Source organism: Lynx rufus, unplaced genomic scaffold, assembly GCF_022079265.1.
Source record: "Lynx rufus isolate CCGP_SWC_20201006 ecotype Redwood Valley unplaced genomic scaffold, mLynRuf1.p SCAF_6, whole genome shotgun sequence".
Lineage (NCBI taxonomy): Eukaryota > Metazoa > Chordata > Mammalia > Carnivora > Felidae > Lynx > Lynx rufus.
The window spans coordinates 78,171,965-78,296,667 of record NW_025814878.1 but is presented as its reverse complement, the minus strand read 5'-3'; the positions used below and the strand labels follow the sequence as shown (position 1 = coordinate 78,296,667).

General features: G+C 38.1%; 1 protein-coding gene across 1 annotated transcript; it reads right to left on the bottom strand.

The window, feature by feature from the left end:
- Positions 1 to 14,357: 14,357 nt before the first annotated feature.
- Positions 14,358 to 105,806, bottom strand: FILIP1 (filamin A interacting protein 1). The gene is made up of 5 exons (XM_047103200.1): positions 105,531 to 105,806; positions 65,244 to 65,417; positions 57,699 to 57,877; positions 17,942 to 20,747; positions 14,358 to 14,564 (listed from the first exon to the last, which is right to left on the bottom strand). The coding sequence occupies exons 1-5, from the start codon at positions 105,804 to 105,806 to the stop codon at positions 14,358 to 14,360; spliced, it is 3,642 nt and encodes a 1,213-aa protein (XP_046959156.1).
- Positions 105,807 to 124,703: the final 18,897 nt, after the last annotated feature.

The window sequence follows — 124,703 nt, the reverse complement described above, 5'->3', positions numbered from 1 at the left end:
ACCATTTCATCTGGAGTTCATTCGTAACTGGTGAATGACGATGCTTTCTATAAAGAGAAGAAAGACAGTATTTTCAATTAAACTGAAAACTCAGTAGTTTATGTGGGATCAATACTACATTATCTCACTTAAAGACTAGATGTTAAACAACAAAACAAACAAAAACAGATACATGAGCCCAATAGCTTCTCCTGCAGTTCTTTGCTAGTCTTGGGTAATTTCTTTATATTGACATATGTGCTTTACCTCCAAAATTCTCAAAGCCTTTTAGAAACTATGTCTAATATTCTAATAATATTAGGTTGATTTTACCCCCAGGAAAGAACTGAACACAAAGATATTAATTACTGCATATAAGCCCCATGCTGGGAAGCTAGACTATTTTCCAGAAATAACTATACTCCTCTAGCCATACGTTTTCTTCTTTTTTTTTTTTTGTAATGTTTACTTATTTTTGAGAGGAAAAGAGACAGAGTGTGAGTGGGGGAGGGGCAGAGAGAGAGAGGGAAACACAGAATCTGAAGCAGTCTCCAGACTCTGAGCTGTAAGGACAGAACCCTACATGGGACTCAAACTCATGAACTGCAAGATCATGAGCTAAAGTTGGACTCTCCACGAACTGAGCCACCCAGGCACCCCCATACTCTTTCTAATCTGAGCAATATTCACATATTTTTTACTTCTTTTTTTATGTGTGTGGATTTGAGTTTTAATAAGGAAATAGTCATCTACTCCTAAGAAGTCACTAAACACAGACAACTCACATTTGTCTTGGACTAGTTCTTTTTGCAAAGTTATGTATATGCTTTTAAATCTAGATTCATTCTTATAAGGGTAAAAAAAAAAATAGCTTGAGATAGTACCAGCCATGTTATGGATGTGTGAGCCGAAGTCAGACGCTCAACCAACTGAGCCACCCAGGTGCCCCCAACGATTGCTTATTAGGCACTACTATGTGTCCATCGCTGTGCTAAGCATGGAACTATATAAGTGATCAAAATGAGAGAGAGTCCTGCCATTTGCTGAGATTATAAAGAACAGAGCAAAGAAATAACTAAGCTTCAAATGGTTCCTTCACCTGAAATATGTAATACCTCCCTGTCAGCATACGGCAGTGTGGTAAGGGTAGAAACTAATGTCAGGGTTAGTCAATGACAAGGACATTTTCATCTATTATTTTCACTTTAATATCAAATAATTAATATTTACATTTTATTTTTACTTAAGTAGTTAACATCTAAGTAAACATTAATTAAAGCACATTATATCATAGACATATAGATTTGTGCTAATTATATACAGTGGAGGATCCTTTGTCAAAAAGTTTAATTTGATTTTATTAACTTGACTTCATGCTGACCACTAGATGGAGATATTCCCATTCCTTCCCTCAACCTTTCGATTTGAATTTGGGATAAAACAGATGGGAAAGCAAAGTAGAACGAAATCGATAAAAGTTTTATATATTTAATAATATTTAGCAATGAAGGCTTTGTAATGCTTTTAAGACCCACATATGATTTTTCACAATGAGAAACCCTTAAAAATCATCTCATTTTTCTCATTGGAAAATTGCTCTATCTCTAAATTTTTTCAATGCCTAAAAATATATTGAAATCTTCATCCAAAAACTAAAAGCACTAGTTAAAATACTATACAGTCAAAAATCAGGATCTAAGGTTCAAATTCTATTTCTCACTCAACACTTTTTCCTTTTTAAAATTTCTGTAGAAGTTTTCAAAGAGTGAAAAGACAGATCTCAAGTCTCCCTAAAAGAATTAAAGTATCTGGCCCATTTTCCTCCCTTAGGAAAGCATGGATAACTTAAATTTAAAAGAGTGAAATCCAGAATTGTTATTATCCTAGATGTGATTTAGAACGGGCATGTCTTTGTTTCCTCACCACAAAATGAGGGTATTAGAGATCGTCACTAAAGTCCTTTGCAGTGTAAACATTTTGTGTTACTAGAATACCTTCTCTCATCTTGAGTGTGCAAACCTCAAAATTCCTAGAGTTGCCTTAATCTTAACATTTTGCAATCCTCATCATAATAATAGCTTTGCAGAATTAGAATTTTCAGAATTCGGAATTTTCAATAATTGGTGAAAATACATATGGCAAAAGGGTCCGTACATAGAAGAAACAATGTCTTGGTTGGACCATTACATTTTATATTACATTTAAATTAGCAAACTAACAATCCCGCATGATATATATACTAACGCTATTAATCAGTCTGCTTTCTAAAATGACTATCTTAAAAATACTTGACAATGCTAAGTAACAGTTTATTTTATTCTACTTTAATAATAAAAGAGGATATTTTATTTTTATATACATAAGCTTTATTTAAAGGAATACAATCAAGCCCAAGTTATTTTGTTTTATACACACGAAAACATAGTTCATCTTGTTTCTAGAGATAGTGAAAAAATATCTATATAATAGAAGCTCTATGAATTGAAATGTACTAAACATATTTATTAAATCTACATCTGCTTATTATCTGTTTTCCCCAAGTCTGTAAACTGACTCAGAAAATAATCACCCTGCCACTACAGCAAATTGTGAAAGATAAAAACATGTTACTTCTCTCTCTCTCTCTCTCTCTCTCTCTGTCTGCCTCTCCCATGTTCTCTCTCTCTCTCAAAATAAATAAATAAACTTTAAAAAGAAATGTTGCTTTAAGCCAGTAGATTTTGAGGTGACTCATTACACAGCAAAACTATCTGGTGCATACAGAGTCCTTGGTTGTCAGCAAAAAAAAAAAAAAAAAAAAATGCTTTAGGGATGATGCCATTATTTACGGGTTTGTTTTTTTTTTTAAAGGGCAGAGTTTCAAGTCTTTCCTTGGCTTTTTGTATGGTTCAGTACAATAAAATAATGATATAAATTTTACTGAAGTTACAAAGTCAGTGAGCAAATCTTATTCCATTTCCTGCTTGTCTTCATTTCATCTCAGAATTAGACCCAAATACAGGTCATTTGGGGCCTCTGAAGTAACCTGAGTAAAATCAGGTATAATTCTTCAATAAGGTTTCTCTTTTTACAGACAACATTTTTCTGACATTAGTAATTTGTAGAGAATATAATAGACAGGTTGAGACCAAAGGCCATAGTTAATTTCTACTTCTATCGCAAACTCAAAATAGCAAAGTACTTAAATTTAGGGCCTTCTGATGTGCCAACAGTTAATAACATCATTTCCTTTTTCCTAATTGGAAGAAGGAGAAAACTGTAAATCTTAATCAGTGTACACATATGGGGACATTGGATTTTTATGTATTTTTGACATTAACAGTTTACCAAAAGCCCTTACAGACACTTTCCTCTGTATGTTTCTTTCAAGTGTTATCTTGATGTGTTTTCAGGTAACACATTAATACATTATTTGTAATTATGATATTACTGTGAAAAGATGTTTCACAATAACATGAATTCATAACATGAACACACCAGCTATTAGATGATGTCCATGGAAAGGAAGTTCAACATATTATCAATTCCTAATTACACTTGATCTTACTCTTCATGCTCCTTGGGTGGTAATCCCAAACTACTGGCCAGCCAAATGACTTGAGATCCAAAGTTGTATATGCAAGATGGGATTTGGGGAGAAGTTTGGGGGAGACTCTCTCTTGAGTGCTAGAGTGTGGCAACATGGCAAAAAATTGCAAGTTTGATTCTTCCCAGAAGAGCTCCTTGGCTGTGGAGTAGGAAAGATGTATTCCCTGGAAAGTCAATGTTTTCCTCCCAAGCAGTACATATGTTTATACTCTGCCAAGCTCTCTGCAAGGGGACACTTGAGCTCTGAATTTTAAAAGTCTATTCTAGTAAATGAGACAAGATCGCTTTAATAGATAGCCTCTAAGTTCACACACTAAAGACTAAGATAGAAGTTCAATTTATAGCAGGACTTTCTCTCTGCAAAGGAGGGCTGCTTTATCCACAGGAAACTGCACACCAAATTACTACAGAAAACATTTCCTCTTGGATTTTGCTTCAGTTTGGCTGGCTTATGACCTGTTTCCCTTGTTTCATGGCTCCCTACTCCCTGTGGGCTCTGCCTAAAGGGCAATGCACAGGCTTAGGGCTGTGCTGTTCTTCCTCTCCACTAGGACCCAACACCAGCTTTAACATGCTGTCTGCATGTTTATTTATTTAGTCACCTAAAAAATGTCCTAGAGCTTTTAGATATTGTTTTCTAAAGTGCCTAGATATTGTTTTCTTTTAAGGTTCTCATTTTAATAAACTATTTCAGTATTCATTCCTGTTATTATCACATTCAGAAATTAATCAGAGTTCTGAGAAAACATCTGTTTTAAATAGGAAGTCCAATAAACTTCCTCTGTTGACTTGGACTTGTATTCCTTCTTTTCTTTTGGATTCAGCTCAGCTAATTAAAAATACTTCCGCTAATCAGTTCTGTCATTTGCTTGAGGAAACTTTTGAACCAGATGAAATACACTCCCTTGGGGTTTCTCAACCATCTAATAGTTTATTTGCTTCCTTCCAAAACATTTCCCACTCCATCATCAGCCCAAACCATCCCCTTACCTCTCCAGGTTGCAGAGTTACCAATATCAGTTATGACTGGTAACTTCTTTTTTAGGCAACTTAATCCTTATCTCTCACATAGTTCACTATTTCTAGATACAAGTAAATTGGAACTAATTATCTCACATATAACATTAACTATAAGTCAAAGTTCAATGGTGGAAAATAGTTAAGCATTTGAGTTAAGATTGCTTATGTTCTACCTTTTTGGACACAAATGCTAAATGCCTAGGTTGATCTCAGTCTATGGCTGGTCACAGAATAGCATAGAAAATAATAGTATATGTGAAAGTTGGGAATGGCCTGTGCTTTTTAGATAAAAACAACAATATTTATCAAAGTACTGTTATGGAAACTTTGACACATATAGCTTCTACATAGCTATCTCAATATCTCAAAATCCTTTGGCAATATTATTTTGGCCTAGTGAGTGTGGATGTTTTAGTCTATATATGAAAACATACTTCGCTCACCTGAGGTTGTTTCTCATATGAAATAATGAATAATGCACGGAAAACCTGGCACCATCACTAATAAGATGGTTGGACGCCTCTAAACCTTGGAGTTTTTTTGTTTTGTTCTTGGTTTCGATTTTGTTTCCATCTTTAATCATAGAGATAATTATCTTCTTGACCTCTAAAGTCTGGTTCCACTATTACCAGCACTTGATTTTGCAATTCTATCATACATATATAACATTAGCACAAGTAGAAAGGCCAAAACTACATTTACCAGATAAGAAATTATTTATTAGTTCTTAGGAAAAGTGCTATGGTAGAATGTTTTAAGTTTCTTGCTAAATAGTGAAGCCTATCCTTTGACTATAAGGAGGAATGGCAGAATCATAAATGGTTATAGCTAAATGTTAAACCATAAGCTAAAGTAAGGCAATTTGCCAAAGGTCACACAACCTTACTCTGATCTCCAGGTTTTCAGGTCTATATCAGGTATCTAGTCCATTGTTCAGCAATCCACTTTCTCTGGGTGTTCACCTTAATATCTATCCTAAATCTAAATCCTGCCTATTGGTAATGTTGTTTGGTCCTTTAAAACAAGAGCCTCTCCTGGCCTATTTTAGAAGGTCCTTCGTGAACCTGAAGAGCGTGACAAATCACCTGAAAATTTCTCTTCCCTAAAGTGTCTTTCATGTGCCTCTGGGAGAGTTCAAGAGGGTGAGGAAAGAGCAATTTGTAATCCATTCAAGTATCTGTCTATGTTAGAAAGCTCTCAGTGCTCCTAAGTTCTCCACATGTAGTGTGATGGCTTCAGAGATGACAACTCCCCAGTCCAGGATCCCTGGCTGTTCTGCACCCATTATGGGCCTATCATGACTTTGAAGGGAAATAGACATAACTCACACTACCCAGAATGGCAGTACCTGAATTTCCTCTAATTTCACCATCTCTTTATGTCCATGTTCTCACGCATGATTTGTCAGGACCCTCCACATTCTCACAGGTTTGCGTTGCAGACAAAGGCAGGAAGCGAGAACACCTCTTTCTTCTGCAACTTCCAGCCATCCTTCAACTTCTGGTTTTCTTTCTCTACAGTAAAGTGCCAAGTTTTTTACGAAGTGGACAGGCTTTAAAACCCAGGTTAGATTCTGAAATAATGGCTTGTCTTTCTAGTAGAGGCAATGTTTTTAAAAGAAATTTTAAACAGAGATGGCCACAACCACCAGAAGGAAAAGTAGGGAGAAGGGACAAATTGAACAAGTCAAGGAAAGGTGGACTGGCCTGGTATACAAGCCATTCTGTCCAGCTGGGGAACAGGAGTCCAGGCAAGGGAAAGGGAATGGGAGGGATGCTCAAAGATCAGGGAGGGATAGAGCCGGGTCGCAAAGAGCCTCAAGGGCCATATGGAGTTGTTGGCATTGTGTTCTTTAGGTAATGAGGAGCCTTTGGAGGGTTTTCAAATAGAGGAGTGATATGATCAACTTGAACTTTGGAAAACAAAATGAAAAATGAATCTGAGAGTTTTGAAGCTAGAGATTTTGAGACCAGTTAGGGGCACATTGGAGGAATCCAGATGAGAAGTAATTAAAACCTCAACTTAGGCAGTAGCAGGGGAAATGGAGATGTGAGTCCAGCTGATAGAAGTGATAGGGGATCAGACTGTGAGAGACTTGCTGAATGAGTCTACTTGATGGTTGTGGGAGAAGAAGGCTAGAATGGCTACCAGGTTTCTTGTGTGGGTGACTGAGTGGATCAGGATATCACTTCTGAAATGCAGAATAGTAAGGAGAAGAAGACTTGGAAGAAGGATGGAGGAGGTGTTGAGAATTGCTTTTTTTTTTTTTAAGGTTTAGTTATTTTTGAGAGAGAGAGAGAGAGAGAGCTCAAGCAGGGGAGGAGCAAAAAAAGAGGGGGACAGAGGATCCATAGCAGGTTCCTCACTGAGAGCAGCAAGTCTGATGGGGGGCTTGAATTAATGAACCATGAGATCATGACCTGAACCGAAGATGGACACTCAACCGAATGAGCCACCCAGGTACCCCAAGAATTGTTTCCAAACAAATTAACTTGGAGATATATAGTACAATGTTGGATAAGCATTTGGAGATAGAGGATTGGTAGCCATCAACATATGGGTGATTAACTGAAGCCATGGGAGTGCATAAAATAACCAGAATGAGCATGTATTGTAGGAAATTGGGAGAGATAAGGAAAACAATGGCATTTAGATTGTATGCATAAAATAAGGAGCCAGAAAAAGAGACTGAGGTGGAGTGGTCAGAGAGATCAAAGGAAAACCAAAAGAGATTAGATGTCTTAGTCACCTGACCAGAACCCAAGGTTTATTTTTCTAGGAAAAAAACCAAAAAACAAAAAACAAAGAACAAAAAACTAACCTAGGAAGTTCTAGACCTACGCATATGAAGAGAAGCATAGACTAAATGCAAGGGAATAAAAATGTTTGCACACTTTACTGTGAGATTCTTCATCTCACCTTCCCTGATCTATTCCCAGAATACATGTAGCCTGCCCCAAGAAGGTTACCGAGGGATTTTTTTTCTTCAAAAACTACTGGAAGATGTACAGTTGACCCTTGATCAATACAAGTTTAAACTGTGCAGGTCCACTTCTATGTGTATTTTTGTTCATAAATACAGTACAATACTATAAATGTATTTAATCTTCCTTATGATTTTCTTAATATTTTCTTGTCTCTTATTGTAAGGATACGATATATAATACATGTAACATATGAAATATGTATTAATTGACTGGTTATGCAATTGGTAAGGCTTCCAGCCAACTGTAGGCTATTAGTAATTAAGTTTCTGGGGAGTCAAAAGTTACACTGCACTAGAGGTCAATGCCATTAACTCCTATATTTTTCAAGGATCAACCATACTTCAATAGATAGATATGCAGATAGATGTGTAAGCAAAATGCTAAGAAAAAATGCAGGAAACAGGATTCAACTTAGGCAAAAGAACAATAGGACAATAGCATAACCTGGCCTAGAGCATGACCAATCCAAGGCTAAGTAGGGAAGCAGAGAGCTAAACTAGGAAACTAATGGGCTGAACTAGGAAAGCCCCAAGGCAAAATTAAGAAACTTATGTGTTTAAGTGTTTGGAAAAATCATTGATAGGTGTTTGGCAGGTCTATAGGAGCATTTTAAAAAAAGATAGATACATAGAAAACAAAGTAGATGAAAAATTAAAATAATTATCCTATTGATGGGTGAAAAGTGGCAAGAGAAAGGAAACACAAGCATAGTATACTATATGCCTCACCAGGGAACAATATTTATTTATTTATTTATTTATTTATTTATTTATTTATTTAAAGATTTAATTTTTAGGCAATGTCTACACCCAACATGGGGCTCGAACTCACAACCCTGAGATCAAGAGTCATGAGTTCTGCCAGTCAGTTGCCCCAACAGGGAACAGTGTTTAAATTTACACTGTAAACACATAAATACATAAACATATAAATGCTGACTGATAATTTATCAAAAAATTCGTGTTGTAATCATACTGGGAGGATGGGGAAAAAGGACAGAGGTGACATATGAGAGCATCCTCAACCATCAAAGCAATAATGGGAAGACAGAAAATAATGTCTACATTGACAAAGAATACAAGTATATTATTTAGAAATATGTAGATAAACACCAGAAAAACAGCTAAGAGTTAGAAATGATGTTTTCCAGGGAGTAAAACTGAGGGAAAAGGGGAGTGAGATAAGGAAGAATGGTTTTAATTTTCTTTTAGTGCTGGCTGATAGTTTAACCTTGTATATGAATTACCTTTTTTTAAATGTTTGTTTTTGAGAGAGAGAGAGAGAGAGAGTATGCACTCAAGTGAGTGGAGGAGGTGCAGAGAGAGAAGGAGAGGGAGAATCCCAAGCAGGCTCCTCTCTGTCAGCACAGAGCTGGAACCCATACACTGTGATATCATGACTTGAGCCGAAATCAAGAGTCAGATGCTTAACCAACTGAGTAACCCAGGTGCCCCTGTATATGAATTATACTAATAAAATTTTTAAAAGAGGGACATCTGGGTGGCTCAGTCAGTTAAGCATCAGACTTCAGCTCAGGTCATGATCTTACAGTTAGTGAGTTCAAGCCCCATGTTGGGCTCTCCACAGTCAGCACAGAGCCTGCTTTGATCTCTTGTCCCCCTCTCTGCTCCTCCCCAGCTCATTCTCTCTCTCTCTCTCTCTCTCTCTCTCTCTCTCTCTCTCAAAATAAATAAATAAACTTTTTTAAAAAATTTTAAAGGAGTTGGAGCACCTGGTGGCTCTGTCAGTTAAGTGTCCAATGCTTGATTTCAGCCCAGGTCATGATCTCACAGTTCATGAGTTCAAGCCCCACATCAGGCTCTGCGCTGACAGTGCAAAGCCTGCTTGGGATTCTCTCTCTCCCTCTCTCTCTGCCCCTCCCCTGCTCTCTCTCTCTCCTCTCTCTCTCTCTCTCTCTCTCTATCTCTCTCCCTGTTTCTCAAAATAAATTAATTAATTAAAAAAAAAGAGTTAAGGAATAAATGGAAATGTGGAGGTGGAGGCAGAAAAGGTTGAGTGTTTGGTCTGTGGCTTAACTGGGCAGAAAGGAGACAGGGCAGCAGCTATAGAGGACTCCATGGCTGAAGGAAGAATTGTACTCCAATGGAAGAGTCTAGAGCATATTTATATCCTGTGCGGAAGTAGCAGGTAAAAAGGAGAAACTGAAACAGCAGAGGATGAGGACATAACCAACAATGAAACCCTAGAGGAGGTTGTGGAGGGGAAACCCTGAATTCCATCTGGGTTGGGGAAAATTTGGAATTGTGTGCTCCTGTTTACTGGGAAACCCCCTCTGTGTCCATCCTTCTCTCTGCCCTCCAACCTCCCACATAAGCGCAGTCTTCTTATCTAACATCCCTGGGTTTTTCTGATCAGGGAAGTCTCATGCTTTCCTCAGTGTTCTAAACCTATGAGGAAATGAGAAATTCAAATCTTTGTACATCTTATATTCTTGGATATGTTTTCATTTCCCTGCAACTATACTCTTCCCACATGACACATCAAAGCCATTCTTTCACTTCTTTCTTGAAGACATTCAAGTAAGAGATCTAGTAAGACCTGCTGTTAATGAATACGCTAAAACCTCTGGAGTCTGGTTGCTATCCATTAACTTGCCCTCACTGAAAATGTAATAAAATTACCAGCAGAAACTGAATGAGTCTGTTTAAGCAAGTGACCTAGACAGAAAGGTCATTTTCAAGAAATGATAAATACCCTTAGGGCCATGTCCCATACAGGAACATGTCTTTAAAAAAATTTTTTTTAATGTTTATTTTTGAGAGAGAGAGAGAGAGAGAGAGAGAGAGAGACAGAGCACAAGCAGGGAAGGGTCAGAGAGAGGGAGACACAGAATCTGAAGCAGGTTCCAGGTTCTGCACTGTCAGCATAGAACCCGACACAGGGCTCGGACCCATGAACTGCAAGATCATGACCTGAGCCGAAGCCTGATGCCCAATGGATTGAACCACGCAGGCGCCCCAGGAACATTTCTTATACCATGCATGCTAAATGGCCACCATCATAGCGTGCTGAAATAGTCAACCCATAAAAACTATTCTCTGGAGGGGAAGACCAGTGCTTCCTGTGTAGCTGTGCAGATTGTGCCCTGCACAACCACAGGGGGAGCCATCACACTCCCCCCATCCCTAGGGTGGGACCTGCACAGCAGCTGTACACAGCAGCCTTGATGAGGCCCTGGAACAATACTGTGTTCCAGGACAGGGAAAAGACTCTAACCTTTTAATCCCATTCATTCTTATAAAAACCCATCAAGTTGCACTGTAAAAACATTATCCTCACAAATGGAAGCTGGAATTGGAGTGCATTTAATCCTCTACTTCCTATTCTCAGTGGATTTCATTTCTAATATGTGGCTTAAAACAAAGCTATCCTGGGGCGCCTGGGTGGTTCAGTCGGTTAAGCGTCCAACTTCAGCTCAGGTCACGATCTCGCGGTCCGTATGTTCGAGCCCCGCGTCGGGCTCTGGGCTGATGGCTCAGAGCCTGGAGCCTGCTTCCGATTCTGTGTCTCCCTCTCTCTCTGCCCCTCCCCCATTCATGCTCTGTCTCTCTCTGTCTCAAAAAGAAATAAAACGTTAAAAAAAATTAAAAAACAAAACAAAACAAAAAACAAAGCTATCCAATAAATGTAGAATTGGTTCTAAAATAGGGGCGCCTGGGTGACTCAGTCGGTTAAGCGTCTGACTTCAGCTCAGGTCATGGTCTCATGGTTTGTGAGTTCAAGCCCCACGTCAGGCTCCTGGAGCCTGCTTTGGATTCTGTGTCTCCCTGTCTCTCTCTCTCTCTCTCTCTCTGCGCCCTTCCTCTCTCTCTCTCAAAAATAAGTAAACATTAAAAAAATAAATAAATAAAATAAAATTACGAAGAAACACTGCCATGGCTGCTCTTTACCATTTCTTAAAAGTGAATGTGCTGTTCTGCCAAGTTTTCCTAGCAGTTGTACTTTGTAGATGACTCTATTCCAGCATCCAGATGTATAAACATCCTGTACATGCACTGCTAAGCCTTTCAGGGCACTCTCCCTGCAGATGGCAGGTATGGACTTCCAGGCAGGAATGAAATAAGCATGGTATGAGTGGGTAAAAGCAAAAAACAGCATCGGTGACAATAGATTCTAATAAAAGTCATTGGAGAATGACAGGTAGAGTCAGAAGTAATATAATGTCTCAGTTTTCATTTTTGACACCATTTGTTCACAGTAACACTAAATACCCTAAATGCCAAAGAAGCATTTCAAAAGATTGAATATCCTTTTTTTCTTTCCTCAAAGGGGTGGTTGTGCACTTTATAAAAGGGAAAAATTTCCTTTTAAGAAAATACAAGTCAGTATTGGAAATGGAAAGATATCTTGTTTAAACTTGTTAAAAATTACATTAAAAATTTTTTTGTTAATGTTTGTTTATTTCTGAGACAGAGAGAGACAGAGCATGAGTGGGGGAGGGGCAGAGAAAGAGGGAGACAAAGAATCTGAGGCAGGCTTTAGGCTCTGAACTATCAGCACAGAGCCCGACGCGGGACTCGAACTCACAAACCGCGAGTTCATGACCTAAGCCAAAGTCGGACGCTTAACCGATTGAGCCACCCAGGCGCCCCCCAAAAATCACATTTTTTAAAGTTTATTTATTTACTTTGAGAGAGAAAGAAGGCTTGAGTGTGCAAGCAGGAGAGGGGCAGAGAGAGAGAAGTAGAGAGAGAATCATCCCAAGCAAGCTCCACACTGTGCTGTCAGTGTGGAGGCCACCAGGGGCTGGGTCTCAGGAACCATGAGATCATAACCTGAGCAAATATCAAGAGTCAGACCTTTAACCAACTGAGCCACCCAGGTGCCCCTCAAAATCACATTTTATAAAATCATTTTTCTCAGTCTCTCTCCTGCTACCTTGAAATCCCATTATTATGGCATGTTAGCATGGTTACTCAACATCTTTTAATACATATGCTGAGAACTGATAAGCTACAGGCAATAAGATACCTGATTAAAAAGAATATGGGGGCACCTGGGTGGCTTAGTCAGTTACGCATCCGACTCTTGATTTTGGCTCTGGTCATGATCCAGGGTTGTGGGATCAAGCCCCATATTGGGCTCTGTGCTTACAGTGTAGATTCTCTCTCTCTCTCTCCCTCTCTTTCTCTCTGCTCCTCTCCTGCTTGTGCTCTCTCTCTCTCAAAATAAATAAACATTAAAAAAAAATGTATGAATTCTGTGAGGCATCTACCACCATCATATACAATTCAAGTCCAAGTTCTGCAAGAGATAGGAAATTGGTATGGAAAGAACTCAAAGAACAGCCTCTTTATCATGAAGCATGATGATTTAATGATAAAAGCTAATCAAATATCTTTTTTAAAAAAATCTATCTTTCCCCAAATATCAACAGCAGGGACTATACAAATAATTTTGGAACCCTCACAATTCAGAAGTGGAAAAATAACAACCTGTAACTTTATAGTTATTGTATTTTTATAAAGTTCACTCAATTGGCTTAAAAATTTTGACAAAGGTGCTGCCTACATGAGACCTCAGATGCTAAGCTGCGGGTTATTAGCCTTGAGCTCATTTGTGGTTATTTGACCAGGAAGCACAATGTCCACTTTAATAACATGGTTAATCCTCTCACAAAGACACCTGGCATTTTGCATTCACACAGTTTCATGCTTATTAAAACATGCTTGAAATTAATGAAAATAATACAAATATAAGTAAAACTGACAGGAATAATAATTCATTTCATCACACCACACACACACACACACACACACACACACACACACACACCACAATCACGAACTGGTTCTGTATTTGCAAGTAAAGTCCACATTCAACTGAGGAAAATATTTGAATTCAATTAAGCTGTGCATGATGTCATTTTTTTTCTTGGCATTAGTGTATCACAATTACTTTCTTCTATTTTCTATCCATTACAACCTCTGTTGAGGTTGTAATGGATAGAAGGGCCATTTGGCAGCTCTATTCAAACTGCTCCACAATTTAAATCAATTGCACACTTGAATAGAGCATGAGTTTGACATTAGTGGTTCTAAAATTATCATCTCTAAAATTCTGGGAATGTTTTGGAGATGGCCAAAACCTCTTTAGTACACACAGACACACACAAATAAGTAAAACTCTGTTTTTAGGATTCCATATTTCATTTTCATTTTATTTCATATTCAAATTATTTCCTGAAATCATCCCAGAGGCTTTAGTTTTGCAAAACTTTAGAGGTCCAGGCCCTGTGAGAGCTAGGAGATGTTTTTTCCAGCACATGAAGCAAACTCGGGATCTGATAGAGGCAAATGACGATTGTTAAACTATTTCCTATTTCATAATAGAATTTCTGAAAAATCAATTATTGTGGAGATAGGCCTATTAAATCTGATTTACAATTAGGAAATATGGGATCTGTCTTTGGAGATGATGAGATCCAGCTCACATATCTTACTGACAAAGAGACTGAGATTCAGATGGATTAACTGGTGGGTCCACTTTCTAGAGCAAAAATGGGACTAGAAGTCAGGCCCTGCCTCAGGCCCAGCATCCTCAACAAAGCACACAGCAAACTGTAGCTCTGCTGGTTAGTTCTTTTCTCTAGCATCAAAACAAATTTACAAAATAGGAAACACACATGGCTATTAGTCGATTATTTTATAAACAAGATATTTAAAACTTGTTAGTACATGTAGAGAGTTGGCACAAACAGACGAAGGTCCGTTTTCACGGCAGCAGTAGCATCTGCACAACATACCCCCTCAGCCACTGCCCTCAGCCCTTCCCCCCTCCAAGAGAGGTAGCGCTGCCGGCTGCCGATTTCTTCAGCTCTATTTTCATAGACTGAGTCTCAGCTCGAGGCTCGAATTTGGTCAGATTTCCTGCTCCTGGGGCTGCCACTACTGGCTTTCCTGCTTTCATACCTTTTGACATAGGAATGCGGGTGGGTGTAGGTCGCTGGGATGACCCGTCTTGTCCTGACTGTAAGAGAGAAAATATAGAGACACAGGGAGATACTGGTGAGTTTCTGCCTGGATTTGCCGTCAACCTGAGCATTAGCAAGACAGGAATGCCCACAGATGACACCTCCCCAGATAAAATGGTTAGAAACTTGGAGTCGGGATCTAATCCACTCTGATTGCCTCCCTTTTCCATGTCCTGAAACACCTATGCCAAACTTCCTTCTCTTCTCAAGCCTCTGACCCACTTCCTCTATCTACCCTTCCAGAAGTGACCTTAACTCCTATTTCACAGAGAAAATACAGCCATCTGGCATAAACTCAGGCAACTTTACTCCCACTGTCCCCCAAATTATCTGCACTTTCTTGGAGTGGATGAAGCAGGTCTCCCTCCACCTCTTAATGATGTTGGATTCTCATTTTCTTTAAAGATTTTTTTATTTTTTATTTTTTTTATTTTTTATTTATTTTTTTAATGTTTTATTTATTTTTAAGACAGACAGAGACAGAGCATGAGTGGGGATGGGGCAGAGAGAGAGGGAGACACAGAATCTGAAGCAGGCTCCAGGCTCGGAGCTGTCAGCACAGAGCCCGACACAGGGCTCGAACTCACAAACTGTGAGATCATGACCTGGGCTACAGTCAGACGCTCAACCAACTGAGCCCCCGGGTGCCCCTTATTTTTTTATTTGAGAGAGAGAGAGCGAGAGAGAGAGAGTATGTGAGCAGGGGAGGGGGCAGAGGGAAAGAGAGAGAATCTCAAGCAGGCTCCACACTCAGCACGGAGCCCAACGTGGAGCTCAGTCCCATGACCCTGTGATCATGACCTGAGCCAAAACCAAGAGTCAGACGCTCAACAGACAGAGCCACCCAGGTGCCCCTCTTTTCATTTTTTACGGTTACTGCTGGCCATACCCTTCTTTTTGAAGTTCTTTTAAAACTCTCTTGCCCGTGATACCTTCTTCCTGGAGTCTCACACATTCACCTCTTGTCTGATGACTCCTATTCAATCTCTGGTTGGCTCCTTGTCATAGCTTCCTTTCTTCTAAACGTGGGTGTCACCATGCTCCATTCTCAGCTCTCTTTTAATTTTTCACATTTACCCTGAGAATCACCTCATTTGTCACCCCATGTGTTGATGAGCTCCAGTCCCTTCAATGATCTTCTGGAATACACATCTATATTTCCCACTTGCCAGACATTTCCACTGTCTTGCAGGCATCTCAAATATAAATGCCCCAAACATGACTTATCTTGTCCCCGAAGAGTAGCCTTCCTATGTTTTTCATCCTATCTACCCATAGAGCCACACCAGAAACTTCAGAGCCACCCTCTATACTCAGTTTGTCACGAAATCTTCGATCCTATCTTTAAGATATCTCTGTCCTCATTTTCACTACCACAGTTCAAGCCTATACCGTCTCTAGCCTGAAAGATTGCAACAGTATCCCTGTCCTCAGCCTTTGTCCCTTCCAATTTATCTTTAAATTGTTTTATAGACATATGTTTCTAAAACATAAGTAATGTAGTTTTTTTTTTAATCATCAATACCCTTTCAATGGCTCCCTTTGTCTACTCTATGAGATCAAATGTCAATTTCATAATAAGCCACATACCTCTCTTCAGTATCTGACTCCAGTTTGCCTCTGTATTTTCTGTTCTTGCATTATGTCCCTACACCCAACTGCTGCAGTACAATGGGAATGGTCACCTTTCCTGGAACATGTCAGGCTTCTTCACAGAGCCACACTTTTGCACAGGCTGTTCTCTCTACATACTCTTTCCCTTTTCCTTCTTAAAAAATTTCTCCTTATCTGTGAAAACTTCCTCTTCCAGGAAGTCTTCTCTGGGTTCCTTTGTACATACCTCTATCATAGAACCACTAGGTAGGTTCCAATCCTGCCTTTCCCACTAAGCTAGGAACTTCTAAAGGTCCTCTTTGCAGTTGGGCACCAAACCCAGTGCCCAGAGTGTAGCTAAACACCCTATAAATGTTGAATAAATACATGCACAAATGAACTAGTCTCACTATTCTATTTCTAAGACAGGCGTCCCAAACTTTTTGTTATCCTTGATTTTATGGAATCTGACATATCTGAATTAAGTGGGCCATCCTTTAGGCCTATAAATCCTAAACAGTTGTTTTGAAATCTTGTTTGTATATGGGTTTAATCAGTAGCCAACAATGTTGCTAAAGAAAGTAAAGCTATTTTGATCTGACCCTTAAAATGGTACTAAGATGTTTCAGCAGAAAATCTGCTCTGAGCTACAACTTAAACCTCCACTATCTTTTTATAAAAATTATTAGAGAGAAGTGACCATGCACAAGCAAACTATGCTCTGTGTTACTTAAAAAGCAATATTATACTGAACCATTCAAGAAGTGTGAGCAATTCTGAATGCTATTTGGCTCCTATAGAGCCAGTAATGAAACCTTTACCAACAAAGCAATTAGTAATTCACACTTTGAAGTCTGTCTTGAATCTGTGTTGGTACACAGAAAATTAAAGTAAATTTAATTGAGGATATGGGACAATAAGCCACAGTTTCTATACTTAAATAATAAGCTTCCTGTCTTTCCTAAGAGTTTCTAATACATGGGACAGAATTTGTTCAGAATCTAGGAATAATAATTTCTAGTTTATTGGTTTAAATTAAAATCTAAACAGTACATGTTCTTCTATAATTTAATTTACTAATTTGTCCCAAGTAAATGAAGACAATCACTGGAAGTATTTCTAAAAACAGAATTTATTTTTAAGCTCTGGTTTTTATATCTGAGACATGCTTTTTCATAATCACTCATTTAGCCTTCTAGTTATTAAATAAATGTTTATCAAGCATCTGCTCTCTGAAAGATACTATTAATAAAATATAGTGCTTAGACATATAAACCCACTTTTTTACTTTTAAAAAAGTTAATATTGAGAACTTTTAATCTTATTTTTGGAAAAAAATATGACTATGGCCATACATAACCACATATTGAATATTTTAGGTTATAGAAATATAACCCAGGAGGCAGTTTTAATTCTTCCTGCATATTGACCATTTCTCTCAGTCTCCATTTTTAAAAGTATTTTAAACAAAAAACTAAACTTTAAACCTGATTATTATCGTATGCTGACATTATAAAGAGGCCATATTTGCAAGAATTTGGGGGGTCTTCATACTTTACATAAAAAAAAGAAATTTTCCCTCAAAATGAGTTCAATTTATTAAAACATTAGGCCACTTTTTATTTTCATGTCTTGGTGTAGCTGGTCCTCTAGGAAACATCTGCTAGTGGGCTCAGGTAGAGCGAGAGGCATGTGCTTTTGTTGTACTTTGGGCACTGGGTGATTCTCACAAGTCACTTCTCCCTCCCTCAGCCTCCACTCTGGAGCCTCTTCTACTCACCACTGACTGGGTTCCTCGAGTAGATGAGGTTGTGACCGGTGTTATGGTGATAGTGCTCGTCACTTTGCTCGCACCAGGTCTCGATGAGAGATGGTTCCTAGGGGAGCGAAGGACGGTGCCTGTGGAAACCTCCTTTTCAGCTGTCACGTTGACAGGTCGGACAGTAATAACTGGACTTGCTCCTTCAGCTGAAGTCCCAGGGGATCGTTTAAACTGAGAACCTAAATGAATGTGAATTTTATTGTCTTCCGTGGTTATGATATTGGCATTGGAGTTATATTTCCGTAGTGGAGTTGGAAGAGTCTGTTTTTCTGGGGTGACTTTGAGGACAGTCCTTCCCATGGGCATTTCCTGGGATTCAGGAGAGACTCCAATCTCAGCTGGTGCTGCTGATGTAGACACTGTCATTATCTGAATGGGGGATGTGGGCCTGTCTGCAAACATACCTCTTCCACTTTCTGGGGTCTTCTCTCTAGAAAATGTAGTAATCGTGACCGGGGACATGGCTCGTTCTGTGCCAAGAGTAGCATCTCCACTTTTTGGTTTTTGAGACATGACATTTGGTGATGGAATAATGGTTATCCTTGGTTTCTGATTCCCTAAGGTAGGAATGACAGTGGTACTAGAAAAAAATTCTTCAGATGTTGGGCTTGTTATTTCCAAAGTTGCAGTACTATTCTCATGGTCTGGTGTCACTCGAATATGAAGAGGCTGGCCTTGCTTTGGTGAAAGGACCAGTTCTCCTGGGTGCCCTGGACTGGGATTTGCTCGAGGCCCTTTCTCCTGAGTGATTGGGGGCCCATTTTCCCTTTTTCTCATCCATGGAATCCAAGACTTTCTCATAGTGAGCTCATTTGCTGCTGGAGGATACCTATCTAGAACAGAGGATCGTTCCATAGGTTTTTTCAATCCTACCTGTCGAAGATTGCTCATGATGTGATTTTCTTCTTGAAAGGATTTCCGTATAAATACTGCTGGTGTTTCCTCCTCTGCCGCCTCACTGCTCACCGCGTCAGTCTGCACTCCAGTTGACGTCACAGGAATATCCACCATTCTTCTCCCATTCATACTGGGTCGAAGAGCTCGGCTATAACGCTTTGAAAGCTCCAACTCTTTGGTCAGATTGAGGACCTCCTGCCCCATGTTTTTGTTCTTATTTTCTTCTTCCATAAATCTTTGTTGAAGGACAGAATAATCCACTTGAAGTTGAGAAAGTTGATCTTCTTTGTTCATTAATTCATGGATCTTCTCTTTAAGAGCTTGTACTTCGGCTTTTAAGTCTCGACTTTTAGCTTCTTCTAACCGAAATCTGTGTCTCAGCTCTGCTTCCTGACTCACAGCCTCACCTTTCTCGATTGCTTTATTTTTGGCAATTTGGTGCTTTATCTCCTCCAGTTGTTGAGAGAGGAAATTAGCCTTGTCCTGCTCAGTTCTAAATTTCTGCTCTAACTGATCATACTCATCCTCTGTCTTCATCAGATCCCCCTCAACCACCTCCAATTGTTGGAGGCGTTTCTTCAGTCTCTCAATTTCAAGTGTTAGTTCCTTAATCTTGTTATCTTCTGGGCAGGTGAGCTCAGATCCTTTTCGAGACCTTCCTCTTGTTATTTCCCTTTCCACTTCCTCTATTCCATCAAGTCTCTTCTTTAATAAGTCAACACTGCAGCTCAATTCAGAGGATTTTTCTTCTTCGCTTTTCAGTTTACCTATTAACTCATCTCTTTCTTTTGTCAAATTGTACACCTTTTCCTCCATTTCAGATTTCAGTTTTAAAAGCTTCTTACTTTCTTCAATTAGTTTTTCAGTTACATCCATAACCTTTCCTTGTTCCACCTTAAAATTTTTATTGAGTCCATCCACTTTTCTCTCTTCTTGCTTTATTTTTTCCATCATATTTTTCCTTTCATCAACCAGCATCACAGTAAATGACTTCAACTTTGTAAGGTCATCTTTTAGACTTAATTCAGCCTTTTCCAATCGACTTTCAGAACATTCCAGTTCTTTAACTCGACTCTTGACCACCTCCAGCTCATTTAGCAGGTCTTTGGTTAAGTTCTTTTCTTTCTCCAGGTTTAGATGTAGCTGGGTACACTCAGATTTACTCTTGCTAAATGCTTCCTCCAATTTCTCCAGTTCAGACATTCTCTTCTGTAACTTCTCGACTTCAAGTTTGAGTTCCCGACTGTGGTGTTCTTCCTCTTGCAGCTTCTTCCGCAATTCCCTGCACTGGGATTCAGTTTTAGTGATCTCCTCATCTTTACCCTCCATTTCTAACACACGCTTCCGGAGATTTTCCACTTCAGCCATAAGGCTGGAGTTGCCACATTCCCCTTTGGCAATTTTATCTCTTAATTCCTGAAGTTCTTCCTCTGCCTTTTGAAGGTTTTTGTTGGTCTCTTCCAGTTCCTCAATTCTCTGAGTCAAGCCAACCAGCTTGAGTCTAAGTTGCCTGTTGTGAGACTCTTGATTAGCCAATTTAGCATTCATCTCTTCATGCTCTTGAGAAAACCTCGAAGCCTTGTGTTCAAAATCCACTTCCAACTTGAGCAGTTTCTGCCTGTCTTCTTTGGATTTGGAAGTAATGGCTTTGAGCTTTTCTTCTTCTTCCCTCAGTTTCTGAGTAAGATCCTGTACTTTCTGGCTTTGCAGGCCAAGTTGTTCAATATGCATTTGCCTTTCATCCACCAGCATGAGTGCAAAGGACTTGAGTTTCACAAGCTCATCTCTTAGTTTATTGAGTCGCTTAGCATTTTCCTTTTCTTTTCGGGCCTGGTAAGCCTTTTCTTGTTCAAGGAGCTTTTTCAACCTAGGAAACAAAATATATTAAGATATTATAGTTTGTTATTATATTATACATATGTCATATATATTTATTCTTATACATATTAAAAGATTCATCAGCAAAAAAAGTTTGTCTTAGATATTAAATAAAAAGTGAAATGTTATTACAATAAATACCTACCAACTGCTCCAATATCAAGGCTTTAACAGATAGTCATTAAGGATACTAATCCAAAGTCAGGTTATTTGTTCCCATTGGGGAGGGGTAGTTACCAGAAGTGGGCATGAAAAGGACTCTTCAGGTACTGGTTTCTGTTTCATGACTTATGTGTTGGTTACACAGGATCGTTCAGCTTATGAAATTTCAGTAACCTGAACACTTATGAGTGCTTTTCTGCAAATGTATTATACTTCAATAACATAACCATTGAGTAACACTTAGGTTGTACAATAATAGTGGCTATTTAAATAGTGTTTTCTGTATTCTAAGCACAATGTGTGTTATGTGTTTATCTTCACAGCAATCCTCTGAGACATGTATTGCTACTGTCATCCCAATAAGGAATGTGAGACAGGGCTCTTGCACATTCCCACAGTCAGTAGGTGGCAATTCTGGGATTCAGACTCAGGATCCAGAATCCTTGCTCCTCACCTCTACATCTTATGACTTCAAAATACAATTTTATTTTATGGGGCACCTGGGTGGTTCACTTGGTTAAGCCTCCTATTTCAGCTCGGGTCATGATCTCGCAGTTCGTGGGTTCAAGCCCCATGTCAAGGCTCTGTGCTGACAGATCAGAACCTGAAGCCTGCTTTGGATTCTGTGTCTCCCTTTCTCTCTGTCCCTCCCCTGCTTGTGCTGTCTTCTCTCTCTCTCTCAAAAATGAATACACATTAAATATATATATATATATATATATATATATATATATATATATAATTTTATTTTAAGTCAAAGGGAAGGTGCAGAACAAAAAGAACCTTGGGACTTTTTAATTATGTATGCAACTATCACCTGATAGGAACAGAGCAAGACAAGCTTTCTGATAGAAAGCTGATCTACATAAACTAGTTAATGAAGAACTGGCACAGAATTTTGGCTCAGTTTCTGGATTTAAACAAAAACTTTAAATAGAGAACTAGGTTGGGAGGAAATCAATTACTATCAATATAAAAATGTGGCAGCTACAGGAATTATTATGTTTTACATGTATGAAATACATTTTCTCTATGGTGTTTATGTATAGCATTAAAAAAGTAGGAATATAAATACACCAGAATAACTATTTACTATCCTTGTGTTGATGAATCAATGTGCACCAATTTTTTTTTATGGAAGTATAGTTACAAAGTTACTTTAGTTTCAGGTGCACAACATAGTGATTCAACAACTCTATACATTATGCTATGCTCACCACAAATGTGGCTACCATCTGTCACAATACAACACTATTACAATATCATTGACTATATTCCCTATGCTGTACCTTTTATTCCCCTGACTGATTCATTCCATAACTGGAAGCCTGTATCTCCCACTCCCCTTCATAACTTGCACCAATTTTAATAGTTATTTTCAGTTATCCATAAAAATGGAATTAAAATAATCATACGGGAATGCAAGCTGGTACAGCCAATCTGAAAAAGAGTATGGAGGTTCCTCAAAAACTAAAAATAGAACTACCCTACAACCCAGCAATTGCACTACTAGGCATTTACCCATGGGATACAGGTGTGCTGTTTTGAAGGGACACATGCACCCCCATGTTTATAGCAGCATTATCAACAATAGCCAAAGTATGGAAAGAGCCCAAATGTCCATCAGTGGATGAATGGATAAAGAAGATGTGGTATATATATACAATGGAGTATTACTCGGCAACCAAAAAGAATGAAATCTTGTCATTTGCAACTACATGGATGGAACTGGAGGGTATTATGCTAAGTGAAATTAGTCAGTCAGAGAAAGACACAAATCATATGACTTCACTCATATGAGGACTTTAAGAGACAAAACAGATGAACATAAGGGAAGGGAAACAAAAATAATATAAAAACAGGGAGGGGGACAAAACAGAAGAGACTCATAAATATGGAGAAAAAACTGAGGGTTACTGGAGGGGTTGTGGGGGGGGGATGGGCTAAATGGGTAAGGGGCACTAAGGAATCTACTCCTGAAATCATTGTTGCACTGTATGGTAACTAATTTGGATGTAAATTTTAAAAAATAAAAAATAAGATAAAATAAAATAATCATATTTACTTTATATAGTATAAGAATGCTTCTTAATATTAATATTTATATCAGAGAAGCAAGTTGTAAACAACCTGTATTTGTTTTAAGGATATTTTATTCTTTCAATATATTTTGCACCTTACTTATTTAAAGTGATTTATTTCATATTTATGACTAGATTAGCTGTTAACCAAGTAAATAGAAGCTAATAGTCTCACATTGCATTGTACAAGAAATGACTGAACATATATTGAAGCTATTTGTGGTGTTAAAGAATTATTATAGAAATGATTCTGATGATATAATTAAGATTTTTTATGGAATTTACTTTTACAAAACATATCCTTGTGTCTAAGCATCTATTAAATAAATGCATAATTTCCCAAACCCATTATGACTTTATTCTTACAATGGAAGAAAAAGATTGTTTTCAAATCCTTTGGGTTCACATGAGTAATACTGTAATCGCTTCATTAACTGTGGTTCTTACATGTGTAAAGAGAATTTTATTGATCATCTTCTTTTTTACTTGAAGTCAAAACAACTGAAATAATGTCACAGAGTGATGGGTATTGAGGAGGGCACCTTTTGGGATGAGCACTGGGTGTTGTATGGAAACCAATTTGTCAATAAATTTCATATATATAAAAAAAATAAAAAAAATGAAATGCAAAATTCTACAAAAAAAAAAAGAAATAATGTCACAGAACTATAGAGTGGGAGATACTTTTGGGGATATTTTCAAATTCCTTAGCCTTAACAAGACTATCAAAGGTAATTCATTGAAAACATCAGTGCTTTCAACTCTAAGCTTAAAATGTTAAAATTTCTAAAGATATTTGTTTAAATATCCTATGCCTCTATGCTATTACAGACAGTGGGTTGGAGTAACTAAAACATGGGCTTTGGGGTCAGACAGCTGCATCTGAATTCTGGCTCTGTCATTTTCTGACTGTAACCTCTGGCCAATTGCTGAAACTCTTTGACCCTCAGTTTTTTCACTTGTAAAGCAAGGATGTTATACCTACCTCATAGAATTGTTCTCAAAATTGAGATAGTAGAAGTAAAGTGACTGACATACAGACTCTATACACAGATATAATAAAACACAAAAATAAATATAAGAACTAAAGAGTATGTATCTGAAAAGTCTGTCCAATGCTTTTTGTGTTTACACTGTAAATATTTTCATTTCCGTAACTTTGGTGTAAAACCTGGGGTATTAACTTTTCAGCCAGAGAAAAGTAGAAGGCTCTCTCATGAGTAGGAAATCCTGTGAGCTAGAGCATGACCATCGCAGGAATCTGGCTTCCAAGAAACCACATTTTTTCATGTCCTCTTAGCTGTGATTCTCTCTCTCTCTCTCTCTCTCCTTCTCTCTCTCCCCTTTCTCTTTCTCCCATTAAGCTTTCTCCTTCCCTCTTCTATCACTTCTTAAATTATTCCCATCTCTCAGTTAAAGTGGCTCTTACAGCAATACACAGCCCATTCTCTGCATTCTCCCAAAATTCAGTTACAGCTTTGATTTAGCTGAGGGTTAGATCCATAACCAAGGTAAAGTTGTGTGACTCAGTCAAGACAGCCTGCCAATAACCTTCTGTGCAAACAGACTTGCATTTAAATTTCTACAGGGAGAACACCGGGGATGGGAAAGATGGATGAACTGTGAAGACTTTGCAAAAGGTAACTGGCATGGGCATTGTGACTGTTCACTTGCTAGGAAAAAGGGATAGAGAAATTGAAAAAAATTACTTTGATGCTTTTAATCTGCACAACTACAAATAATACCTTTAACAGGAATGGGAAAAACTGGTGAGAAATAGTATTGGTAGAAAATTGAGGTAATAGCAAGATAGTCAAGTTTAAAAGTGTACCAGGCAATACTTAACAATACTGTATTGTACACTTAAAAAATTAAGAGGGTAGATCTCATGTTAAATGTTCTTTCCATAATGAGATAATTTTTTCAGTATACCAAGCAATTAGAAATATAGTACTTTTGGTGTAAATCCTGTAAATTTTACAGCTCATATACATCTTAACCCTATTACCCTAATGACTTCCTCCTGTCATTACTCCTGTCCAAAGCCCTGAGCATCTTCTGCTGATAATTCTGCAACAGCCTCCTAATGGGTCTCCTCACGAGCCCTGCCACTTGTTAGCTGTGTGATCTTGGACAACTTATATAACCTATATGTATACCTCACTTCCCTCACTTATAACTCGGGCATCAATATAGTACCTGATTCATAGGGTTTGTGTGAGATACATATTGGTTAATATACGGAAAAGCACTTATAACAGTGCCTGGCCCATAGCAAGTGTACTTTTGGCTATGTTTATATTATAATAATTATTATTACTTACTCTCACCCAAATTTAAATATAATCACAGGCTATAATGGAACTCTAACTTCCCATGCCTTCTTGTTGCTCTAAGAATAGAGGTGAAAAATCTATAACATGGCCTAGCATGATTTGATTCCTGACCATGTTGGCAGGTTCTGAAGCCAGTCTTTCCCCCTGTTATCTAAGCTGCTCACATTCCTTAAATATGCTGTGCCTTCTGCTTAGTATTTCCTCCCCGCTCCTCCATTCACTCTGGCACAATATCCAGCTGGTTTTCATCCTTCCAAAGTTTCACTTAAATGTCACTTCTTCCAGAAGCCTTCCAGGACCAACCTGATTAAGTTATACATTCTTATAGACTCCCATAATACCCTGAAACCTTTATAACATTAATCAACTTACAACTTTTTAAAAGACTTTATTTTTAAGCAGTCTCTACACCCAACATGGGGCTCAGACTCACAACCCCGAGATCAAGAGTCTCATGCTCTTCCAACTGAACCAGCCAGGCACCCTTGACTTTGTTAACACAAGTTGCATGAGGATACAGGCCATGTCTGTCTTGTTTGCTCCCTAGCACAATGCCTGATACATCGGAAGTGCTCAAAAAATAGTGAGTGAATAGATAAATGAAAGAATAAATAAGCTTGATCTAGAAATACAGCTCAAGTCATCTTCTATAGAGATGTGTGAACTAAAGTCCCTCACAATACTGAGTATAAATTTTTGCTGAATGGATATCGTGGCTGTTATTGGGCCAGTAATTTGATATTAATAGTGGTTATTAGACGACAAGTGGCTCTGATCTAGTGAGCAGTGGCCTCTCTTGAAGACTGTGGTCATTCTAGTCATTGGTTGCCTAGGAAAGAGGTGTTATCTCCTAAGTGGGAAACCAAAGCTGAGAGATCGAGCCCTCTCTGTGTGGATGGGAAGGTATCACTTAATATCTCTCTTTAGTACCAGATGATGAACAACCACTAGATAACCTATAAAGTGCCTCTGGGAATATTAGAACCTTAAACAATACTTTGTAGACCAGACTAAAGGAAGGCTTTTGTGTCTCTCACATAGGTTCTGGTGTGCTTTTTGTTTATTTTGTTTGCTTGCTTGTTTTAGTTCTTTTTAAGAAAAGTTTCCAACCTCTGTTGCAGAGAAACAAGAGGAGGTATTTTACCCACAGCTGGACCAGAATGTTGGGGCAGTGTACATCTGGAGTCTATTGGGAGGAATAGTAGTAGTTATAGTGAGAGAAGCTTCAGGAAGAAAGAAAGTTATTGGAGGTCTTGGGGCTCTTTTGTCACCCATCCCTTCCTACATAGAAACTTGTATAGTGCTAAAGCTTGGTAATTCTTGGATTTTCATTTCAGTAAGTGGAGAGAGGAGGTGGTGACAGTGCCTTAGGTGTGGAAATAAATTTGATCTCCAAGGAGAAACTATGTGGAAAGAGAAAAAGTAAAAGATAGAGAAAAGACTTTGGGAAATGCCTAAAATTAAGGGGTAAAAAGGAATGGGGAGGAGGGGCGCCTGATTGGCTCAGTCCACTGAGCGTCTCTGACTCTTGATTTTGTCTCAAGTCTTGATCTCACAGTGGTTCGTGAGTTCCAGCCCTGCATTGGGCTCTGCACAGACACCATGCAGCCTGTTTGGGATTCTCTCTGTCCCCTTGTTTCTCTGCCCCTCCACCACTTGAGCGCATGCACACACTCTCTCACACACACACAAATTAATAAATATTACAAAAAAAAAAAAAAGAAGGAAGAATGAGGAGGAGCTAGTGAAGGTCTGGCAGGAGAGATAAGAGGAGGGAGATATACTAGGAGCAACACTGGAGCGCCAAAGGAAGGGAGCACTGCTTTCCATTCATCTACCTCCCTCCCTAGTCAACTTAGCCTTCTACTTCAGATGGGTTTTTTCCTCCCCTTCTATCTAAAAATCCTCATTTTGGGGTGCCTGGGTGGCGCAGTCGGTTAAGCGTCCGACTTCAGCCAGGTCACGATCTCGCGGTCCGTGAGTTCGAGCCCCGCGTCGGGCTCTGGGCTGATGGCTCGGAGCCTGGAGCCTGTTTCCGATTCTGTGTCTCCCTCTCTCTGCCCCTCCCCCGTTCATGCTCTGTCTCTCTCTGTCCCAAAAATAAATAAAAACGTTGAAAAAAAAATTTAAAAATCCTCATTTTTATATTAAACAAGCATTCAAAAGTATCACCACATAACTATTCACAATAGATAATGACTATGGCAGGTTATGTCTCCTTTTTCAAACAATTTCCTAATAGTTACAATGTCACTGTACTTAATTCATTTGCTTTACATTACTGGGCACCGTTGCCATGTAATTATGCTATTTAAGGAGTAGAATGAAAGGGTGTAGGTGTTGTTTGTGCCAACTGGTCTTACCAGCTCCTCTCTACCCATCTTGCCATTCTTCAACCATGCCCTGATTTTAGGAAGATTAGCATGAAAAGGAAACAAACCAGAAGACCAAGACTAAGATGAATTAGTACCCCGATTCTCATCAGCATTACAGGCATTTGATACCCTGAAATCAAATTTATTCTTGGCAAGTTCTTAATTTTCAACAAGCATTTTATCCTGTTTAAAGGATGAAAGGAAGACAAATACACAATCTAATAGATTTTCAAAATTCTATTGTCTTTCTTAATAACTATTCTTAAGTGTGTTCCTCATTTTTCTTTTCATACTAAATGAAACCATGATCTTTTTATTTTGAGACTTTACCATTTACAAATGTTCAGAAATTTAACTATTTTCAACTAGAAGACTTTAAAAGTATAAGCCCAAATGTTCTATGATTGTTTATGGTATATATATTAGTCAAGATGCATCAATTTGTGTAATTAAAACTGGTAAATTTTATTTTATGTAAATTATATCCCAATAAAAAAATGTAGCAATAAAAAGAATATAAAAGGCCCTAGAAAGTGTTCCAAATGTCAGAGAAATGGAAAAAAAGTTGCAAACAAATAGTATGAGTGACTTAAAATATAATAGAAAACATAAGATAGATTATTATTAAGCTTAAGGCAGAAAGATGTGAAAGCAGAGGTAGGAACACTAAAGAGAAGATGTCTAACATTTTCAGCTAGGGTTGGGGAAGCTGGTAGGAAAACATGTTCTGGGGTAAACATGTTTCAGGTACTAGAAAACCTCTAGTCCTAATATTATTTCAAGGCATTCTTAAAAACCCACCCCAAATCCCAATATGTGTATGTATGTATGTATGTATGTATGTATATGTATAAATATATGTATGTGTGTATATAATATGTATGTATATATATGTGTATATATATGAGATTACATATATATATAAGATTAGCATGTTCCCACTTAAATTTAAAGTTGTTTTTCTTTTTTTTTTTTTAAATTTTTTTTTCAACGTTGATTTATTTTTGGGACAGAGAGAGACAGAGCACGAGCAGGGGAGGGGCAGAGAGAGAGGGAGACACAGAATCGGAAACAGGCTCCAGGCTCCGAGCCATCAGCCCAGAGCCCGACGCGGGGCTCGAACTCCCGGACCGCGAGATCGTGACCTGGCTGAAGTCGGACGCTCAACCGACTGCGCCACCCAGGCGCCCCTAAAGTTGTTTTTCTTTATGGAAATCATCTAGTTAGTAAATAATGATAGAATGCCATTATTAATAAATAAAGAAGTAATTATAGAAGACCACTATTTTGCAATATCCAAAGAAATGATGGATGTAGGTAATGTTCATCAATGTCTCTGAAGAGAGCTAGCCAAACATTGTATACATGTGTACATACTTCCACCAAGAAATATTCCTACCCAAAAAATAAACCTGAATAAGATCAAGCCCCTATAACTACTTACTAGTTTAAGGAAAGACATGGGCAAGAAACATACTAAATGATACTGTGATGATACAATCAGAAAAATCCAAAATGTAGGGGACTACAGAGGATAAAATACCTAGTATTTTCAATAAATAAATTGCAAGACGAAAAAGAGTGGGGGAGGAGAAACTATAGATTAAAAGAAATTTATAAGATGTATCAACCAATTATAATACATTTGGATTCTTATTTAAGCTATTTTTAAAACAATAGGAAAAATTATGTTATAAGGAATTATTACTAAATTTAGGTAGTGTAAGGATATTGTTAAGAGAATCCTTACCATTTAGAAATATATATTGAAATATTTATGAATGAAGTGATATGTCTGGACCTTTTATAAAAATAAAATAATCCAGGGCCAAAAAAAAAAAAAAAAAACCAACAAACTCAGGGCAATGGGAATAGATGAAACCAGACCAGTCATGAATTAACTGTTGAAGCTAAGTGACAGATATATGGGCATTCATTACATTATTCTCTTTATTCTTGTAAATATTTGAAATTTTCCATAATAAAGTTTTTTTAACCCCCTTTAAGATCTTTACCTCCCCCCTCCCACACCAAGTTTCAACTCCTTTGATATCTGGTCATAATTTTTACTTTCTTTACAGTTCCATGTATCTCTCGTATTTGTCTGTAATTGTGGGTGATTCTTCCATTCATTTCCATATTTATAAAATTAAGCATATTAGAGACTTTTACCTTTTCTTCCTCATTGGGATCCATTTGATGCTTAGTCAAACTTATGGTAAAAAAAGCATCCTTGCTGTGTTCTGTTCCACAGGTATTTATGAGTTTATCTTTCCTTTTAAGTACAATTTTTGTTGTTGTTTTGGGGAGAGGGGAAATGAGAGGTTTTTTTGTTTTGTTTTGTTTTTTAAATCTTATCCTGGTTATCCATCCTTGAGACAAACAAACACCCTTCCTAGAACAGTTATAGATCTGTACTCCTAAAGACCCAGAGCCACACCTGACTAGAACGATTCTCACTCCTTGTCCTCCGAAAGTAAACCATATAAGATTTCACAGGTTCTTTTCCCCAACTTTCTTTATACTCTCATTTCTATTATTTCTCCAAATTTATCAGCATTAGCCCCAGAGCAGCAATTTTCTCTTTGCTTTCTTTAGATGTCACTTGTTACCATCTTAATCCTCTGGAACCCATTTTGAAATGCTGATGTCATTTTAAAAGTTAACTACATTTGTTTCTGAGCCAGATCATGCTAATTTCCCTTCTCACTATTTCCCTTCCCTTTCACTATTTTTATTCTCCTATTCTTCTTCAATTCCCCCTGTATGTATGCCTCTCTCTCTTAAAAGAGAAAAGGCAGGTTAAAACTAGCAAGGGCATGATAGTAATTAAAGATGAATGAACCTCAAAAGAGTCAAGCTTGCATGCAGTTAGAAGTCTTTAATCACATGCATTTTTTCCCAGCTAGAGCATAGAACAGAGCTAAGCAGCTTGGTAACATGATAGGACATGGTTTTACCAAATGACTCAGAAAGAAGTGTTACTTTTTCATAAATTGCCCCAGTTCCTCAAGATGGTGTCTATTATAATAATTATTCAGAATTAATCTAACCTCCCGATATCCTGCATAGGACTGGGATTAGGGTGAGACGAATAAGGCTGGGTTGTTAGATCTTGTCCTCATTTGAAATTTTGACATTTAATTCATCATTGATTTTTTTTGCATTGATTTTTACCTTAAAAAATAATGCATTAAAATATTGTGTATCTTGCTTACTGAATTATTCGATATCCCCTTAAATTTTGTGCCTAAGGTGATAGCTTCATTTGCCTCACCCTAGTCCCAGCCCTGAGCTCTGAGTGCTAGATAATCATTTTCTTTATGTACAAGTTAATGGCAGATCCTTCATAGCAGGACACAAACTTTTAAGTTTTGTTTTTCTTTTGTGTTTTTTAAGTAGTGGGGGTGAATTTATAAAAGGCTTTGTACACTTTTTACTTTTTTCCCTGTTGTGAAAACCAGCAGTACTGTGGAACACCTGATCTCACACTTTTTTGACCCAGGTCCAGTAGAGTGGGACAGAGGTCTTTCTCACCTATTCTCAAGAAATTGGTGATAAAAATTTGAAAGACAAGAAAGGATAATCAGTAAACTTTTTGCTAGCAGTTTTTATGAACTGCTTTTATTTTGCAAGTGAAGACCCTAATGTTATACACATGATTTTATACTATAAAACTATAGCCTGTAAATTTAAAAATAATCTAGGACTCTCATTACATTTACTTTGATGTTATAATCCAAGTAATGCAAACACACACACACACACACACACACACCGGGCAAGTTATCACAAATGAAGTTTTATTCTTCATCAGAGAGGATTAGATATAATCTTGCTCTAGAATGGGAACACTAATGACATATCTTGAAGTCTAGCTGTTGAAAATCATAAACTAAGGATATGCATTATTGGCCCTCTGCGGGTTAGCCCAACAACCCATAACAAATTAAACTGATTATGAAGTTTAACCAATAGTAATTTATCTTTAAAAGGCACAGATGGTAGCAACTGAAAACCATGAAAAGCTCATCGTGGATAATAAATTATTCTTCTTGAAGATTTTGGGATTCCCTACTACCAGGTGAGCACATGTTCCATGCTTGCCAGCATTTGGTAATAGCCAGACTCCACTGCAAAATACCCTCTTAGTCTTTAAGAAAATCTGACAGGTGTGCCTGGGTGTTTCAGTTGGTTAAGTGTCTGACTCCGGATTTCTGCTTAGGTCATGATCTCACAGTTTGTGGGATCCAGCCCCAAATTGAGCCCCGCGTCTGGCTCTGCATCCAGCCCCATGTTATGTTCGGCACTAAGTGTAGAGCCTGCTTGGGATTCTCTCCCTCTCTCTCTGCCCCTCCCCTGCTCGTACACACATGTGCCTCTCTCTCTCAAAATAAATAAACATTTAAAAAACCCCAGTAACATGCAAATTTAAATTTAAAAATGCTATATTTTAAAATAAATCATTTTGTATATTACTAGTAACTTGCTCTTAATCATAGTAGAAATTAAAGTCGAGGGAATTATTTGTCATTTGCTCATTTAAACATAGAAATAACTGTTTTTTCTGATAGTTTGCTGCCCATCAGGAGGCCTATATTTGAGAATAACTATTTGAGAAGGAGCTCCCTGATCATACACTCTAGTATGAAGCTCCCTGACTCATAAAAATGTAACCATGATTCATTAATTCACTCAGCAATTCAACAAAGATGGGTTGAATGCCCCACCATTGTCAAATAGTATACTAGATACTTGTAATAAAAAAATAAATTGCAATGCTATGTAAAAAGTACCGTTTATGCTTTAAACATAGGCTACTGAGGGTCACCCAAGGATGGGAATATGACTGAAGGAAGTGGTTTCCAATGCCGTTCCCCTGCTATCAGGACTATAGCCCATATGACCCTTTGGAGAGAACTAGATAAGGGTTTCCCTCCTTAGAGAAACAGTCCCTGCCTGGCTTGATGCTCTGAATGAGAACAGGATTTCAGTCCTATTCTTTCATTAGATAGGTGCCACGGCAAGCTACAACCTGCACAACCACACACAATAATCCTATGGGCTCTTCTTTTTAATCTTTCAGGTTTCATTCAGCACACAGGTCTCCTCCCCAGAGATGCATTCTCTGAAACTATTGAAAATAGTTTCCCCAGCTGCTCTCCATCATACCACCCCATTTCTTTCTTTCCCTTAACTTTTATTATCTGAAATCATCTCCTTCATTTATTTGTTTACATAGATATTGTCTGTCTCCCCACCTCTCCACAGAGCAAAGGCTCCATAAGAGCAAGGTCCATGGCTGAACACCAGCCCCCTAACAAAGTGCCTAACATAAAGTAGGTTCTCAATCAATATTTGGTCGATGAATGAATAAACAAAGGTTATCCAGATGAAGAATGAGGAAACGGTATGCCACATAAAGGGGAAAGTGACACAAGTGCAAGAAACAGAACAGCAGAGTCAATGGCAGAGCGCACAGTAGGAGGTGGGAAAACATCAAGGCATAAGACTCCAGTGGAAGGTGGAGGTCAGATCATCAAGCAGTCTGTTTGTTATCCTAAGTTGGACTCCATCCAGAGAATTACACAAAGTTCTGTAAGGACTTTAAGAGTAGTGAAAATATCAGGGGCACCTGGGTGGCTCAACTGGTTAAGTGTCTGATTCTTGATCTCAACTCAGGTCATGATCCCAGGGTCATGGGATCTAGTCTCACATCAGGCTCTATTCTGAGTATGGAGCCTGCTTAAGATTCTCTCCACCCCCCCCCCCGCCCCTCCCTGGCTCAAGTACACATGCACTCTCTCTCTCTCTCTCTCTCAAAAAATTAATTAATTAAAAAAATTTTAATAAAAAAAGTAGCAATAATTTCAAATTTGTATATTACAATGTTCTAATGACAATGTGGATGTATGGATTATGGGGGCGGGCAGTGCTAGAGGCAAGGAGATCAGTTATGAAAGCATTAAAATTTTCCAAGGCAAAAAAAAAAAAAAAAAAAGACTAAACTATGATTACAATTATAATACAAGAAAAGGGGAGGGGAACCTGGGTGTCTCAGTCAGTTAAGTGGCTGACTCTTGATTTATGCTCAGATCATGATCTCATGATTCGTGAGGTTGAGCCCCAAGTGGAGTCTGCTCTGTGTTGACAGCCTTCTTGGGATTCTCTCTCTCCCTCTCTCTCTGCCCCTCCCCCACTCATACTCTGTCTCTCTCAAAAATAAAAATAGACATTAAAAGAAAAGGGGATTTTTAAAAATGTTTTACTTATTTTTGAGAGGGACATACAGTGTGAGCAGGGGACGGGCAGAGAGAGAGGGAGACACAGAATCTGAAGCAGGTTCCAGACTCTGAGCTGTCAGCACAGAGCCAGACTCAGGACTGGAACTCAGAACTGAGAGATCATGACCTGAGCCAAAGTTGGATGCTTAACCAACTAAGCCACCCAGACACCCCAAAAAGGGGATTTTAGGAATAATTAGGATATAGAAATATCTGGTTTTGGTGCCTGAATGTGAAAGCTAAGGTAGAAAGAATTATAGGGGCGCCTGGGTGGCCCAGTCGGTTAAGCGTCCGACTTCAGCCAGGTCACGATCTCGCGATCCGTGAGTTCCAGCCCCGCGTCAGGCTCTGGGCTGATGGCTCAGAGCCTGGAGCCTGTTTCCGATTCTGTGTCTCCCTCTCTCTCTGCCCCTCCCCTGTTCATGCTCTGTCTCTCTCTGTGCCAAAAATAAATAAACGTTGAAAGAATTATATAAGATTATTCCTGCATTTTTAAAATGATTTTAAATGTTTATTTATTTATTTTGAGGGAAAGAGAGCACAAACAGTGGAGGGACAGAGAGAGAGGGAGAGAGAGAGAATCCCAAGCAGGCTCCATGCTGTCATCACAGAGCCTGGCGTGAGGCTCGTTCTTAGGAACCATGAGATCATGACCTGAGCGGAAATCAAGAGTCAGAGGCTTACCTGACTGAGCCACCCACGTGCCCCAAGATTATTCCTTCATGTTGATATGGGTAACAATGTGAATGATAGTGCCCTCCTTCACCATCATGGCCCCATTAACATCACAATCTAGACAATTCATCTAAGTGGTAGCATGTGGAATCTTAGGGGAAATAGTTTTGATGTACTAACTGCCCAATTTTTCCTCAGGACTAATAACTTGAGCAGAGGGCAAAGCTATCTTGTTGAAAAACTCATCTCAAATGAGTCAGCAGAGGCAAGATAAACTTCTAGGTTTTTTCTAGAATTATGAGTTTTTGAAATGTGGTCTTATAAATCCCAATTTTATTCATCTTTGAAGAATAAGTATAGTTGTCTCTTACAAACTTGTGAGAGATGTAAAGCAGGACTCTGAGCCTCTTGGTAGGAGGTGTTTTTGAATAGGGACATCAACTCACTTTATGAGATAAATGTTATATACAGCTGTAAAAAAAAGTTATTGAAGTTACTAAATTACCAAGCTATTAATTTGTATATTGTATTATTTAATTTTATACTTCTACTTATTATCCTTTGTGCTGTATATTTTCCATTTACCTCTCCAGTTCTACTGTCCACCATTCTCCATCCTGGGGGGCTGATCTTGAGCCATTGTACTGAAAGCCCCTTCTAGCTTCAAGTTTGGTTTTGTCAATAGGAGACATTGACAGGAGATTGGAGAATGAGGTATTAATTCCCTCCTGAAGCTTGGATATTTGGCTTCATCCTTCTACTAAGGGCCATCGTCCCTTTAGGTAGCCTTCTCCTACAGATCCAGTTACTCTTGAGGGTTCCAGGAACTACTCCCTCCCCCCAATTAGTGGGTAGTAAGAGGTACACACTCCCGCACTCCAAATGCCCCTCCCCCAATTACTAGCCCTAGGGAAACATGGTATCCCTTATTAGCTTCCCACCCACACATATACAACATTAAGTTACCCCATATGACTCATCTGGGATTTTTGCTGTAACCCTAAATAGATCAGACAATATGCAAATGTCAGGGCTCAGGATCATTTTTCCCTTCTCTACATCCAACGCATACTTTATATGCATCATGATTTCTCTTAAGACAAATGTGTAGCTTGAGATAATAGGACAAATCTAAGAAGAAAGGAGTCACAGATAATTGGAGCTAAGAGTGGGTCAATAAGAGTTGAGAAAAAAGGAAGTATGACAGGCTTATAGCCACACATATACATTGCTATGAGTGGAAAGCAGGAACAAGAAATAAAGCTGAAGACAGAAGAGGGGAGACAGAATAGTGCTCCTCCTCTCCCTCAGACCAGACATGAATCGGTCTCTCCAGCCTCATTTTAAAGGTAGACTGCAGGGAAGGGCCTTGCCTTGGATCCCAGGACAACAATCCTAAAGCCTAGCTCTCTACCTTTTTCATTTTGCACTGAGGTTCTTTAGAGCTAGAAATTTTCTGGTTGATAAAAGAGAAAGACCACAAATACTAAAAGCTGAACGGGAATATTCAGGAGAAAAAAATGGGTAACTCCTGACAGAGGACCAAATATGAAATCACATATAATAATTTGTTGAGAAAACAAATCTCTATGTTAGTCAATCATGCCAGTCATTTTCATTGGCTGAAAACATGGGTATTTTTTTTGTCATTTCAAAGCTAACGTTCAGTGCTCAGTGTAGTAGTTCAGGTATGTGCTCCAGAGCCAGACTACCTGGTTTGTGTCTAATCCTGCCCCCTACCATCTTGGGCAAGTTTCTTAATTTAGCTCTTCCTCAGTTTCCTCCCCTATAAAAGTAGGATAATAAGTAGGGTCATTGTCAGAACCACAGGAATTATTCTATGTAAAAAGGCTAGGTTCTCAATAAATGTTGGATACTATTAATAATAATGCTAAATTGGAACTTACTGACGATTTAATTAATTTAATTAATTAATTTAATTAATTCTAATTAGAATGAACTCTTCAAAGATAATGGAGAGGGAGGTACATCTACTCATGCCATGTAAACATCATCTTATTCTTAAAGTTGAAAAAGTTGTTGTTTATCTTGTGGGCATGGATGAGTAGTTTGTACCTACAATTAAATGCCTTTTTGTTGTGTTTTCATATCCCCTAAGTTGTTCAAAGTACTTCTCAAACACCCTCAGCTTGATCAGATGAAATATTTTTCAAAGAGTAGAAAGAAGATATTATTCTTTCTTTTTAATTCTGTTTTTTAAAGAATCAGCCAGATGAACAAATTTACTTAACGATTTTCATGAGAAACAGAAAAAGCCAGAAAAGTTTGTCACCTAAATATGTGGCCTTGTTCTTCCCAGTGGCGCCCTCACCTTCCCTTACTCTGATGGGAAGAGACCTTTCTTAGCCCATTCCCAAAGAATACATCATCCAAGTTCATCACACCTAATTATCAGATGCTCATCTAGGTAACAACTTGTGCATTATCGCAAGTAACTCTCTCCCTCAGAAAATAAGCTAAATGGGGGTTGGGGGGCAGAGGGGGTTTCCCTTGGGAAGCCAGAAAGTGGGAGGATATTTTGAAGCAGGTGGGTTTTTAGGTCCCTGCAATCACAATGTGAGGGTATCCTCCCATGTGTTTAAGTACAGAGGCCTCTCCTCTGTGAGCTGCACTTGTGGTGGTACAGAACATGAGGGGAGGAGCTGGGAGCATGAATCAGATGTGCTAAGACTATTCAAACAAGTTGAAGACAGTCCACAAAGGTGCAATATACCTCATTTTACTCTGTACATGCATTTATGGAGTGCTGGTCAAAAGTCATTTTTCAGCTTATATATTAGGCTTTTAAGCTTATACATTATGGGAGCTCACAATATAAAAACATACCCTTTTGTAAAGCCTTTTACTAAGATATTATTAAGCTAATTTGTCTCTTGGGTAAATTTGTTTTCATAACGAAGATTTGTTTAAAGTAAGTAAAATTACATTTGTTACATAAGTAATAAATTAAGTATACAAACCACTGATAGTACACTCCCTTGCATTTATTTACTCAGAAAAATAACCCTCTGCCTCTTTAAAATGGCATTAGAATTTATTGCCCTTGTATCTAGAGGTCTTTTAAAAAGCTTTTAAATATAAACACACTTGAAATTTCACTAAAAACTTTTTAAATTATTATGTTAACATGTATCTAACAATCATTTTGTCCAGTTTTTGAACAACTTTAAAGCTAATGCAACATATAACAAGCCAAAACAATAAACAAAACTCCAAAACCCCAAGACTTAATTTGTATTGACGCTGACTATTGTTAATCTAGAGAAAAAGAAATGCAAGCACCCTTCCGTTGTGGAAAGAATATTTAGTTTTACAAGTAAACAGAAGCTCAGCCATCACATGGAATTAAGAATCTGGGCAGATCAATGTAATGGACCCAAGATTTTCATCTCAGTTGAACTCAAGATTTTCATCGCTTTAAACACAGACAAAACATTATTAACAATCAATGTTACACAAAATTAAACCTACACAAATGAAAACCATACCATCTGCCCTTATGTTCAAATTTCTATAAAACGGGTCATGTGAATCTGAAATCATGCTATAAAAATTTGGTTTTGGCCAAGTGAAGTTCTTTTGTGAAAGACTCACACTACCCTCCAGCCCTACTGAGCGCTAAATGCAAGCTATTTATTTTGATACACTCTGCTGAACTCAGACAATGTTTTTTTGGCATTTTGAAAAATTACTAAATTTGAACTTTTTACACAACTGTTTAACATAGTAGAAACTTTAATTCCATTTCCACTTTGAAATCAAACCTCCTATTTTCCGTATTATTCTTGTTATCACGGCCACCCTGTTTCAGAACAAACACAGCTTTCTTTGGATCACTATGCATTCCAATTCATTGCTAACTTTTACAAGCCTTCTCCACATATGCAAAGAGATCTGCAGACAATCCACATAATGACCACAAATTTTGAAAATAATATTTGTACCTTCAATTAATTTTTGCTCATCAAGAAATTATTAATTAGAGGATACATTTACAGCCCATGGAAAGGCTGTTCTGTTAAAAGCCTTCAAAACACATTAGTACGACTGATGGCAGCACGAGATCTTTCTATTCTTATACAAACTCCCCAAGTTTCTGTAGGATGAGATTACTTTTCCCTCCATAGAAAAACAGGAGCATGCCTCATACCACAACAAGGTGCATCTTGGCCATTCCAATCAAGGATTCTGAGGTATCAAGGAAAGTCACAATAAGCTGGTCATTTTCAAGGGTTGTCACCGTCCACACTCAGTAAAACCTGTAGTCAAGAGCTGAAAGGTTGTCGGGTTTTTACAGCCCTTGTCAGATTAGTCAGGCTGTACAAATGTCCAAACCCAGCTTCTAAGATGCTCTTTGCAATAACACTTAGAAATGAGTTTACTGCCAAGTAAGCCTATTAACAAATGAAATGCGCATGGACTAAAGTAATAACTAACGTTGCTTAAATCAAAACAGATCTTGACTTCCTTACCTTAATACTAGGAAGCATAGTAGCTTTTGTTTTTGTTTTTGTTTTTTACAAGGGGGTAATTGAAGTTTGTTCAACAGCAGCAGGCCCTGTTCAGCCCCCTACTCCACAGGGAATTAACCGTCACATTCCAGCCCTGTCATCAGAACAATGAAAGGTGAATGTTGTGCAAAACAGCTTGGGACCACTAACTGATGATGTCATTCCTCCCTTATATGGTTCATTATTGTGCAGATTTACTTTGGTCTGTGAAAAGGGGTGGAGCTGCCCGGGACTGGAAGGGAAGGCTGATCTTAAGAAGCAGAGAAAGTGAACGGAATTATGCTCTGCACAGAGGAAAATGCACTGGGGAGGGGAGGAAGTTGGGGAGGAAAAGTGAGAAAAAGAAAAGATATGCATAAGATGTCAAATGGGCCTCACTCTTGATTTTTCAAACTAGCTAAATGTTTAGCACACACTGGAATTTAAATAAGGATCCCACTAGAGCCTGATCTGTGAGTCAGCCAACGGGACGGGATTCATGTTCAACCAAGTGCCAGTTAACTTACGTGTGTCTAAATGAAAACACTGCAGTGTGGGCTGCAGAATGCAAGTACTCTTTAGTTTCAGGATCATTATGTCTTAAAAAAATTTTTTTTTACCTGAATTTATTGCTTTCCTAAAAGTGTTTTGAAATGGCAAAAAAAGTGCTGTCCACCCAAATGAACAAGTGAATATAGTCAGCCAAATTTCAAGGAATGTCTATATCGTCAATCATACAAATCTTCTCAAAATCCCCTATCTCCTTAAACTAGTTTTCCCTCTCTTTTTTTTCCTTGTTTCCTTCCATCATTCATTCTTTCCTGTGTGAGTCTGTGAGTAATAATTTAGTCAAGGTAACATTAGTTAGGTAACAGAGGTTCCTGTATAATTTTTTTCTAATACATATCATATCCATATAATTTATATATCATTTATGTTAAGAAATTCCATTTTTAATTACAGAATACAAGCATAGTATCAGATAAATTAGTTAAATTAACTCTAACAGATTAAAGTTAGCAGAATTAAATGTTTGGAGAACATGTTTAAGTCCTCAGATATCTTTCCTATTATACAAATGTAAACCACTATGTTATGCATGGAAAAGAATTGGAAGGAAAAATAAGTTAAAGATAATTGCTTTTCTACATTCGTAATGTTCGATCACGTCTTGCCTTGTGAACATGTCTACCTTCTTAACAGTATGAACTTAGAACAATGATTAGTGAATGTTTCAGGGTTGCAGTTCTGAATAAAGTGTTGTGATTTTGGTAAAATTTACATAAAACAACATTTATTGTTAAGGTAAAATTACAGATATTGAGCCAATTAATTGACGCTTTTGGTTTTTTGGGGTTTTTTGGGGGGGAGTCGGGAGGAGTTTTTCCAGCAATTTTTAAATGATTGGGAAAAACCAAAACTGAGGAAGAAACTGCTGCCACCATGTGTTGTGTGCAAGGCTGCCCTGGTGTTGGGGAAAGGGGCTTCTTGGCAATTGAAAGACCCAAGATGGAATCTTGTCTTGGCACCTACTGGGTAGATAGCTAAGAGGATGCTTTCTAACTCCTCTGGCTTCAGCTTACTCCACTATCTAATAGAGATATGGATTTTAACTTGCAGAGTTAAGGCCACAGAGTCTGGCACATAGTGGGCCAGCAATAAATGCTGAATAATACATTTATACAGTTTATACATCTTGATAATGGTATGCACTTTGCAAAACTACAACTTTGTAGTCTCATTTTGACACAGACGATATAAATTCATGTTAAAAAAAAAAAGAGAAGCAAAGGGTCAGGACTGATTATATATAATCAAGGGGCATCTTGCATTCAGTCTGCTTCTGGTGATTCGAGCTTGAGGTACAGCCCCAGGGAGGCATTGATTATGTTCAAGGCCAATAAATCACTATTTAGAAACATAATAATAGCAAGAGGAAATGTTTCAGATACATTTGAAAACTCTTTAAAACAAATACAATAAATGTTAATCACAGGTGTGTTTTTTTTCCTTCCCTGTTTAGTACTACTAAATAGCTACATTCAAAATTAACTTAGTCCTCCTATTAAGACTCACCTAAAATAGCTGTATTTGTCATAATTAGTTAAGATTCCCTGGCTAAATGACATATTAGGAGCCTCTTGGAACCCAGAAGAGATGATTAAATGGGTCATAGAACCCTCCTTAGAGTCACAGTAGCTGCAAAGTTCCACTATTATATCCTGAAGCACAGGGACCACATCTTTCTGGGTCTTTCTATATTCAGAAATATCTTATATTCACCTTTTTTTTTTAATTCCAGCTTTACTGAGGTATAATTGGCAAATAAAATTGTATGATATTTAAAGTGTGCACTGTGGTGATCTGATATGCATATACTTTGTGAAAGGATTCCTATCATCTAGTTAATTAATTAAGACACTCATCATCTCACATAGTTAACTTTTTTTTTGTTTTTAGAATATTTGGGTTCTACCATCAGCAAATTTCAATCACCAACTATATCAACTATAGTCACCATGTTTCATATTATTTCCTCCGACTTTATAGTCAAAAGTTTGTACCATTTTATCAGTCTCTCCCTATTTCCCCCACCCTCAACCCCTGGCAAACATTTTTTACTCTATGAGTTTGACTTTTTTTTTTTTTTAAGATTCCACATATAAGGGACACCAAGTTGTATTTGTCTTTCTTTGTCTGGTTTATTTTATCTAGCATAATGCCCTCAAGGTCTATCTGTGTTGTTGCAAATGACAGGATTTCCTTCTTTCTTTTGGCAGAATAATATTCCACTGTATACAAATACCACAAATTTGTTACCCATTCATCCACTAATGGACATCTAGGTTGTTTCTATGTCTTGGCTACCATAAAAGAGGAAAGATTTATACAATCTGAAGAGAAACCAGAGTATATCTTGGCTATTGTAAATAATAGCTTCAGTGAACATGGGAGTACAGATATCTCTTCAATGTCCTGTTTTAATTTCCTTTGGCTATATACCCAGAAGTGGGATTGCTGAATCATATGGTTGTTCTATTTTTAATTTTCTGAGGACCTCCATACTGTTTTCAATAGGGGCTGAACCAGTTCTCATTCCTACCAATAATGCACCAGGGTTCCCTCTTCTTCATATCCCACCAACTGTATTATCTCTTATCTTTTTGATTACAGCCATTCTAACAGGTATGAAGTGATATCTCCTTGTGGTTTTCATCTGCATTTCCCTGATGATTAATGTATTCACCCACTTATAATTGGCTTCCCATCAAGAACCAGGCATTAATAGGAGCTGGGAATATGGTATAAACAAGACAAAGTCCTTATCCTGGTGGAGGTCACATTCCAAGGATACATACCCTGAGGAAAGAGAGTAGGGTTTTCTCAAAGGAGGTGACTGAGGGCTGGGGACCTGCTCAATAAAGACCTTCTCTAAAACAGGGACATTTGAAACTAAAGAATCAAAGGATCCATCCATGCAAAGAGCAGAGGCAGCAGGAGCAAAGGCTCTGAGTGGTAATGAGCATGGGAGATTCTAGGCACGGAAAGAAGTCCATTGTGACCAAAGCATGGAGGGTGAAAGAAGAGAATTACAAGATCCATTTGAATGATCCATTAACTAACATTTCAAGTATCCTTTTCTGGAACATGTGCTCCAGAGATAGCTCTGATAAGCTACCAGGGCCTCAATGTGTACTAGAGGGTCCTCTGTTCAGCATAAGAAAAGTGAAGAATCATTGTTTAATTGATGAATGAATGGTTGAAGATGTGTCAGGCATCCATCCTTGTAGAAATGAGATATAAGAACCTGATGAACCCAGCAGCCTGGTGTCCTCAGTAGTGCTGCTCTAGACCCAGGCCTCTACTTGGTTCCTCAAACTTAGGAGAGGATTCCATCACCTGATATAACCAGAAATGGAGTTGATCCTACAGCTAGAATATTGCTGCATCTGCCTTTTCATGCACCAACCTTTCAGGTAGGGATCTTGTCAGCATGTCCACAGGTCAGGGGGCTGAGACTTTACCAAGTCTCCAAGTACTGCTTACTAGTAACTGTATGTGTGGCAAAAGTCAGTTGGAGACCTGCTTTCATTATGACCTATCATTTGTCATGAGATACCAATATCTTCCAATAAGATCTGACAATTGGAAAAAAGCAAGGTGACTTGGCCCAATTTGCCACACCATGGTAAAGAGCTGGATTTTATTCTGAAACACCTGATTTATATGACTAACATGTAGAGAAGGTACTTGAGGGCAGGGAGAGCAAGAGTGGAAGATGTCTCAAAGGGCTATTGTGGTAGCCTCGATATACAATGGGATGGTGGCTTAGATAAGAGTTTGTCTTGGACTAGGGCAGTGGCAATGGTTCTGGGAAAATGGACAAATTCCAGATATAATTTGGAAGCAGAATGAATACAACTCACTGGTGGTTACTTTTGGAAGGTTGAGAGAAAGACAAGATTTAGGGTGATTGCATTTTAGTTTGAGTGATTAGATACAAGTACTGTTAACTGAGATAAGCATAACTAGGTTTTCAGAAAGTAACCAAGAGTTCCATTTTAGATACCTTAAGTTTGAAGCCTATTAAACATCCAAATGGGCTGGTCAAGTATGGACTTTCACTCAGTTATTACTCAATGAACCAAATAAAAATTTTTGTTTAAAGAAGACTAGTAATTTTCTTTTCTATGAATGACATACAATCAAATGGAGACCTTCCCTTTCTCAAAAATTTTAGCATGTCTTAACTGAACTGTATACTCCAATTTAATTTACTCACATGGAAAGTATTATTGTGATTATGGGTCCATAGGCCAAGTCCTAAGTCCACCATGAGTAGGGATCTCCTAAGATAGTCATAACTTCTTAGAGTGCTGCATCCCAGAGACAGAGTATCTAGGCTACCATCTAGGATGCATCCTTTAAGCATCCTGTTGCCACTGAGCACCGTGACCTGAGCAAGTGGCTCTTAAAATCAAATCTTCTCACAACTGCTTCTTATTCAAATTGATCAAGAAAAGGAGAGACAAAGAGGACATCTTTCCTGCACATTCTGAGAAAGATCTAGTCCAGCATATGGCAAGTGGGAAGTTTCTCAACATGTGGGCGGTTACTGGTCTTGCCAATTCCATGTGCTTTTATCTCAGGAGACATTTTTTGCTGCAGAGGAGGTTGTGCTCCAAAACTGTGAGAAGTGGGTGCACTGGTGAACTGGAATGGGCAGGCAAGGACAAGTCATAGGATATGCTAACAGCACTACACTTGCGTTCCTTAGTTGGGGGCAGGGGAGGGGTGGAGACCTTTCTTCCAGGATCCCTCCCTGGAGGTTTGGTAATGGTGTATTAAGTCTGGGCAGTAGTTCTGCACATAATTAGGTCTCTTTCCTTTAGTGAAATATAATCCCAAACTTCTCAAGTGTTACAGATTCCAGAAGTCAGACAAATCTGTAAGCATTAGAGAGCCAAGTAAATCAGAAAATATTGGAGGAAGGGATGGTAGGTGTAAATAAGTGGGAAACATAAGATCACTTCTGTGATCAGAATATAGGATTTAGTGACATTGTAACAAATGACAAAGACTAGGTAGACCAAAGCATTCCTCCCTTCCAACAGCACACTGGATACAGAGTAGCCATAGTCCACCATTTCTAGTTCCCTTCACTTTTCAGATCAGATACATATACTTCCCTAAGCATTTAAGAATAAAATAATTCTTCATAAACTTCTCTAGGAAATTGAGAGGTAGGCAGAAAATATAAAGCAAATTCTTAAGGCACAGTGTTTCTGAAGTCAAGAGCAATGAGTTGAGATTAAATAAAGTTGACCTCTGGTGTGTTTACAGTTGAAGCTCACATTCAGCCCCTGAATAATTTGAATAGTTTCTTGGCTAAGAGTTCACATCCAAGAGCTGAATATGTTATGCACTGAGCATAAAAGACCCAACCTTTGATTAATCTTTTCTGTTCAAACTTTTCACCACCACAAAGTACTTTCCAAACACAAGCATTCTTGGAAAAAGAGTGCATACTCAGTCAAGGAGCCAGAAAGGAGCAATCTCCAAACACTGAAAACACCACCTTCCCAAGTTCCAACTCCTTCTCTGGAGTCCAGGATTTGTAATGCTAATCTGAGTACCTTCTTCCATCCTGGAAAAAAGGGGAAAATATCAAAGTGATGGAGCTGAATATTCACTGTGGTGCTAAGAGACAACACATTTTTCCAGCACTTTCCTTTCTTAACTCTTTCTTGGTATATAAATTTGTGCAAAAATAACATTTGCCTGGTATTTAACGTGATGAAAAATGGCTGCAAATTTAGGGCAGCATTCCCAAGGTTTTTCACTCTGGAAGAATAATCTTACTTACTACTTTCCAATACCTGATTTTGTCCATGATGCCGTAATAAACTATCAGCTTAGTGAAAAACCCAACCCAACTAGTTTGGAATCTGGGGACCAAAAATTCCCAATCATTTGTTAGAAATTCTCACTTTGAATTCAGTTGCTTTTGCAACCTAGATTCAAACATTTTCTCTGAAAGTTACATATCTCAGTAACAACTCAATTTGTTCAAAAAGGATCTACAAGAGACTCTGGTTTTGTGTTTCTAATATACAGAACGCCTATCAGAGTTTATCAATTGCCTGACATTACAATTACCAGTAACAGAGTACTGATAGATCAGAATTTTTTTTTAATATGTTACTATAAAGCACTAGTTATTAACTGTATTTTTGGCACTTTGGTAGATTCTGAAGCTGTAACTACTGACTAAAAATTTGCCTGTTAAAGTGCCTTTCAAGCTGGCCTAACTATTTGTTATCTCCTAATGATCTTCATTGTGTGTTTCTTAAAACTTCCCATCTGCTCCAGTTCCTGAGGGTTCTCTGATTAATACTAAAAATAGGCATACATTTTTATTTGCATATGTATACTGTGTCCCTCACTATCAACTTTTTTATCCAGAAGTTATAAAGTAAATCTGTGTTAGACTTTCTAAATAAATGAATTTGTATCTATACTTCATTTCATAACCCACAATAACTTCTGTGCAAAATACATGCATTTAAATCCTTCAATTTGGTACACTAGTACACTTCAGATTCTTTTTTTTTTTTTTCTCATTCAAAGTAGTTTGCTTTATGCAGCTGTTGGGAAAAGAAAATAATTATCCCCAAGACTATTCTATAAGTCAGTCCAAACTGAGTTTAAACTTTTATTCTTTTCAAGATATAAAATGTGTTCTTTCACTTCTTTTTAATTTACTGATTTTTTTGAATATGCATAGTTGTAGAAATACAGCAGTAAATTTATGAAGTTAGCAAAGTTACTACAGCAGTTTTTCTTCCATAAGATGCCTATATTACTAGATGTTTCACTTCTCATAAAATTGTATATGGCTAAAAATCATAATACTATTATTTTTGTAGAAAGAAAGTCATCCTTTTCCAGATGTGTATTTCATAGTTACATTCTACTCCTCAAATATAATTTATTTTATATGTAAGATTTATCTGTCCTTTGGAAACTCAAAACATAAATGCTAAATCTTCCCTCACCATAAACCACACTGTTATATTTTTGGTTCTCCTAAAATGGTAGAAACCAAATGAGGCCAGAGAGAAATGACCCTGATTAAAATAAGGTCAGCTGTCTCACATATTTATGGAAGATTACCTGTCCTATACATAAAAATGACTATAATAAGCATTACTAAGAGTCCCAACTTTTTCCAACGGATTTGGAATGCCATCTTTAACATATATTAAATTTCTATACCTACTATAATCTATTATAATTATTCTCTATTATAGAGAATTTTTATCGGCTCCATTGACCTACCTATTAATGTACTAATACAATACTGTTTTACTCACTATAATTTTTAAATGAGTTTTTGTTTTTAGTAGGAAACTTTTCTACTACTTTTCTTTTTCAAAGTTTGACTATTCTTGCTTGTGGATTTTTTTTAATGTTTATTTATTTTTGAGAGAGAGAGAAAGAGGGAGAGAGCACAAGTGCAAATAGGAGAGGGGCAGAGAGAGGGAGACAGAGGATCCAAAGCCAGCTCTGTGCTGAGAGCAGCACGTCCAATGAGGGGCTTGAACTCACGAACAGGTTGCGAATCCTGAGATCATGAGCTGAGCTGAAGTCCAACGCTTAACTGACTGAGCCACCCAGGCGCCCCTTGCTTGTGTATATTTTATACAAACTTTAGAATCACTTCAGTTAGTTCCCACATCTTAAGAAAAATCCTAATGATATTTTTATTAGGACTACATTAAACTCGTGGATTAATATAAAAAGAGAGCTTTATGATGTTGAGTTCCCAGTCCTACAATATGGTAAAACCTTTCCATTGGTCCCAGACTTTTTCATATCTCCATGTAGCATTTAAATTTTTTCACATTCTTTTTTTTTAAATTTTTAATGTTTATTTATTTTTGAGAGAGAGAGACAGAGCATGAGTGGGGAAGGACAGAGAGAGAGAGGGAGACACAGAATCTGAAGCAGGCTCCAGGCTCGGAGATGTCAGCACAGATCCTGACACAGGGCTCAAACCCACGAACAGTGAGATCATGACCTGAGCTGAAGTCAGACGCTCAACTGAGCCACCCAGGCGCCCCCAAATTTTTTCACATTCTTAAGTTTATTTCTAGATAGTTTATATTTAATGTAGTTTTGTTTTTTGTCATTTGGAAAGATGAAAACTATTAATTTTTGACTCTTGATTCTATATAGTTTTATACCTTGCCAACTCACTTTATTGAATTCTCTAATTATTTGCAGCAGGTTTGTAGTTTTACTGAATCTACCCACAATCTAAGTACAAAGCAGCTACCTCCACCCAAACAATAGAAGAGTGTACTTTTCCAATACTTTGCATTGTTCTCAAAAATTTTTTAGTTTGATACATTGTAAATTGATTTCGTGACATTCACCTATGTTTGTTCTTAGTGTTCAATACAGGGTGAGCAGAAGAAACGTTCACTTTTAGGTATTAGAAGTTATACCTGTGGTAAGAACTTTATATTTGTTATCTCATGAACTTAACTCTGTGAGATATGTACTCAGCTATACCCACTCTGTAGATGAAGAAACCAAGAATTAGAGGCATTAGAAAACCCGTCCAAGGTTACAGAACAGGAAGTAGCAGAGTCAGAATTTTAAGTCAGAGTTATTTGCCTCCAAATGAAATGCAGGAGACTGAGAAAACATCCGTCTCTAGGTTCCAGATTTTGAGGAGCTCTGGCACGCTATAGCTAGAGTAACCCAGGGAAGAGTTAACCATAGTTAAAGAGGTTAGACTTAGCTCAGATGATCCTCTGAAGGTCATAAACCATTTATAAACATATCATAAGCACTCTGGAACCCACCACAATGCCACATGATTTCTCCTTAGCACACATCTGGATTATTTTACTAATAAAGAGGGTGCAAATTGCAGGCCTCAAGCTTATACGCACAAGAAACACAATTACCTTCATTTTTCCAGATCTCTTATAATTTTCAATATGGGTTCCCATTATACTTTATCTTAGTTCATTCTGGGTAAGCTCAGTCGAGTCTGGTTTCCCTTAATAAATTTAAAGATTCCTCATTCAAGTCTGGGTCTCCTGAGTTAATTCTAGGGCTTCAGGACCCCGTTTTTGGAGTTAAGATTAAGTCCCCTGACCATCAGGAAGGTGGGTAAGAGGTCATCTAGTCAGCCTTCTGCCACCTGGCATACTCTGAGATGCACATTGTTGTCTCTTGTCACAGGTGTCAATCTGCTCAGATTGCTGATATAAACGAGTCACAGTTCTATCCTCATGGCCAGCCATGGCTTCAGCTATTCACATGGCCTTTCAGGGACATGGGAAAATCTACATTCCTTTTAGGGTTACATATCAGACACCAATTTTTACCCTATTTCTCCTGAATTATTTAGTAGAAGCAGAGCCACAAGTTTTGCCATGCTTTTTGCAATGAACTGAATTGGGTCTCCCAGAATTCATATATTGAAGTCCTACCCCCCAATGTGACTATATTTGGAGATGCAGCTTTTGAGAGGTAATAAAGGTTAATAAATCATAAGGGTAAGCTTCTAATCCAAAAGGACTAGAGGCTTTTCTAAGAAGAGGCCTTATAAGAAGATCTCTCTCTTTCCATATACGTGCACAGAGGAAAGGCCATGTGAGCATGCAGAGGGAAGGTGGCCATCTATAAGCCGGGAAGTTAGGCCTTACGAGAACCCAACCATGCTGGCACCCTGATCTCAAACCTCCAGCCTCCAGAACTGTGAGAAAATAGATGCATGTTGTTTAAGCCACCTAGTCTATTAGTTATGACAGTCAGGCAACCTAAGACACCCTTGGACTCAACCTAGTAACCTCTTTACTCTCAAATTCTCCACACCACATCTATCTGTGGTTTATATTACTCTCACCTTCCCTTCCTCCACCCTCTACTCCCCCAAAAAAGCTCAGAACAGAGCCTCTTCTTTTGCACTACCTCCTCCCACAAACAACATAGATTGTTCTTGCTTTCTCGCTTCCCCAAGCATCTTATCTAACAGAAAAGAAGAGGTGGGATAAAAACTGGATCCACTTGATTACATATTCTTTATAAGGCTATGCCTAGATCTTTGCTTCTGAAATCCAAAGAAGATATTGAGTTCTCTTCTCGCTTTCAGCAGTGGCAACTTTTCCTTGAGGCAGTGGTTGCTCTTGGCTGGCTGTTCAACTAAGGACAGGACACAGGATAATAGAAAATATTAGGTTAGAAAAATCTAATTATTATCATACTCTAGTAAATTTTTATAATGGAGTATAGGCAGGTGAAAATGTCAAAGCTATAACAATATTATAATTGAATTACTTAGTCTTTGAGGTTGTAAGGGACAGGATCACCCAGACTACCTAAGAGGATGGAGTTATTAGTGAGAATACCTCATAGTAAATTAAAGCAGAAAACTGTCTCCACAGCTGATCAGACCTGGAGAGAACTGGAATATTATGCATCATTTTGTGTCATATACCTACAGTTCTAGTAACCCAGCAGCAATGAATATGATCTAATGCTTGTCATCCTCTCAAAAGCAGGTGTCCACTGCAACCCCGGTCCTGTGATGTGGGCTCTTCTTCACTCTTAGAATTTCTCTGTCTCTGCTGGGTTTTTCTTGGTTTCTGTGGTCTTTATGTCTTTCTGTTTCATATGCCCCGAGAAAGTGTCTCAGTGGGTTAGTCAGTCCCCATCAAACAGAGCTCACTATTTGGCAGTGTTCTCCTGCCAGGCTACTTCATAGGCCTCAGCCTCCCTGATGTCTAGGTTATCAAATGTTGCAAACTAGCTGCATTCCAGAATACATAGCCAACAGATGAATTTTGCTCACTGCACGTTGTGTTATAAATTTGAGGCAACATTGAAAAACCAGAAGATTTTACTAAAATCAGATTTCTGTCTTTTCCCTAAAATTCAGAACTGGCAACAATGTGGCAACTGAATCACAACCTGAATCTGAGTCAGTCAGCCTGAGCTGAATTGAATGGACTTTCCCTGGTGTCACAGTTTGCTATCTCCAGCCCAGTGGTCCACCACTCATGCAATGTGTGCTAAAGGATCTGCTTTTTTTTTGATGACTGCCTAGCACTGCAGGTGTTTGTGATTGAGACAAACACCTCTGTGACCTCTGTCCAGGACAGTTGACCTCTGGTCAGAAAAGAAAGAATGACAGTTATGTGAAAGGAGTTGCCTCGATTTCTCTCAGAAGAGGCCTCTTCTGTGAATCAGGTGCTCAGAGTTTCAGGAACTGTCTGGCAATTTCCTGAAAACTTTCTGAAAGAGAGCAACCCAATGATCAGTTCAGATCTAGAGAGACTCTGACAACCTGATTACCTCCCATTACTGGGTTCTCATTCTTTACCTCTGATATTTAAATTCTAAATACTGTCCTCCATTCTTACTTCTCCTAGGATTTTTCCAGAATAAGGGATATCAAATACCAGGACTGAGGCATTCTTATGTGTTAAAAATCTTGAAACAGTAAAGTGTGATTCTTGTGTATTGTCTCTTAGGCTCTCCCTTTCAATGCCTTTCCTTTTCAGTGGCCAGTTCTCTTTGATTATTACCCCACCCCTTTGTATAATGTTAGAGTCTTTCTTGGTTCAAGTTCTGTTCTTATTGTTGTAAAAGTCCAAATACATTGAATCTAATTAACTAAAACAGCTAGCCAGGTTAAGCCTTAAGATCTGTTAGAGTCTTTCTTGGTTCAAGTTCTGTTCTTATTGTTGTAAAAGTCCAAATACATTGAATCTAATTAACTAAATCAGCTAGCCAGGTTAAGCCTTAAGATCTGGAAAATATCTTCACCATCCTTATCTACAGTAAAATGCAACAGGAATTAACATTCAGATTTGAATATAATGTAATAGGCTCTAAGGTTGTAAAGCCACCCACATAGCAGCACTACAAGATCCTGAGTCATCAAATATGATTTTGTACTATACTTAAAAATTTTACAGGAAATTAAAATGCATTTGAGACATATTTTCCATAACAGTAAAAGTAAGTTAATTTATATTATAACCTTTGATTAATCAGAAAATTTTGTTGATCAGAAAACCTGTTTTCCTAGGCATGTCTGTTAGTTATAATACTAAGACTCTGAAGAGTCTTAGATGAGAGGCTGCTAACTTAGTGACCTTGAGAATGAGGGTGCTATGAGGTTTGGGAGGATCATATCCACCTAAGACCCAGCATTTATGTATAGTGGGATCTGGTGAAATGAACTGCAGGGGCATTTTTAATGGGCCCAGTCATATTTAATCCAGGGAGCGCCTACCTCAGAATGAGTCGCATGCCCCTACTTCTACAGGGCTGAAAGTAGATATGTTAATACCCTGGGTCTATTAAGAGGATTAACTTCTTCTAACTCCAAACTTCCAACCCTAGGAAACTGTCTGAGTCACCAATTTTGTGGTCCCTTTAAGATGCAACAACGCTTCCTTTATATCATCCTGACTTATCCCATCCTCCAATACAAATACCCAGCTGTGAGCTAGGAGTAACACTACCTCACCTCGCCTCTTTCATTTCAGTCACATTTTCCAGTAGCAAGTGGGACTTGCATATTGCCAGGGTAAGAGGAACTAGAAGGAGGAGTTTGATCCTGGCATTCTTTCAGAAAATCAACTGTAAAACATATTCCTTCTGTGATGGAATCTCTAAATTCTAGTTCCTCTCCTTTCTTAAAAACTGTTTATTCCTAGCAATTGTCTTGGCCGGTAGGATACTGATAGTTGGTGGCATATCTTGTGACCAAGTTAAGGTCTGTTACTCAAATTCTGAATCTGCAACATTAGAATGGATGTGCAGTCCACAAAGTCACTGGCAAACTTTCTGAATCATCTTTTCTTCCTCCGTTGCATTGGGGAAATGGGGAAGTGAAGCATTCACTTTAATCAAAAGGTAAGAATTTGAAAGTAGAAAAGATTATTATTTTTTACTGTAAACTAAGTTCATACATTAATTCTTCCAATTAAGTATTGGTAGTAACCTAAGGAATCTAAGGAGCTTAAGCTGTCTGCTTACCCACATACCAAATAGGGACAGTAATTATGCATAACATAGTTTTTTAAGTATTAAGCAGGATGTATATGTGTCCAGCATATTGGGGAAGTTAATAAAAACTAACTCTGCTATTGAGTGGCCTCTAGCAAAGTGCTAAGCACAGAGAAGAGGGCTCAGTTATTTTTTGCTAATATATTCCATCTATTGATTACTTTCTGCTTGATAAGTCTTGATCTTTTTATACATCATTACCATCTTTTCTTACAAAGTGCTTTATTATGACTCACCAAGCTACCAGTGAGTAAAATCAGTTTTATTACCATATTTTAGGGATAAGACATCTAAATCTAAAAAATCTTAATGGATATTATGCCAAGGAATCAAGTGTGGATCTTTTTCTATAAAGATGACAGATAGTATTTCCCAGGATTCCAGGCCAACAGAAACTTTCCAAAAGCTTGCTCTGATTGGTCATTTCCCATCTTAGGCAAGTATATTAGTGCAGCCTGGTCCACAAGTCACCAGGCAAAGCCCATTCCCCTTCACGTTGACAAAATGGGGCTTGAAAGCTTCCCTTCCATTCAAGCCCTCACTCCTGCATTCTCTGCTTCATAAGTTAAGAGATTTCTCTTGAGATGCTGATTTGTACTAAAAAAAACAAAAAACAAAAAATGAACTTATACTTGGAAGGCTTGCTGCAATATTATATGATGATGTAATTATTTATGTAGTCACAGCTGAGCCTATAGAATCCAAAAGTTTTAAAATCTACAATTACAGTTATGGATTTAGACAGCACTCCCCCACATCATTACACACACACACACACACACACACACACCTCAAATATTTAAGTTTCAGACCACTTTTTGATGTAACTGTGTTCTCTCTATTTTGACATTCTTGAAGCAGTTCTAGTGAAGCTTAAGATTAAAATCACAAGTCTTGCAGTTCAGACAGGGAGTAAAGTATAAACTTGGAAGGTGATCTCATGTGCTCAGAATTAAGCCTTTAAAGGTCAAGTTGACTTAAAATATGGACCAAACAATATAGCATTTAGAAAGGGAGTTTTCTTTACCCAATCTTAACTAATTCAATGAAGGATATTCTCCTCTTTATTATTAACAATGCTAGTTAAGCAATGCATTTTTTCATGCTATTTCATCCTTTTAATTTGGGAATATGACTATTTGTAAAAATAAATATGCAGTAAATGATGGTAATAAATTATGATCACAGTCTGCAGATTTAAAATGAAGGAAGCCCAGAACAAGATGTTGCCCATTTTAGGTTCTTAATTTGTGGAATTTTTATATAAGATGAATTTAATAACTCCTGAAATGTTAAAAAGTAATTTCTGTTTCTATTATTTTTACACTTGCAGGGTCTAGGTCACTGGCAATAACAAGGTCGTGGCTTGGGGGTGGGGGGAGGGCCTTTATTTAGCCTCCTCATAACCATCGTCAGCCTCCCATCATAACGACCCCAAACAGAATCCAACCAAAGTAGAGGCCTGTGTATGCTATTCAAACCCAACTCCAAACAAGTCCCCCGGCTGCTCCTTCCAACAGACGCTGTCTCAAAGTTTCTCCTATCTTGACAGTCTAGAAACCACTGGTCTGAATATCTCTGTATATATCCTCCCAATAACCATCATTCTGCCTTGTAAGAGTTTATGTCATAGTTTGGCCATGAGAGCATGGAGGTGGGGAGCCCACACACATAGAGAGAACACAAAAAACAAGCCATTTTGCACAAGGGACTCATTTGCACAAAAGTGCTGTACCACTATACACTGTGATCTGAGTTGAGCTGCATAATTTTTCTGGGACTCAATTTCTCCATCCATAGAATGCAGGACTCAAAAGGGCTGATCTCATAAGTCCTTTGCAGTGCTCAGAGCCTGGGATTCCTGGTCTCATCCAAAGTCTGAGTTTGGATTGCTTCTCAACACTTGCTACTGATCCCGTAGACCTGGCTCCTTTTTGCTATCTTTAACCATTCTCCCTCAGGAAATGAAAAACTCTAGCAGGATAATTACAGAGAACCAAGCCTAGATGCTACCCCAGGTAGGGGGCTAGATGGCGGGGGAAGCCCCTAGCTTCCTCCCATCCGCTCTCATCACTCCCACCCACCAAAGGAAAACCTGTCTGGGGCGGAGACCACCTGCAGAGTTGCACACTCAGTGGGAGAAGCTGGATGAGATTATACGGGCAAACCACTTAGGCTTATCTCACTTTCTTCCTTCCTTTTTTCTTGCTCACGGTAGAAACAAAGGGAAATGATGCCGAAGTAAAGTTCTTGGCTCCCCGCCCCCGACAAAAGGGACTTTTCCGGAGAGGGGGAAGGGAATGCAAAACAAAGAAGGAAACAAAGGACTTGGGACGTTCTACAGGAGGACTCCCACTTGTGCTCAGCAATGCCGGTTCTTTATTAGCTGCCGCCCAGCTTGCCCTGCAGGTGCTGCGGCCGCTAGGAGCTCCCCAAACCCCGGCCGAGGTCGGAGGGACAGGGCGCCTCGCCCGCGGTCCCGGCACCTGGCGGGGAGGGGCTCCCAGGCGACTTGCCCAGGGGAAAGAAAGCCATGGGGTCAGCAAACTGCCAGCCCCCATCAGTAGATCTAATTATGACCGCTGACTTCAAAAAGAGGATTTAACCCAAAGCAGATTTAGCAGAGCAGTTTCCAAAGGGCAGCAGGAATCCCGGGCCTGACCTTTGAGAAAATCCTATAGGCTTCACTGCCCCGGGAACTCGGCAAGCCAGTCACGGTGGACTCCTCAGATCGCAAAGACATTCAGGGATGCCAACTTAAGTTATCAGGGTCCTAGTGGGGATGTTTAATTTAGCATAACGTGTGTCTGGAGGGGCGTGCATTGCTGGTCAGTCAGGGGATTGATCTGGGGAAAAAACACTGACAGTGGAAAATATAAAGCTCTAAAGTATAACCCGTTAAGTCAACAATAACTATTTCAAAACGTTAAGGCAGTTTGATATGTTAAGTGAGCATCAAAGGTCTCTTAGTGAAGTTTGAGGACATATCCCAGCAACGCTGATCAAAGTATTGAAAGCATCTTAAAGTATTTTTTTTTTAATTTTTACTTTGATTTTTAAAATCTTCTACCCAGCACTTTACTCAGGAGAAATGTTTGCTGTGGTTGTTTTAGTAAAATCAAACAACTCCAAAAGGGTACAGAGCATTGGAATTGTTCCTCTAGAGTCGATGAGCAAGAAGTTTGTAAATAAACACATCTGGGATAGGCTTATTGTATAATAAATACAAAAGTACTTTGTGAACTATAAAGCTCTTCGCTGTGGGTTATTATTTGAATTACTCTCACAAAACACAAAAATTAGGAAGACAAAAAGAAAGAGAAAGACACAGCCCAGGTAAGTACAGTCTTTCCATCCACACGCTTCATTTAAACCATCTCTGTAAGTGAAATGGTGCCACTTCAGGCAGTTAGCTTATGTGGGAAATTGTAGAAAAGACAGGTCTGGTTCTAAACCACATAATTTACAATGTGAGCAGAAAACAATTCATTCACACAGGTGTTCTTTAAAATTATTTGATTTCAGATCTTTTAAGAAGTCAAACAAATTGCTACTCCTTTACCTGACCACATTCCAACACAGAACACCTAACCAGATGGCTGTTGTAGAGATTCACAATTTACACTGCCCTTAGAACCTTGTTTGCAAGATCTGTGCTTGAGGTTGGGAAGTTCACAGAGACTGAGGAGGTAGAGTTTATTCTCACTGTGTGGTTGTCCAAAACAAAGTCAAATTAGACCATCTGTTTGTTCAAATATGAAGCTGATAAACCTTAACTTCCAGGAGCAGAAGAGAGGCTTAGGCCGTAAACTGAGAGTATCGGTATGCAACACTCCAGACATTGTTCTCTTTTCCATTTCTCCTTCCCCAAGGGATGTGCCAAGTCCAATAATAAGTAAAACTTACCAATAATTTTTAAAAATTTAACAAAAACTTGTTTCATGCTTTTATTTACTCTTCTTGTGACAGCTTTTTCTTATAAGCAAACTAATCTAGGAAAACCAGGTCTCTTTCTTGTAACTAAGTATATAATAAAGCTGGGATTAGTAAAGCTGTTCCCAAGTGGCTCTTAATTTGCAAGTCCTAAATACAGAAGCAGACACGGTCGGTAACTCAAAGCATCAGGCTTGGATGTCACTAGTTTCAAAGATTGTGGAATTCACAGACATAACCATTCAGCTGAGGAAAGAAAAAGAGAATAAACTAAAAAGAAGATGCTGAAAAAACTGGAGAGTATAGAAGAGTTGATTACAAAGCTTTTCAATTTGGAGTCTCTACATCAAACGTGGTGATCCCTGGTCTGAGAAAACTACCTGCCAGGACAGATATCCATGCTCCACATGCAGAGTTTTTGTTTTGTTTTGTTTTGTTTTGGTTTGGTTCCTTTTTTTACACCGTGTTTTAAGAGTTATGCAACCCTTAGAAAGCAGGTAGCTCTAGTTGTTAAGTACTTTATACACAACCAAATATCAAGACTTTCTATAGTGGTATTAAGAATGAACAGGATTCAATTTTAAATGGTTAAGCTTCATAATTTGTCTTCCTGACTAAGTGAGTTTCAACCTCAAAGGAAAAAAAAGTAGATTATTTCCCATAGAAGGAAATCGGGAGAGAGCTTTTCAGATGTAGGTGGCTTCGCTGATCAGATATAAGCTCCCCGGAGTTTGTTTCCAGCTTTATGTTTTTATGGCTCTCACCATGCTAGCGGGAATCTGGTGTCCCACTCTGTGCACCCCCAAACATATTCATATGAACAATTCCAGGTAGAAATCTGACTCATTCAGGTCACCAACCACTCAGAAATCAGAGTTAGAATCCGGGCACCTGTCTGTGGTGTCACTGGATTGGCGTGTGACCCCAGGCAGGAGGGACAGAGATGAAAGGACTGGGCCATCTCAGTGTGGTGCTCATTACCTCTCCCGCTCCTGCTCCAGCAGGTTGGTGAAGTCGTCGCTCTTGTTCATGTAGTCAGTGTGTTTGTGCTTCTCGCTCTCTAATTCGTACACAGTGCGCCTGTGACACTTCTCTGCCAGCAGCAGCTGCTCTAGCATGCGCCGGTAGGTTTCTTTCTGTTTTTCCTCAAGTCTGTCCAGCTGAGTAAACAAACATGGGAAAGAGCTTAATATTTTATTTGATTTGCATATGACTCAAAATATTACATTAGTCTACTGATTTATTATCTGAAAGAGAGAACATTGAGTCTGGTGTTCTCTGCCATTTTCCCCATTCCCTCATTTTGTCTAGGCCAACTGGCTTTGTAAACTAGCCATAATAAGGCTGCGGTAACTTCTGGCCTTCTGGCCCTTTTTCTGTGGACAGATGTATGGTTCCTAAACTTGCAAGAGAACAAACTCTTTCACTATTTTAGTGAGATGACATAAAACCCTATACTTAGAAAGAAAGAGGATAACGGCCCTCCTGATCTCAGAAAAATTAAGAGCTCAGCATGTACATATACCAAACTTCTCCTGTGGGAAGTAATTACCATAATCACAATCTGTTTTTGAGACTTGCAGTTACTTGCATTTCTAGGAAATGTATAGGAAGGATCCACAGTCCGCTCTTTTCAAGTATGCTAAATAGAGGGAGGATTTCAGAACTTATAGAGAGCACATACCTCAGATTAAAGGAGATGTTATCAAATATTATTACAGGACTTTTTGTGCCTATTTCTCTGACCAGGCTATCTTTTTTTTTATTGTTTTTTAAGTTTGTTTATTTATTTTGAGAGAGAGAGAGAACACGTGCGCATGCACGAGCAGGAGAGGGGTAGAGAGAGGGAGAGACAGAATCTCAAGCAGGCTCCCAGCTATCAGCACAGAGCCTGACCTACGGCTGGATCTTATGAACTCCCTTGGAGATCATGACCTGAGCCAAGATCCAGGGTCAGACACTTAACTCACTGAGCCACCCAGGCACCCCCAGGCTAAAAGATCTTTGAGGGGTGCCTTGATTATGTTTTTAGTCCCTAGTGTCAAGCACAGTGCCTAGAACAAAGTAAGAGTTCAGTAAATGTTTGTTAAGTTGGACCAAATCTTATAATATTGATAGTTCCCTATCCTGTTCTCCTCTTCAAACTGCAGTTCAGGGTTTCTCAACTTTAGCACTACTGACAGTTTGGGCCAAATAATTCTTTATTTTGCGTGGTTGTTTTGTGCATTGGAGAATGTGTAGCAGCATCTTTGGCCTCTGCCCCCCAGATGCCAGCAGAGCTGCCTCCAGTTGTGACAAACCTGTCCTCAGAAATTGCCAAATGTCTCTTGGAGAGCAAAACACTTCCACTGCCGCTCACCCCAAGCTGAGAATCACTGTTTTCATTGAAACATACATATTTAAAATCCATTCTCAATCCACTATTTACTCCCTAAAACCTAACGGGGTCACTCCATGGGTGTCAGCATTGAATTCTTTCCCTGGGTTCTCCATGTTTGTCCGTTAGTCATACGGAGGATCTAAGTTTCCCTCTACAGTTGCATGATATCTCCATTGTGAATAGATCATTTCTGGGGCCCCAGATAAAAGATACTGTCCTGATAATCCTCAGTGTTTCCGATCAGATTTTCATCCCCCCTTTGCCTAAGAGCAGGGGATCAGACAGACTGGTAGAGAAGCCCAGGTTAACTGGTGGCTGATACCATCAAATGATACATTTGATATCATCAGGGATTACCAAATGGTACTTTTGTGTGTTTTGATAGATTTATGTAATCTTATACGAGAGAGTTCCTTCATTGGAATATCTCCCTACTATAAAATATTCTCCCTCAGGAACTCTCCTATCTTTCTACAATGTGATTTTCATCATACATTATAGAATGTGTCAAGCATTTCTAAAATACCATCATCATCATCATCATCATCATCAATGTAGAAAGAGCAGCTCTTTCCCTTTTTTGATCCTTTCTACTTATCATAGGACTCTGCTTCCTTTTGAAAGTATTTGGAAGAACAACTTCTGCCTGTTTCTTCATACCCGCCCCCACTTCCCTAAGGAAGGAGGGGTGACTTATTTGAAACTTGTATTTGGGATAGGAAACTAGGCATAAGCAGTTCAGCCTTTTTATTTCTTATTTTTTTACTCTGCCTGCCATAAAATGGTACATCATGCTCTGAAGGCCCAAATCTCCTTCGAGTGGTTTCTCCAAAGACTAGGAGTAAAGTAATAGAAAGCCCAGTGGTGTTTGTTCATTTATCTATTCAGACCAATACGATTACAAGCTTCAACTCATCTATCCAACTCCTGCAGTTATCCCTCAATGCCTTCAAGGAACTCTTGAGGGGAAGATGGGGGCATTATTAGTTGGATAGCTAAGCTATTCAGAAAGATACACATTGTAAGGGCATCTGGAGAAAAACAGCGTATTTTTATATTAAGTGTTCTAAGGCAGCCTAGGTAGAAGATAGGCCTTAGCTTTAATATGTTCTGTCCATGTGGGCCTTTGAGATTGGTTGCTCTCAGCAGCTACAATCCGGGGGCTAGCCAACTGGAGTAGTTGCTGGGGTCTCAGTCAGCAATGTTCCACTAACCTACACTAGCAGAGCTTGACCCCAGCAATGATTACATAATCACAAGGATAGTCTTTTTGTCTCTTAATGCATTGAAAGGATGCCGAGACACTGGTGTGTGCATTGATTTTCACGCAGACCCAGACATTAAACTGTAAAGGTAGCAAATTCCTCTTTAGTAATAAATCATTAGTGTGTGAGGATCTAGCTTTTAATTTTTAAATTCCAGATGTAAGAACCAACACAGGTAGCAAAATATCAGCTGTACAAGACCTGTGTCTTGCCATTTTGTTTGGAATTACATAGAGCTCCCAGGAGAGAACTGAGGTGGGCTAACCTCTCAGGTCTATGTGGCTTGTCTAGAAGCTCAGAAGACCAGCTCCCATAACTATGGCTCTGTAGATTCATTAATCATGTATACTATGTCCATGACTTTTGGTTTTCAGAATCCAAACTGTGGCTCAACCATAGAGGAATGCTTGCTTTTATTAATGAACAGTGAAAGTGAAATGGGAACCTATTACTTTAGAAATATAGCTCCCACTTGGACAGGTGGAAGGAAAATTGAATGAGATCATCATAACACCAAAGGCCAAAATTTACTAGGGAGAGTATACCTGGAAGTCTTATTCTACTAAATCAAGTTGATGGAGAAGTTTGAGGACTTGAGATGGAGAGAAATTTCAGCATGTTTTAGACAAAAGAATCATGGTTCAGGAAGTGATTTCAGCCCTGTTATCAGCAGATAATACTAACTGGAGAAGTATTAAGGGATTTAGGAAGACAGAAATCTACTAAAGAGGAAACATGATGTCTTAAAGGCCAAACTGGACTTACACAAAAGAGAAATGGATCTAAGTGCTCTTAAAGATAGGGCTATACAGAAGGGAGATATTTTAGTCATTATTGGATAAGAATGAGTGTCCAGAGGAAGTACAGATAGGAGAGCAGAGAGAACAGAGCAATGTGACTCCCCCCATAGAAAAGGTACTGAGATCCAGGAAGTGTTTAAGAAGCATGCTATAAAATTGCAGACAGTTCTTCATGAGATCAGTTGGGAGCCATTCTCTTGAAGGCTGCCACAGCTATTCAAAGTAGATACATAAAATATAGACAGATTTAAGAATTAAATTCTGAGAAGATCAAGGTAGAAAATTTGAAGCATTATTTGGTGAGTTTCAAGGTGCCACTACTAATATTGATGGGCCCTGAGTGAACACGCTCAAGAAACATAAAGATGTAGAGTTTGGAGGAAAGATGAGACAAAGGGGTATTCACGTAGGACAGTAGCATAAACAGTCCAAACTTGGGATGAAGTGAAATGAGGAAAGACTCATCCTTCAGTGAGGATTATCCAACTCAAGGACATAAATGTAGGTAAGATTTGCCTTGACTAAAGTATCTTCTTGGAAGGTTCATAACTCCTTGATTTTACTTCTAGCACATAATACAGAACACAGAAGGTAATATTAGGAAAACTAATGTCTGGGTCAGAAAGCATAGGGAAAAAGAAGCAAACAAATAAAAACCACTATAAGATCCATAAAATAGTGAGAAAAAGAAGGGACCGCTTGAAGAAACTAATCAAAATGTTAACAAAAACAAGGGTCCCTGGGTGGCTAGGTTGGTAGAGTATCTGACTCTTGATTTTGGCTCAGGTCATGATCTCACAGTTTGTGAGTTTGAGCCCCACGTCAGGCTCTGCACTGACAACATGGAGCCTGCTTAGGATTCTCTCTTCCTTTCCTTCTCTGCCCTTCCTCTGCTCAGTTTCTCTCCCTCTCTCTCAAAATAAATAAATAAACATTTAAAAAACAAAACCAAAACAAAACAAAGACTCAGTTGAGTCTTCTTACTGAAGAAAAAAAGAAAACAATTAAAGAGGTTTTAAACATGCAGGCAGAAAAATAGAGAACCTAAAACAAAACCTAGGTACAGAGAAGGTGACCACTGCAAATCCCTAAACTTTTGAAAAGACAGGTATGTTTTAAATGCCACTCACTGAAGGCAAGGATAGTGCATGCAAACAGATTCCTCCCCCCAACCTAGGGTTCACTGTTTCTATTATTATTTAAAAAAATTTTTTTAAACGTTTATTTATTATTGAGAGACAGAGAGACACAGAGCGTGAGCAGGGGATGGATAGAGAGAGGGGGAGACACAGAATCTGAAATAGGCTCCAGGCTCTGAGCTGTCAGCACAGAGCCCGACGCAGGGTTCAAACTCACAGACTGTGAGATCATGACCAGAGCTGAAGTCGGTCACCCAACCAACTGAGCCACCCAGGCGCCCCTAGTTTCTATTATTACTAACCTTTGATGGTAACAAGCTCTGTCTGATGTGGACAACTGCCCCAGACTGACCAGAATCCTGTTGTAATTAAAGATTTTCTCTGCCTATCTTCCTTCCCTTAGACATCCCCTAAGTCTCTACTTCAGTCTTGCTAAGAGTAACATGGGCCTGCATTATGCTGAGTCATTTTGCTTGAGATAAATTGACCATGGAACTGAGGATTTTCTTGCATTTTTTAAATTTATGAGTGTGAGGTTGGTATTATGATAATTGCATGTGTCCTAATAAGTCTTTGGACACTTTGATAAAAGGGGAATAGGGGGACTTTAGGGTATATTAATTAAACTTTGAAAATGCATAAGATTAAGATCCCTCAAGCTAAGCAGAATAAGAATTTGGGAAGGAAAGAAACTGAAACCTTGATTTCTTTGGAATTTTGCTGAAGAATTATGAATTTTGATATCCTGGACTTTAATTCACAAAGAAGCTCAGGGGGATTTAATATTTGCTGCTTAATTTCTCCCCAGATATTTGGCAAATGAGAGGGATCCACCACATGGGGTTCATTGTTTAACCTCTGATAAATTCCATTGAATAACCTAGCTGGGCCTAATCTGGTATGCAAATTAAAATGAGTAGTGGGTTTTTGGCTTGAGGTGCAGGATAGCTTCTAAGAAGAAGAGCCAGACTATCTGCTTATAGTCCTAGGAGGCTAACAGAACAGTGATTGTATTGGTATCCTTGCCTCATGAAGTTGGAAGAAGGACTCCTGCTCCTTGATAATGACAACTTGATTGTTAAGTTCAAAAGGTTAAGAGACCCAAAATGTGTAGATACAAGATAAATCTTTTCTCTTTCTAGCATTCTATTTCTCCTACAAAGCAGGACTTCACCATTTTGTCAGCATTGGGAAAAGTAGTTCCTGTCCTTCTCTCTACCTCCTTACTCCTCTCTAAGGGAGGAAAAACTCTTCCAACTGTGAGTTGAGGGGAGAAAGAAGTCAAAAAGCATGCCCAACTTAGTTCTAAAAGGACCACCCACAGGGTGGGTATGTTCTTCTCCACAACTCTGTCCATGAGATAAGAACACTTGGGTTAGGCCTACTTTCTGAAGGTAGGTCAGAAATTCTTCTCTTTGTGTACTTTCCATATAACTCAGTGGATTAGAGGCATTGATTTTGGGTAAGTGTATAAGATTTGCAGATCTATCTCTCCTTTGAGGTGTCATCCCAAGCTCTAACTTGAGGGAAAAGAATTAGGAAACCTAAATGATATAATTTATCCAAACTGAGTTCTCCAATCCGGTAGTTATCATAATAATATTTAATGAATATTTTGACTTCATTATGTCTTTCCTCCTCAAACTCCTCCAAGTTTGGAACTAGTTAAAGGTGTAAGCAAGTATCATGCCAGCAAATATCATCCCAGCAAATGTTAATGGTTAGTATTTGTTGAGTACCTGGTATGTACCAGACACTGTGTTAAAAGTTTTACAGGCATTGCTTCATGTAATCCTCACGACAACTCTGAGATACGCACTCTTGTTACTCCCACCTGACAGATAAGGTAATAAGCTTAGAGAGCTGAAGTGACCCACCCAAAGCCATATGCAGCTAGTAACCATGGCTCTCAAACATGAAAGTGGATCCAGCCAGTTGACTGCATTCCATCATAAATCATCTCTTAATATTTTAGGCAAAGATGAAAACAAGAGCTCTGGCTTATCCTTGTTGCAGAAATTAGATAATTATGGGACCATCAATCTGTTGTAAATACTGTGTAAGCAGATCGCATCTGAGATCTGTCAAACTGAGCTGCTACAAACACTTGACATAAGATAAAAGTTAAATTATGATCAGTTGCTTCAGACTTTTAATTTCTGTGTTCTTTTTTTCATTTATGATACTAATTTTACATCTATGAATTTTTTTTACATGAATTCTGAAGAGTTAATATGGCTAGATCCAGCATCCATTTCCATAATTCAGCCTCTAACTTCTACTACAATGTGGGAATACTTTTAACATGTAGTATCATAGGAAATTAATAACAATAGTAAATAGTTCCTAACACAATATTATATAAAAATGATTAAATACAGCCTTCTTAGGTTTCCTTTCATCTTAAAGAATTACCCTAAGCATTCCATTGGGATTTTGCCTCAACCATTGTATGCCTCAACTCACATGAGACCATTTAATTATGATAGTCTATAAGATACTAAAACACAGTACCTTTATAAATATCAATAATAAAATATCCATCAACATAATATCAAGAATCAATTTAATTTTCTTTTACCAGTTTGATAATGATCTTCACAACTCTATGCCAAAACTGAGAAGCACTTCAAATTTTTGCACATATCACCTCTGAAAGCAATGAAAGAATAACAGGCTGCAAGAGCCTGTAACTAGCATAATCACATGAGAAATATATTTTAGGCTTTAAGTATATTTAAGGAAATGCTTCCAAAATTCTTATCATCAAAATGTATCCACTATAATTCATGAGTTATGTAATTACACTTTACTTCAATATTAGTGTGTCATAAAAATTTCACCTTTGAAAGAAAATGTTAGAGCTTGTAAAATGGAAGAATGTGAAGCTATCACTCTGAGGTACCCTTCTATAGGGGGACTTGTTGGTGTTGTATTTTTACCTCTGAAATTGGTTTCTCATAGACATCTTCTCCTATAGATTTCTCCTGGGCTAGGATGGCGTCTCGGTGCAGGACTCGGAGCACTTTCTCTGGTTCTGCAGACCCGTAATGAGCCTCCAGAACCTCAGGCTTGGTTTTCTCCGTCTTCAGCATATGGATCACATCTTCCCTGGCCTGTGGGTAGAGTGCAGCAAGGTCAGACAGTCGACAACATAAATCACATGCCAGACTCACAAAATCAACACAAAGCTTATTGAACACATCCCCATCTCTTCGGGGCTATTGGCAAATTCACTGGGTATTTTGTTCTTATTTTTTATCAAAAGCAGATTGGCAAGCAGATACTCTGCTTCAGGTTGCTAGGAAGCAGACAAGCAGAAAAAGGGTTTGTGCTAATATTAACTACACAAAAATTGCTTTATCTAAGTAGAAAAGATTCTGAGTGCTTTTGAATCAAGGACACCTGGGATACTTATCCCATTTCAGTGCACATGAGGTCAAGGACAATTTGAAATTTTCTAGTTTTCTATGTATACTCTCAATGAAGAATTCAAATCTGGTTTGAAATAGCACCCTGCTCTCCCCATTCTAGTTATAACTCTGTGTGTAATTAACAAAAACAGCCTTTATTAGTGATGTCCTGTTTCCCATCAGGTGATTCATTTTGCGCAGAAACACATGGTTGAGAATTCACTTGATGCTGGGCTGAGCTTTTCAATTTAATATATTCACACCAAAGGTGACATTTAACTCCTCTAACATCCAGACAGCCAATCACATGAGTCAGATTGGTGGGGTCAAGGTTGTTCTTTGGGTTTCTCAGCAAAACTTCAGCACTTCGTTAAGCTCTTGAGAAAACCAGATGATTATAGGTTTTATATCATATTTACTCTGGAACTCATTACATAATGCAAATACCTCTGGATATATTTTCTACTGGTTAATAGTGATGAATTTTCTAGTTATGATGGAGATGGCATTTGCTAAATGGACTCCCATCTGGTCATATACTTGTTTTTCCAGTAATGGTGATGGGTATAAAGTATCCTGACTTCATGCCAACTTCTACCAAAGAACAATCTGGTTGGCAAGAGTTTCAGTCTGTGGCAATAGAATAGAGTTTTCTCCTGTGTTACACTAACTATGCGTTTGAAATTATAACCTGGCTCATTATCATAGTATTCTAAACAACAGAGCTAACTAGTTAGTCCTGGGACAGGACCATTATAAAGTTTGGTCTTTCTTGAGGTTTTTCACTTTTATTGCCTTTTCATAGTCTCCAAATTAATCTAATTCCAGATGGCTAAAGACTAATTTATTACAGAAACGTCAATAGACTGGAATTTGCAGATTTTTCCCAACTTGTCTTTGCCACATTTACATGTGCTCATTTCAACACAAAAAAAAATGGAAAATATTAATTTTGAAGAAACTAGTAGTTCAGAATTCACGAGAAAGTTAAAGTTAGAAAATAATTTAATGGAAAGGCAATGTGTTTCCGTGCAGAGTGAAAAGACATAAGCATAGATGCAGTCAGGGTATCCTGTACAGGCTCTCTGTGCAGTTTAGAAAAAAGTGCCCACTCACTCCAGGACATACAGCCCTGAGTCAGAGTGCAGCTTACCTAGCAAGGAAAGAGAGTGCTGTATGTCAACCTCTATCTATCCCTTCTGCCAGGCACTCTTATACAAGGCATAACTCCATATAGATGGTGGCAGACTGAAGGAGCATAAGGTCTGTCATTGGTTATTGGTTTTCAGGCAGATAATGTAAATAAGGAGTTTTTAGAAATGTAAATAGGTAGCTATTTCAGTTCAAAAGTTGAAGCTATGTGGTTTAAAAATATGTAAATATTGTTAGTATCTGTCTTCTGGAACAAATCTTAATTCTCTTAGAAGAAAACAGTTTCTTTTGTTCCAACTTATATGAAACACCTTTTTCTTCTTTCTGTAAAATGTGCTTATGCTTGAGTTGATATGCTGGAGCTCCTGGGTGGCTCAGTTGGTTGGGCAACTGACTTCAGCTCAGGTCATGAACTCACGGTTCGTGGGTTCAAGCCCCATGTCGGGCTCTGTGCTGACAGCTTGGAGCCTGGAGCCTATTTCAGATTCTGTGTCTCCCTCTCTCTCTGCCCCTCCCCCACCAATGGGCCCTCTTTCTCTCTCCCTCTCTCCCTCTCTCTCTCTGTCTCTATCAAAATAAATAAACATTTTTTAAAAATTGTGATATGCTACATATACCACACATTTCATTCTTAGTTTAATTACCCTAGGCACTAATTACTAAAGAAAAAGAGGTTATGGTGATATAACACTGTGAATTGTATATTTAAAACCACACTATTCATCATGAACTTACTAAAAGCTTTTTAATTGCTATAATAATCCTGGAAGGAATACAAATGTTGCCTTTAAATTACTGCTACTTAAAGTAGTTTAATATAGTAATCAATCATTATTATTGCAGTATCTGTTTAATCAATGGGTTAATTAAATATCTATGTAATCACAGTAAATTTTTAACTACTTTAAATATGATTCAATCTATGTAAATAATATTCTACATTTTGGGGATAAAACCACTTTATATCTCCATTTTGAGAAACTTCTTAATTTTTGTATAAAAGAATAAAAATTCAAAATGTAAGAAAGTTCCTGTCCTTAAACATTAACTATTTTCACACAAAAGGTTTATCAGAAGCAAGTAGTTAAATTCTTAGGGTGCTGCAGTGGTGCTAAATAGACCACTGTATTCAAATATATGTAAAAGGACCCTGAGGGAAGAAAACTTTGAAGAGGACTCTAGACAAGAGAAAAAAGAAAGGGGGGGGGGGAAAGAGGAGGAAGAGACTACATAAAATTGTTCAATTTATTTAGTCCTGATGATGAAGGAGAATAAATACAAGATTAGGGTATAAAAACAGACATAAAGGGGACACAGTCTTCTATTCCATCCTACATGTTCCTCTCTGTGCTAAGGGAGGTATATGGAAGCCAAGAACAAAGATGTCCCTGCAGAACTGAAACTGTACTAGATGGAGCAAGAAGTTGTCTCAACTGGCTGCATAAGGAACTGATTAAAAACATGTGGGGGCAGCAAAGAGCTACTCTACCAACAGGTAAGTGTGTGTGATTCATTTTATAAAGTCAACAGAGGGTATCTGGGTTTTTCTGGGAGAGGGGGATATGAGGGTGGGGGACACAGGACAGGTGGAGACACAACAGGTGGCATATTTCAAAAAAAGGGTTAAATCCAATCATTCATTCAATAAATATTTGTGCACATTTACTTTGAGCAATGCATTGTGTTCAGTAGTTGGAAATATAATCCTCAGAGATTAAAGTCTGGAAGGATATGAACAAATAATTGAAAGCATTGACATGATAAGCCTTAGAATGGAGGAGATACAGGGGGCTAAGGATTTCATCTAAAAATACACTTGACTTGGATATAAGCGAAGGAAAAGTCTTCATAGAGGAAGTGACCCAAAAAACTCACAATGAGTACTTGAGCCCAGAAAATAGGGGAGTTAGGGTAAGAGTGCTCTTGGCCAAGGAAAAACTGTAGGCAAAAGCCAAACAGATGTAGATGCATGGGCTGGAACAACCTAAGTCCAGAGTGATAAATAATGGACAACTCATGAAAAGCCTTATAAACCAGGTAGAGTTTGCATTCTCTCATGGAATAGCAAGAAGCCTTAGAATTTTTAAGCAGCAAGACAGTGACATGGTCAGGTGTGTGTGCCGGAAAGATCATTCATCTTGTTAAAGGTGTTAAAAAGGAACAAATTCCAAATCAACAGGTATATTGGTGCAGCCCAGGATATGTGATTTAAAATATCTCTGTAAAACCCACAGTTAAAACCATACTCAATGGTGAAAAACTGAGAAATTTTCTTCTAAGATCAGAGCAAGACAAGGATGTCCACTTTCACTTCTTTTATTCAACATAGTACTGGAAGTCTTTACCACAGCAATCAGACAAGAAAAAGAAATAAAATGCATTTAAATTGGTAAGGAAGAAGTAAAACTTTCATTATTTATAGATAACATGATACTATAGATAGATAACTCTAAAGACTTGACAAAAAAACTACTAGAATGGATAAATGAATTCAGTAAGGTCACAGGAGACAAAATCAATATAGAGAAATTTGTTGCATTTCTATTTACTAATAATGAAGTAGCAGAAAGAGAAATTAAAAAATAATCTCATTTATAATTGCACCAAAAAAAAAAAAGACTTAGGCATAAACTTAACCAAGGAAATGAAAGACTTGTACTCTGACAACTATAAAACACCAATGAAAGAAACTGAAGATGACCCAAACAATGGAAAGATATTCCATGCTCATGGACTGGAACAACAAATGTTGTTAAAATGTCCATACTATCCAAAGCAATCTACAGATTTAATGCAATCCCTATCAAAATACCAACAGCATTTTTCACAGAACTAGAACAAATGATTCTAAAATTTGTATGGAACCACAAAAGACCCAGAATAGCTAAAGCAATCTTGAAAAGGAAGAAGAAAACTGGAAGTATCACAAACCCAGATTTCAAGATAGGCTACAAAGCTGTAGTAATCAAAACAGCATTGTATTGGCACAAAAATGGACACATAGATCAATGGAACAGAGTAGAGAATCCAGAAATAAACCCACACTTATATTGCCAATTAATCTATGACAAAGAAGGCAAGAATATGCAATGGGAAAAAGACAGTATTTTTAAAAAATGGTGTTGGGAAAACTGGACAGCCATATGCAAAAAAATGAGAATAGACCACTTTCTTATACCATATACAAAAATCAACCCAAAATGGATTAAAGATCTAAACCTGAAACCTGAAACCATAAAAATCCTAGGACGGCACAGGCAGGAATTTCTCTGACATCGGCCATAACAACATCTTTCTAGATATGTCTCTTGAAGCAAGGGAAACAAAAGCAAATATAAACTATTGGGACTTCATCAAAATTAAAAGCTTCTGCATGGTGAAGGAAACAATCAATAAAACTAAAAGGCAACCTACTGGGGGAAGATATTTGCTAATGATATATCCAATAAAGGGCTAGTATCCAAAATATACAAAGAACTGATACAACTCAATACCCCCCAAAAACAAACAATCCAATTAAAAAACAGGCAGAAGACATGAACAGACATTTCTCCAAAGAAAACATCCAGATGGCCAATAGTTACATGAAAAGATGCTCAACGTCATCTATCATCAGGGAAATACAAATCAAAATCACAATGAGATATCACCTCACACCAGCCAGAATGGCATATATATATATACACATACACACACAATGGAAAATTATTCAGCCATAAAAAAGAATGAAATCTTGGCATTTGCAACAATATGGATGGATCTAGAGAGTATAATGCTAAGTGAAATAAATCAGAGAAAGACAAATACCATATGATTTCACTCATATGTGGAATGTAAGAAAAAAAATGAACAAAGGGAAAAAGAGATAAACTAAAGAGAGACTCTTAAGTATAGAGAACTGATGGCTACCTGAGGGGAGATGTGTAGTGGGATGGATAAAATAGGTGAAGGGGATTTAAGAGTACACTTATCTTCATAAGCACTGAATAATGTATAGAATGATTGAATCACTGTATTGTACACTTGAAATGAATATAACACTATACATCAGTTACACTGGAATAAAATAAAATATCTCTACAAGTGATTTTATTTTTTTTAATGTTTATTTATTGTTGAGAGAGAGAGTGTGAGCAGGGGAGGGGCAGAGAGAGAGGCGGGCAGAGAGAGAGGTGGACAGAGGATCTGAAGGGGACTCTGTGCTGACAGCAGTGAGCCCAATGTGGGGCTCAAACTCACGAACGGTGAGATCATGACCTGAGCCAAAGTCAGAAGCTCAACCTACTGAGCCACCCAGCGCCCCTCTCTCCAGGTGATTTTAAAGCACAGCTGCACTTAAAAACCACTGCTTTAAGATGGTTAGTCCAATTCAGCACTAAAACCACTTAACATATCTGTTGTGTTAGCTCAGTCTTCTGGGCAGGGTCATCTAATTCCTAGGGACTTGCTTGCCCCAGAGGTTTCTCATGTTCTCGCTATGTTATTAGTTCCACTGATCCTTCTTCACCAAAAAATCATGGTCATTTCAGACCAGTAGCTTAAACCAGGAGAATCTCTGGAAACTATTGGAAGTGTTTGCCAGTTCTGGGCAAATAAGGGTAATTAGCTGTCCAGTTTGCCAGATACTCTGAGGAGTAGGGCCCCACAAAGCTAGACTTTAGAAAATCAGGACAGTCCCAGGAAAATTGGGATAAGGTGGTCATCCTAGGGCAAATACAAAGTGGACAGGAGATCGGATATTCCAAAATTTCCCTGCATCTAAGAATCAGCAGCCAGTGGGGACTTAACTATACTCAGGAAATGAATTTCAGTGACGGTGTTTCCAAAACTTAGCTGCCTTTAAAGGCAAAATGCTATTATTGATGATTATGCCTGGTGACAATTTCAACTATTTTTAAACTTGTGGGATGTTTCAGTCTTTGGGAAAAACCCATAATGAGTGGTAAAAAGTGCTTAGTTCTTATGTATATGTGACATAGCTTTTTCCACACTTCTAAAATGGGAATGTATATGACTCTGGGAGGACAGGGTAAAATCGAGCTAAACAAGGTATATCTTCCTGAACCACTAAAATTACTTGAAGACTTGGGTGAGTGGGAAGTAGATTAAAACTTTTTAAAAAATTAACACAATTTTAATATTCACTTTAATGTTTAGGACTTAGAAAATATTGGCTTGAGATGGACAACTTGGGATGAATTCTTAGACTATGCCACCATGGTCCCCAGCATGGCAGTCCTCTCACTTAGGTTGAGAAGGAGCACATCTAGGTGGAGAGCTTAAGAAGCCTGTCCCTACATATGGATACTGCACACCTTGAAGAAGACATTCCTTGCCAAGAGCTGCTGACCTTAAATGGAGGATGCATTTTGAGGAAAGAAAAAATCTATTTCTATTTCTATGTCTATGGAAGAACACCAGAACATCAATGTTCCTAAACACTCTTGCTTCTCTGTATTATTTAGTTCACTACCTAAATATGGTCCTATTGCCTCAGTAAGACAAGGAACTCTAGAAAAGATGGTCCTGGAAGACAAATGCATGCCCATCCTGTTAATGCTTTCCTATTCTGGGAACTCAATTCAATGTTCTGTATCTATTTAAATAAGGCAATTTATTAGCTTACTGCCTATTTCTTTTTTAGTCTGTGAGCTGCTTTGAGGACAAAGACATGTCTTCAGTGTCTACTAAGAGTGCCTGCTCACGTGATAAGAATTCAGTAAATATTTGTTCAAATAAGTAAAGTAAAATTAAATGATGTGAAGTCAAAGAGGCATAAACTGGCACTGAAAATCTCAGAACAACCTTAACTACTTAGCCTTGTTTAAAAGATCTAAACAATTACATTTTGTGAACTTCTACTCTTTCATCTGACATTTTTGTCTACAGTTTAGGAGTCACTTTGTTCTTAAGTTTATTCCAAAAGGAAAATATGTAAACGGAATAAGGAAAAACAGTACATTCTACCAGAATGTTGCAACAGGAAATGGACTATCTTTAAATCTCATACAAATTGAATTATACTATTTACTCTTATTAGGTATAAGCTATAAATATAGTGGAAGAAAAAATGCTACATAGTTTACGATATTAGCTATTACTACCGAAATTAAATCCATTTTCTCTCCTGAATTTTAGAAAGCAAAGTGAACATGATTAGTAACATAACAACATACAAGGAGAAAATTCAAACATGGTTAGTTTAAATGGCCATTGGGACTAAAAGTGTATCTTTTGGTTTCTTTGGAGAAATTTCTTTCCATAAATATATGGTCAATAGTGCCTAAAAGTCTCTATACTTATGTTTATGAAAGATCACTCCTTTCTAGCACTTTAGACTGAATATCATCCAAAAGAAAGATTTCATTAAAATGTTAAAAGCAGATGCTATTTTCATGTTAAAACTTGCTATTATTATCAACATAATAGCTTGAACCTTTTAAAGGAAAATCCCAATGATGCTTTTTCAGAAATAAAAAAAATGCATCCTAAAATGCAGTGGGGAATTCAAAGGACCCCAAAGAACCAAAACAATCTTGAAGAAGAATTATGTTGGGGGTTTCAGGCTTTCTGATTTCAAATTTACTAGGAAGCTACAGTAATCAAACAGTGTAGTACTGGCATAAATACAGACATCTACACCAGTGGGATGGAATAGAGAACACAAAAATAAATCCTCACATGTATGATCAAATGATCTTCAGTAAGAATGCCAATACCATTCAGTGGGGAAAAGGACAGTTTTTTTCAACAAATGATGTTGGGAAAACTGAATATTCACATGCAAAAGAATGAAGTCCAGCCATTATCTTTCACCATATGCAAAAATCAACCCCAAATGATCAAAGATATAAATGGAAGAGCTGAAACTTTTGGAAGAAACTGTAGGGGAAAAACTTCATGATATTGGATTTCACATTGATTACTTATATGTGACACCAAAAGCATGGCAACAGAAGAAAAAGTAGATCAATTAAACTACAACAAAATTTAGAATTTTGGTGTCAAAGAACACAATCAACAGAGTGAAAAGCAACGCAGAATGGGATAAAGTATTTGCAAATCATATATCAATTATCTGTTAAGAGATTAACATCCAGAATATTCAAAGAATGCCTACCACTCAATGACAAAAACAAAAAAACAAAAAACAAAAAAAAAACCTAACAGCCTGATTAAAAAATGGACAAGGGAATTAAATAGATATCTCTCTGAGTATAATATTCAAATAGCCACCAAGCACATGAAAAAATGATCAGTTGTTACTAGTCATTAGGGAAATGCAAATCAAAACCACAGTCAGAGACCACTTTTTACCAATTAGGATGGCTATCATAAAAAACAAAACAAAACAGGAAATAACTAATACTGGCAAGGATGTGGAAGAAAATGTAAACTATTGTGCACTGCTGATGAAAATGTAAAATATATGTCACTATAGAAAACAGTATGGTGGTACCTGAACAAACTAAAAGTACATTATCATATGACCCAGCAATTCCATTTCTGGGTACATACCCAAAAGAATTGAAAGCAGGGACACTCATGTTCATAGCAGCATTATTGGAAATACCCAAAAGGTATAAACAACCCACTGACGGATGAAAGGATAAATAAAATGTGGTATATATACACAATGCAAATATTATTTGACCTTTAAAAGGAAGGAAATCCTGACACATGCTACAACATGGAAGAAACTTGAGGATGTTATACAAACCAGTCACAAAAGGACAAATGCTATATGATTCCACTTATATGAATAATCAAATTCATAGAGATAGAAAGAACAATGGTGCTTATCGAGGGCAGAGAGGAAAGGAAGACAGAGACTTGTTTAATGAGCACAGAGTTTCAGGGGTGCCTGGGTGGCTCTGTCAGTTGAGCATTCAACTTCAGCTCAGGTCATAATCTCTTGGTTCGTGGGTTTGAGACCCATGTCAGGCTCTGCGCTGACAGCTCAGAGCCTGGAGCCTGCTTCGGATTCTGTGTCTCCTTCTCTCTGCCCCTCCCCCACTCAAGTCTGTCTTTCTCTGTCTCTCAAAAACAGAAATAAATGTAAAATAAAAAAGTTTTTTTTAATGGGTATGGGGTTTCAGGTTTGGAAGATGCAAAAAGTTCTGGAGATGGATGGTGATGATGTACAACAAAGTGAATACACTTAATGCCAAAGAACTGTACACTTAAAAATTGTTAAAATGGTACATTTTACATTATGTATATTTTACCACATTGAAAAAAAATTAAGAGTACCTTGTTTGCCCCCAAAATAATTCAAATAAGAAAAATCATTCCCAATCCTTTATTTAGAGATTAACACTTTAGGAAAAAAAAGTAAAATTCCATGCAATAAATTATAAAAATTCAGTCATATTTTCCTTATGATTAGTTAGCTGAATGTCAGAGTCATCCATGGATTTAAATACATTTTCACTACTTATGTGGTTTTCTTCTTTTTTCTTTTTACACACATTGGGATATTAATAGTACAACAGCTGCTGTGTCCCAGATTAGAAATTAGATAAGGTCACAGGTTCCCCCATGAAGTGCTGTGATGCTACAGTGTATAATTTCTTAAATTCCAAAACACTACAAGGTTTTTGTTAAGTGTTAATAAAGACTCCAGCAAAGCCTTTAAACTGCCCACCCCTGTATGTAATCAGTCCAGCAGATAGAGTCCAGCTTTCTGTGAACAAGTTGAAAAGCTGAATTCCTTAAACTATGGAAGAAGCCTTTGCTAAGGCACAATTAGATGATTATTTTCTCACTGTGGTTGTTTATCTAGCTCCATAAATTTAATCCCCTCAACAAAAACCAGCTAGATGAGACCCAGGGCAGTAAAGCATCTATAATAGACCTGGTACCAGACATCTTTGTATAGACATCTCTGGTACAATTTTGCTTATTAAGTTACATTTTCTTCACCTCTTTACTTTTTTCTATGATTGTCACCTTTTTAGATTATCTCTAAAAGTTATTTTTCAAGCATGAGCAAAATCTTGCAATATAATCCTGTTTGGAGGACTGACTGGCAGGGTGGCCTTGCCATAGGGCTATTTGCATGAGGAACTGAGGCTCTTCCTGGGAAAGAACTCATCCCAAGGGAGGAAGGGCACCATTTTGGTTGAAGGACAATAAAGCAGGGTCAGAGGGGAAGGGTGAGTCTGAGTGCAGCATAGTGTCTGTCACTCAGACTCTCCTTCAGCCCACCTCCCTCAAGTCATGCCTGAGTCTCAGGGTGAGGGACTGCCATAAAAGACCTAAATAAAACTAAGAGGAATTGGTAAATTAGAATTCAAGACACCGTGCTTCAGTAGTAAAAGGGGAGGGGAGGCAGGAAAGAGCAGCCCTCTATTTATCTAGCATTATGCTCTCAGTGTAGATACCAGCCTGAGCGGCCTCCAAGTAGTCATCAGCTGATATAAACAGAAGAGACAACAGTATGGGCTATGCTTTCAGCAGGCACTTACAGGGGCGGCCATCATTACCACAGTGGGTTGGAGTAGGAACAAGGGCAAAATGGCAAATGCCAAATGGTAGCCCAGAGGAGGGTGCAGAACATGTGTGGGTCATCCTCTGAGGACTGCTAGCATATTATGGGAGGAACCTAAGGGGGCCCGGCATTCCCACAGAGCAGGTGGGGGTAGAGGCCAGAGAGGGAGAAGATAGCTTAGTTTCTTTGATCTTATTTTTATCCTGTGACTGGTGAGGGCTGGGAAATATAAGTAAGATTTTTTTCAAAAGAGGAAATATTTCAATCCAACAAGATAAGACTACGTCATTGAGTTCCTTCAGATTTGGTATGTTTTTTTATATATATTCATTTCAGCCTCTGATTTTAATGAATTCTATGTTTATAACACATATTTGACCAACTTAGAAAAACTAGAGTTTAAATTTTAAACAAAAATACAAGAAAATCTCAGCCATTATTAACCTACAGGGAATATCACACTGGGGATAAGTAATCAAGAGTTAGTACTTTAAACATTAGAGTTTTGTTGTTTTTTTTTTTTTTTTAAGGGCTTGGGAATAGGAGCATCCTCAAATGAATTATAAGGTCTCTCTCCTCTTAAAAGGAATATAATGTATGTAAGTTACCGTCTTTTCAAGAACTCGGGGTGGTCATTCTGAGTATCAATTGTTCTGGTGCACTGAAGATGTATATTCTTATGTGGGTCTTCAACACACTTGTTTTTCATCGTTAAACAAGTTCTTGATGTAAACTGAGCACTAGTTTTATGCTTATTTTTTACAACTCAAGCAATGTAATTGAAAGAGCATGTGCTTGGGAATCTTGAGATAGAGATGTGCGTTATCACTACTACTGCTAGTGTGACTTTAAGTAAGTTAGTTAGCTTCTCTGAACTCAATTTCTTCTCCCATAAAATGGCCATAGCAGTAGATACCTCACAGATACTACATGAGCTGATGTGTAAAGATCCTTGGCAAATGTTAATTGCCCTGCCCTTTGGGAGCCGAACAGGCAAATCATGGCTGTGCAGTTTCCTATAGCGATGTGCTCTTTGGCCAGTTAGCCCTGAACTTCAGTTTTCCTGTCTGTATGAGAATGAAATCTATGTGAAGTGCCTAATAGTGCCTATGGAATACCGTAGGTGCTCAATAAAAGGTGATTTTCTCTTTTCTTTTCTTTCTTTTCTTTTCTTTTCTTTTCTTTTTTCTCTTCTCTTCTCTTCTCTTCTCTTCTCTTCTCTTCTCTTCTCTTCTCTTTTCTTTTCTTCTCTTATGAAGGTGAATCGGCTGATGTGGGACAGCTGCATCTAGTGAGCAACATAACCAAAAGTCTTCCTGCAAACTAACTCAGTAAATCAAAGACTAAGGCAGTTTTTCTCATCCTTGTTCCTCTTAATATTTTGTGACTGTACAAACCACTCGTAACGATATCTGTGATTCCTATGCCACAAACCTAACAGGTCACTGGCAATGCCATGTTGGCTTATCCTGTGCTTTTGAGCCTCCTGCTCTATTTGTGGATGTAATTTGAAGGAACAGCTTTCTCTCTAATTCAAGAATTTGAACTGCACTGTTTACTTTAAAGTCTGTAGTTCCTTCATCACCATGTCAAAAAATCATATTACAGCAGAAATGACCTACCATTTTTTAAAACTTTTCTGAGTATTCTATTTAAAGCCTGGCAGGAGTAAGAATGTTAAAGAACACATCTTCTACTAGCACTCATGTGAAAAGCAGGCATTGCCTACAAATGAAGGTGCAAGCAAAGTCAAGCCCTCTGATTCAGGAAAATAAATAAAAACAAGTCCCCAAAAATAGAAACGTTAATTTTTAAAAATTGCATCTTTGATGTTTAATAGAATTCCTATAAGAGCTCCTACTTGAAATGTCCTTTTTAAAGAAAGGAGATCCTGAGAAAGCTTTAAAACTTCTATTTGTAATTTGCCGAATGCTTTTTAATGGGTGATATTTGGCCTTCTAGTGCAATGTCTCAGTTTGAAATGCCAAATCTACTCGTTCAAAGAGAAAACATAGTCCATTGCGTCTGCTCATACAAATATTTTGCTTTTTCACTATACTGGATCAGAAATGGGGCACATTCAAAACTTTTTTAAACAAGAAATTCTCATGTGTATTATTACCTCCCCATTAGTGTTTAGAAGCTATGTGATACCTGAAATTTGAGAATGGGCCTACAAACTGTCATTTCTGATGCCTGATACTTCCCTTAATTACTATACTCACCACTTCATAATTTCAATTGTTCATTTCCTCCCTCTCCACAAGACTGAGAACACAGTGAGGGAAGAAGCCTCTCATTTTCTTTTGTGTCCCTAGTCCCTAGCGCAGTGACTGACACAAGTGGTTGCTCAATAAATGTTTGCTAAATGTATGAATAAAGTGTGTGTATGTGTATGTGTGTGTGTTGTGTATACATATTCTACTTGCCCAACAACAATTTCCTGTTTTTCCCTTTTTCTAAGCATGTACATTTTCTCCTTTGGGAACAGAACTGCTTTTTAAAAATCTACCTTTTATCTTTCACAAGAGGAAGTTCAGATTCCACAAGATACTGATTTATTACTCTCAGTATGTTCATGAAATCCCTGTAAAATCTCTCCATGGTTCAGGTTCTTTCTTGCATACAAGAAACAAATAGAAATGAACAACAGTCGATTCTTATTTGCAATAGTTATTTTCTGTGAAGTTACCAGAAACACTGAATTAGAAAATACTGAATCATTGCTCCCAGGTAAAATATAGTTAGGTTTCTTCAAGCCCCTCATCACAACATTTTCATCAACTAGTTAACATATGACCTTGTTTTATGTGTTTTTCTGTTCAAAGATGAATGAATGAATATACATGGGTAGTTATCTGACTTCTGAATGAGGTAAAGACATTCTCGGAAATGACAAAGAAAAAGATAAGAAATTCTATGTGTAAAAAAACCTCATAGCCAATTAAATGGCAAAAAAAAGAGAAGTATTTGTTAACAACTATGACAGATATGGGGTAACTATCCTCAGCTATAAAGGGTGCAGGTATGTCAGTGAGAAAATTCCTAAGGCTTCTTGTGAGGACAAAGATTCGTGCACAAGTATGTTCATTACAATGTTATTTATGAGAATAAAAACATTGGAAACCTAAATACTCAATAAGAAAATATTTGAATAGAATACAATACTTCCATAAGATAAAATATTTTGTGGACTTTAAAAATTACATTTCAAGGGATGTTGAAGGATATGGGAAGTGCTTATAACAAATATGTATTCAAATTTGGGTATACACTGCATTTGCAATTATATAAGAAACACATATGAAGAAAAATACTCAAATATTCACTATTATTCCTTCAAGCTGGTAGAATTATGGGTGATTGGTATTTTTCTTTGTAACTTTTCATATTTCTAAGTAAGTGTTTCTCAAAATTTTTTCACTTTGTTCTCTTCTAGTAAGACTTTTTACATTATTTTTTGTAATTACCACCACACTTATGAAATTTTAATACCACAGCCATATTGTATATCTATTTATGTACTGTGGTGTTTTTGAGGGCCACAAACCATTGTAACATCTAAAATTTCTTTGCCTCCCCTAAGAATCAATTTTCACACTCTTGGGAACAATAGCACTCTCATCAAGAATGCATATTCTCAATGACCTGTATTGAACTGGTTTTACTTTGATCACCAGATTTAAAACAATTTAAAGAAAGTTCTGGCATAGGTAGTTTCAACTCAGAGAAAGAAATTTCTTTTTTTTTTTATGTTTATTTATTATTTTTGAGAGATAGAGAGAAAGAGCAGAGCACGAACAGGGGAGGGGCAGAAAGTGAGGGAGACACAAAATCTGAAGTAGGTTCCAGGCTCTGCCCTGTCAGCATAGAGTCCAATGCAGTGCTCAAACTCACAAACCACGAGATCATGACCTGAGCTGAAGTCACGCCTAACAGACTGAGCCACCCAGGTGCCCCAGAATAAATTTCTAATAGGAGAATTCCTGGTCCTCTGGAATTTGAAATTTTGAGACAGTGATCTTTCTATTATGCCTAAAAATTTTTGTGTAAGTAAACATCTTTTCTAGCTAATATATTTGAATCTGTATGCATACTATGAAACTAAAATATTTTGCAAGGAAGGACAGAGTTGAATTTAATAACAACCAATACTTACATTGCACCTTAGTATGGACAAAATTCTTTTCAGGGGTATCATTTCTCTTGATTCCATTCTACAGATGATGAAAATAAGCCTCAAAAAAATTAAGTAGCTTGTTCAAGGTCATAGGATTCATAAGAAAGAGAGGTATCTGATTCCAAGATATTTATTCTCTCCATTACAAGTTACATATGAAAATACGACATAACTACAAAGCAAAGGAAGGCCCTGGAATTCAATTCTCTGGGTAATGTTTCCTGTACTAACATTCATCCACAAATGGTGCCACCACCATCTGGCCCAATTTCCTCACACTACATAACTTGATTGGCTTGCCCTGATCTTGCCAACAATTTTTTGAGCATTATCATCTTTTTAGTAACTTCCCTGAAAATGCTGCACTGCTATTGTCAGGCCAGAGGATGTGAGGCAGTGAAGCCAATCCTGTAAACTTACTTCTCTAATTCTCCAAGACCCCTTGCCAAGCCACTGCTGCTGGGAGACAGCCCTAGAGCACGACTTCTTGCAATGCACTTTGAAGTAGATAAAATATGCACTCATGGACATCTGTCTGTTATTTCCTGCACTCACAGCTTTGTTCTTTATTGCCAGAGAATTCTATGGATGATGTCACTTTTCTCTGAAGAGAGCAGGCCATCAGAGCTTTTCACTGACATAATTAATTATCTGTAGCTTGATTCTGGGCCAGAAAATTCTCAAGGCACAGCCCCCCAAAAGAATTAACTCTACTGTGTTTGGTATTCTTAAACTCTTAAAGAGACAGGGTACCATATCTTTTTTTTTTTCTTTTCTCAGACACTGATAATGGTATTTTTGTTCAGTGATATCAAGTAACAGAAAGTGAACTGGGGCACTATTCTATGATTTCACAAGGAAGACCTTCGGTTCAATGGGCAGCAAAATCTAAAGGTCACTACAGATCAAGTATACAAAGCAAAGCTTTTAGGGCTTAGTCTTAAATGCTACAGGAATGCATCACAATTACTGAATAGACTCTTTGGGGGATCTTGTGAATCTGCAGCCAGAAAAATGAGATCTCAACCAAAGCTAACCACGCTGAATTATCCACAAGGTGAAAGATTGTTTATCACCCACAACAGCCTAAAGCATCAATTTATGTAAACTTTATAAGATATAAGAAATTACCAGAATGGTGACCATATATTTTAAGAGTTTTCATCAATATCTTTACAAGATCTAAAGCAAATTAGCACACTCATCAGAAAATATCATTCTCCACTCTGCTGGGTTTCAATATTATGTAAATGAGCTATTACTTATCTCTTAAAAACGGGCTTGGTGGGGTGGATCAACACTGTAGATGTCATAAGTAGTGGAGGGGCTCTGTTGGAATCAGAGCACTTGAGTTCTGGCCCTGCTTTTCAGGTGAGTGATAAAGTAAGATCCAAGAAATCTCTGAACTTTCCCAACTCTGGTGGAGATAGTAATATCCTAATACCATAGATTTGAATGTGCATATTAATATTAACCCCCGACAAAGGAATTGTTATTTATGGTCTATTCTGCTACCTTGATTCTGCATAAACTAGTTTACACTGTATTCTCTCTAGATTAATTTAGTTTGGCAAATTATTTCTTTAGATCTACTACTGAAATTTTTAAAAATTTTAAGTTATAATGTAATAAAAGTTGATTATAAAAAAATCAACATTACAGAATCAATATTAAAGAAAAAGTGAAGGTAATGCCACATCCTCCCAAATCTACTCCCCATATCTAATTTTATTGATAATTTGAGGTGGATCTTTTCAGAATTATTTTTCTCTCTCTAGATACATATATACAGATGTCAGCACACACACATTCTCTCTGCCTCTCTTTCCATCTCTCTTTCTCCCTCATATTATTGGGCACTTACTATATGCCAGGAAATATGCAAAGCACTTTGCAAATATTATCTCATTTAAGCCTCACAATAACCTTATCAGATAGGTATTATTATTATCGTTATTTTCTAGATGTGGTATCTGAGACAGGTGCAAAGAAGTTCAGCGATCTACCCAAAGTCACACAACTAACGATTGCTGGTGTCAGGACACAAATCTAGGTAGTCTAACTCCAGGGCTGGCAATCTTAATACTATATTTTATGAATTCTCCATATATATCTATCAATATAGAACCTCTCAAATATGAAACACTTCATTTTTTATTCAAATACACCAGAAAGCTCAAGAAGGATGAAATCTGCTGGTGCTAATAATACTCATTTCACCAGAACTAACAGGTATGCCTTGTGTATTTGTTTTTCTTTTTTTTTTTTTTTTAAATTTTTTTTTCAACGTTTATTTATTTTTGGGACAGAGAGAGACAGAGCATGAACGGGGGAGGGGCAGAGAGAGAAGGAGACACAGAATCGGAAACAGGCTCCAGGCTCTGAGCCATCAGCCCAGAGCCTGACGCGGGGCTCGAACTCACAGACCGCGAGATCGTGACCTGGCTGAAGTCGGACGCTTAACCGACTGCGCCACCCAGGCGCCCCTGTATTTGTTTTTCAAATCAATAAATTCATTGAGTCTCCTCTCTTTTCATACGTCCATCTCTCAATTGAGTCTTCTTCAGTTTGCTCAATTGTTCTTACCTGACTCTCTAACCCAAGTTTAGATCAAGCTCTAATACAAAAAAAAAAAAAAAAAAATCCAAGGGAAAGATAAAATAATTGTGTTAGACTAGAATTCCACTGTGTTGAATTTGCTTAAACTAAAGATCTCTACTATAGAAATTAAATCAAACCTTTACCAAATATCTCTTTGATTTGTCTTTCTTCCTTCTTTCGCTGAAAGTTGAAGAGGCTGTCTACCACTCCTCTTTCCACTGGCACCAGAACACACCATAGATGGAGCAGTTAGTTATCTCCTTCCTTCCTCCCTCTCTCCTCCCTTTCTTCTTCCATCTATTTACTAATTTATTCATTTATTCATGTGTAAAGTTGCTATTCTGCTAGTCATTGTGATGGAACCCACATGAATAGGACATAATCCCATGCTTGCATGACTTTATAATCCAGTAAGAATGAGATTTGGGGAGGTGATTCCTATAATTAATTGTTCATTCTGAACCTTTTGGATGGAAGGATGGGAGGAAAGTTCTAGAGCATGGGATAACATAAGGAAATCATAAGGAATGAGTAATTTTAATTCCAGTTTTTTGGCCAAGTGATAGCAGGACTTTTTATTTATAGAATCACAGCAATTTAGAGTAAGAAAGAACTTTAGCCCCTTAGTTTACAGCTAAGGAAACAGCTTCAGAGAAGCCAGTGATTTTTCCAAGAGGTACAGCTAATTGGTTATTGATTATACATTAGAATCCAGGTCTCCTGATTCTGGGACCAGAGATCTCTCACTATACTAAAATCACTAATAAATGCATTGCAACAATCTCAAGTAGGAATTAATCCATATGCTAATTAATTTGTTTTAAAAATGTGAAATAAGCAATGTTCTTCAGTGATCAGTTTCCGGATGATAATAAGCATTTAAATGTCATTGGGCACACTTGGAAGGAATTCCGGCATGCTATAAAATCAATGCCCTAAAAAAGCAACTGACATTTCATTGAAGTTTGAGTTTGTATTCAAATACATTATTTGTCCATTAGCAATAGGAATGTGGTTACTGAGTTCAAAATATTTGACTCAGTATTTTTACCCTAATTTTCAGATCAGGGCATATCTAAAGTATTATTTGTAGCATACTTTCTTCCCATGGCAGATCTTTTAGTCAACCAATTTCATTATAGTCTTCTTGAGGGAAAATGTTAGAAAAACTTAATTTTGTTATAAGCTTATCAATGACTACCACCAATAACCAATCATCATTCAAAGTTGGGAGCACTCTGACTTACATACCATGGTCTTATACTTGCAGCCCACCTCTTGGGAACTTTTTTTCATTCCTAAGCCTAAGCCTGAGCTTTATCTGATAACCTGACATTGATTCTGATGTTTAAAAATCTATGCCTTACTAGATTGTATAATGTTCTCAACGCATCAGCTTTTTCATAATAAATGACCAAGAACAACTGGCCAAGATTCATTTTAATAGCTGGGAACTTTCAGGGAGAGAATTTTCTTGGTCATGACAAAGTCAAAATGGTTCATAGTCTTCCTGGTTTATTTCAAACTCCTGCTCCTTTTCTGAAGTTACCAAATTGCCAAACATTGTCATTTCAGACAATTGATATGCATTGACCTCTACTGAGTTTTTGTGGTTAGCAGCCTTATCTGGGCTGTCATTAACATGCTTCATTATCCACAGGCCAATGGCCAAATGAAAGCATGGCGGAGATGACTAAATAGAAGAGGCAGGTGGATGAGATCAGACAACCAGTGCTGCCAGATTTCTCAATGCTGAACTCATTATTTCATATTCAGCAGTGGCCAGTTTTAAATAATATTACGAGAATATCCCTAAATTTCCTTCCAATTTCTCCATGACCTTCAAGGTCAACAAGCATGTAGTCTGAATGCCCTCTTTCTGCAGCCATTCCTCACACATGCTTAATCCCAAGAGCTAATTTAGCAAGACACCATGGGGTTGCAACAACATGGATTCATTCCAGCTGAAGTCCTAGTGGTCACTCCACAGCTGGCGTCACATTCATGGAGATCAGTTCTGAAGGCTTATGTCCCAAGATGACTTAACCATGGCAAAACCACTTGAAGCATCTCTTCCTGATGTGCCTGCATTGTTTTTTCTAGCCACTGCTCCTAAAGACTCACCAAAGCCATAAAGAAAGAAAACAACCAGGTACTTCTGAAATTGCAGTTGCTAAAGTGGAGGCACTTGGAACTTTAGGTACCACCAAGTCAAAGCCACTCCAATCAGGTTTCTACTCCTATCACTCCACTGAAACCTCTCTTATTAAAGCAAACCATGACTTTCCTGTCACTAAATGCAACAGTCAGCTCTCATTCTTCATTTTCCTTGATCCACCAGCAGGAACTGATACTTTTAATTTTTCTCTCCACCTTGAAAAATTCTTCACTTTGATTCCAAAACACCCTACTTTGCTAATTTCCTTCCTACCTTTCTAGCTGCTCAGTCTCCTTTGCTGATTCCTCCTCATTCTTCTGACCTCTGGGGGTAAAATTTCCTGGGGCTCAGAACCTGGACATTTTACCTTTTCTACATTTACTATCTTCATGATTTCACCCAGTTTCATGGAATTAAATACCATCTCCACACAGGTGATTCCCAAACTGATAACCCCAGCCCAGCCTTTTCCCTGAACTCCAGACTCAGATCCAAATGCCTACTGGATATCTCTCTGTACTTGAATGTCTAACATTATCTCAAAAATAACATGTGTAAAACTGCATTGCCAGTCAACACCTGTTTACTCCACCCCACATGCAGTCTTCCGCATCTTAGTAAATGACAATTTCTGTTATCCATTTTCTGGGCCAAAGAACCTTGGAGACAGCTTTAGATAACCTCCTTCTTACATATCCCACTCTCAACCTGCCATCAAATACATTCTGCTCTCCTACAAAATTTGTACAGAATCTGAGCACTTTTCACCACCACCCCTACTGTTACCACGTTAGTCCAAGCCACCAGCTCTAGTCTGGATAAAGCTTGTTAGTTAGAAACCCCGTTTCTGGTGGTTCATATCAACACAGAAGCAAAGAAGTAAATAAAGAACTGCTGACAAAGGAAAAGATCTCTGTGCTTTCTTTATACGCTCAATCATTGTCAATACAATAAAATTAAAACTAAAACTGGTTTGGAGGTCATAGGAATGCAATAAAAAAAGATATAATGACATTTTAAACATTAGATAGCTGCAAATATTTGTTAAGAACCTAATACAGAGAGATTCTGATAACCATGAACAATGAAAAATATACAAAAAAAGAAAGTATCTTTAAAAAAACCCCCCACAAATCCTGATTTTTAAGATCTTTAGATCTTTTGATTATAAAGCCATCTCTTTTAAATAAGAATAATCGGGGAAATTTAGAAACAATGTAGTGAGAGAGGACAGGTCTTTCCACACACAAAAGTATATTATAGTGCTAAACTAATTAGAACAATGTGATACTAAAGCATGAAATAGGCAGAGAAATCTATGTGCTGAACTATAACTCAGAAATGGATTTAAATATTATAGGGCAAAAGTGACACTTCAAATCACAGGAGGAAAAGTAAAAAATCAATTAATGGTTATTTACTTATTATTTCTCAGTTGTAAAATCAATTATCTTTATTCTACTCTGTGATACTGAGTCTGAAAGTCTGCAAATTACATTTCCTATAGTCCTATGCTTGCTGCTTCCAACTGGGTTCTGCCTGCCAATAGGAGTCACTAGAGGAATATTAAAAGGTGGGAAGGGGAGAATGAGGGGTACCTTTCTGTTTTGTCTTGTTTCTGACAGTATTGTTCCAGTTCCAGCTTCTTCAGACCTCCTAGAACCAGCCCATGAAGCTCCCTCTTCAGAGAGGTGCCCCCTCTGCACAAGGAGTTCTAGCAATTCTACCCCTTCCCTGTGTCTCCCCAGCTCTAGAGGCAGGCAGTTATTATCTCTGGTTACCTCAGCATTCTCTTTTTACTCTTTCAGTTTTCTAGCATTTGTATAATTAAATCCATTTATAAACTCCTTTATGCTTGAAATATGTAGAGTGGTTTCTGTGCTCCTGACTAGACCCCAACTGATACAACAGCCATCTACAAAAAAGTAAAGTGATTCACTTTAAACAAAGATGAATTCTGGGAATGCAAGCTGGTGCAACCACTCTGGAAAACAAAGTATGGAGGTTCCTCAAAAAAACTAAAAATAGAACTACCTACGACCCAGCAATTGCACTATTAGGCATTTATCCAAGGATACAGGTGTGCTGTTTTGAAGGGACATATGCACCCCAGTGTTTATAGCAGCACTATCAACAATAGCCAAAGCATGGAAAGGGCCCAAATGTCCACTGATGAATGAATGGATAAAGAAGATGGGGTATATATATATACAATGGAGTATTACTTGGCAATCAAAAAGAATGAAATCTTGCCATTTGCAACTACATGGATGGAACTGGAGGGTATTATGCTAAGTGAAATTAGTCAGACAAAGACACAAATCATATGACTTCACTCATATGAGGACTTTAAGAGAAAAAACAGGTGAACATAATGGAAGGGAAACAAAAATGATATAAAAACAGGGAGGGAGACAAAACATAAGAGACCCATAAATGTGGAGAACAAACTGAGGGTTACTAGAGGGGTTGTGGGAGGGGGGATGGGCTAAATGGGTAAGGGGCACTAAGGAATCTACTCCTGAAATCATTGTTGCACTATATGATAACTAATTTGGATATAAATTTAAAGAAATAATAAATTAAAAAATAAAATAAAATAAATTTATTCATTTAAAATAAAAAAGTAAGCTGTTTCAAAAATGAAGTATAATAAAGATGTTTTACTGATACTGAAAAAAAAATAAACAAAGATGAATTCTAGATGGGTAAAATAATGTGAAAACGGGAAGGAAAAAAAAAGGACCAGAAGAAAATTTGAAAGAAAGTTTTCATAATCTAAAAGTGGGAAGGGCTTTCTAAATTTGATCCAAATCAGAAGCCATAAAAGATTGATGTCTGACTAATAATAGTAATAAGAAATTCTGCATAGCAAGAAATGCCAAAAGCAAAGTCAAAATAAAAATAATGGGGTGGGAAAAATACTTCATTTACAGCTCATATCACAGATAAAAAACTAATTCCTTTACTATATCAAGAGCTCTTATTAATCAATAAAAGACCAACAGTACAACAGCCAAAACAGGCAAAGGCTAGAAACAGACTAGTCACAGAAAAGGATATACAAATACCTCTAAAAAACATTTGAAAAGATACTCAACCTCAATCAGAAGAGAAATGTAACTTAAAACTACAAGGAAATACCCATTTCACCTTTTGGACTGGCAAAGGAAGTAAAACACCCAATCAGCAACATGTTAATACACTGTGTTGGCAAAAGTGTGAGAAAACAGACCTAGGCAATTAAACAAAATCTACCACAGACGTATATATCTTTTGACTCAGCAGTTCCGACTGTTGGGGACTATGACCAAGAGAAATACTCTTACATGTGTGATAAGATGTGTGTGTAACGTATTCATGCAGCATTGATTGTCATAGCAAAAGACTGGGTATAGTTTAAATGCCCACCAACAGGGGACTGCACTAAGCCACATACCCAACTACCTACTGTACCCTCCACAGTCATTAAAAAGAATGTAAAATCTCCATATGTTCTAATAGGAAAAGATTTCCAAGTCATATTTGATATCTGTCAAGGGTCAGTTACAGAACAGTGTACATAGTATCTTCCATTTGTATATAAAAAAAAGAAAATATATATACTTGTGTACATTATACCTTTTTCTAGCTCTTCAACCACATTTGTAAATTATTCATTCAAATGTTTAAATAAAATATTCTAAGGGGTGCCTGGGTGGCTCAGTTGGTTGGGCGTCCAACTTCAGCTCAGGTCACGATCTCGCGGTCGGTGAGTTCGAGCCCCGCGTCAGGCTCTGGGCTGATGGGTCAGAGCCTGGAGCCTGCTTCCGATTCTGTGTCTCCCTCTCTCTCTGTCCCTCCCCCATTCATGCTCTGTCTCTCTCTGTCTCAAAAATAAATAAACGTTAAAAAAATTTTTTTAATAAAATATTCTAAATTTTTTTTTTTTTTCAACGTTTATTTATTTTTGGGACAGAGAGAGACAGAGCATGAACGGGGGAGGGGCAGAGAGAGGGAGACACAGAATCGGAAACAGGCTCCAGGCTCTGAGCCATCAGCCCAGAGCCTGACGCGGGGCTCGAACTCACGGACCGCGAGATCGTGACCTGGCTGAAGCCGGACGCTTAACCGACTGCGCCACCCAGGCGCCCCTAATAAAATATTCTAAGTTAACTAGACTTATTGTGATGATCACTTATAATACATATGAATATCAAATCATTATGTTCTACACCTGAAATTACCTATGTTATATGACAATTATACCTCAACAAAAAAAGGACAGATAATAAAATTGTTTTAAATCACACAAAAATTATTTTTAACATCAATTTTTTAAATATATAAAGTTACCCCTAGAATTATTTTATGTTTGGCCTGATTTTTGGATTTACTAAATCAGAGCATGACTCCATCCATACACTTATAAATTACAACATGATTCCTGAACATGTAATTACAATAAGACTCCACCACTTTGGAAGAGATACAAGAATGACACTCTATCAAAATACAAAAATCTCTGAACACCTGGACAGAACAGAAGTCCTCTCCCATAAAGCCATTGAAAAAACATGTGAGCAAGTTATAACAAGTAATGGAATAGCTTTTAAGCATTAGCCTAATAGTAGGTATTTGTATGGAGAATTGCTTTCTTTGCCTAATGACCCTCACTTGATGTGGAAATGGCATTAAAAATAAAGTAGTACAAAAATCAATGAATAGAATCAATGTATAGCTTTCATCAGTTTGAAACATGTGAAATATTAGTGCCTTTTCCTTCAGATCATTTGCATAATACACAATGAAAGAGGAGACTCTCAACACTATTTAACACAGGAAACGTTCAAAAGCTACAGACATGTCAGTATGGTGGGACCACAGATGGGAGGCACGCAGTGAAAGATGAGGCTGGAGTGGTGAGTAGGTGCCAGTCCATGAAAGCCTCTCAGAGCAATAGGGAGCCTCTCAATATTTTAAGCAGAGGAAAGACTTGATTGATTTGTATTTTAAAAAGCAGACTCTGGCTGTGATACGGAGAATGATGGGTGACAAGACCACAGGAAGGGAAAATCAGTTAGGAGGCTACGGCAACAAACCATGTGAAAGGTAGTGAGCGTGCCTGAAGTGAAGCAAGGGCAGTGGAGATCATGTCTCTCCAGTTATTTGAGGTCAGGGACCCTATGCTTATTCTTTCCCTCGCATTCCCTCCACTACCTAGTCAGCATTCCATAACTGCTTTCAATTATTCCTTGGTCAGTTGAATCAACTATCATATGGTGGTAGATAATCAATAGGAATGACCAGATTGTTGATCCACTCTTCACAGCACATAGATAGAAGTGTGGTATGTGTGATCATTGTGTGTGACAGTGAACCTCAGAGGGAAATGGGATCTTATCCACCTGCATGTTGCCTCACAGGTGAAGAAGGTAAATATCCTTACCCAATATCCCTTCCCACTTGAGCAATTATAGCTCCAAAGAGAAAGAAAGGAAGTGCAAAGGTTAGAGTTTCCTGTGTGCAACTCTTCAGTGACCCTGGAAGTGTCTCCCTGTCAGGATGTGTAAGTTTGTTTTTTTTTTCCAGGAAATGTCTTTGCCCAGGTATTTTGCAGTCAGCATACCTGGCACTTCAAGCTGACATGTTACGCCACATGCACCTATAAACAAGTCAGATATTGCAAAGAAAACAAACACTTAGGGCTCAAGCTGTGTATTCAACTGTGCACTCAAATGACTGTCTTTAGTAAACGCCACACCAGGAATTAACATTCCATTAAAGAAAACAAGATACGTGCATTTTGGTGGTTTCAGAACATAGTTCACTTTACACATTGCTTTGAGGTTAAGAAAAAAAATTGTTAATTAAAAAATTATATATACAGCCAAATGTGCACACTCATATATAGCATTTATCACATACAGTATCTATTTTTATCACATACGAAATTTTTTTCACTAGTCCAAATTGACAGGTACTACAATATGCCATCTCAGGAAAGATCCATTTAAGGTTCAGAAACAGTAACACCACTGTTCAAGGGACACTCATTTTCATTGGTACAAGTTGGTTTTGAGCCCATCAGACCATTTTTTGCATTTGCTTAGGAACATACAAACCCCTGGTTTATTGCTGGTTTTCCTCACAAATTAGCTATTCCCCACAGAGCCATGGACCTGCAAATGTGCTTTTATTATTATAACTTTGAAAAGGCAGGAGTAGAGCAGAGTCGGCTAAAATTTGCGCACATTGTTTTTTGTTTCCTTTCAGACCCTTGATCAGGAAATGCTTAATGTGGGAGTAAGTATTGTTAGAGATTAATGGCTGCTATTCAAAAGGTCAATAAAAGTTCTTTCCTGCCAATACAAATGTATACATTGTCGAAGCACAAGACGGTATCCACAGATAGAATTATGTGTTAGCTGAAAAGACCAAGTGACAATGCTCTTTTTGAATCAGTTTATATACTTTCTTTCAGTTATGCACTAATATCACAGGGAAATGATTTCAAAATTTTTCATCAGCACCCTGCTTTCTCTCTTAAATACAGACAGTTTGGATAAAAGTATTTTTCTGGGGGCGCCTGGGTGGCGCAGTCGGTTAAGCGTCCGACTTCAGCCAGGTCACGATCTCGCGGTCCGTGAGTTCAAGCCCCGCGTTGGGCTCTGGGCTGATGGCTCGGAGCCTGGAGCCTGTTTCCGATTCTGTGTCTCCCTCTCTCTCTGCCCCTCCCCCGTTCATGCTCTGTCTCTCTCTGTCCCAAAAATAAATAAACGTTGAAAAAAAAAATTAAAAAAAAAAAAAAGTATTTTTCTGTTGACAACCATGTGATGTGAGTCTCTGAGCCCATCATGTGTTTCGAGGCTAGTCTGTGACTAATTGACATGATGCCTATGAAGCCAAATTTCAAATCTCATGTGGGCCGATTACCTTTGCAAAGAAAAATATTCCACACTTTGTCTGCACTCTTAACCTTACCTGGCAAACCTAAGGATGCCTCAGGTCACAAGAGATTCAGAACAAGACCTTCATCACCACTGTATATGGAAAGGTCTCCTAAAGACCACTGGGGCTGAAACAAAGGAAGATCATGGGAAAGTGCCAAAAAAAGGGCCATTCTTTATCTACAAAGTCTTTGCCCAGTGACTTTGAGGAGTGTCCCTGGAACTGCTCAAAAGAGAGAAGGAAATAAAAAAGAGGTAAAAGCTATCTCTGGAATTTAAAAACAACGTCAAGTTGCTAGCAGTTATAAGCAGTACTTATACAGAAACATCTCAGTAACTTGGATACCATCAATTTAAACTCACCATGGTCTAGATATGCAGTTCTATATTTTAGTCTTTTTCGTTTTTGTTGTTAATGTTTATTTTTTAGAGAGAGAGCATGAGCAGGGGAGGGGCAGAAAGAGAGGGAGACAGAGGATCTGAAGCAGGCTCTGTACAGACAGCAGCAAGCCCAATATGGGGCTCGAACTCACGAACCATGAGATCATGACCTGAGCTAAAGTCAGACGCTCAACTGACAGAGCCACCCAGGTGCCCCTGTACTTTACTCTTAAAAACATTAATTTTTAAAAATTTATTTATTATTCGGGAAAGAGAGAGAGAGAGAGACAGCATGCATGGGGGAGGGGCAGTGTGAGAGGGACAAAGAGAACCCCAAACAGCCTCCATGATATCAGTGCAGAGCCTGATGTGGGGCTTGTTCCCACAAACTGTGAGATCATGACCTAGGTTGAAATCAAGAGTCGGTTGCTCAACCAACTGAGCCACCCAGGCACCTCTACTCTTAGAAACACTTAATAACTAGGGGCACCTGTGTGGCTCTGTTGGTTAAGCATCTGACTTCAGCTGAGGTCACAGTCTCATGGTTCATGAGTTCGAGTCCCACCTTTTGGGAGTTCAAGTTCTGTGTTGGGTTCTGCACTGACAGCTCAGAGCCTGGAGCCTCCTTCAGATTCTGTGTCTCCCTCTCTCTCTGCCCCTCCCCTGCTCATGTTCTGTTTCTCTCTCTCTCTCTCTTAAAAATAAATAAAACGTTTTTTTAATAAAACATTTTTTAAAAACATTTAACAACTATAAAAATATTTTATGTGGTTTAACAGTGTAAATCAGAAGAATACACCTAACTTAAAGTGAAGATTTTACTTTGCTTTTCAATGTTTTCAATCACCCATTAAGCAATGGCATTTGCATTAGTCACAACTGGATTCATTACAAGTGATTCTATGGTTCAGTTTGTTATAATCCTACTGAGAAGCATGAAAAGAAAGCAAGATGCAGGCAAAGAGATAAGGCAGTCTACTAAAAGGAACCCAACCATCAATTTGTGATTTAGAGACCAAAAAGTTATCCCAAGTTGTATATTTCAAAATTTATTGTTTTGTATGGAAAAAGTTTGTTGGCAAATAATAGACACTTCTTATCTGTAGATTAGGTTTCTCTTTCCAGCAAGTTTGCTCTTCCATTTGAATTACAAAAACAATAGTAGTATATTATTTTTCTGGCATACGATAGGCACAGGCTTTGGAGTCAGCAAGGTATAGTACATCTTACTAGGGCATTCTTGAGGGAGTTCACTTAAACCATCTAAGCTTCTATTCACTCATCTAACTTTTTAGGGCTATTGTGATCATTAAATAAAATAATGAAGATGCTGGTATATAGTAGGTAGCACAGGAAGGACACATGGGCAATATAGACGTAATTATTTTTCCTTTGCGATTTCATTGTCATTTATTTGTTTTTTTAACTTTGAATTATGGGAGAGTTTTAAACATAAACCTAAGTGAACAAACAAGTATAATGAACCACCTACATACCTCCTCACATACTTTTTGTGAGGAGGAGAGGCTGGAAACTTTAGAGGAAATTTTAAAGGAAACTCCAGACATCTATCTTATCATTTCACTCAACAATAAAGAGATTATGATGACAGTGTTTTCAGGGTAGGGCACAATCTGGTCCCTGGTTGAGAGAGAGTTCTGCCACTAATATTGGCTTAACACCTCCAATGAGAAAATACATGAAGTCATGCAGGGGGTAAAATACCATGGCAGGTAGAAAATAGGGGCGCCTGGGTGGTGCAGTCGGTTAAGCGTCCGACTTCAGCCAGGTCACGATCTCGCGGTCCGTGAGTTCGAGCCCCGCGTCAGGCTCTGGGCTGATGGCTCAGAGCCTGGAGCCTGTTTCCGATTCTGTGTCTCCCTCTCTCTCTGCCCCTCCCCCGTTCATGCTCTGTCTCTCTCTGTCCCAAAAATAAATAAACGTTGAAAAAAAATAAATAAATAAATAAAGTCAAAATTTTCACTGTCACCTGATGTTTCCTTGAAACAGCCTCACTCTTGGTCACTATCCTGAAGGTCAATCTACATTTTTAATGTGCAGTACCTTTAGAAACAAAGTGGCAATCCACTTTTTTGTTTTATTAAAAAAAAAAAACATTTTATTAACCAACTGGAACTACAAAATAATTTCCAAAAAAGCACTTATCAAGTGTTTCAGAGATAAAGTCTGTCCTCTAGGAATTTGTAACGTAAATAGTTCTTAAAAAGAAAAACATAGACAAGTTTTTTGAGGAGTTTTGCTTCAAGTAGTCAAACGAGATAGAAAATGATGATGATAAATTTACCTCTGTAAGAATATAAGTACCTGAATAGGGCAGAGGGAGAGAAGGGGAGTAGGTATGGAGTCAGAAGATTTTTAAAAGGAGGTCCTATATATGCCATGTCCAGATCCCTGGGGGACGGAGACCTTGCTGACAATAATTCCCTGTCTAAAGAGCCCCAGGAGCTTTGATCAGTCTCAATTTTTTTGTGTGGAAGGTTTCCAGGCCTCCTACAAGCTGGTGATAAAGACCATAGAAGAGCTTGTAGGGAGAGGAGAGAAGGAGATTGGGGATGAGAGGAGGAAAGGTAAAGCATATGCATCTTAGTCTGGGAAGGGGGTAGGGTCAAGTCAGCAGAATTGGCTTTGATAAAAACTTTGGGGATAGAAAGATGTTGAGAAGACGTAATTTCCTAAGTAAAATCGAAGATCAAAGTGTCTGTGGGGGGATAAAGGGAACAAGGATAGGACGGGAATTATGAAAGAAGTGTGTATCTAACATTGATAAACCTGTTTAAGTGTCTCCTTCCAAAAATAAAACACAACTAAACAAAAGCCTTCCCCACCCCTTACTCTTCCCTCAAATCCAGCCCTGCCATCATTCTGTATCCACAAACGTCTCAAGAGCAAAGTTGCCCAAGCACTTCTGGACATCAGCAATCTGATATCAACACTCACCATTCCTTTGAAACTGTACCTTTCAAATGCCAACTCAATAAATGGCCTATTCTCAGTTTTCATCCTCAAGCTTTTCAGCAGCACTGAGAACTATAAATGTCTTCTTATTGAGATTCTCTATTCCATTGCATCCATGGTACATTGTGGTTCTCATCTGTCTTCCTTTCCCTTTCCCTTTGTCCTCTACTCCTCTTTGGCCAGTTCTTTTCTCTTTCCCCACCTTTACCACCAGGTGTTCTCTGTGTTTGGACTTGAATTTTTTCTTTTATTCTCTATTCCTAGTCTCCTCAGATGAGTGCCATGTCTGTTCCTCCATATCCGTGCTATTGATATGGTAGCTACATGTGGCTATCTAAATTTAAATTATTATTAAATATAATTTAAAATTCAGTTCCTCAGCCAAAGTGGCCATATTTCAAGTGCTTACAAGCCACACGTGGCTAGTGTCTACTATACAGGAAAACACAGATACAGAACATTTCCTTCTGCATAGAAAATTCCTTTAGACCCACAGCTCTAGATCTTACCTCTCCCCCTGAGTTAAGATCTTCATCCCTGGCAATATTCTACCTGACAACTTTCCTAGAAGTCCTAGAATCACAAATTCATTATGCCTCAAATCCTACTCCATTTAACATATATTTCTCATAATGGTTATCTGTATAAACTCTAATTTTACTTTTAAAAGGCTCCATGTAATAAGACCACATGCCCAAATAATTAGGAAATATTTACATAAGTAAATTGAATATTTAGGTCATTTTCATTGAGAAAAATATAAACTAGAGCCATTTAGGGGGGGAATTTCCATCTTTTACATAGTACCTTTATAGTATTTTCCCATGTTTAGAGTTTCATAAAATAGTAAATAGATTTATTTATGGGACACTTTCTCTATTATATATTAACATATTTTTATACATTTCTCAGTAAAACCAAAGTTTTCCCCCATAATGTCAATGAGTACGCTATTCTCACCATAGAGAAATCGACTTTGTGATTCTATTAGAAGAACTAAAAATATTCTGCCTCAACAATGAAAATCAGACGCCAGTGGTCTCTGCCAAAATACTGACAATACTACTGGACACATGAGATTCTGAGGCATCATATTCAACAAAGAATGAGATCTGGTCTTGATTTTAATCAGAAAGCAACCTGTCTTCTTTGCTGCCTCCTAAACTTAGCAAAGACATACCATTCTCAGCATGCTGACCATTTTGGTGGTGTGAGGTTTCACTGGGCAGCCTCGCTCAGGGTGACCTCAGCCTAAGATTCTAAAGATGGAGTGTATTAAGTGCAGGTGAGTCATCAATTTAAAAAGCCATGCAGAGTAACTAAAAGCCTCATTCTTTAGAGGCACAGAGATTCCACAGAAGGCCTTACCATGTGACAAATGGAGCTCACTTAGGAAAAGAAAAGCCATCTCCAAAGAAAAAAGTGATAAATGGTACCCCCGTAGGATAAACCTATTGTGCTTGGTGGCACTAGGTAATTCCATCTGAACTGGTTATCACCATCCCCAATGGAGTTATGACATCTCTTGTTAAAGATGACAGAAAAGCAGAATCATAGTATTGTAGTAGGATTTAAATTGTAAATATTTGGGACCATTCCTCTTAATTCAATAGCATTATTTATACTGTGATACTTATACTTTCTCTATATAGTTCAAAGTCTTTTTTAGACATTAAAAAAATTAATCTTATGGCTGCCTCATAGGTATTAAGGTATAGGTATTAAGACATTCCAAGATTAATTAGCACTTACCAATAAACTAACCAATGATATGCCTAGCCCTTTTCTAGGTATAATGAGGCATACAAAAGAAGCAGAGACACAACACTTTCTCTCAAGTTATTTCAGACAATAGAGATAAGTAAATACATAAAACACTCAGGGAATGTGTATTTATGGGATGCTATGATTTACGCTTATACCACAATAACGTGAGATTTCAGGACAGGAAAAAGACAAAGGAGATAAGCCTGTGGCGGTCCCTAAAAGAAATATGGTGGGGGGTTGGAGGAGGAATGAATAGGCAGACCACAGAGGATTTTTAGGGCAGTGAAAATAATCTATATAATACTACAATAGTGGGTACGTGTCAGCACACATTTGTCCAAACCCATAGAACACACAACACCAAGAGTGAACCCTAATGTAAACTATGGATTTTGGGTGAGAATGATATGTCAACGTAGGTTCATCAGTTGTAACAAACGTACCACTCTGGTGAGGGATGTTGATAATGGTGAGACCGTACACATATGGGGGTAGAGGGTATATAGGAAATCTCTGTACCTTCCTCTCAATTTTGCTGTGATCCTAAAACTGCTCTTAAAAAATAAAGTCTTTATTAAAAAAAAAAGAGAAAAGACATACTGACTAGTACATGAGGGAGGTATGGATGGAACAAGGACAAATACATATACTGAATCTTCCTAAAGACCCCCAATATTTGTCTTGTAAGTACTCTCAAGGTAGGAGAAATATAAAGAAACATAAGGGAAAAAAAAAAAACACTGGAATGGGGATAATGTTTGAGATTCTCTGTGCATGTGTATATGTCAGGTTGGGGAAGAATGTAGAGACTGCCTGATTGGATAGGAATGGTCATGTTAGGGAATATCAAAAATGAATGGCAATAGCTAAGGGGGAGTCACTTAGTAAATAGCTTCTGTAGGCCAGTCTGAGCAATGCAGACATAAATCTGAAAGAGTCTAGAGACCTCTTGTAAATTCCTAAGCAACAGAATGACATGATCAGAGAAACACTTGAGAAAATGTAGGTTGGCAGCAGCTATGTGCTGACACTCAGCCCCCAACTCTCTGTATTTATTGTGATACAGACATGTTCTTCATCCCAAATCCTACTGTCAGCCTTGGAGATTTCAACATTCATGGGGGAGATTTAGCTAATGTCCTAACTCTATTATTCCTTGTCTCATGAATTCTGATTGCCTACACTTCCACTCCCAGGCCCATACATTAGGTAACACTGCACAACACAGAAAACTTAAGTGCAAATGGCCCAACTTCAAGTCTTTCCAGCCCTCTCATGCTTGGCCTCCCAAGCTCGTTCCTCCCCTTATCTCTTCCTTGCTGGACACCGTCTCACCAACACATATTACTTTCTTCTACCTTTGTCTTTCCACTATACCTACTCAGATGACTGCAACCCTAGATCCAGTGCTATAAAATATATCTCTCCTTTTACACTCCAGCTTCTAAACAAACCAGTGGGGGAGCCTGGGTGGTTCAGTTGGTTAAGCATCTGATTTCGGCTTAGGTCATGATGTCATGGTTCATGGGTTCGAGCCCCATGTCAGGCTTTGCACTGGTGGTGTGGAGCCTGCTTTGGATTCTCTGTCTCCCTCTCTCCTTGCTCCTCCCCTGCTCATTCCCTCTCTCTCTCTCTCTCTCTCTCTCTGTGTGTGTGTCTCTCCCTCTCTCAAAAATAAACATTAAAAAAAATGCCACTGCAAACACATGGATTCTGCTGCCTAAATCCTAAACTTCACCTATCAATGCTCCTATCTGTCCACAATCACCTTTCTCTAACATTCCCCTTAGCAGTGATTCGGCATTTCTGTAATTATCCTTAAGACCGCCACTTGGCCCAGCTCTCCCCATTTTCAGCAGAACATAACTTTGTCTTTTCTTTGCTGAGAAAGTTGAGGCTTTCAGGAGAGCTCCCTCAACTGCTCACCCCTCCACTACAAACATTATCTTCATCCCCATTCATTCTTTCTCCTCCCTCTGTCACAGAAGATAAAGGTAGTCCCTTTTTTTCAAAGGCAAACCCAAGATCAACACCCAAACCATACCTTTTATTCCCTCCCTCCTGCTTCCTCCAAGACTCTGCTTCATCAAAAATCCTTGTTCTTTCCTATATCATTGACCTCACTCCTTTCTGGTCTTAATATCCTTTAACCCATTAACACATACTCTCTTTCATCATTAGAAACCCTCCACTGATCTGAGTTTCCCACTAGCTACTATCCTGTCTTTCTTCTACTTTCTTATCCAAAGTTATCCACTCATTAACATCTATATTCACTGAGTATAGTAATCACAACAACTCCAGAAAGGAGGAAGTATATGTCTTATACAGACAGTAAACTGAGACCCAAAGTCAACACTAATAAGATCAACTACCAAAACTTTGGGGTTCTACAACACTCCCCCATAAGACTTGGCATTCATACTGTTCTAGCCTCCCGTACTTTTTAATAACCTTATGTTTCACTTAAAGCCGAAAGTAGAGAAAAGCAACATAGTGATTTCAAAGCAGGAGGTCAACAATATACACTAAGGGCTTACTCTGTGTCAGATAAATAATTTACAGGTATGCCAAAAAAAAGGGGGGGGGGAATTTCACTTTTTTGACTATGTCCAAAAAAACCCCCACAAAATTCTGATGAACTGTTACCAAAAATAAAAACAAAAGATTTTCTAAATTCTTAGATTTTCAACAGAACATGTTATTCTATTTGTTTAACTTCCCTTCATTTCTCAAACCACTGAAAATAGATTTAAACTCACTAAAACGGCTCTGGCAAATGCTCCCTATAATCTCCAGATCCACGAACCCAAAGAACACCCTTCAGTCATATACAACTGAATTTTCTGCTGATTTGACTGACATAATCTCTCTCTTCTTTAATCTTGATTCCCTTGACTTCCGCATCACTCCACTTTCCTGGGATCCTCACTCCTTCTGACTGGGTTTTTTAATGTTTATTTATTTTTGAGAGAGAGAGAAAGAGAGAGAGAGAGAGAGAGAGAGAGAGAGGTCATATGGGGGAAAGGCAGGGGATGGGGGTTGGACAGAGGATCCAAAGCAGGCTCCAAGTTGATAGTAGCAAGCCAGATGTAGGGTTGAACTCATGAACCACAAGACCATTACCTGAGCTGAAGTTGGATGCTCAACTGACTGAGCCACCCAGGTGCCCCATCCTTCTATTGTTTTTATTTACATGTCTTATTTGTAGTATACAAATTCAGGTGTAATTTTACCTCCACCAAACACTTCTCCACTGAAGGAAGACAATTTACTGATGAACATAACCCATACTTTCCTGCCCATTCTGTGTTTGAATTTGTTCATGTTGGTCCCTACTCATCTCTACCTGTCCAAGAGTACCAATTCTTCATGGTCCAATTCTTTAGCAAAGCTTTCATTCATCTCCTGAGATTTTCTTTAGCTCCTTTGTACTCCTATAATTTTCATTGTAATTATCCTATAGAATGTTCATTCCTACATATTCTCATTTATACTACCAGGTCAGGAGCTCTTTCTTCATGATGGCTATAGTACCCAGTGCCTAAAACCATGCTTGGCACATAGTAGGAGCTCATCATATTTTAGCTTCACATATTATTATTCATCATCTTTGCATTACTCAGATCTCTAGAACAGTAATATTTCTTAAATATTGTAAAATCAATTTAGAATTAATGAACTGATGCCCTAAGAATAAATGAACTCTCTTAGTAATAAAGAAGAACAGGTACAGGGCTCATCTCCAGTAGGTGGTAGAAAGGTAAAGAAAAACTAATCAACAATATTAAAGAAAATGATTAGGAACTCCAAAAGGAGAGAATAGAGAAAACTTCTAGTAATTCACAGGCATATTCTCTATTTTGTAAGTATATTTGAAATATAACACCTTCTTCTGCCAGTCACATGGGACAAAGGTAGATTTTTCAAAGTGCAGATGATTCTGTCTCTTGACTCAGCCTGGCAAACACCAAAGCCAAATGGAATGGTGGTGCATTATCTAGTTGTGTTATCTAGATTTCTCCGAACCTCCTTTTGCATAGGTAAAAGAGAACTAACTATAAGAACAAAGGGAAAAATGATGAAAACTTTTCAGAGGTTGTTTTTCTAAAATGTATTCAAGTGGATACATCAAGGAAATTTACTATATAAAATAGCTAAATGTTTTTTGCATCAAGAAAAGATTTAATTAGTATCCTATTTTTGAATCATTTTACAAGAATAACCTTCTGCCAAAGTTTTCTGTGTTATGGCTTTTTGATGTGAGTAGCATTTCCTTTGAACTTTTGTCGTTTTTAGTACAGCCAATTCAACTGGCTTCTTTAAAGTGCTGTTTTTGGACAAATACAAGGGGAAATTAATCATAGTGCCCAAGTGATAGCCTGGGTATACTATTTCATTATTTTCAGTTTAGTCTGGAAAATATGTAACCAGTTTTTCACCCAGAGAGTAAAAATGTTCCAATTTATTAGAAAGTACTTGTTATTGGAAGTAGTCAGTGAGAGAAGAATAATAATGGAAACCATTCCCAGCTACTTCTATGCAGGCAATATTGGCCAGCTATTGTGCTGAAATGACAGGCTTGCATCTGCTAAGGTGTGGCTTGAAAAGCCTGGAAGATGTACCTCTCCAAAACATGGGTCATGGCATCACCAGTTCTAGATAAGACTCCTTAAAATGCCAAAATCCCTGAAAAGGGCAACTCCATCTCTAATACACATCAAGAGTGCACTGCAAGAGTTACTGGATACCTGAACTGGCAAAGAAAACAGCAAACTTGCAAATTTTTCAAAGAGCCAATGCTAACAATGAAGGTCATGCTGTTTTAATGTTGGCTAAACAAATTCCCATAGATCACACAACAGATTCCAAAGACGGCAGACCACTGGTACCAGAAAACACACCTAATTGTTTATAATGTCCAAAACCCTGGATATCAAGATGGAGATAATACAAGAGATGAATACAAGAGTGAATTGCCATCTCCTCCTTGTCCCCAAGTCACTTCCAAGGTACTTCTCCTAAAGGCAGACTTGATCTTGGTCTATCTCCCTAATGTTACAAGCCCCTTTTTTCTGTGTGTCACTCTACTTCTTTTGACAAATAGTTCCAGTCTCTCCAAGGCTAAGCTGCTGCACAGCCCTCCTAGTGAATATGAAGCCTCTCAAAGTTGTGTAGGGCCCAGACCATGGCCATGTGTCACCCTTGCCCTTTGCCATTTTTCTCAAGATCCAGATCACACCAAACTTCAAGGCTCAGATCATACTCTACCACCTGGATGTGAAAGAAACCGCCTCAATTTCTCTTACATAAAAAATGGTTTGGGCCCTGGAGTTCACACTGGAAGACTACTTGAAAGAAATTCTCAAGATGAAGAATAAATATAAAGGTCTTGTATCTTACCCTTGAACATCCCCAAGTGTAAATAATATAATGAGAGGAAGATTGAACTGAGAGACAAGGAATTTGGAAATAAGCAAATGTTAACTAAATTGCTATGCAACTTTGAGAAAGTCACATAATTTGTCAGAGTATCAGTTTCACATACTTAATATAAATGAGGTGAATAGACTCCTCAAAGGTGCCTATTGGCCCCAATATCTTATATAATCTTGGAACAGTAGCTCCAGCCATTCCATAAAGGGTGAGTAACGGGTGGCCTTTCGAAGGTCTGGAAGACAACTCGCTAAATGTTCAGCTGAATGGCATAGAGGCCTGAGCTGAAGGTAACTTACCTCTCAAGGCATATCCCTGCCTCTATTCACAGCACCAGAACTTTACATAGATTTTTTTCTTATCTCTAGTCTGGCAAACCTGGCACACAGCTGCCACATTTGCACCAGCCCGCTCATATTTGCTAATGCCAACTGCCTTCCACTCTTAGCTACAGCACACACGCCCTCTCACATGACAATGCTAATAAAGGACAGGTTTCTGCTACAAGAACATAGATCTACAGCTCTAAATACAGGAACACTCTCATTTTAAACAAACCTAATATTTCAAAATCTGCATTTACAAGTACATACACTTACATATATATGTGTGTGCATAGAAATATATAGGGGGATAGATTATTTGCTTTGCAAATGAATTCACCATGAAATTTCTTAAAATACCAGGTCCTTCATTTCTCTTTTCTTTCACTGCCTCCTCCACATATATCTTACACTTTTTACTTATTTCTTGCTGTTCAGGAATATATCTATTATGTAAGGTAAAGTATCCAGTATTTATAAAGTTAAATGGAGAGCGAAATGCATTTCTTTGGCACCTTCTGGCTAATTTCCTTAATGTTCTGGGTATGTGGGCTTATATTTTGCATGCTTAGGCTCTGAAACCATATCTGGCAACACCATGAGTATAAAAGCCACAGGAATCTTAAATACCTTCCAGAGTCCACTATAACAGCCTTCTATAGAAATTAGAATCTGGAAGAGCCACAGGCTTCAAACAAGTCACCATGCTTGGTGAGAAGGGAGCTGATGACATTGCATTGTGAAAATTTCCAAGACAACTATTGTACCTTTCACTCAGGTCAATATCTGTCGATTGAGGGCAGCTTAAAAAGTTAGACTAGGGGCGCCTGGGTGGCGCAGTCGGTTAGGCGTCCGACTTCAGCCAGGTCACGATCTCGCGGTCCGTGAGTTCGAGCCCCGCGTCGGGCTCTGGGCTGATGGCTCGGAGCCTGGAGCCTGCTTCCGATTCTGTGTCTCCCTCTCTCTCCGCCCCTCCCCCGTTCATGCTCTGTCTCTCTCTGTCCCAAAAATGAATAAACGTTGAAAAAAAAAAAAAAATTAAAAAAAAAAAAAAAAAAAAGTTAGACTAAAATATTCTGCCTCCTTACACAATAAATGTTAATAGACAAAACAATCATCTTTCTGGGAGTGGTGAAGCTATTTCTAGTAATGGTGGTATTCTGGAAAATCTCATCTTTCCCGGTGAAATGTAAATGTGATTTTTCTCAGCCCATAAATGATAAGTTCAATTGTGTTTGTTTCTTTGTTTAAAATTTGAGTTTTGTATGTTTTCTATTTCTCTTTTCCCCAGGGGTTTCCTTATCTGTGTGCACACACAGATGAGAACAGGAACAGATAGGCTAGCCCACCCTAGTTTAGGGTAAGTTGCAAATAATATCCCTGATGCAAATAGCACCAAACAAAGGTTTCTTCTCATGCAATTGTTAGCATTCCCCTCAAGGCTCATACAGGCTAAGAGTCTAAAAAAAAAACAAAAAGGAAAACAGCAACTTCACTCTTAAGTCATTTTCTCCTCCAAAAAAAAAAAAAGTTTTTCCCCCCATTTTCAGAAACACAACTGTCCAGAGCTCAGAAACTCAAAAGAATCCCAACTCTCTCTTGGATCCCTAAAAGCATACATTTAAGGGGGACCTGGTTTATGGCAGCTACAGAAGCGTGGTGAGGATGGCAGTGGAAAGAGCACTGGACCAGAATCAGGAGGACTAAGATGAGATCTGGACAAACCATTAACCCTTCTGGGCCTCAACTTCCTCCTCATAAAATATAGATAATAATATCCACATTTTTGTTGAAATCAAATGAGATAATAGACTTTAAAGTGTTTTGTGAAAATATTACATGTTCACAATACCACGCTCTGCTCATTTGTGTGCATCTCATCTCCTGTGATGGTGTAGCAAATTAAACCTGAAAGTTACGAAAAAATAAAAAAGAGTAAGGCTGGTTTAAACAAAGCTTTTTCTTTCACTCTCTTTCTCCTTCTCTCTTTGCCTGTATCTCTTTATCTCCCTTTAATCTGCCTTTTAGAAAAAAGCAAAAGTAATCATTGATCTAAACTCCGCCCTCTAATAATCATGACTTTTCTATAGTTTTCAACCACAGTCAATGGCTAAATTAGATAACCTCACTGGTTACTAAGGACAGGATCCTGTGTTCATCATATTATGAAGAAATTGTCTGCTGCTAGAGAAGCTGGAAGTTGGAATCAACATCTATTCATTGATTCATTCATTCATTCATTCATTCATTCCACAAATATTTATTTGGTACAAACTTGTGGCAGGGATTTTGAAATTAATAAGAAAAACATAGCCCCTTTCCCTAGGAAGTTCACAGTCCAGTGAGGGAGATGGATTCATAGTCTCTCACTTTTATAGCTTAGGAACTAGAGACACATAGTTGAGAAAATTTGACTCTACCTGCAACTCTCCTTCCATTATACTGAGTAGCTGTATAAGGTCTTCTTTGGATAACTCCAAGGATTTCTTATTCTTTCGCTCGCTTTCTCCAGATGGTTTTAGGTGTCGTTTGACAGTTCCTGAGGCCATGACATCATCCTCCTTTCTGTTTGATTTATTCTTCTTTTTTGCATCTTCTGAGAAACTTTTATCATCAGCATTGCTGATGATAGAGGACTTGGGGCAGGAGAGATGCCCATTGGATGAACTTTCACCACCCTGGTTTCGGGATCTCATTCCCACCTACAGCACATGAAAAAAGAGAAGATGTTTTTACTACCAGTGAAAATTATTTTTGTCTAACTACTTAGAAAATTTTAGCAGCTTCATAACATCACTAATAAGTAAAAACCAAAAGATCAGTCCCAGTTAGCTTCCTTATAGCTTTAATGAATGTCATTAAAATCATCAGGAAAAGGCTTTGATAGTCTTCAGGAAAAAGTGAAAATGTGATTCTAACCTGACAAACATCTCAAGCCAAGCAGTTAAGGTCAACATCAAGAGTGCTAAGTCATATTGATAGTATATATCTTTGATATGATGGATAAAAATGGTAATTTACCATTGTGGTCTTCCTCCCCAGAAACATTACCCAAGTCAATGAGAAAAACATCAGGCAGACCCCAATTGAAAGACATTCTACAAAACTGCTGAGCAGTAATCTTTAAAACGATCAAGGTCATCAAAAACACAGCAAGTCTGGGGTACCTGGCTGTCTCAGTTGGTAGAGCATGCAACTCTTGATAGGGTCGTGAGTCGAGCCCCACATAGGGTATGGAGCCTATTTTAAAAAAATACACACACACAGAAAATCTGAAAAACTGTCACAGCCAACAGAAACCTAAGGACACATGACGGCTAAATGCAATATGGCACCCTAGGTGGGACTCTGGAACAGAAAAAAGACATTATCAAGAAAAACTGAGGAAAATGAATAAAGCATGGGCTTTAGTCAATAATAACGTATCAAAAAAATAATAATGTATCAATATTGGTTCATAAATTATAATAAATGTACCATAGTAGTGTAAGATGTTTACTACAGAGAAAACTGGGTATGGGATATATTGGAACCCTCAGTATTATGTTTGCAATAGTTCTTTGAATCAAAAGGTGTTATAAAATAAAACATGAATTTTTAAAAAAGTGATTCTATGGCTAAAATTAACAGCACAGGCAACAACAGATGTTATTATACCATATGTTAACTAACTTGGATTTATATATTAAAAATATATAAGTAAATAGATAGATAGATAGATAGATAGATAGATAGATTGTGGTTTGAGGGGAAAATAAAATAAAATAAAAAGTGATTCTAAATTAAGTCTATCAGAAAATTCAAACATCAAACCCTGCCAGGAACCAGCTGGATGTCACAATGTACAGAAAAATCCACATGGGGTGGAGGGAACTTAAAATGGAGAGAGGAAAAGGGAAATTCAAAGGGAAGAGGGTGGTGTTGTTTTTAGTGATATGGAATTTTGTTTTTCCATAACCTCTTTTTCAAAATCAGGGGTTTGTTTTGTTTTGTTCTTTTTTGTGCCATTTATAGTAATAAGAATAAGAGCACAAAGAATTGGAGAAAACAGATCAATTTCAAAATAAAAAAATAAATTGTTTTAGGTAAAATAAAGAAAAAAGATAAAGCAGCAGGTAACTACTCCCGTGGGTAGCACATTTGGGTCTTTCCATTATGAATGCTTTCCAGATTCTCTGTCAGTCTCTGAGCAAAAGAACTTGACCGACAGGTATGTTACAAACAAACAAAATGAACTCAAAGCCTAGGACTCAAAGTGCAGGAAAGAGAGCTCTAATATCCAGGGGGCTGTACTACAAAATTTGCCTAAACCCTCAAATATAGTAGCTTAGCACATGCACTTATTTAAAACTTATAGTATAAATAGTCCTTCCCTTAAACAGCTAAGCAGCAGGATTTTCATTACTCATTCCAGATAAAATAGAGACCTGTTTTCTGAAAGTTAATTTCCTTTATGAACCCAACCATACTTAAGAAACCAAGGAAAGCTTTTCAAAACACTAGTTTATAATAGAAAAATAAATATAGTGTGATGTTTCCTTTCAGATAGTGCATATTCAATTCTCCCAACAAATCTTGAAATCTACATTCATGCTCCTTTTTTAAACTGAACTCTTATAACCAAATGGACCCTGGTGTGTGTGTGTGTGTGTGTGTGTGTGTGTGTGTGTGTGTGTGAACTTTCTAAAGCACCCTGAATTTGAACAATATAAACTGAAGAAATGGTTCTTAACACTGGCACCCTACTTTCTGATTCACTCAGTGATTGGTTCTTGAAATTTTAGAGCATCTTTTGTGTTTCCTGGTGAAGAAAGAATAGATGTCTCTTTGTAATGGAAGCCAGAGCACTTCGGCGCAGACCTACTAGCTTCACCACAGTTTGTGGGCAGAGAGGACTGACTTAATCTCCCAGCCAAAAAAAAAAAAAAAAAAGAGAGAGAGAGATAATGAATAGAAAGTTTTGAAGGGGAACAAAATACGCTTCTTTGGCATATCAATTATTTAAGAAATGTTAGACACAGGTGAAGCTCTGAAAACTGAGAAGTTACCCTTTTGTAAGAAACATTAAATTGATAAGGGAAATCTCCATTTGTAAGGGTGTCTCCCTGTCTGTACCAAGAAGAGAAGAATGACTAAATTCCTAGAAAATCTTCTCAGTAGAGAAAGTAAGGACTTAAATCTGCACACTTTACCCTTATTCACGGTGCTTTTCCTGGTAACCTCCCAGGAGGTAACCTCTCACCCCCAAATCTTCTTTTGTCTTTAGCTGAGGACATATTAAGGTGATGGCTTGAGACTTTCTCTCCCATGTATAGAAAAGGTATACATGTTACTAAACTTCTGTTTGTTTTTTTTCCTATTAATTTGTCTTTTTGTTATAGGAGTATATCAGCCAAGAACCTAAAAGCGTAGAGGGAAAATTGCCCAACAATTGCAAATTTAAGTTTTTACCTGCTATACAACATAACTAAGACACATGGGCTTCCCAAACTAAATTGTGACTCCCTACAACTCTATACCACATGTGAATTCCTTTTATCTGAAATAATTTTCTCTATAAAATCTTAAGGCTCTTTGGGATGGTGCATCCGATATTGATTTGACAACGTCAATTTAGATGATGCATTGATAAAAAATTCCAGACAATAGCTCCCAAAGCACAGGAAGTAAGGTGGTGATGTTTTAAATTTTATCATACATGGCCTTAACCATACACAGCATTTATATTTGACTGTAGCATATGTTGGTGTCTTATTTCCCTGGACTTTTTATATCTTTTGTAGGATGTACAGCATTTGGGTATTCCCAAATTAGGACAAATGCCTAATTATCTATGTTATATGCATTTACTCAACCATATTTACAAATATACAGAAAGTGACTTTTACTTATTAAAACTATCTTTATATTTAGTATTTTCTAAAAAATTTCAGTCTGACATTTTGAAATAAACTATATTGTAGTATTAATAGATTTTACAGAATTAATGGAATTATATTCATTAATTTTGATTATAGAAATAATCAGTTACAGAACTTACTACTTTTACACAAAAACCACATATTTTAGAATTATCTAATTATTTTATATCACTAATCAGCTCAAAATCTTGAGTTACCTATTCTCTTCCATATTATTTCACTTTGATTAAAAATAAAAATCTCACGTGCTAGACCACGATGTTAATTCTGTATTAGCAAATATTTTTCCTCTGTGATACTGAAATTTCACTTTAATTGCTTTTCCTTTGATATGTGCACATGGATTTTAGCCCTTTCTTAGTGATCCAAATAGGGTCTACTGTTTTTATCTCCACAGCAAAGTCAGTAGTCAGCACCTATCCTATCTCAAGAATGTAAAAGCACTCAGAGATAAAAAACTAGAAATGTTTTAGGAAGGAAGTAGACACCATATACAAAAGAGAAAAACATAATCTATCAATAGTATAACCAAGTCCGCCATCAATAATGTTCACTTTGTTTATTTTACTTATTTATTTTTAAATTTTTTTATACACTTATTTATTTTTGAGAGACATAGTGAGACAGAGAACGAGCAGGGGAGGGACAGAGAGAGAAGGATACACAGAATTCAAAGCAGGCTCCAGGCTCTGAGCTGTCAGCACAGAGCCCGATGCAGAGCTTGAACCCACGAACCGTGAGATCATGACCTCAGCCGAAGTCGGACACTTAACCGACTGAGCCACCCAGGCACCCCACTTATTTATTTTTAAAGTTTACTTATTTTTTTTAGTAATCTCTACACCTGATGTGGGGCTTGAACTTATGACCCCAAGATCAAGAGTTTCATGCTCTTCCAATTGAGCCAGCCAGGCACCCCAATAATGTCCACTTTAAACTACTTTATTTTGTAGGTAGAAAATGTCAAGACAATAATGACTTCCATGTATCACATTTAGTGACAGTCATGCTCTTCCTTATTCTAACAGCTCTCACATATGTTTAAGTGCTACACAGTGTGCTAAGCATTTTACATATGGCATTTCATTTAGATTAACATTCACATAAACCCTGGGGAGGTAGGTGTTATTATTCTCAGTTTTATAGATATGCCACTAAGGTTGAAAGAGATTAAATATCTTTTTTCTGGATCACTCAACTACTCTTAGTGAATAGAAGAGCTGGGATTTGAACCCAGGTCTTATTCTATATACCTACTCACTATATGGCTTTCCTCCAAGTTCTTAAACACATGCAAATTTGTAGGCATCAGGGAATGCCCTGTAAATCAGATGATCCAGAAAAATTTTCAAATGCTTACTAAGGTAATGCTTTTCACTTCACATTATAGAGTTGGAGAAATCCATTCATCTTCCACAGACACTCATGCAAAACTCACACCAGCAATTGAAATTAGTTTGCCAAGCGAAAACACTTTTGCTAAAATCATAAACTGCTGCAGAACTTGTGAAATGATGAATCATTTTTAAACCTTCCCAAGAAGCAACCTGGCTAAATATTAAGGATACAGGTTATGAAAACAGGATGTGAAGTCTGAACAGGGATCATTTGTGTTAAAAGTCCCGGAGCCGAACAATAGTAAACATTTAATCAGAATTGGCCAAATCCTGCCCATTGTGTTTACAGAAATATCAGGTAGGTAACAGAAAAGGCATCTGGCATGCTGTAGGCTCTCAATAGTTGGTTGAATGGCTGCCAGTTTGGGACATATAGACAACAAAATTTCTGAAAGAAGCCAAAAATACTTTTGCTTTACCCCAGTACACATCCTTTGAAGAAAGTTCTCCTTAAGTAAAAGGTATAAACTGAAACTTCACATCAGATTTGTAACCATCCCGCCCTTTTTAATGAATCAATGTTATCTGGGGCACAAATTCCTCTTTTAATAAGTAAATTATCTTAACACAGTTCAAGAAATACACTTACTTTTCCTTTCATAGTAATTAGTCAGCAATACTTTGCATGGAATTTGCTGACTAGGGTGTGAAAAGAAATACCAGATATCATTTCAAACCTTCCTCTTTTATCTATGGCCATCCCTCTTCTTCGTCCCCCGCCCCCCATTATATTGGGCAATCACCAGGGCATACTGTCAGATGAATAATATCCTAGGAATCAGAAAATGTTTATAAAGACTTTAAGCCATTTATGCTGAAGTAACAAGTATTTCTAGAGCATTTGAACAAGGAAAAAACAAACAAAAATGTCTACAGCAATGAAATACCCATTCTAGTGCCTACCTTCATTAGCTTCTGCAAGTCTTGACCCTGAATTTTCCTCTTCCCTTTTCTCACTCTTGCTCTTGCCTCCTTTCAGATTTGTCTTTTCATGTTACGATTCAACCTTGGCTGCAATACTCCCCATCCCTACCACCAAGAGAATTTTTTTTCTGTATAAATTAGGTTTTGGCATATTTCCTATGCTTCTCATGTATCCAGCCTCTGTCTGTTTCTGTTTTTATTTTATCTATATACTTTTCCAAGAACTTACCTAGTGCATAGGGTGAGATGTCACAATAATTTTATTCATACAATTTCTATTTTTAAATTATTTTATAGAATTATAAGGAAAAATTATAGTACATAGTAAAAAGGAAAGCACACATTTACAGAAAAGCCTACTTTTTACAGTGTGGCCTGGCAAAAGTCTTGCTGTAAGTGGGGCCTCCAGAACATTAGCATGGAACTGTCCTGGTTCTTTCTGTTGGACATAAATGACAATATCCCAAATGCCCAAAACTAAAGGCAAAAGAAAACATCTGTTCTAGTTTTATGTGAATTTTAAAATGTAAAAGACCCATCAAATCAACTAGTTTATTCTCTACCAATGCCAGAGTACTCCCTCTGCATATCTTATTTACTTGGTTAAGTCTAATTATAACTAGCTCAACTCATAAAATGTTCAAACATTTCTCATGAGATGATCATTCATTCTAGTGACACAAACTGTTCACAAGTGTTCCTAAGTTTACTCTTAAATTTCCTTTATGATTTTCTTTCATTTTCTTCATCCTATTTAGAAACAAGTCATGTTAAATGATTTTTCACTGCCCATTATCTATACTCATAAAATCTTCAAAATAACCAAGGTTTTTTGTTTAAGTAAGGCATTTTCATTCTACTAAGACAGATATATCCAGACCAACTGAAAATTCTTCTACATAATGCCACAAAATGTTAGAATTCAAGAAAGGGGATTCTCTTGGAGTCATTGCAGTGATGTTGTTATCAAAAGTTCAAGGAAAATTTTATAACTGTAGCAAAATATTATTCTACCCTAGCCTAAAACCATGGTGAAATATTTTATAGATTTCTGTTTAATATCCTTCAAGGAAGATAAAAGCAAACCTGAAAAAAGTTTCCAGAAAAAAAATAATAAAATAATAGATCAGGGAACTGCCATGAAATAAATATTTCATAATTGGATACTTGAGTCTAAATGAATGTACAATGTGAGGGTTTTAAAACTTTGAATGCAAAATAGGATGACCTGCCTTGCCAACTGTCAGTTCACCTCTTTATACTTACTTCTATTATCCTAACAAGTTTGGGGTTTGCTGTTGTTGTTCTTTTCACTTCCTTCACAGAAATAAGGATACTGTCAAGGCGCTTGGGTGACTCAGTCGGTTAAGCCTCCAACTTCGGTTCAGGTCATGACCTCATGGCTTGTGGGTTCGAGCCCCGCATCAAGCTCTGTGCTGACAGCTAAGAGCCTGGAGTCTGCTTCGGCTCCCCTCTCTCTGTGTCTCCCCTCTCTCTCTGCCCCTCCCATGTTCATGTCTATCTCTCTCTCTGTGTCTCTCTCTCTCTGTCTTTGCCTCTCTCTCTCTCTCTCAGAAATAAACATTAAAAAAAGAAAAAAGAAAAGAAAAAAAAGAAATAAGGGTACTGTCAATTGTATAAAAGAGAAAAGCATTTAACTATCTAGAAATATACTATTTTATAAAGAAACGATGACATAATGACATCACATTTTTCTGGCATTTTCAACATTAATGACTCATTCTTGAACCTCAAATACATTTTAAGTATTTTTATATTTATAATACTTATTATTGTAATTCTCATGTCACTGTTCTACTAGACATAGTATATAATACATAGTCATTGATTACCAAGAAAGAATAAGGCCTAAAATGTAAGAGATTAAGACAACGCTTTGGTTTTCTGGTTAATTTTCCTTATATTCTTTCTACTCGAGCCCTACAGTTTTTTCAGACATTTTAACAGTACCTATGGCCTCTAAAAAGTGTTACTATTTAGTTTAATTAAAATTGCTAAACATTGGTTTTATCATGTGACAAAGAGAACATCTCTGGAAAATTACCAGACTCCTGCTTAGCTGGAACCAGAATTCCTTCCTGCATTTCATCACTCCTGGAACGGTCCAGCCCCAGAATAGTATAAGAATCAGTCATTTCCCTTCCACTAACAAAAGATCTATCTGTAGACAGAAAGACAAATACCTTAGACTATATCTCAGCAGTCTATAGTTGATGAATTGTTCTTAGATATTACGTCTATTCACAGAAATAATAACTGACATTTACTAAAGAGCTTATTATGGTCTCAGCATTGGGCTAACTACCTGACATATATAGCATCATTTCATGAAATTCTGATAACAATCCATAAAGCAGGTACTATAATTGTTCCCCCTATAAAGATAAGGAAAATGAGGCTTAGAGAGATTTAGACATTTGCCCAAAATAACATGGCCAAGTACCTGGGAAAGCCTGAGCTAGAATGCAAGCCTGCTTGGATTCTCCTTATGCAGGGGGAAATCTGAACGGAAGCTTTTCCCATCATACCGGGACTACCGCAATACAAATGAATCCATAGCCACACTGTTATGGAACTGAAAGTTCAGTCTCAGGGTATTAACATCCACTAAATAGTCCCAAACAACAATAATTAATTCAGAATCCTACTGTTCCAGCAGATATTTTTCTCTAAGTTCTACTGGTGTCATACCTTATTCTTAAGACCACATTCTCTTCCCCCACTGCTCCCCTTATGCTGCCTCTACTTCTCAGTGCTTGAAGTTTTCAACAAAGCTGAAGAGGAACTTTGCCCTTGCACCGTAGACTTCTAATTTTTTGAATTGAAAAAGTAACTAAGACTCCAGGAGCATGACAATTGTTTTACGACTGGATATGAATCAAAAAGATTTGTTTAATTAGGCAAATTTAAAAAAATTCTAGTTTGCTCAGTTGATTGCTTTAGTAAGCCAACTAACTGGACAAGTTTTCTCTTAGAAAAAAATGCCTTTCTGCAGCAACTATTCGTAAATAATTTTATTGCATTTGCAAGAAATGTGAGGCAAATCACAACTGCTGGTCAATGTCAACAAGATGGGTTAACTTCCACGAGGAGAAACACATGCAGTGGTCTGGACATCACTGCTTCGTGCTACCAAGGGAGAAGACGAAATACTGCATGGATCGCCCCATCTGTGTGCCTATGATGACTTCATGTGTTCTAATTGCCTGCCCATATGTCAATTGTATTCAGGTGTCCTTTAAATGCCTTTTCTTTTCAGTCTCTAGACCATTTCTTAACATAAAAGAGCAAATTAAAATCTGTTGTAATGTAGTGAGTCATGGGTTGTGTCTGTTTTGAACTCTTCCTGACTTCTGTCTTTTCTAATTACCCCTGAACATCCCTCATCTTGGGCTAGATCAGAGTATAGGGAGCCTAAATTGAAAACAGAGCACAGCTACTTTATACACCAAGAAAAAAGTAAAAGATATTTCTGTTGAATCACATTCTATGAATGCAACAGAAGCCACGTAATTGTCAGAGATATTTATCTGATGTTTACAGCTTCTTATCAGTCTGATACTGTGTGAGGAGACTATGAATTTTACATCAATCATCCAATCTTCATAAAGCTTGGTTTCCATGTGAATGCAAAGGCTGGTAAAAAGAGTAAATAGAACTTTGTGATTAGCTAATTATGATGCATCAGGAATCTAACCCATAGAAAATGTCATGCTACCATAATACACAAGTTTCAGACACTGTGTGGGCAGGAAGTATGTAAGAAAATGAGTCACCACCTTTTGGAATAATGGCCCCAAACCACTTCTTTTTCTCCACCTTCCAGCCGTGCTACCTCAGCATACCCCAATCCCACAGAGGACCTTAAGGGGTCCCACGACCTCATACAGCAACATCCTTAGCATGTGTTTTCCTAACATGCTGAGTACTCCTGGAGATGTTTGTCATTAGCCCTAAGGAATCAATAAAGCCATGTCCCCAGTGCTAACCCCACAATCACTTATTCCGTAACCCTGGATAAGCTACCTCACTTCTCCAACTGGTAGCTTTCCTATCTGTAAAATGAGGATAATAATGTTTGTTCTACCCACTACGTATATGTGAAATCATAATGCCTATTCTACTCTGTATGTATGTGAGAATATTTACTAGCGGTAGTAATGCAGGAAGTATTCATCTGAGGCAGATTAACTACTGAGATCATCCAACACCTCTCAACACCCCCATTTAGCTACCACCAGAGACAGGCACTTTACTTTCAGCTGTGGTTGTCTAGCACAGGAATCAGCCACTTTTACTGTAAAGAAGTAAATATTAAATATTTGGGATTTTGCAGGCCTTTTGGTTTCTGTTGCATTTACTCAATTCTGCTGTAGCCACAGACAATACATCAACAGATGGGTGTGGCCACCTTTGACCCCTAGCCTCTAGTTTGCCAACCCCGATTAGACTTGGTGACAATTATAATTAGTAGGTGCATTTAAACTGGGAGAAATGGAGCTGGATTCTGCTACTCCCCACTCCCTCCCCCAGTTTACAGTCATTAGAAAAATGGCTGAAAATAAGAAAGAAGAAAAAAAATGAGGGAAAAGATAATACAGTAGCCATGCCATCTGCCTGTCTATCTATCCTCTTCTTCTCCTCCAGATAATTTAACGAAGAACATAAATATAAAAAGTTCCTTCACAATGTTTGAGGAATCTAAGGTGGGAGAACCTGATATACTACAATTTGAGAGTAGGATTCCCACTGGCATCAGTCATGCCATGGGATATGCAGACAGATGATAGAGATTGAGCAGCATGTGTACATACAAAGGGGGTAATAGAGACTGATACCCACTAAGTATAAGATATACAAGTGGCTGAGTGCCCAGCAAGGGTGGAAGGTATCTTGGAGAGATGCTACTAGAAGTGTTACTGAGGCAGAGGGCTTCAAAGCACACCACCCAAAGAAAGGATGCGACAAAAGGCATAGCTACATTTCAGGGAATCTGTAACACCTATGAGAATTATGGTAGGATTCTAAGACAGCAGGACAGACAGGAGGACACTTACCCAGAAAGAGCTGTGGCCACTACTTTTACCTGAAGCCAGGCTGGGAGATGACAAGAGAATATAGGTAAGATGGCTTTATAAAGCATGTGAGCCATGCAATTGCACAGAGCCCTGCACTCAGTTTAATGCTCTGCTGTTGTTGTCTTGAAATCCTTCATCATTTTTGAACTAGAGGCCACACATCTCCATTATGCACTGTGCCCTCTAAATTACGTGGCCAGTCCTGACTGCAGCAGGGCAGTCAATGTGAGCCAGATATTGGAGTTTCTCCCACCCTGTTACTCCCACCAACCTAGTCATGTTAGCAAACTTCTTACTGTGAAGTTAGTAAGTCTGCCTCCCACAGATGAAGCACAGTGTTTGTGTGATACCCCAAAATGTGGAGGAAGGGAGCTTGAGAGGAGGGAAAGGAAAGACTGAAATAGAATTCTGATTTTTTTCTAGGACTGAGCTATATATATCGACTTTAATTTAAAAGGAAAGAAAGGAAGAAAGAAAGAAAGAAAAGAAAAGAGAAGAAAAGAAAAGAAAAGAAAAGAAAAGAAAAGAAAAGAAAAGAAAAGAAAAGAAAAATATCACCAGATAAAATTGAATTTACCAGGAAATGTCCAGGATAAGTTCTCCACCTGAGGCGGGTATTGGAGGTAAGGAGTATAAAGGGAAGTAACTAAAGAGTAAATTTGAATTCAGTCACAAAGAAATAAAGTATTAGAGGGACAGCTGGGTGGCTCAGTCGATTAAGCACCCAACTTTAGCTCAGGTCAAGATCTCTCAGTCTGTGAATTCCAGCCCCGTGTCAGGCTCTGTGCTGACACCTCAGAGCCTAGAGCCTGCTTTGGATTCTGTGTCTCCCTCTCTCTCTGCCACTCCCCCGTGCTCACTGGCACTGTCTCTCTCTCTCTCTCTCAAAAGATGAATAAACATTTTTAAAAATTTTTAAACAAATAAAGTATTAGAATTATGTCCTTCGGCTTTCTGGGGTGTCTTAACTGGGAAATATAACACTGGATACAGTTTATGAACCATAAGTGCTACAGGACCTTCAGGCAATATATATAAATGAGTTTCCCTTTAAATCACCACTGCTCCTGCTTTAGCTTTGAGAAAGAAAAGCAAGTAAGATTCATATGTGGGGCCTGGAGGTTACCAGAGCTCAGGGACTTTCCAGCAATGAAATTATTGCACATCTCTGAGAGGAGGCTGATGAGAAGCGTTTGAAAAGAGGGAAAGACACAGAGGTGTTCTGCCCCAAAGCTATCCATTGCCTTTCTCCGCCCTTCCTAACCTCTCTTTCAGGCACTTTTCCTGCCTTCCCATCTGTGTTCCTCACCTGTGCCTTTCACTGAAATTATAAAAATAAGATCCCAGTGATCTCATTCTGCTGCACAAGGGGCCTTCCCAGCCCAGACTTGCCTGAAGTGTATCCCAAGCCCAAACATAACCTCTCACCCATCTACTGAACTCTCACTCTTCCAGAATCTCAAGATGGAGTTAAGAAATCAACCTCTCTAAATTTAAGTCACATAGTAGTGTCACTACGCTAACTCTGTATTCCTCAGTCTTTATGAACCATAGTGAGTCTTCGAAATTAAAACAGAAGTAGCCATTTTTAAGAGGCTAAAAGTAGAGCAAAGACAATATTTCTTTAAATCATACCACTAGATAAGCCATGACAGAGGGAGTCCAAGAAGAAATCTGGGGACATATTTTTCCTCCTCTCCCCCTCTGAACACGCTTAATTTTCAAATCCATTTTCCTCCATTACTAAGGACCAACGTCCTCTTTTGTGTCTTAATCCAGTACCCTTTTTTGGAAAGCCAAGCCGAACCCAGAGTTCACATAGCAGACATATCTTGGCTCCTAAAACCTGGGGTTCAGGCAAAGGAAGCCCGAAGACTAAGGTTATACAGGCTGCCAGGGCTCTAGGAGCATACCGCAGGGAAGAGAGGCTCCCTCTGAAAGGAAGCCTCTTTGGTTCTCAAACTTCAAAGTACATCAGAATCACCCCAGGGGCTCTTTAACACACAGATTGTTGGTTCCCACCCCCAGAGTTTCTGAATCTATGGGTCTGGGGAGGGTCCTGAGAATTTGCATTTCTAAGAAATTCCCAGGCGGTGATAATGCTGTTGCTCCCAGACTACACATTAAGAACCAACATTCAAGGACAAGGTTGGACTAAGATAGGTCCAGAAAATTGCAGAGGCCTCAAAATATCTACCTATTTCAACTAGAAGATCTCTGCTCTTCCCATAACTAAACTAGAAATATTTGACTTGACTAGAAAAATATATATTGTTTGTAACCGTTTACATTACTAATTACATGCCTAATTATCATTCATCCTCCAACAGGGTCTCTGTTTGAGGATTCAGATTTGTAGGTTAAAAAATGATGTCCTAGGGGTGCCTGGGTGGTTCAGTTGGTTAAGCATCCAACTCTTCTTTTTTTTTTTTAATGTTTATTTATTGTTGAGAGGGAGAGAGACAGAGCATGAGCAGAGGAGGGGCAGAGAGAGAGGGAGACAAAGAATCCAAAACAGGCTCCAGGCTCTGAGCTATCAGCACAGAACCTGATGTGGGGCTCGAACCCATGAACTGCAAGATCATGACCTGAGCCAAAGTAGGATGCTTTTTGACTGAGACACCCAGAAGCCCCAAGCAATCTGACTCTTGATTTTGGCTCAGGTCATGATCTCACAGTTTATGGGTTTGAGCCCCGCATCAGGTTCTGTGCTGACAGAGTGGAGCCTGCTTGGGCTTCTCTGTCTCCCTCACTCTCTGCCCCTCCCCCACTTGTGCAGGAGCATGCACACGTGGACTCTCTCTCTCTCTCTCAAAGTAAATAAATAAATAAATAAATAAATAAATAAATAAATTTTTTAATGATATTCTATAGGCCAAAATCTCTTTGCAGATACGGGGTGGGGAGAGCAATTAATTAGATTTTTTTTTACTATATATTATTTATTTATTGCAAATTTTCATGTTTTTAAAAGCTTTTATTTAAATTCCAGTTAGCGAACATACAGTGTAATATTAGTTTCAGGTGTACAATTTAATGATTCAACACTTACATACAACACCCAGTGCTCATCGCAAGTGCACTTCTTAATAATTCATCACTTATTTAACCCATACCCCTACCCACCTCCCTCTGGTAACCATCAGTTTGTTCTCTATAGTTAAGAATCTATTTGCCTCTCTCTCTCTTTTTTCTTTCTGCTCATTTGTTTTGTTTCTTAAATTCCACATATGAGTGAAATCATTTGGTATTTGTCTTTCTCTGACTGACTTACTGTGCTTAGCATTATACTCTCTAGCTCCATACATGTCATCGACATGCACCCCAATGTTTACAGCAGATTTATCAACAATAGCCAAATTATGGAAACAGCTCAAATGTCCATTGACTGATGAATGGATAAAGAAGATGTAGTATATAAATTCAATGTAATATCACTCAGCCATAAAAAAGAATCAGACTTTTCTTGCAGAAGATTTCACAAAATAATCTAGATATGCAGGTTTTATTGAAAAAATCAGAATATCTGGCACAAGGGACCCCATCTTCCCACATAGTTACGTTTCATTGGAGTTGAATCATGGCTGACCCATGTGGCTAGAGGACTTGACTTGCTAGCTCACTACCAGTCCTTACTACTCTCTGTTACCTCTTGAACATTGAAACAAAAGAGTTAATTGCCATATATTTACCACTACAATTGCACTATGGCTTTCTTCTAGTAGAGAAACTCTTCTCTGTATCTAGGGATAAAAACAAAAGCAACATCAAGAGAAAAAAAAAGAGAGTATTTAGTAATGACTACTCCTATGGGTTTAATATATAAACACTTGGCCAGTTTCAATTGTTTATTATCTGCCTGTCTTTTGAAACCATTTGAGTTTGGGTCCAGTCTGGACTAGCCTAGATGGCAGGCAGAAATGAATGAGGGAGGTAGTAGATACAAGAAGAAGACTCTGTGTGCAGGATGGTTAAAGAACCCTCTTGCAAAGAAATTATCTAAAAGGAAGGAGGTGTGGTCTATCACAAGTTTGATCCAAAGACAATTGTCCCTTTGCAATGGGAGAGGGAATATTATGCATAGAAGGGAATGTGCTCTTAGGGATGCCTCTACAGACATGCAGGCAAAAGATAAGGCTGACAGGGGCCTACAATGAAAGTATAAATGGAAAAGAGAGGCTCTGTAAGGAACTGAGGGCTTGCTTTGAGAAGTGGCCATGCAGGAAGCATGGAGAGGATTTGGGGAACTTGTGCATGGTCACTATTGGAACCAGCAGAAGTAGCACTGGCACCAATAGGTCTTCAAGCCAGCCCAGGGACAGGACAACATTTGGAGGGCCAATAGACACCCTCTGGGGATCACCTCTGAAATTAACCTGAGGTGAAGTGAAGGTTCTATACTAATTTAGGTAGGAACTAAGACAAGGAAATATCACACTGATCTCTTCCTGTTAAATCCCTGGATTTCTCAACTTGGGAACTGTGGGTTATATTTCATTCCACAAACTTTTTGTGAACCACTATACCAAGTAACAAGCACCCAGGAACTATGCCAGATGCAAGGATACACACACAAAAAAACCTGTTCCTTCCCTCAAGAATGTCATAGTCCAAGATATTGGTCCCTACATTTTTTTGACAGTTCAGTCTATTACCTAAGACTGTAATCACTTATCCCAAACATTTGTATGTTTATTTATGAAGTGTGTTATGCTAATCTCTTAATGTATTAGGCATATTATAATTATATCCCAAAATAGAAAAAAACTAAATACTGATAAACATTATAAATAAATATAATGGGAGCTCATATCCTAATGACTTCTCATGTGAAAAAATGCTCTACAAAATAGACATTTAGGTGGATTTTTAAAATAAAAGGCATCTTGAGAAATGCTTTAGTAGCAGTCTTGGATCTAAAAAATAACTAGACCTGATCCTGAAAAAGGTCATTAAAAAAATTGGAAGCGTGCAAAGACAAATGGCTGTAGATTAGGACTGAGGGGCAAGCTTTGAGGACACAGCATTTCTCAGATTGCAGTACTCCCCTGGGGTCTGGGGGATGAGTGAGCTCTTTCCAGGCTAAAGAAAGAGTATAAACAAAAGTGCATAGCTGTTCAGTGGCCTGATGTGGACTTAGAATAAGTTCAAAATGGAGGACAAGTGCAGCAAAATACTAATTATGTGTGTAACAAAACACAACGGATTAACTCGGGCAAGTTGCTTGTTATAATAAGACTGTACTCTGTGTTTGCATGTTCAGCCTTCAGTTTGTCCCTCATATGGTAGTGTTGTTCTTCCACATCAGAAAAAAAAGTGAACCTTGGTGGTCGCTATGGTAACTAAATAGTGGGAGCAAGGGCAGAGGAAGGTCAAGGAACATTCTATAGTTACACACCAAGAAAGTACAAAACACAGGTTATTTTTAATTTTGGCTATGTTCCTATAATTTTAATGTCTGAAAATTAAGATGTACATAAATAGTAAAGTCTGTTTCTCATGCAGCCATGAGAAAAAATACTTTCTCAGTAATTCAATACTACCTCCCTATTTTGTTGACGTTTCATTTCCATCAGCTGTCATTCAAGCCAACGAAAATGCCCAAAGTGAGCATTTTCCAAATTTGCAACCAGGGAGGGCATCCTTTACTCTTCTTCCCCTTGTTTTCTGTGCTTCTCTGTTCTTAGTATACCAGCATGACTCACCATCCACAGAACACAAACTGAGAATTGCTTTTCTAGGAGTGGTGATGTGTTTGCTTTCTGTCATCCGTATTCTCTCATCTAATGACACTTGTGGCCAAAGACAAAGTTTTGCCAGGCAGCTGACGAACCAGAGCAGGGAGGTGGCATAACTTGTGAACAGAGAATTTTCCTCCAGCCCAGCCACAGCCAGCTGCTCTAGGCAGAGAAGCAGCCTGCCTTATTGGACACGTGGGCCAAAGGAGCTAACGAGCCTGATCACCCCTTTGTCCTCTCCATACCTCTGCTCTAGCAAAATGTACCCAGTGACCAGTGGGAGCATAAGAAGAAATATAAAACCGAGGGGAAAAAAAGAAAACCTCAGAAGATAAGAGCACGACTCTCTAAAAACCTCTCACAACTATGTAAAAGATATTGACATATAGAAATTCTGTGAAAATACTTTCCCTTCCAAGGATTATAAATAGCTGGGTTTTGCTTGAGCCAAAGTCCTAGACAGCAACACAGACAGAGGGTTTCTCTTTCTCTATAGATTTCACTTAGATTATAAACCAATCAACCCTACATTTGGTAGGCTGCTTAGATTTTACTAAAAGAGTCTCACTGGGGGCGCCTGGGTAGCTCTGGCGGTTAATCATCCGATTCTTCGTGTGGGTCCGGGTCGGGATCTCGCAGTTTATGAGTTCAAGACTTGCATCGGGCTCTGCGCCCGCAGCGCAGGGCCTGCTTGATATTCTCTCTCTCACTCTCCCTCTCTGCCCCTCCCCCACTCGTGCTTTCTCTCTCTCTCTCTCTCTCTCAAAATAAGTAAATGAAATTTTAAAAAAAGAAGAAGAAAATAATAAATAAAAGAGTCCCACTGTTTTCGTCAGATCACCTTGTCATGTATATTTATAAATACAATGCCCTCACATGCATGTGTCATTGAAAAGGAAATTTTATAATAAACCTTTCTTTGTTACTTTAAAGTTTATTATTCAAAACTAAATTTAAAGACAAAATTCATATGACTGTCATTAGTGAAGTTATTTTCAGAATCCACTGTATTATCTTCATTCAATATATGTTTATTAGGTGATTTCAAAGTGCAAAGCACTGGGTAAAGAAAATAATTGTAGGTGATTTGTGTCATTATGGAACTCACAGTAAAATTGTTCTGGTTGAATAGATAAGTCACCGTGGGAGCTGGAGGAATTAATAAGATCTTTTGCATGTGCTAACTGACTGGCTGAATGAGTTAATTTCCAGGTCAATTTTTTTTAATGTATTATAAAAAAAAATGAATCAATATTCCTATCTCAAAGCCAGTTCCACAAAAATGTTACTAAGCACCTTCCCTATACAAGATGGCATAGGTTTCATCCACAATGACTCAAAGAGAGTGAATATTTAATGTGATCTTTCAAAAAAATTTTAAAGTACTCTGTATTCTAGCAGTTTATCTTTCAAAGCACAAAATTATATCATATGTCCAGAGGCCTCTATAACTTTGTTCAGTTTTCTTCAGAGAAGGATGTAAAGTCATTGGGGATTTCTTTGCTTTTTTTTATCTTGAAATATGAATGAATGGATAAGTGATTGTTAGGGGCTTAACCAACAATTAAATCATGTCTGCCTGAATTCAGACTCCACATTTTTATGCCTCTGCCATTTCACAGATTGAGAACTTGAAATCATGCCCCCTGGAATACAGTTATCTGGAAGTAAAATTATGGTCTCTCAAAATCTGCTCATACCTGTGACTGGGGGACCTGTAGATTCTCCTCAAAGACCCTCACTCTTCTAGAAATAGAAGTCCCAGAGACAAAAGGGTGAATAACTGTGTTCCTTGATGCTGTCCTGATAGCTACCAAGAGACTCAGATATTTCCTTCTGTCTTGTTCTTGCTGCCAGTGGCCTCTCCTGCCATCATTGAAGCTGCTGACATGTTATCAAGGCAACAAAGAAGAGATCTCAGGAAGTCCAGAAGCCTCCAGGGTTTACCCCAATACTCAGATACTAGTCAAACTCCCCACACACTAAAGGCAATGGTGGGGCCAAAATCTCTGATGCTTTTTTTTGTTTTAAGTTTATTTATTTATTTTGAGAGAGACAGAGACAGCGTGAGTGGGGGAGGGGCAGAGAGAGAGGGGGAGAGGGAGCATCCCAAGCAGCCTCCATGCTGCCAGTGCAGAGCTTGAACTCACAAGACCATGAGATGATGACCTGAGCCAAAGCCAAGAGTCAGACGCTTAACTGACTGCACCACCCAGGTGCTCCCCTCTGGTGCCTTTTAAAAGTCCTTGGGATCACAGAAACCACAGACTCACAGAAGTCACTGCTGCAAAAAGCCTTCACCTGTAACTATGAATGTACCAAAAGTTGGCAGCAAGGCTTGCTAAGATTTTGCTGGAAACAGATCTAGTGGCTTAATCTGGTTGAAAGTGAGAACAAAGGATTATAGATTATCTTGAAGCTTCATCTGCTTAGAAAGCACACTTTTAGGGGCACCCAGGTGGCTCATTCGGTTAAGCATCTGACTCTTGATTTTGGCTCAGGTCATGATCTCAC

Excerpts from the sequence above, each read along its gene's own strand:
- FILIP1 (XM_047103200.1), bottom strand. The coding sequence starts at position 105,806 with ATGAGATCCCGAAACCAGGGTGGTGAAAGTTCATCCAATGGGCATCTC. Across the intron at positions 20,748-57,698 it reads CTGGAGCAGGAGCGGGAGAG|GTTGAAAAAGCTCCTTGAAC; the intron begins GTAATGAGCACC and ends TTTGTTTCCTAG. Across the intron at positions 14,565-17,941 it reads CTCGAGGAACCCAGTCAGTG|TCAGGACAAGACGGGTCATC; the intron begins GTGAGTAGAAGA and ends TCTCTCTTACAG.